This window comes from Lytechinus variegatus, chromosome 10 (genome assembly GCF_018143015.1).
Source record: "Lytechinus variegatus isolate NC3 chromosome 10, Lvar_3.0, whole genome shotgun sequence".
Classification (NCBI taxonomy): domain Eukaryota; kingdom Metazoa; phylum Echinodermata; class Echinoidea; order Temnopleuroida; family Toxopneustidae; genus Lytechinus; species Lytechinus variegatus.
This window is the reverse complement of record NC_054749.1, coordinates 34,160,252-34,266,416: the sequence shown is the minus strand read 5'-3', so window position 1 is coordinate 34,266,416 and position 106,165 is coordinate 34,160,252. Positions and strand designations below refer to the sequence as shown.

At 36.3% G+C, this 106,165-nt stretch overlaps 1 long non-coding RNA gene across 3 annotated transcripts; it reads right to left on the bottom strand.

The window, feature by feature from the left end:
- Nucleotides 1-11,032: 11,032 nt before the first annotated feature.
- Nucleotides 11,033-76,753, bottom strand: LOC121422327. Of its 3 annotated transcripts, none has more exons than XR_005971148.1 (4): nt 76,255-76,753; nt 46,764-46,833; nt 27,367-27,437; nt 11,033-14,265 (listed from the first exon to the last, which is right to left on the bottom strand). It is a non-coding gene; the product is annotated as an uncharacterized LOC121422327 (long non-coding RNA). The 3 variants fall into 3 exon arrangements; XR_005971150.1 differs by lacking the exon at nt 76,255-76,753 and adding an exon at nt 54,643-55,214; XR_005971149.1 differs by lacking the exon at nt 76,255-76,753 and adding an exon at nt 52,846-53,194.
- Between the last annotated feature and the right edge of the window lie 29,412 nt (nt 76,754-106,165).

Below are 106,165 nucleotides of genomic sequence, written 5' to 3'. Positions count from 1 at the left end.
TTTTGGGAGACCAAACACATTGCATGGGGTGTAAAATATGTAAACAGTAGCGAGCTAGCGAAGTGAGCAAGTATTTATTGACATATAAAAAAACTTTAAAAAAATAAAAAATAATATTATAGAAAACAATATAATATCAAATCCTTTATCCGTCTTCTTTTTTTTATTTTATCCCTGTTTTTTTTCGTTGCTGTGGAATTTTGTTTTCCTCTATTTTTTATTCATATCTTTAGCTTCATGTTAGTATAATCATTATTGTTGGTATTTATTTATTCATTCATTTATTTTCATATTATCATTAATTTTTTTGGGTGGGGGAAGGGGATGGAGTGGGTCATGTCCCATAAGTCCCCTATCTATATACTCTTGGTGACAACCGCCCTCTCTCTCAATTCCCCTTTTCACTCTCTTTATATCACTCTAATTTTGTAATATACATGTATGGTTGATTTAATGTTGGCTAAAGTTGCCTTAGGTTTGATTCACATTGTGATATTTGATAGTTGAAAACATCAAAGGCCATCGTCACAATCATCATAATCATTCATTATGATTTACAATGTAATCTATATACATAGTTTATCTAATACAGTAATATTTGAAAAATACGGAGTTGTTAAATGCTCTTTGTAATAATACAAAAAAACTTCATGTTTCAAACAGTGAGGGATTGTCATGGCATGCGTCTTCCTTGGAGATCCTGGAACCCCAGCAAAGAGCATGAAGAGAATGCAGACAATTCTTCTCCCACAAGTACGTGGCTTAGGTAGAATATGGATGCGGCTTATGATAGAGTATCTAAACTAATTTTAGAATCTGCATGTAATGTCAGCTCATTGTGCCGCAAGCTGATTCTTTTCAGGCCCACCTTCGAACTAGAGACAGGTGGCGTTGCCGATGTGTACGGAATACCCCTAAACGAATCATACAGGAATGGACTTGTAAGGACATTTATCATTTTCATCAACTGTGTATAATCCAATTTATGAAATTACAAAAATCAGTGATGTGGGTATTTATATTGTTACATATAAGTAGAATTGTAAGAGCGATTAAATTCATTTATTTAGTGATTTCCTCTTTAAGGATATTCATAGCATAATGATTAAGAATATTCCATAATGGCTCAGTAAAGCTTTGTTAGGCATGTCTATTCAGTGAGATAGAGCAATCTTTGTTATTTCTGGAATGTACTAAGATAGACAATTGACTCCTAGTGGCAGTGAAAAGGACAATATGATTAGCTGTTATTTACATTGTTAATTTCACTGAGGTCATTCAAGAGTCTTCTAAAAGTTGACTATTCTAGAAAGAAGGATGTTATGTTTAAAGACAATATTAGACGCTCACAGAATAGTGAACATTTGTTTATAAGCTGGCAGTTTCTTCAAGGACATCATCATATCAGATCAGAACTCAGAGTTTCACACCAGACTTTATGTCAGAGCATAGTTTATATCCAATTGGAATACAACACTAATCTTCTGTGAAATTATTTGCACACCATCAATGAACTATTTGCAGTTATTTTTTAGAGAGGAATTCTCAGTTCTCATCGAGACCATCAAGCTGTTTTAATGAACCGTTTATTTTCAACCCATGGATGCGTCTTCACAGACATATCAACCGCCTCGATCACAAAAATCCCCGTTAAATTACGAGAACTTTTTTAGGCTAAAAAATACCCAGTTGATTTCCTTTTCTTTTTACAGGAAATAGATCAATGAACAAAAACAAAACATCCTACATATCTTGAATAGTTCGATGTGTAATCCAAGTTGGTCGACGAAGGTTCCTTATAGTTCACATAAGATGGCGATGAAGAAATTGATGTTGAAGCACGAGGAATAATGCAGTATCGTAACAATATACTGGTGAGCGCAGCGACCGAGCAAGAAAATTATTTTTCAACGCTAAACCTTGGCATGTTAAACCCACAAAACGTTATGCATTCGGGCATTGTATATAGAGTGAAGCCTTGTAAGGCATATTAGCTGGCATTACATCCAGATTTCAAATATGCTTTATATTTTGCATTCAAGGAGGGGGGGGTATTAAAATCGTTTTTTTTATAGTAATGATTAAGCTATGGAAGATCAGTACATTTTTTTGAATTTCGAAGAACTGCAATGGAAGTAATGTAAAGATGGCTCGATGATTTTTCAAACTATTTTTTTCCGCCGCCGATGTGTCTCCTTATCCCCTGTCAAAACTCCATACTGTCGCCCCTGCATATTTTCATTTTATTCCAGATTTCTTCTCTTTCGTCAGTTACTCCCTGTTACCATGGAGATAAAGCAATTTATATGTAGCATAAAGCCCTCCATCCATTATTCATAGGTTATGAAAATATTTGGCGGTTTTCAACCGATAACAGATTTTTTTTTCGCAGTACGAGTTAATCCCTTAGAAGATTGCATATCTTAATCCATGAGAATTGTTTACAAGATGGAAAACAAGAAGGTGAAGGTAACACATCGTACTGTGTATGCAAGCTATAACATCTAGCACTAGACTAACCCTGTTGATGTTATACTTCTACTATTATACTGCTACTAACTCATACGACAATTAAAGCAACAACAACAACAACAACAACAACAACTACTACTACTACTACTACTACTACTACTACTACTACTACTACTACTACTACTACTACTACTACTACTACTACTACTACTACTACTTCTACTACTACTACTACTACTACTACTACTACTACTACTACTACTACTACTACTACTACTACTATATACTACTACCACTACTACTACTACTACTACTAATACTACTACTACTACTACTACTACTACTACTACTACTACTACTACTACTACTACTACTAATACTACTTCTACTACTACTACTTCTCTTTAGGAATACTTGGAATATGGCAATCAACTATCAACTTTCATAATCCATATACTGTAATCAAATTCTTATAGTCAAGTTAAGTTGAATTCAAATAAAATTGTAATCTCTGTTAATATGTAAAACTTTACCATACTAAAGATCCACAATATTTTGGGGAATGGAGTCGTATTTTTTCCCCTCAAGAACATCAAGATGAATTTTAAACCATAATGGGATCTCATATTGTTGGTCGATCGTGAACTTATGTGGGACATTGTGAACAACATTTTAAGGGAGAAACAAACATACACCGTAAAAAAATGCCGTAATTTTTACGGGGACATTTTCCGACCCAATTTTACATTAACAATAACTTAACATTAATTTTACGAAAGACCCAATTAAACCGTAAAAATATTGCAAGAGCCCCTGAATTCAAACAATGTTACGGTGGAAAGTTTTGCAGCAAATGGTCAGAAATTTACCCTTATTGTTTTAATGGTAAAATTCATGACAACTTGATTTCTACTGTATAACCAAGCAGCTTCAACACATGTTTGAAGTAAGTAGGAAGTGTAGGGCTTTAATATCATTTTCAATGTTAAATTAAATTGGTCGTTTGCAATTTTTACGTTTGATTTTACTGCAGAATTTTGAAAAAAAAGAGATAAAATGCATGAATATTGTGCAGTGTGCAAGAGAATGATTAATAATTATACTGGGCATATAGAAAATAAGACTACAAGATCCAGTAAGGATCTAGGTTTTATTTGATCGGTTATGTGTCTTTAAAGTGGAAGTGTTACCAGCGAATTCCATTTCGGACCGAACATTAACGTTGCCTCGTTCACATTCTAGTTCGGGGCCGTTGGTGGGGCTTCTGAGCACTAGTTTCTGTTTTAAAAGTTTTCCTGCATAAGCTCGTGTTGCAAACGGGAATCTTTGCCTCGTAGCTTTGCAGATGGATTTTTACGTTTCCCACATTTGGCCAACATGACAAACTGGTGTCTTTGTCATGAATGTGGATGGACTGTTTTAATTTTCAATTGAGGAGATTGGTTTAATAACTTATATTTTTTCGCATATGACACATCTCAGGAGGCTTTACGTTTATACATGTATTATTATGTTTTAATTCTTGCATTATATTATTTTGGCTTTATTTGATGCCACATCATTTTACATTTCGGTATACATCATTTGGAAGATGCTTTTCAGAAACAATTTATTAAACTCCACGGAAACTGCATCTACTCGCCTCTCGTGTATTTTGTCTGGGTTGAGATAAACATATTAAAAGACAGAATAAACACCACTAACACAATTTTTCTTCATAATCGCATCAAAACTTTATTGGGCAATTTGACTGCATGTACCTCTCAAAATTAGCGTTAATCTGAAACTGAATTCAAATAAGAATTATTGAAAAGCAATATTCGTATACCATAATTATTAAGAATGTGCAATAAGGTGTGATCTAGGAGGGGATTCAGTCACAATCCTGGGTTGAATTTTTTTAAATATTTTCTCTGACTAGTTTGAAATATACAATGTATAAACGCAGTTCGAAAACATACACAGACTGAGATGGATGCCTTATGAACACGATAAAGCTGTTCGTAAGATATGCAAGGCCAGTAACGTAATTGAGTCAATCATTTTGAGAAGTCCAAACATGGCGTGGGGCAAACGAGCCAACAGAGCGAGGAAATAAAAAAAAATCGACTTTCGTGATTTCGACATGATCTGCAGATAAAGTTACAAATTTAACTTTCTCCCCTTGTTCTCACTATGGAAGCTTGTCAGGTCGATAAACTTCCCCCATCCCGTTCTGTACGAAAATGAGGGCGACTACAAAATGTCCGCCGGTAATCTATATTATTGTCTATCAAATGGATTCCTCGGGAAAATGTGCCCCTCCTCCTTTGGAAATCCTGGATCCGCCACTGTTGCTAATATAAACATTTCAAAAACTGAGTTTGGAAATCTGAGTTTGGCCCTTAATTTTTTCCCAACTCCAAGTATACACAAAGCACATTTGAGATAATTCAACAGATCATTTAATTCTCTTTGAAATGATATGCCATTACGAAAAGAGCAGGATTCAAGTGTTGGATGAGGTATGAAATGAAATGAGCTGCAAAACGAGCAGAAATGGTCATGAAGGGTATAACACAGAACATGATTATTTTATCTGTGTCAATAAAAGATGAAAATCCATTCAAATCAAGCCCCTGCTTCTTCATTTTTTATGTTTTACTGTGGTTTATGTATATAGTGATGGTTCTGTGAGATAACATGGTTTAAATGGTGGTTTGAAATACCCATGTCTGTTAGTTTGCTTGTGCAGAGGTGTGTCTGATTCCATGTTAAAGATAATGTTAAGGTGCATGAAAACGAAAGAAACCGCTGAGGAACTCACTCATCACCACTGAAGTAGATCAGTGACTTTCAATATTGTGTCATTTTGCAACTTTTGAATCTTGACCTTGCCCCACATTTCAAGGCACTGCACCTCCATGTAAACCATAATTATACCATGTAGGGTGTCAGTTTAAAGAAAATTAAATGATCATTTATTTGTATCAATCACACATTAATACTCACTAAAACCAAAGATGGATCATCAGTCGGATTTCCAAACTTCTTTTGAGGAGTTTATTTTGGGGGGCTGAAAAATATCTCATTTAGCACAAAACAGGTCACAAATAACACTCACTTTTGATTTATATATCGCAGTTGTGCACATGAAACCGACTCCGAATCGAACGATGATACTCCATTCAAAGTGTCAATCAGTGTGGATTCGTTGGTGTGATCATGGTGTGACTATGCTATGTAATTTCCGTGAGCTTTACTTACCATTATAAAGCGAACACTCACACTCAACACGTATTGATTTGTTAAGATGCTGTCTAATTCTTTTCGTTTACAATTCTCAATAAACCGCAGAGAAAAACCCCGTTTCACTGCGTCTTTCTTGCGTTTTATATGAATGTTTTCAGGACTGCGTTTCAGTATAGGCAATTAAAGGGATACGCCGGGACGGAAAAAATCGTATCTAAATGGAAAGAGTAAAATTCAATGAGCAAAACACTGACAATCTTATCAAAATCTGATAAGAAATAAGGAAAAAAATTAATTTTAAAGTTTAGCAATATTTTGTGAAAAAGTTATTATGCACGCCGTCAAGAATGTTCACTAGATTGGCTGATGATTTCATGTCACAACTTTACTTCTTAAGGCGCTGTCACACCTTGGCGTTTTAGACAGCGTATGTCCGACGTATGAGGAATTTGGCGAATACGCTGGCGTACGTCGAATACGTTACGGGTAAGATTTGCATACGTTGAGAGTACGCTAAAACACGCTGGTATACGTCGTCATACGGCGAGGTCGTCGAAAAATTTTGTGCAAGCACAAAATTTTTCGACGTATGCCAGCGTATGGCTCATACGTCCCGCATACGCGGGCCATAAGTTGTAGGCAATTTACGCGATCGTTGATACACGTTGACACACGTTACTCGTAAGTTATTCATAAGTCGATGTACGTCGAGATAATGTCCAGCGTATCCTAAAACTTCTTCTAACCTATGAGTAACGTGCTTTGAACGTATGTGTAACTTAACTCCAACGTATATTGACGTATGAAGACGTGCTCCGGACGACCACAAAACTTACTGAACGTGTTTATAACTTACAGCTACCGTATAATGGCGTATTGACAACGTTTATCATGTTTATAGGAATTATAAAGGTAAGGTTCACAGGAGTTTTCTTCGGCATGGCGGCGGTGTTGATAGGTGATGTATCGTGCGGTTATGATTTGAATAGTCGAGCGGCAGCCTTTTTATAGGCTTCGACACGTGTTCGTCAGCAATACGCTGCCGCGCGCTATGCGTAAGTTAGGCTATCGTAGGGCATAAGTTGTGTACGCCAGCAATACGCTAAGCATTCGTTGGAATACGTTACTTATAAGTTAACGAAACGTTCGATATAAGTTACTAATACGTTATGTATACGTCCAACTCGTTATGAATACGCTAAGTATACGCCCAGAGTTGAAAAAAAATCAAAGTTCAGCGTATGCCGACGTTTAGAGAAATTTTGACACGTCGGGCATACGCTGTCTAAAACGCCAAGGTGTGACACTACCTTCCGCTATTACACTATAAAAAAATGAAGTGCTTGTATAGTGACTGCACTTTGAGTGCTGATTTAGTCATTAAAATTTGAACTATAAAATCAGCACTCAAAGTGTAGTCACTATACAAGCCCATTAAGTGCTAAATTAGCACTTCAGTTTTTAGGGTGTACAAGAATTCATAATTATTGAGGTTTTCATACAGTTCATAAGTGTATGATATGTCTCCCTTTGTAACACAATAATTTGCAGCAATGAATATCTTACGCATAAAGTCAGTCGTAAATCTAATATTTTTTCATTCCTGGTCGAAAAAATGTATAATCTCTATGATAAAATACACAAAATTAAGTTGGGATATGACATGATCAGCTTGCTCATTGTATATTTATGTGGACACGGATATAGAGCTGTTTTAATACCGAAATAATTCAATAATTAGAATGTAATACCCTTTTTTGTCCTATTTTAATGAAATTGTCAGTGCTTTTAGTCAGATTTTCCCTCTTCTGTTAATATCCTATTATTTTCAGCCTAGAGTACTTGCTTTAAACGAAAGTACGCCAAACCACAGATGCTTTAGAACCCCCATCGTGGCCTCAGAAGTCTTTTAAACGCGGTACCTTGGACTGACGAGTGACACACCGGTGGGCGTATGAGGGATCGTAGAAAGCTACCCAATAATTCCGTCTCTTATGAATTCTTAAGGATTGGGAAGGAAGTCAGTATTGTTTGCAATTTAATTTCCAGCAGGTTTGAGATCAGATACTTCCATTTTGCCAAAGGGGTATAACTTGGAACGCAATCTGGGAAATTAAACTTTCTAGACCTCCATCAATCCCAGCAAGCGATCACTGTGATATTTCACGTCTCATACCCAGAGGGCATATTTCTGTCCAGACGTACACAAAAGTAATTTCTTTAAGTCGACAAATGAACTTTGAAATCGATTTTTGTAATCTTATTTCACCATATGATTTATTTTATAAATTCTGTGTTTGTTCCTCTAGAAATCTAACCTATGCCCTTTAGTTTCACAATAAAGTTTACGTAGACGATGTGGGTCGAAGATGTTTAACAAATAGAAGGAAAATTAATTGAAAGACAAACTGAAAGTGCATTATCTGTTAACTGTAAAGAACGTTTAATATTTATATGCCTTAACCAAATTCGACCTGTCTTCAATTTTCTTTGTGCTATAGCGATATATACACTGAACTATAGATTAAAAAAGATCGCATCTCGTCTGCCCGCATCGGTGACACGACATTTGCTCCTCCCACATTTGCTCCGGTCTTAAAGGAGAAGTTCACCCTGAAGAAAACTTTGTTGTGAAAATAGCAGAAAAAATAGTAAACAATATTGGTGAAGGTTTGAGGAAAATCAGTCAAAGGGTAAGAAAGTTATTAGAGTTCAAAATTTTGGATTTGTGACGTCATAAACGAGCAGCTGCCCCATGTGTTATGTAATATAAAATGTATGAATTTCAAATTTTGTATGGTTCCTGATGACTTAATTTTGTTTTTTTTTCATGATCGGGTATGAAATGATTTGTCTATTGATATACAAAAGTTACAGTGAAAACCATTTTCAATTTTCTGAGAAAATGACATTTCATTGATATTTTACCATTCGCTATGTTGGAATGCTGCTCGCATATGACGTTACAAATCAAATAATTGAAATTCTAATAACTTTTTAATTATTTGATGTATTTTTCTCAAACCTTCGGCAATGTTTTTTATTATTTTTTCTGCTATTTTTACAATAAACTTTTTGTCAGGGTGAACTTCCCCTTTAATATCTCAGAGGGCATAGGTTTAGAATTCGGATTGTAATAGAGTTTTCTGGTTCAGAATGATATAAAGATAAGGGTTCGGGTATATTTAGTTTTGGAGGTTATAAACATTTTATGTTTGGCCTAACGTACAATCTTTCCATCGAAGCAATTGTCACCGGAGCAAATGTCATGGCATCAGACCCATATGTACAATAATTTTTGTTATTATGTACAAAAATACAGTTAAGGTAAATGATTGAATATATAATCATTATAAAACTATGACAGATATTCTTTTAAAACATTCTCTTACATTATAAAAAAAGAATAGTCAAAATGGCCATCCTCTTGGCTACTTATGTGTCAGACCGATACAATTGGTTAATCTCAACCAAATGATTGTTAGATTTTAACCAATAATGTGATCGATTTTAACCCTTTTTTGGTCGCACATTACATTATAAACCAAGAAAATGGTCATTTTGACATTCCTTTTTAGAATGTATTTTCAAATAAGCTTAAAGCTCTTTACTGAAAGTTACATCCAATTCATGACCCCACACAATTGAACAGGATTAGCAATGTCGAATACCATACAAGATTTCAAGTATGCAAATATAGCTTTTCAGATGTTTAAAAAGACATTCTAATGCATTTGGGAATGGTCTGATAGAGAATGTCAGTCGGTTACACTGTAAAAAATAAAGTGCTAAATTAGCACTTCCAGTGTTTGTATAGTGACTGCACTACACTGTAGAAACTGTGGTGTTAAAAATGACACCAATCGGTGTTAATAGAGGACCACACCCTGAGGTGTTAAAATTACACCCTAAAGATTGAACATAAAACCAAAGAGTGTAAATGTAACAACCAAAGGTTGTAATGACACCTATAGGTGTAAAACTAACACCACAAATTTAACACCGGTGTAAAAAACTGATGCGGTCCTCTATGTACACCGGTTAACACCACAGTTTTTGCTGTGTACCAGTGCTGATTTTCTAGTTCAAATTTGAATTAGAAAATCAGCACTCGAAGTGCAATCAGTAAACAAGCACTTTAAGTGCTACAAATTAGCACTTCATTTTTTAGAGTGTACCCAACAAAAAAGTGACCGTCAAACCCTGTAAAATGCTCGACCAAGTAGTCTATGTATGTACTTGAAAATTACACGTCTGACGTTGAAAAAACAACAAGGATAAGGCTGCATAATGAAAATCTACAAACTGGACGAATATTGAAGGTCATTTTTCCCGAAACAGGACGAAATATCAGTACTGAGAACATGTCAAATTATTAAACCACCGTCAAGTTAATTCATTAAAAACAATATAGAAATCAAAAAGCTTTCGGATGTTATGTGAAACTGTCGAGGCTGATTGGATAAACAATTCTGTCCTATTTCAACACTATGGTAACATAATGTATAACATGCATTCTTCTGATCATCTAACAGCTTAGGATGAAAACATGAATTATTCCAACCCTTGAATGATAAACATGTATGGTTCCAACCCTTGAATGATAAACATGAATTATTCCAACCCTTGAATGATAAACATGAATTATTCCAACCCTTGAATGATAAACATGAATTATTCCAACCCTTGAATGATAAACATGAATTATTCCAACCCTTGAATGATAAACATGAATTATTCCAACCCTTGAATGATAAACATGAATTATTCCAACCCTTGAATGATAAACATGAATTATTCCAACCCTTGAATGATAAACATGAATTATTCCAACCCTTGAATGATAAACATGAATTATTCCAACCCTTGAATGATAAACATGAATTATTCCAACCCTTGAATGATAAACATGAATTATTCCAACCCTTGAATGATAAACATGAATTATTCCAACCCTTGAATGATAAACATGAATTATTCCAACCCTTGAATGATAAACATGAATTATTCCAACCCTTGAATGATAAACATGAATTATTCCAACCCTTGAATGATAAACATGAATTATTCCAACCCTTGAATGATAAACATGAATTATTCCAACCCTTGAATGATAAACATGAATTATTCCAACCCTTGAATGATAAACATGAATTATTCCAACCCTTGAATGATAAACATGAATTATTCCAACCCTTGAATGATAAACATGAATTATTCCAACCCTTGAATGATAAACATGAATTATTCCAACCCTTGAATGATAAACATGAATTATTCCAACCCTTGAATGATAAACATGAATTATTCCAACCCTTGAATGATAAACATGAATTATTCCAACCCTTGAATGATAAACATGTTAGTAACCCTACATCACCGTTACGTTATTTTCGATTTCCTGTTTTTAGAGCATACAATAAATGTCAACGACCTAAGATTAATTCCTTTAAAAGACATGAAGCATGTCTAGTTTTTGTTCTTCTTATTCAAACAAGCAATATTAGTATAACCAGTGCATATGGGTGAAACATGTGTAGCTCGAGACAGGCAAGATATTGATTTTAACAGCTGCATATTGTGTGCATACTGAACCCAACTATCCATTACGCGATGACACAAGTAAAGGAATACCATTACAAATCATATTATATTCTTTAAAAAGAGAGTAATATTTGTGTTCCAACCTCGGTTCCACTTATGAAAGAATGAATATAAATTACAAGTAATTATAAGTACATCCTCGCTAAATGTGGACGAGTTTTGAGTTGTACATCATTTATTGGGCTGTAAGAATACACATGGTTAACCCATTTGTGCAAAAATGTTAATTTTCCCGACGATTATGCGTCACAGCTGTTATAAGCACCAAGAGAATATGGTCTACATCTATCCAAGCGTGATTACTGTGGACTGTGTTGTTCGCTTGACTGGACATAGAAATAATTCGGAGTGTATTCGAGGAGAGAAATCACGAACTTAAAAATTTCCCAATCCTTCATTCACAATATCACAATTATGACATATCATCTGGGATATCGTGATATTCTAAGACATGTCCAAGACGCGCTCCGGTGATATCTAGGTGATGCAACAACAGCATCGCTGTATCACGAAGCTGAATTGTTCAGCGGATGGTAAATGGCACACGAGCGATCTGGCGGTTGTTCTATCAAGACGATCACCGATCGACAATTGTTTGTGGCCATGGTGGTCGACGACGTGTCTATGAAGTCTATATCGCCATCGTTCGATCGGTGACCAGTTGTATGTCATACCTCGACCTCGGCAGAAACGCTGCTGGTCTGACCCCGTCGATCGCTCCCTCTCAGAGGCGACATTTTGTGGTAAATCCTCCTAATCGAATCCCGTTTCTTAAGTTTTGCTTCCTGCTCGGCACGATCGAGTTCTTGGAGCATTTTCATCTGAACCGATGCTGTGATGATCGGTTCCTTCAACCAGCATCGGCACCCAAGACCAACGATGACCGCTCCCACCACGAATCCTATCAAACAGACAGCTCCATAGGGCCACCATCGGAACACATTATACAGATCGGTGAATACCCCAATAGAAATAAGCGAGGCAAGGATAAAGGCGACACCTAGGAGAATGAGTGAAAGGCGTCCACACTCCGGCAAAAAGATGGGTACATTGCCGCTAGGTATCGCATGCTCCGGACTGCTCCCAGAATGTTTGGGTGATTTCCTCACCGATCCCATATTGTTGACTTATTACTTTCTCAAAGAAAAAAACACACACACACGTTTGCAAAAGATAAATCGATATCTTAAACGGAAACCACAGATAAAAATAGGTATATCACTCTAATGAATGCAGATCACCCTTACTTTCTCGCCTGCGTTCTCATATTTCCCCCGCATTGTAATTTGTTCACCTATCGATGTAGATACTCTGGTTGACGTGTTCATTGCGTATCTAGGAATATCAGCTTTCTACCGCAGGAACTCGGGTGATATTGTTTATCAGTTCGCACTCTTTTCGCTAAGGGAACCTCGTCGTTACAACAGCTAACTAGTTACGTGGCACCAAGTGTCACAGAGTACGAAATCCTTCTTGTCAATATGCTACAATCGAGGAACGAACCCACTTTGTTTCCAAACCATGGGATGTCATATAAGAAAGACCAGGGGATAGAGAGGACGGGGTGACAGGATAAGTACTCCGTTTACCGTTTGGGTATAAACATCTGCGATCACTCGGTCATTAGCCTAATTCGTGTCAGGAGAACTCGCACACTCTAGGGTACACTTCAGTAATTGAAATCAGATAATAGTCGTCGTTTACACCCGTTGTATGAAGATCGTGTGGTTGTAACTAAGATTGCTTACCACAGGCTTGCATAAGAATGATAAAATCCCCTCAATATGTTCTACAAATCCCGTGAAGGAGGTGTCCATTTACTAAACACAAGAGATCGCTGTCCATACCAGTTGTTGAAAACCAAAATTCATTCAATTTTTGTTAACATGATGCAGACTATACAATATTATTCGTCCCATGTGCAGGATACAGGTGATCACAGTTCACATAATTATTTTACTACTGGTAGTTGTCGTTTTCACATATATCTCGGCAGAAGATATTTTTTATCCGTATTGGATATTCTGAAAGTATATAATAAAAAAAAGCATCAAAACATCATAGGCAGATGAGAATCTTTGCTCAGAATACACACGTCGTTTTCCAGCATTTCTTTAATCACAACTTGAATTCGACACTTGTTAATACCACAGGGATCGTTGCTCCTTTGAATATATTCCGTTGAGTTGTTTTTTTATCAGACAGCCATGCATTCGGAATCTGGCGTTTACGATTTCAAATAAAGCACCAAAGTGCTCACCTAAGAAGAATGTCGGATGCAGATGATCTTCTCACGTCGCAGTTCGCAATTGAGAACGTCGCGATAGGAATCGGAGCGTAGTATCACAACATATTCACATCTAACGGAGACGACAGAGCAACAGGATAGCTTAATTCCCGCCAAAAACACAGGCGATGACTAACACTTGAAAAAAACGGAGTGAAATTCGATAATTCTGGCTATAAATCAGTGCCTGGATGTAAAGTCGATAATCTAAACCCTGCCCTTCTCCGGTTTCTAGCAAGTTAATTTCCCCACACGATGAAGACACAAGGCAGAACGCTCTTGAAAGACGAAAACAACAAATGTCTTTTCTCTAAAACGGAAGATCTTCAAGAAGTGCTTCCGAGTGACAGCGTTGACTGGATTTATGTTCTTGATTAGTTCGAAATGTCAACTAGGTATGGCGCGCGCACGCCTCGTCGTTTAGCGTAGCTACGTTTTATGACGGTCTTTCTAAATTAGATAATAGACTCCAACGCGAGCAAGTGGAAGGGGGTAAATCGATGCGGAGCGAGACCCTCCATGTGATCAGCTCGCTCCTCTGTCCAACATCGTGAGGGTTTGGAGCAGGAAATCGGGTGTTTCAGCTTAGTAGTAATCAGATCAAAGCCAGCAGAGTTGGATGGTGTGTGTTTTAACCAACGTCAGTCTATCGATAGAGACGGAGACATGGCCTACATCGAAAAAAAAGAGTGCAAAAGAAGAAATCAATTAAAATACGTTTCTATTGAGTTAGCATGAGGAAAGATGTGACCGTTATCTACAAAACCCGAGTTTCAAAATAAATCCATGATTTAAACAAAATCAGAAAAAGAATGGAAATATTAAGGAAAAGTTGAACAAGTTCTGATGACAAAAGAATACATTTATAATAAAATTCTGATGGATTTCATCATTCTGTTAGTATTTTCAAAATTTGCAAGTTAAAAATTCTCCCAAACCATAGTTTGATTTGAAGAAATGTAAAAAAAAAAATCTTCAAAGTCCTAACTCATTCAAATTACCAACCGGACGGATGTTTAAAGGTATGACACTTAATAGTTTCACTCATGTCACAGAATACGCAAATGATGGAGCTTCTCATTAATATAAAATTTCTTTATGAGACAATGTCTGTCAGCGGGGATAAGGAGCAGTGGCAAACTCATCTATGTTCTACTACTGGATACACCCACAGCGACAAAAACAATATTTGAACCATGTCACCGCGCTAGTAAAACCAACACTTGTCAACCCTCACGACAAGTCCATGTTCAAATAGTGGCGCATGCCTTCGCATCACTCATTTTGATCACTTGTAGTTTTACATCTCAACCCATGTTAGCGTTGTCATCATCCTGCTTTATTGTCTCTGCATGTTCTGAGCCGAGATCCCGCTGTTTAATATTTACTTAAATCAACTACATCACCGTGGTCGTGTGAGTGAAAAATGGATTCAATAAACCGACAGAAGAAGCGAAGAGAGTGACATGCAACGCTCTGAGCTAAATTTACAAAGTGATTCGTTTATCAGAAAAAAAATGAGAACGTAGGAGAATTTTATGTGCTTCACACGTAAGAAACTCAACTTCGAAAGAGGAAAGAACATCAATATGACGATAAAGGCAACCCAATATTTTCCAAGACAAGTTAATATAATAAGGTTGGGTCGTATAACAGCAACATCATCTTTCTTATTAACTTCTCTTGTCATTAATTGTCATTTCGCTATATCAACTACAACAGAAACAACATGGCAACCTCATACTACTATATATAAAGGTGATTTCGATGGGCCAATGTAAGAACTTCGTTACAACTTAATGGGCACCACAGCTGTTCTATTCACAAGCAATGTTTCTACTACTGTACGTAATCGTTGCTATGACATTCTTCTTTCGGAGTAAACTTACATAGTTAAGCGGTGATATACAAGACGCGTTACAAAAAGCCTTCCGAAAAAATAACCTTCAATAGTCAAACAGAATCAGTTAGTTAATGTCACGTTAATTGCTGATATATAACCATGTTCTCTTAAAATTGGCTTATATAGTATAGAATGAAACAATGAAATTGCATCACATTTCCTTTCAAAACAACAAAAACTTTTTTTAATGAAACCATTATACTGTCGAGTGTTAATCATTGCGTTCACACTAACTCACAGTCAATATCATGCCAGGGATATTGGGTCAGCGTTGTGATTTGATCTTTACAATAGATCAGTTCGATATTACCTCATGGGCGATTTTGGTCAAATTCCCTTTCATTTTTTTCATTATGACAGTCAGTTTTCAAAGCAAGATATTATGTAAGCATGCCTTACATAGCAGGATGCAGCAATTTTAAAGACCAGAGAATTGCACACCAAATGAACATGCAATGAAAGTATTGGTTGCATCTTTACTTTGAACGGTTGAATGTAATAACAAGTTGATATAACAATGTAAGTCTACTTGGCAAACTGTGAAATACAAGTCGCTAGTGGACGCATTGTTGTTTTTAGTGGATCTAATGAAAAACAAAATTCAAAAGAAGATTTGAATAATCAAGACATCAAAGTTGGTACTTATTCTATCAGATACCAAACCACCATGTCACTTTTAGTACGAATGATCGTCTTCTGATCATGCGCAGAATAGAACTCCGAACTGGCTTATTGAACCCCCTCCCACACCCAATCCGCTCATATCACATCAATAATCTCGTATGCTTCCATTGCTACTCCATATCTATCGTTGACCGCATGCAGAACTCAAGAACAATCTTCGATATCAAAATACTTGAGCGATCGCTCGATTTGTTTTTGCTGGGACCAGAAAAAAGAGCGCGGGTCGACTCGAAATCATTCAGTATCCCTTCTCAATTTTCCAATCAAATTCGTCCTCCACAAGAAATCCAAATAAACAAAGAAGATATAAAATGAAATAAGACGTGCACAATAGGGACGGGGGAGAAAAGGCAGAAAGAGGGAGAGAAAGACAGACACGAAAGATATTAATAGGAAAAATGGAGAAGATGGAGAGAGAGCGGGAGAGAGCGGAAGGGGGAAGAAGGGATGTGACAGAGATAGGTTTGATTGTAAAGTGGATGCGACGTCGGGGTTTACCTGTAAAATTTGAAGATAAAAATGGGCATGTGTGCAGGCCGGTAGGTAGGGTAAAGGAGGGGGGATATCTAACTAGAAAGGTAATTAACGTCTGGTAATTAAAACTAACGATATTGGGTATTTTAGATATTGTCTGGGATGGTAACGGCTGGTTTTAAGGTAAGGATTGCCGCAGTTCTGATCCGTCATAATAGAAGAACGCAAAACTCTATAAAACAATCATGGTACTAATGGATAATACGTTTTTCCTTTCTAATCATCGAAGAGCAAAAACAGAAATCAGCCCCATGGTTCGGAAGAGCAAATCAGAAATCAGAGAGCCGACGGCAATTTCGATGTTTGCTGTGCGATTGTCCGTATACAGTATACAGAATCACGGAGTGAAAAGCGTGTTCTGATTTTGTTTTTGATACATAAAAACACAAATATATGAGAAATCAGAAAGAGCAAAAAAGTATTTCTGTTTCCAATATTCTGTTTTTGATCTAAATAACAAAATCACGGCATGTTTTTTCTCGCTGTGATTTCGTTTTTGCGTTTTCAAAGACCGAACCACGGGTCTGATTTCCGTTTTTCCTCTTCGATGATTAGAAAGGAAAAAAACGAATTATCCATTAATACCCTGATTTAAAACACATGTTTATCCCCAATACCTCTCTAGGTGCCATGTGTTTAATAAATTGTCGTTTTCAACGTCATTTACGAAGCTTGTAATCAGACGTCACCCCACTGAAAATAACGCCGCCGTTTCCTGAACGCGTCGGTGTATCACTGATTCGATTCTATTGCTCATACAACTGTAAGACAAGTCAATCTTGGTTAAGAATGTTGGAACGCGGGATGTTGATAACGGAAAAGGTGACAGGTGTACTGTACCTATGAATGAATCAAGATAAAGAAATTAAGGGAGATCCAAAGCTTGTCATTAAACCAGGAGGAACTTGCAAATAAAATCGATGCAGGTCGAAGTGACTGCGTGTAACTGTAATAGATAAGGACATTTCGTATACGCGTTATGAATTAGTAGAAAAGTCGGAGAACAGTAAATATAGAGAACCGCAAATGATACAGTCAGTCGGCAGGTACTCAAAATGCAGCTTCATTTATCCCAGTGATGTTCATGACCAAAAAGGTGCTACATATTTACTCCCGTAATTGCTGCTTTAAATACATATCAAATTTCATAATTTTGGTATCATTATAAAGGAGAATCACTATTTCAAGTTTGTTTGATTTTACTAAAATAAATTTGTAATGTATGTGGAACTTTTGATCTAAAACATACTACAAAATATTCTGTCCACCTAACACAATTTTTTTTACACTTTATTTTTCCTTGAGCCCAAATGAGTTTTAAATCACGATAGACCACAAGATCTAAGCTTTAATGTGAAATAGGTTGTATAAGAAGAAGTGTTGTAAATGGGTCAGGATCCACCTATGAATAGGCCAAGTAAATTTTGCAGCTTGAAAGGAAGAATACTGCACTCTGATTGGTCAAAGAGACCAAACACTCACTAAAATTCCGAATGTTTCCATGCTGGGACCTCTCCGAGGCCACCCTCACCATGTGGTTATCTCTTTAAATTACCCGGGTATGTTGTTTTGAAACATTGTCCAGCCAATCAGAACTCGGGATTTCATGCTACTCAGAAGTTTGAGAAATCTCGTCTTGCATCTTGTTGGGAGTAGCTAGATCCTGATCCATTTCAAAGGTGTCACAAATAAAGAGTGACATTGTAAGAACGTACAGAGAACATGGAGAATGAGCTTTACGATGATACAGGTATTATTTTGGCTCAAAATAAAAACGTTTTGCAGGATTTGCAAGAGATAAACAGAGATAAAACTTCTTTTGGGGACATCTTTTCAGGTCTAGAATTCAGTTATTTATCAAAACATGTTATTCAAAATAAATGACCAAAAATACTAATATCTACTCTTTCCTATGACATATATGGTGCAATAATATTCGATTTTACTCGAAGATAAAGTGGTAAAGTTCTTTGAAAAAGGAAGTCTGTCTTACAATTCACGAAATTTTGCAGGGAGATAATTCAGCCACGAGAGGGTTAGAATAAATCTTGCCTATCTGCTCATTAACATACATCCCTGCAGTCTGGCTGGATATAAAGATAGAGGATAAGCTAGCAAGAGAGAAATTAAAGTAGACGCGCCAAACAGAGGGAAGAACAAAGAAAAACGCAAACAGACTGACATAACTTTAATCAATTTAACTAGAAGGTGACATCTTGTTATAATCTATCCTCTCTGAAACTTCTACCCTTGGGGCCATGTGTCTATATACCAGAGGGGAGCGTCACGGTGACTAGAACATCAATAAGTGCTCGAAGAGATGTGTATGTGACGGGGATTATGGATATGACAAGTATACAGAAGATCAAAATGCTACTGAATTATTAAAACCTTTAGGGCGGTTGAATTAACCTGAAAATGAATTCCTCCCCTGAAGTAACATACCCCTCCTCCCCCTCGTCCCCTCCTCTCTATCTTCAACTTTCTCCCTCATTATCTCGGGATACCATCATCAGATTATGACTACTTTTATTTGTTGGGAAATTCTTTACACGACGTTATATAAAAGTTCATCAATGGACCATGCAACGACGTCTGTCTACGGACTAGAACTAAACTCTCAGACGATCATAATCCAAATTGATACTAATAAGACTATATAAACGTTACTGCAATTAAAAAAAGGATTTTTAGCATGGTTCCTCGAAGTGTCACTTTAAATAGATGATTGTGAGAATATTCTAACACTAATCAACAGAATGATCTTTGTTTGAAAGATGAAAAATCGATCAATAAAGAAAGGCTATTATGCGACTGACCTTGGGAATTGTCACTCTTCCTTCGCGAGTTAGTTCTTATTGGATATTCACCTCATGAAGCTGGAAAAATAGTAATCATTGGTCTCTTTGCCAATTTCCTTATCTAAATTACACTTCATTCTTCCCCTAGTATGATCCTCACGAATTCTGATTGATCTTATATCCCAACTTTGGAGAACGGAAAACTGATCGTAAGATTCTTTAAAAGGACAATATTTCGTGCTTTGTTTTGAATCTGAAGTGCATTGCATTATCAAAAAATTAAATTGTTGTAATGTGCTATAGACAAACTACCGAGTGAGTAAAAAAAAGTTGACACCTCATAAATCCCCAATTCAAGGAAAACATAAGTGTGGAAGCATAATTATGGCTGGAAAGAGTATCTTCTGCCAAATAATTTGATACCATATTTATGCGGTATGTTTCCACGCTTGGAAAATCAGGAGGTATTCTTTGTAGTGATGTAAATTTTGATTTGCGCCAAAGGCATGACTGCAATGAATGAACCCAAGGTGCCAATGACGTCATAATCCTATACTTCGTAAACATATTTGCAGTCCCTTTTCAATGAAATTAACCTGAGAATTGATACTAAGAAATGTTTATTGAATATAATTTTAATGTAAACTAATGAATGATTGTTTTGAATAGGATTTGAAGATGTTTAATGCAACCTTTGTAGGATTATGACATCATTGACATCTGGATTCCTTTTATTGCAGTCATGCCATGCCTCAAAATGTACATCACTGCAAAAAATTCCTCCTGACCATCCAATCGTTAACACATGCCGCATAAATATGGTATCAAATTATTTAGAGAACATTCTCTTTCAGGCCGTGTATAATAATTATGTGTTATTTACTCATGACATTTGTTTTTAAATTAGGGATTTATGAGGTGTCAAGTTTTTTTTATTGACTCACACGATATAACTAATTTCAGCCATCGCATTTGCAATTCGCTAAATACGGTTAAAACGATTGGTCGTTTCTCCGAGTAAAAGACAAACGTTAAATGAAGAATTTAATGTTGTAAATTAATTTTGTAAATGAGAGCTAACAACTAAAGAATTATACGAATCTGTACATTCGTGGCAAGTCCTCATTCGGGGGGAAATGGGCATACTTTAGAGGCCCCAAATACCAAAGAAGGGAACCCTAATCGAAATATTGGAAAACAAGGTTTTCTCTCATTCAACAAAAAGTCAGTTCCACCCTCGTATTAAACTGATATAATTATAATATCTTCTAACCCTTTGTAATATTTCCCTGGAGAACTTTCATTGAAGTTAGACATTCTGTCTTCCCATGATGCTTTCACATCAAGGTACGATCGCTGGGTACGGTCGCAGATACCGTACTCGGCGATCGTAACTTGATGTGAAAGCAGCATAAGATTCACTTCGCCCCAAACAAAATGGCAGTTCAGAGATTGTTATTGATTGAGCGTCAGCTACTACATGCTTTTCATGTAAACAATAATGAATCATAATTAAATCATAAATGGCTATGTAAATACGATGACCTCTACGACAGGAAATCAACATCAGCTAGCTTCTAGTGAGAAGGATGACGAGTACCAAATATCGATTCATCTAAATTTAAAAGATGTTTTCGGAGCCACAAGAAAGACAGCAATAACATTCCCAACTATAGTAAAAACATATATTGCATTGTTCTCCTCGATGGGATTGTGTTTAGGAGATTTTTTTTTTTTTTTTTTTTTGGGGGGGGGGGGTTCTTTTCAAATTCACTTTAAACTATCAATGATATTGTCAATTAATGGACAATTGGATTATATCAATAAATTTTTAGATGGTCTAAAAAACAGCAAACATCAAAAGCAACAACAACAAATGGAAAATGGAAAAACATTCATCTTGATACTATTGATTTTTGTAGGTTCCGTCTAGTTGAAACCATTGGGGGAAATAACAAGTTCATAGTTTACACTTGCTTGGCATGCTTCGAGCAATAGTTAACCATCTCGTCTCTCGAGCACAAAATCAATTCAGTACTGACCCTTCTGAATGTCCTCGTAAATTCCACCATCTCCAATCCTGCCAAACCAATTTTTCCTCATCTTGAGTGCAACCCCTATCTATTGATTACCATAATGAAGCTCATTTCGCAACATTTTGACGTCCTCCTCCGCCCGGTGTCATTTTCCGGCCGACGATCATAATGGCGCCAGAGTGAGAGGACGTTCCCACAGCCGGACCACTGTGATGTCTCAATATTCGATGGCGTTGAGCAACGACTACACCCTGGCACATCCATATACTGGGAATAGGCTAATGTTCCTGCTAATGTTCCTGCATGGATTGTCCATGCGTGATGAAATGCGAATTTAGGGACACATACATGTAAATTTTATACTTCACCCATCAGTGGGAACATATTACAGCGTCCTGGACATAACAAATGCACATAATAATAAAGCATGCTTCTTATCCGTAATCTTCTTTCAGATAACTTCCAGACGATAACGTAAACCAATAACGTAACCCAGAACTCCTACATGTGATGGGTTGAATCAATGCAAACAAGCTATTACTTAACCTTCAAAAGAACAACATTAATCTTTTTAAAAACAAATTGTAATCAATCTACCGCGTAATATTTTTTTTATAAGACTTTTATCGAAAATGTTTCTATTAACAAATATTTGAGTTTTTTAATTGATAACAAATCGTCTAGGAAACCACACATCGATAATTTATGCAAAAAAAAAACAATTAAGATACGTTGATATTTAATCAACACACATATTTTCCCATCTCTCACACTTTTACTCTTTATATACATTAATTATGGATTTTGGCATGGGTTTGTGTAATCCAAACATATTCATATGTGACCATCTAGTTGCAGACAAAAAGAAAAACATTCGGATAGTTTTTCAAAAGCATTACAGGTTGAATATTATATCCTTAAAGTTAATGATATATCTATTTGTACTCGGAAAATTTATGTTCAAACTAGGTACAGACGATCTCCCTGCATTTTTTAATTCAAATATGTTCTAAAAAACTCTTCTGTGCACGTTTACCCAACACGGCAGCGAAACTGTTAATCACGGCAAGGAGTTGCTGGTAACTCCTTGATCACGGTAAATCACCTACCAACAATACGAACTTAACTCGCAAAAATATTGTCCTCTCTCGGACTTCCTATTGAAATTCCCTGCCTAATGGTTTCAAAGAATCTCCTAGCATTCGTATCTTCAAATTAAATCTTAAAAAGACGTTAATTTATCAGTACTCCACATCAGCAAGCCAAACAAAATAATTAGTGTTTCATTTTACACTAATGACATGACGTGCCTTAGGACTAGTTGCACCATACCTGTACCCCTACACTTTTACCTGCACCAATTTGCTTTCTTTCTCGACCCCCCCTCTCTCTTCATTCTTTGCCTCTCTACTATCCTCTAGTTGGTTAATGATTTTGTCTTATATTTTTGTCCCTCATTAGTTCTATTAAAAATATATTTTATACACCTCGTAAGTCTCAGGGGCTTAATTGCCACTGCTATAAGCATAGGTCTTCCTGGCAAGCCCGCCCCCCCCGTTCCCCTTTCCATTAATTTCTACAAAGCCAGTTCTATGCAGCTAGTACAAATTCACCCTTTCTTCTATTTTTATATAATTTGTATGATTTACACGTTTTGTGATATATATGACTTTGCATTACAGTTATGTTACTTATATTTTTTGAGAACGAAAAACCACTACAAATGCAAGCATACCTCCATCACGCGGAAATTACAACCGAACGAATATGCAAATAATTAAGGTTTTAGCGGGGAACGGCATCAAAATATTTGGATATAAGTGGAATGAAAGAAGACGTCTTACGATCCAGTTGAGCGTAATGAAGACTATGCCTGAGGATAGGAGATACGGTAGAGTCTAAATGGAAGAAGATGGTTGTTGGATGCTGGGGAGTTAATGGTCCGCCCCTCTAGCTAAAATACAGCTCTAATACTCCCCGGTATTGACTTTAAGGAAGAAGATGGAAGTACAGGATCGACCATGGTTCGGAAGAGTATGGCATCAAAGGAAAACTACAGGATCCCGGGTGGAATAATTAAGAAAATATTCAGGTAATTAGGAGGTAGGATTCGGGATATGGGTTATTTTTTGGCGAATACGGCATGACATAGAAAATTAAGGATATAAATTGAGATAGCGCGCGTATATTAATATTAGTGATTGTTTAACATTGGTTTGACTTTTAAAAAATCTGAGCTAGAAGGTCACACTTGTCACCTGTGCCTGTGATATGTTACAAAAATGAAGCCCAGAAAAAATTGCATTCGAAAATAATTATTTAGTGCTTCAAAAATTGAAATATAAAGTGACCGGAAACACCATCTTAATTTCATCCCATACACTTATGTGTAGTATTTAGGTGTCTATAAGACGCCTATTTACAAAATCAGGGTTTGCCTTGTAGTTTTAGCTTTCCATTCTCAATAATGGTTGTTTTCAGGGTTTATTAGTTCTAATACATGCACTTGTACACATGTTTCATCTTGCTTTGAGAATTTTTTAAATCGGCTGCTCACAAAGTCAAACAATACCTTTAATATTAATGAATATGAAAAAAATGAAAATCAGCTATTGCATTAAGACATGTATCATAATGATATTGATGTCGAAGCTGTGGATGGTGGTGACAGATATGACGGAATATGGCAAATGTAATTTGAATATAAATGAGTGATGATAAATGGGATATTACGATGACAACAATAGTTCGATGTGTTTTTTTGTAGGGGGGGGCACACATTTATGTGATAAATCGACGTCATTGCGCAAGGTTCAGATTGGAGGGAAATATTCATCTCTTTTTGAAATTCTATTTTCGTTATAAAACTTGAAAAGGACAAAAATGGCTTAATGAAAAAAACCGATGTTTGATTTTCTCTCTCTTTTTTTTGGGGGGGGGGTATGCCCCCGAGATCATACTATCTGATAATTTGAAGCAGACATGGAAGAAAAGAAAGACAATGAAGATGATGAGCATTTGCGGGTGACCCACATAATGTAAGCTACTCACTTATCGAATGCACATCTTGGTGCAGTAAAGGTAAATTTACCGCATATTTTGGTAAAACTATAGTATGAAGGAAGTACAGTGACGAAAATAGGCCTATGCGGTAATAGTACGGTGCAAATGTTGGTTTACCCTATAACATACCCTAAGAACAAACTTTTTCTTAAGAAATAATATCTTTCCGCCTTCATTAGGACCTTGAGTAATATTTCGCCTGGGCGCCGATGGCATTGTTTCGAAAGGGGTCTATGGGGGTAGAACGACCTTAAACGGTGATGTCATTTATTATTTCAATAAGAAATGTATACAACCATTTGAATCCACCAAAGCTATCTTGTTCATGCATGCTCTTCTTGCTACTTTCTTTCATTTTCGTTTCCTCATATTCGCCCACATTTTTCAAAAGTAAAAATCGTAGGAGGCATCATCACCCGCCCGCCTGAGGCAGCGGCACTGATTTTGGCTAAAATGAAACCAAATTTTGGTTAAGTTTGAGAGAATTGTATTTTCAAGGAGTAGATAGCGATTGTAAACTTACTGCGCGGAATAAGTAGAAACATCAATCCACAAAGCAATATTGATGCACCTCGAGGCGTTTTAGTTGACACGTTAATCAGATACTAATGAAGTTCTAATATCATGAAGCCTTTTCTGGCGGAAATGAGCTAATTAATATGGAGATTGGTCGAAAGCTCTTACAAGGCATGGTTGACGGGCGTTTACTGCAACAATGATAAATCACCATGGCAATATTGCTTTTATGGTGATTAGTCAACATTATGAAAAGGGTCTCTTCATTTCATGTCTAACTTTTTGTCAATTTTTCAACTCCAAACAATATTTTATATCCAGTCTACATGCTCTATAAGAATATCCCCCCTTGTTTATAAACACTCGGTCTCTCTCTGTCAATTTACATGTATATGACTCTGTCTGCCCCCCCCCCTCCCTTGCAACTTCATTATATACGCAGTAAAATAATTCTGAAATTTTTCTTTTTTAGAACATTATCCTTTGAGTGTCCATTCGATTTTGACTACTTTCTCTCCATATTTTAAAAATAGAAAGGAATGCAAATTACAAACTGGCAGAAATATGATATTCCTTATCACCCAGTTACATAGTATCGATAACATCTACCAACCTAATGGGGGAATATCTTACGCTTGTTCTGTCACCCCCCCCCCCCCCACACACTTCAATACCCTAACATATCACCACAGAGAATTCATTTTGATCAATCATTGAGGAATAACATTAGTTTAGGAATACTGTAAAAACAGTATTTGGTAGCACTGCGGAATACCAAATAAAAAAAAAATCGGAATTCCAGTCGTGTTCCAACTCGATTGCAGCTGAATAATAATTTCTCGGGAAACGTATCCTACTTTTCTTCAATCTTTGTCTTCATTCACTTCATGCAACCTTAACTAATTTGTTTTGCTTGCGAGTCAATGCGCAGTAATTAATCTATATTTGAAGAGAGACATAGCATAGACAATGACAATCCGAATAGGACTCCAAGTTCAAAGTAATTTCGTTCTCTTGTTATCGTGCTCATATACACGCACGCACGGATGTGGATGGTGTATGCATTTTGTATAAGGCGGTAAGCCCTACATCTACTACCCCCGGGCTAAATTGAAACATATTGGAATTGATTCGTTCAATGAAATGAATTATAGTTAAGATATACAGGATGACGTAGGGAACAGGGGAGTAGAATGAAAGAGTATTTGGTTTATTTGAAAGAGCGAATCTAATCAAATGACAAGTTGGTTTAAGACAGCATGGTTCGTGTCTCCTAATGCTGATTGACGGGATTGATAAAGGAATACAGCAATTTGGAAGAGCTTTATTCATTGAAAGTGAACGATGAAACTCAAGAAACTAAAGTTTAATGTAGGGGAACGAGGAGGAATAATCAATTAAAGGTACAGAATACACATAGTAATGTCTTCATACAGACAATATTGGTGCATGGAGTATGCCATGCGACTGTCCGACACGCCGAGGTTTGAAGATAATTAAGAATATTATATCACTCGTCACCATCGAAGACAGAAAGAAACACTAGTTCTTCAAAACTAATTTTGACATCCAAATTTTATACCCATTTTTTGTTTTCACATAAGTGCAAGAACGCCCTTAGTACCTGTATGATAAAAACGGCAAAATTGAAAACAAAATTTGAAAATATAGATTTACAATATGCTCCATATATATCAACTCGATTGAGAGAAAAGGGAATCCAATTATTAGAAAATATTTCTTTCGAATTGATATTCCCATAGTTATAAAGAGATACTTGCATATAATGAATATTCCGGTTTGGTATAATCAGTCTATATTCAATAATAATGTGCTGACGATGGATGAATTTTCGGTATTGTTTAATTTAAGAAGTGCAAAAGAATTCTAAAGAAATTAAATATGTACGTATATATATGGATATTCATGACCTTGTCGATTTTTTTGTTGTTGTCCAATTGCTATTAGAAAATAACAATTTCTCGCATCACGATGCGACTACGTGTTGAAATTATATCGTGATCATTATACCTACTTAATATAAATGAACAAAAGATCCAAGGTTTGTAATCAGATGCTATTTCTTCAATCAGAACTGAGATTCCCTTTAAACTTGAACCGAATCAATAACGGATGGCATGCAGAACACTTGTAGAGCGCAGAAAATATATTCCCTAGACAATTTCAATGAAAAAATAGTTTTCTATCAAACATTAACTACTAGGAATTAATTACCAATGAATGAGATGAGATTCAAAGTCCAATTGCACAGAGAGCCCAATCTAGTGGAAGCAATATCTCTCGCTCTGTGTGGAAATAAGAAGAAAAAAAATAGAAAAAAATGAACCAGTTAGTATTAATACTGGCAGCAGGAGGTATTATGGATAACTTTGTCGTTTAATTTTCATATCTAAGAAGCCCCCCTCTTCATAAATCTTCGGCTCCTTTGATGAAAATATTTAAACGGAATTGACCCATTTTATTTTAATGGACCTAACAACGTCAAACGGATTCCACGTCATTGCGGGGACATGTAGTAGGCATATACAAAGATATAAAAATAATTAATTGATTCTTGAGTACACGAAGTGCGGAATATCATTGTTTACAATGTTATAATTGAGTTGTCTTGATTTAAAAAAAATATGTACGGGTATGAATTCCAAAACTGATTCCCTTGATAATCACAATAGTGTATAGTCACTGCATATGAATATTAACATTTATCCGGTATAAACATAATGTGTATCATACAGCTTGAAACAAACAAAAAAAATCCAACCTGAAATGTGAATAAACGTGCTCGTCTAACCTAGACTGTACAGGATAATATTGAAATGGGGGGGGGGGGGGGGGGGTCCTAAAACAAGAATTACCAATATGAAATTTACTCGGCCACTTAAACTAATGCATTTGAACATCCTTGCGTTTATATTTATAAGGACGTTTTTTCGTCTGATATTATAAAAAAAAATATGTAAAAAAATGAACAAAACCACTTTTCAAAAAGAGATTGAAAGATGACCTTTAAGAGAGAAGAAACGCTTCGTCGAAAGAAGGATATTATCATCGTTATTCAGGAACGTTGAACAACTAAGCATACACAGTAAAAACGCTGTTAAAATTTTTATACAACGCTGTTTACTATATGAACCTTACAGTAATTGTTTAACAGTTTAAAAAAGTGTTTAAATCTTAAACAACAAAGTTTAATTTTCAATATCTAATCTTTTATAAATCAAACATGATAGTTTAAACTGTTAAAAACCACTGTAAGGTTCATATAGTAAACAGCGTTGGATAAAATCCTAAACAACGTTTTTACTGTGTAGACTGAAATAATCAGGAATGTATAATCATAATAAACCAATACCGAATACATACACTACTTGTAAGCTATTTCATCAATGCTTTTTTATTTTCTTGTGTACGATTATTTTTTATAAAAAGTTTGAAAATATTTTTTCCTCATTTTACGAATGAACAGAAGGTGAAAGGCGAAAAATGAGGCCCGGGTTGAGAGTAATACGGCCGATCTCAGCAAAGTAATGGTTTGGGGAGGGGGTAGCGAGAACCCTTTTTTTCGTGAATTTTCCCCTAACAATTTTTTGTTTAAATACGAAGAGATGGTATTTCAGTATAAGAAAGAAGACAATCATTCTTATTCAATGTCATCATTTTATGATAATTCAATTATTGTTGTTGATAAACAGAGCAAAATTATATACGTTTACCGCATTGAATGTCATTTTGCCAATATTATCCCCTTTTTTCCATTCAATCCTAGATTTCCCGCTTGCGCCATTATGTACCCATTTAAAGCTGAACTCATTTTGTTCGGGGTAATGTTACATCAGATATTTGTATTAGAATACACAAATATTATAATTACAAGTATTGTTTTCTCCGCCAGTTCTCGATTGCCCTCCGGGTATTTTACCTTATATGTAATTCAATACACGAAAAACATTTACCTAGTATCTACTCCGCCATGTTCATCCATACATTATGCTTTAAAAAGAAGCAATAATAATACGTCGAAGAATGCCCCTTATTTCTCTCTTAATCTAACAAACTCTGAAATAAAGTAATCGTCTAGGCGAATCGGAGGGGGGGGGGGTGAGATACATTGTAGTTATCATGAAGTCATTTTTTAACAATGTCTTTGTACGTTAATGAGATGTGTACAAAAATATGGTTCAAACATTGACACAGTCGTACTATGCTCTGTAGGACTATTTCACCAATTAGAATTGTACATCACCCATGTTCCCGCAACCTGATATCAGGTCGTGTCGGAATTAGAATGCCGAAGAAAAATAAGAAGCCAATCTCGGGGGATCAAAGTGCTTCTTTAGCCACTTATATGCAGCCAAATTCTCATCTTATCTCGTCCGATGGGAAACTCAAAGACGTCTATGATATTTTATCGCTTCTTAACAAAAATATACATATTTTTTTACACAAACAGCCGAGGTCTACGAAACGAAAGAGGGACGAAAAAAATGTTATATTTGTACAATTCCAATAAGTTTACGTCTATATACGGTCTATCAGATAAATGAGAGAGATAACGAAATCGATTAACAATGCATTTTCAAATGAAACAGATAACGAAATCGATTAAAAATGCATTTTCAAATGAAACAGATAACGAAATCGATTAAAAATGCATTTTTAAAATGAAACTTTTTAAAGGATGTTTTATTATATTCTCTCAAATCAAAATACACAATCACATTCTATAAACAATTTGTACAAACTATTTGAAACATAATTATAAATTATTCAATAAATCCATTCAATAAATCCATTATTAACTGGGCGTGTGGCGTGCGCCTGTAATCCAAGCTGTGGGGAAGTTACAAATTGATGCAGAGGTTCGAGCCCTGATCAGGTCTTTCGGATCGTGACGTTAAAGGTCGGTCCCAGACGTAAATAATCATATCTGATTGATAAACGTCTGACAAAACTCAAATACACACATTCACACGATTATACAAATTATACATCAAACTTCAAAAATACTAGAAATTAATACTAATGCTAATGCGTTTCAGCAATTACAAAATGAAATATTAACAAAATATATGACATGATAAGAGAGAAAAAAAAGATAAAAACTGTTGAAACAGATGACTAAATCGATAAAAAATGCATTTTTAAATGAAACATATTACGAAATCGATTAACAATGCATTTTCAGATCTGACAACAGGACAACGAATATAAATTGCTACAAGATATTGATTCCTATTTAGATACAAGCTATTCAGATACTTCCTCTGTTATTTTGCCAGATGTTACGATTTACGAAAAGCAGATCTGAAACTAAGACCCTTAGTTTCCTGGGAAATTAATTTCATAAAATGTCAAATGACTCGCTTATTTCAGACGGTTGAAGAAATATAACTGACAAACCATATGCCGTTTGGTATCAAATAGTTTCGAAGCATTTTCTCAAACAAAATGAGTATTAAATCCTTTTTTATTGATTAAATATAGATATAATAATTTCTTCTGAAAAAATATATTGAATTCTATCGACGTATTCGGAAGGGCATCGTCAATTATTTGCTCTTCTTGTATAGAAAAGTTATTTTGTTTTATTTTTTTAATTTTCACCTCACTATCCTCATTTTTTCCTCAACATTCTCCTCTCTTTCTTCTTACAAATATAAAAACCAATGCATGACCAGCCAGGTCATGTTAACTCCCTCAGTCATGAAACGAAAAAAATAAAAAGTTATTCTGTTTTTGTTTATTAAGTTTGCTGTAAACAAGATGATTAGGTGAAATGAAATATTTACCAATATAACAAAAATCATTACAATTTGAACTGCGAAATCCCAATGCAATTCCAATTGATTCTGCAAAAAAAACATTATTGCTTGCCACCTATCAACCCGAGAACAAAAAAGACACTCTCTATAAAATGTGACATCGTAAGTGAAATAGTCTATACGTTTTATAATTGGATTTTAATTGAGCAAGTCTGTCGGGTTGCAATAAGACCAGAGACTTCGCTCGTGACAGGACATGCTGGGCTAATCTCATAAACATAAGAAGAATATAGGGATGAAGGGTTGGCAAGCATGAAGAGGGGGGAGGGGGGGGGGTGGAACAGAGGGGCACCCGAAAGCATGTTAGGCTTGCACGCTGTCTAGCAATCAAGGCGTCATCTCAATTTTAAAGGGACTGTTGATATGAAATCGCCACAATGATGGTTTATAGTAGTATTTTTATAACGCTCATCTCGCCCCATTATTAATCAAAGTGGATCGTAAAGAGAAAACACTAAATATTACGATTTGATGAGCAACAACAACAACAACGTACTATCGTCAAACACCACTTTCAGATCATATGACACATGGTCATGCTCGATTTTTAGACGGATAATCATTTCATGCTCGGGACTCGATATACTCAAAACATTATTAAAAACTTCATCTCTTTTAAATGTGTCATGATTTTCTTCTGGGATATTTTTTTTTCTCGAAAAATGTTCTATTAACCATTAAAGTCGGATAGCTGTATCGTATTGTGACCATCCTAGAAAACATTCTATCACCATTCACACGAAATATAGTAGGGTCCATGCACGAAGAGAGCCCACCATGAATGAATGAAATGCTCTCAATACTCCTACATCACTTATTAAAATCCAGTTAAAACCATAAGAACGGGGGCATCATTAATAGGGTCAGATTCAATCTGCATAGTAACGCACATCAAGCGCCAGAAGAGCAGGATTCCTGACTCAATCCCTAACAGGTGCGGAGTCTTCTTCCTTTCTCATTTATTATAAAGTCATATTCTTGGAAGCCGCATGCGAAAATGCGAATCGATTGGCTGAAAATACCCAGAACGATTACTGAATCGATCGGATCTTCATAAGATGAGAAAGTAGTCGGATTATTATACATGTATTGCCTGTTTGGACTTTTTTTTGCATTTTCTATTCTTTTCGTTCCTTTCCTCACTATTACCCCCTACTTCTCGTCCTCTTTTGCTGTACCCCTTCCCTTCTTCAGCTCACCTTCATCTTATTTGCTATACTCTTTCCTTTATTCCTACTTTTATTAGAGTTTCACTTTGTTGCTTATCTTATTCCTAATTCAAATTTCTCCCGGTACTGGTAAAATATAAATCAAACCGTAGAACAGTCCCCCCTTGTTGATATAAAAACATTAGGAAATGATAATGCTTAAAAGCTCACCACCTCAATTTATGTAGCGCGTCATTTTCAGTTTTAGTGGTTAAAACTTTGATTAAAGAATGAGGTTTGAGCACGATAGGGTAAACATAAACGGAACGTCGACGTGCATTGGAAAAATTAATGCCCTAAAGACGTATTTTGTTTTTTCGTCAAGGTTATGGTAAATACATATTACAGAAAATGGTACAGAGAGTGATTACCTCCTAAAAAAAAGATGAATTGTGAATTCATTGGGGATGTTGGCCATGTGTCTCTGGATCTGCTTCGTGCATTTGTTTTAGAAAAAAAATCAAAAGGTAGAAGAGTTCATAATAGCCCCCATCCCAAATAAATAGAATAAAAAATAAAAGTAAAAATTAAATAAAGAAAAATGAAATAGAAAAAAGAAGATACAACATGAAACAAAAATATCATAAATAAACAAATGAATAAATAAATAGATTGATAAATTGGTAGATAAATGAAAAAAAATAAATGAATAAAAACAAAATAACAAAATAAATAAAACAAATAAATACATTAAAAATGGTCGTTCTTTTGGTCAATTTTGTCTGTGAGACATTGACAGTGGCTTTAAATGTCCAGCTACACGTAGCATTCACAATGATTGCTTGTAATGTACAGTGAACGTGGTGAAGAGTCTGATGACAGTTGTGGTTACCGTTCGTGGTGAGTATACAGCTGTGGAACAGTGATGTGAATTAGGGTTGCCCCCAGTAGATTGTACGCAATTACTGGTTTAACGTTCGTCAAAAAAAGAGTTGTTGTGATTTAACAAGAAGGATGCAGGGAGAAATGCCCCAAGGAATGAGCATTACAAACTTATATGAAGAACCAATGTTTCTTAGTAACACCCATTTCATTATTTTAAGAATTCATGGATTCCCACTTGATCATTACTGATACAATACAATTATTCAATCCAATGATTGGCAACACAGCGCAGGCGATTTTTTTTTAGGGGGGGGGGGGTAAGGTCTCAATGAAAAGTGGAAAGAAAATTATCTCTACTTCAACTAAGCATATTTTCATTCTCCCTCAACAGTTGGTCTACAAGGAACCGACAGTATTAACAGAAAAGATAAATCACCTCTTTATCACCATACCCCCTCCCTCCTCCAACCTTCGAAAATAACCCAAACTTGGTTTTCCCCAAGAGCAGAATGAAAGTGACAATGATACCCCAACTCCGGCTGAATCCTCATCATTGTAAGAGCACTGATTGAAATAGCTATCCCGAGACGATAGAACGGATGATCAGGAGGAATATTGAAATAAATTCTATAAAAACCGGGGAAGTTGCTGAAGGGAAATAAAAGAGGAAATAGGGAGAGGAAACCCTTATCATGTCACGTAAACTGTTATGTCTTCATTTTCACGTTTCTCTGTAATTTCCCATGAGAACCCGTATCGGTCGCTTCATCTGTTCTCTATTTGCTTTCTCACGCAAGCGATACCATTGCCCTGTATCCTGGTTTAATAAATCTGTACCTGATCTCCCTCTCTCCCTCTTTCTCTCACCTTTTAAGAAAACTTATTAAATCATGGCGGTCATTGATCTTTTTTAGTGAAAAACATTAAATGAGAAGGTTTTTTTAGTTTTTAAAATTACGCCCATGGCGAAAACAATGAGCACCCATTTCCCCATGACGATGATGAACCATGCAATGACGATACCATGCAAGGACCTATTACAAAAATAGGTCCTATGAAAATACTGAGGATGCGAGACTAAGTCATGGTTCGTGGCGAATAAAACAATACACTAACAAATTATCTCTATGATAAATTTTAGGAATTAACATAGTAATTGTAAAAATAATTTTATTCTCTACAAGTGGTGTTTTTACCAGATAGTGGCAGATCCGGAGGGAAGGGGGGGGGGGGGCTGATTTCCAGATTATTTCATTATTGTGAATAATAGAATAAATCTTAACATCGGCATCGTTACCTTTTTGGTATTCTTGTCATTATTCTTTGTCAATAATTCTAACTCATTGGGGTTTTCATATTGAAAACAAAAACATGGAAATGATTTCTACCCTCCCCCCATGGATGGTTCTGCCACTTGTGGAAACATACTTATGTTTGTAACGGGGGGGGGGGGGATAAGCATTTCCCTCATCCTCTCCTAAACGATGAATATTCAAAGAATTAAACAACGCGAAAATGTAATATCATTAAATTAGTTAGATACCACGCCCTCTGCATGTCTCTCAATTCAAACAAAAAATCGTTAATCGTTCATAATAATAATCATGATTATACTAATACATTGCATTAAATTCTATGAACCATTATGTTATAGACTGCATTCAGGATAAAACAAAGGCTCTATAAGTTTAAAGCTACACTGTGTATTTCAGTCACATCATTGTCTTTAAGATGGCGTCTAGCATATCTAGAAAGAGCCAGACTGCAATGCACCCTAATGAGTTAGAATTGATCGCTAACAGGGCTAATGAGTTCTTATAACAAGCCGCATTCATTTGTCTTACAGTTTCTCGACTTTCTCCATTAATGATCTACACATGTCTCCAGACAACTGTATTCCGTAATTGTAGTAATTAGACCAAGTGTACGTCATTTCATGTTTGACATAAATTCGTGCCTACCCTGCATCATCGTTATCTCTCTAAGTTTCCAAAGACAAGCACGTTATGTGAACCATGGAGCTACATGTGTGAACTTATCGTACACATGCATACTAATATAAAGCCTACGCATTACCTGGGCTGAGTGCAGCACATCTAAGTATTCTTGCTTGTCATTAATATTTAGAATCTGTTGTAGGAATCCAACGCAACAGTGAAGGCCCTTTTAAACTCACATAACCATGTTTAGCATATCCAGCTTATACAGCTCTTTTATACTCCAGATGCGTTTATCCTAAGGATCTGAGTATACAAGTTTTGAAAAAGAAATAGAATATTGAAGAAATTAGAAGAGCCATCCCTGTATATCCTCAGCCACAGTGGCATTACAAATGTGACTTAAATTGAAAAAAAAAACATTAAAAAAAATACAAGTCATAACTTTAGGGGAAGGCGGGGTAAGTTGTGACACTTTTTGCATTTTGCATGTTAGAATTGATATGACTAGTACTATTGTAGAAATAAGTACCTTGCCTTTAAATTTTATTCTTGGGAAATGTTTTTCACCTACATATAACTTTCTACCCCACACTGAAACTCATCGTGACCTTTGAAAAAACCGATGTCAAATGGCTCAACTTGCCCCATATATGGGGTAAGTTGTGCCACCGTCTGGGGTAAGTTGAGCCACAAAAACTACGTACAAAATGTATGGGGGAGATTAACCAGCATGTCAATTTTTTGTTTAAAGTCTTTTCACTTGCTAATTCTCTATAAACACTAACATCCTTTAAAAGGAAAAGAGCAGTCATGTAAATTTTCTCCTTTCAGCCTGCATTTCAATCGAATTTTATGTTTTGTTTTTAAGATACATTACCATAGGAATTACCATTGCTCAACTTGCCCCATGCTGTTTGGCTCAACTTACCCCAGTCCGAAATTAGTGCGATAATTTTGTATCCACACATTTATTATGCATCCATCATAATTATAAACGACTATGACAAGAATGAAGATCCATACCTGGACTAGCAATGTTGTTATCATGTCTTTACTATATTTAAAGACGTGTGTATATAAAGCACTTTGTATCTATTTCACACTCTTTTTTTACTTTTTTGGCTGAAATTCATACTTTTCCCTCTAAAAAAATACTTTTTGTTTCAAAGTGGAAAACAATGTGGTGGGGTTAGGGGTTATGTATGGGTCATCATAACATGACACCACCATAATAACTGACTCATTCATTATTGGCCTGGGGCTGGTGGCTCAACTTGCCCCTATGCTCAACTGACCCCGCCTTCCCCTACTCAGTTAAACTTTCCCATCTTCGCTTCACTGATGTCCCTAAATTTAGTTTGGTTTACATTAGATTTCATTTCCACTGAAGTTATTATTACACACAAAAAATATGTATTTTTTTAGTTTCAGGTATGTGAGAAGTTACAGCGTATACATTATGATCCAACAAGGTACAATGTACAAAATATATCAAAAAGGATACAGCCTAACTTATATAAAAAACAACAAATAAAAATGTCTATGGCTCACCAATACATGAAGGAGAAAGAATGAAAAGAGAGAGAGAGAGAGAGAAAAGGGTGCAACTCATTCGTTAATCCATTATGTAACCATGGAAACTGGAATCAAACGCCACATCGAGTCTGCAAAATAATTAGGCTGTGAAAATTTTATAAGAATTCTCATATTTATTATATTTGCACCCAAAACAAATCTTCCTCCATCCGGTTTAGGGGTGAATAATAAAAACATTTTTTCATTATTTTGTCCGGTTTCTCGGAAACCACTATAGTTCGGGTTGTTCCATCCTAATGGATTCCGCATTCTCCATTATACTTTCAAGGTGGCAGAGTCAACGCAATTAGTTTTCACGATATTTTGAATAAGGTGTTTAATTCTATGCCGCACACACCAAGATCCTGTTTCATAACACTTCCTGTGGTTACAATAAACTTATTTATTTATTTATTTATTTATTCCTTGAAATGCCACCGCGCTGTAAAAGGCTGCGGGGCTAAAGCCAGGGTAATAATATCCAAGTCCTTTGGAAGCGCATAGAGACGTTATTTATAATGTGTTATGCGCTATACAAGAACTGTCTATTATTATTATTATTATTAAACAGTTACAGCTATGGCAGTGAATGGAATCGAAAACTCGTATTTTTGTTGTTGTTGTTGAAATACGATTATAGGACAAGATGTAGATACACATTTGTCAAGTTTACTAGACCACATGACTTTAAACCTACGAGTTACTAGATTAATGGAACATTGGCCAACAACGACAAAACAACCTTGCTCAACCACTGATCAATTTCAAGGTTTTCAAGGTAGTATCATTTTTTTACTATTCAGAAATAGACATGGTCAATAGGGTCGTGGCCGATTAATCTGACGTTCAGATCGACATGTTAGTCAGACGAGGCTTCGAAACCTACCATGGTATCTAGTTCCAGAATTAAAAGTTCTTGAAAATAACTTAATGATAAACGTCCATGAAACTCCAAAACACACTCACGATTACGGATGGATGCGATCATGACTTAAAGGTGGAAGTTCCCGAGATTCATGAGGGCGCTGTTTGACAGTGCTTTCCTCGCCGCCATCTTCATTATGAAGATCATCGACGTATATTTGCATGCAGCTGTCAATCATCAGCCAATTGCGCAGCACATGCACACAATAACATTACACTGGGCTGCTATTGTCTAAATTGGTGCTGGCCCAAACTTCTGCTGACATCACGTCACACTGCACAATTTGGAGGCAGAGCCAACCTGCCAAAATTTTCGAACAGCAGCCGAAGCGTACGCGATCTGAGAATCGTCAGCTTTTGGGCATTCAGACCTTTGATTCAGACAATGGCATCTGCGTAAGCGTCCTATAACGTTGGTGACAACGGGCAGCAAAAAACCGTCCGCTGCGCGTACGTATGCCCCACAACGCCCTCTTGACGCCACGGAACGTGCACCTTTACATTAGTGGCACCCCTGTCGGCATTTCGCTAGTAACACCAACGAAACATACTTCAAAGCGGTCGATCATATGACATTGAAAATAACGTAATAGGTTTGTTCATTCTGAGGTTGGTTGCGTTGATGTGGCTTTTCGATTACCTGAGCATTGCTTTATTTCAGTGCATTGTTTTAAATTGCAATGATCCTATAAGATCATTATAAGAGTGAATTTATACGAGGCTTTCATACTCCCGCGAGAGAAAACACAATGCAATTCATAGAGTTCGTGTAATTGGTATTCATGACAGGAATATTTTGTAGGATAACAGAATCGAGCTCATTTTCACGGATAATCGTTGAGAGCTCATGTAACAATGTCGCTAGGATTTCTTGTTAATTAAAAACTGAGGAGACAGAATGAAATTCAAAACCAAGGCATTTGTATGATTTAAACAAGTATCTGAAGAAAAACAATAACTGAAGCGAAAGTCGCGATTACGATTTTCTCTGAGAAATAAGAATTTGTATTAAATAGATGGACTTTGAATAAACTATTACATCATATAATGATAAGGCACCCATCATGCCCAAAAACATTACATAGGATTTAAGCTATTTTTGGAGATGAAAGGAAAATGAAATAGCACTGAAAATTTAAACTCCTGTAGACATTGAAGTATTCTAAGTCTTCCGCTTTGTATGAGGTTTTCGTGATGTTTGTTCATATAAATTCGACAGTCAGTATCAGTGGTTCCCACTATCAATAAAATGACGGGGATTAACGATCAAATCTACCGTGATTACATAATTTCAAAACATCAAAAGATTAGATCCCATTACACAATATTCGTCCTTACATCATGCATGCTATTTTTTTTAAAGCACACATTAAGGCAATAATCGGTTGCAGATTTAATTCAACATTATCTGACGGATTTCTAAATTGAAAACGTCTATAGTATTTTCGCTTTCATAATTCGGAACACCTTTAATGGTTTATTCACATTTCCAGATATTATTTAAGCCACATTTACGATGGACAAATCATGGGGAAATCAAGGCTAATCTCAGACCAGAGAAGGGATTCAGGTCTTTCACACGGCTGCATGCAAGGGTGATTGGGGGTATTATGTAATAATATTGGCGCCGGCATGTCAGGGAGGTCTATTAAATATAAGAGAGCAATAGTTAGTAGATGAACCAACCAGAAGTAAACTGCGTGTTTTCCCCTTGAAACATGTAACTTCACAGAGGTTATTTATTTTTGTTTAGCAATCAAGAGACGTGCTAAGAGTCTATAGGAATTGGGATTGTTGGAAACTGGAACTGCGACGACCCGAAGTAACGATCACGAGTTCGGTCAAATTCGTGCTGTCCGAACTTTCATCGCATTAGTCCGACGGGCTCCCATGACGCACGGAATATTATGCAAGTCAATCATTTTCTTAAATTTCGTATTGATTCAATTTCCTCATTTATTTGTGAATGGCAGGGCGCTTAATAAGCACCATTTCTTTCCATTGAAATTCACGCTGTCTTACTTAAAATTACATTTGTAAGGATATCACAAATTGAATCTAATCATAATATCAATTATGAAATGAACGTAGAAACTGTTCATATCTACTGAAGATAGAAAACCCTACATAGAATAAATGAATAGTTGAATGGATGGATGAATAAATAGGGTTATATATTGATATATGAATACAGGAATGTCCGAGTTATGAATGGATAAATAAGACATTAATGATGCAGGAACAAATATGTTAGAGTAGATAGTACTATAGTAGAGCTATAAAGTATAAATGAATAAAATATTGGGGATAAGGAAAGTTTTTATCAAATAAATACTTATTGATTATCATCTCATGTTATTGTTTTATGTCATTACGTCAACAAACTATAAAGAAGGATTTAACAAATAAAATGAATAAACACATGCTCTAATAAATGCCTGTTCATAACCACGGAGCCCGCCGAAATCCCGTTGTGGATCCCAGCATAATCTTGATTTAATCCTCACTCCTGATAAATGATCTAGAATAATACACCACTTAATCATCTACGCAAGGTTACCTTGATACCATAATATGCTTGGCTGCGTCCACTTTGGTCCATTCTATTGACCATGACCAGAGTGGAATCTACATCAAAGATAGAACACGTGTCGGGAAGTTTGGCCAAGCGGTATAAGGGTCAATGACGGTTTGGTCAAGAAGCGTCTAGGTCAAGGGGGGACAAGTAGTCGAGAACGAGCTGGTATACTGGTTATTTATGGACAGCCAGTTATTAAAGTACATATTAATGATTAAACCAATCATGACGATATTAGCTATTCGCCTGAATATTCTAAGACATTCCATTCATTAAGCTGATGAATTACAAAATTTAAGAGAGGTTACATCAACCAATAAAACCAATGTTGCTTTGAAACGATAGGAAACGAAGATTGACATAATATTTAACTCAATAGCAATGCGATTAACAGTGTAGAATTACATGGGTAGAATAATACTATAAAATCAGATTTAAAATTTCAGTTATATAGCATTTTTAAGTGATTTTGATGTGTATACGTGCCGGTGCAATTATGGGTGAGGTAATGACTTCCAAACACTAGATATTTGGCATGTGTGAAGATCAAAACACTTTTGTTTAACGTGCAAGAAACAATGTCATTCTAAATGATTAAAAAGTAAAGTTAATGAGAGAATGAGGTCTCATCATCAATTTACATCTCTACTTAAACACTACATCCCTATGAGCAAAGCAAATCTTTAAGGCAGCCGCTGTAGGCCGTATACTCTGCCATTTAGCATGTTTATCAATCAAACCTGGAGGCGAAAAACGTGACTTATTATCCTTCCATTTGGACATGTTGGAAAAATAAAATTACAACTATTCGTTTTCGTTCTTACAAAAAGAATGGTGTTTAATTTCTTTGAATGACCCACGATATCGGACTTGTTTAATGTTTAAGCTACCCGAGTTCAAACATTCACCTGCCAGCAAGGCTGGGTGGTAACAGTAGAGCTCAATATTGATCATAAAGATTACAGGATGGCCGAAAACCACACGTTTGTGGATAATTAAGTAAAGATTGTATTTCCATGAGTTTGGAACATGTGAAAATATGGACAGATTGGAAAATATTTTATCGATTCCTGCTCAAATAAACTTGGATTTCATTTCGGTTAAGTAATCGATAGGGGTGCAGCTTGCGAAATCGGTATCGTTTGTTTTTATTAGGTGAACGGAAGTCGGTCGAGGAACGAAATTTAGGAATGACTTTGTAGTTCGTTGTTGAATCTCTCTATTCTGATTATGATAGTGTAATTGCCATGCGCTGCCTGACTACGTTTTATTTATAAAAGTTATATTTCGCAGTAGTTCTAAACAGCACTAAAAAAACATTAATCTTGAATTCTTATCATCGACACATCGGTTTACTTGCAATGCCAATTCGTCCAATTACCAACTTGTCAACTATCTTTGTCTACCATCATCAGCATGATCAGTTCGTCCACTATCCGCAGGCTCTACTTGCCATTTTGTCCACCCAGCATTTCGTCTAATAATCAGTTGGTCCAATAGCCATTTAGTCCATATACTATTTGGTCTAATTGGACTCTGTGTTAATGAATGAAAAAAGTGGCCATTAGATAAACTGGTTATGAGACGAAATGGCCATAGACGTAATGGTGATTAGACAAAGGGACGATTGCACCAAATGGTTATTGGACCAAATGGCTGTTAGAAGAAATGTTGATGGACGGAATGGCATTAGACTAAATGAAAGTAGACCATGCGATGAGTGGACGAGTTGGCAATAGACGAATTGGCAATTTACCCATGCATTGTCTTAACCGCTTAAATTAACACAGGTATGGAATTGATTAACATAGATGAAAACACGCATCTTTTTATTAAAACAAACGCAAATTGTCTTTTACGGTTTTTAAAAAGTTCAATAAAATAGCGGTAAAATCAAATGAAGAAATACATATACATAGAAAATAGCAACAAAATTAGAGGAAGAAGAAATAGGAATACAAAGTAAGCCTGAATGAGAAGAGATAGAACGAGTAAGAAGAAATGTATGCGAGAATGGAGAATGATGGAGGGAAGGCGACAAAACAGGAACACCTTTCAAAAATAACTCCAGGAAATAGCAATCATCAAAATATGACTCTCAAGTGCTATATATGAAGCACCTTTTTCGCAAATAACACAGATAGTAATCATCGATATCGTGTTCATCGCAGTATACAGTTACATTTTCACTCGCGCGACCTATCAACTGTTCATTTAAAATCGCCACAAGGCTCATGCACAAGTATAAAACCGCATGTATGTCATGTAGGTGTATAAGGGTTAATGTACTTCTGGTGATAAAGCACGTTTAGATCTTTGGCAAAGGGTAACAAATGTGAATGTTAGTTACACTTGATTTCATGTAATATATCAAAATATTTAAAATGTGTCGTTGCTGTCATTTTTTTTTCACACGTTGATTCTTTGTGAATATTAGAATTTTAAATTTCGAATATCTAGTACCCTATATAGCACTCAGTGATGTTTCTATTATTCTTCAAAAAGTGCCTCTGTGTTTCTGAAATACTTAAATCAAAATTACTAGATCCTGCTTGCCATTTACAGGATAAAGAAAATTCGTTTAGTCCTACATCATTTGTGTTTGCTTTATTTGTAATTTTCACATTCATTTGGCACAATTTTATCCCTCTGTCTCACTCTGCCGTTTTTTTATTTTTCCCTTCCTTTCTGGAATAAACTTCCTTATTTTATTTCATTCATTTCACGATTCTTTCTGTCACTTATCTTATTGATATCACTAAATTGGCTCATCGTACAACAAGCATACGCGACCTCCACAAGAGTAGAGCAACAAAGATGGAGATAATAAGTTCATTCTATTATACTTTTTTTCATGAAGCAATCCACTACAAAATTTTCAAACGGTATAAACGATTCAGTCTTTTTCAGAAGTCAATTATTAAAGATTGTGAATGTAAACCGAATCACTAGCAAATCGTATAGCTATAGCTGCAGTTTACATGGTAAGATTGTAACGCGGGATTGATATTCGGTAAAAGATATTAAGTGAAGATTGCCCAAAGAGACATTTCCCTGCCCGGTCTATCTGTTGTCTTTCCAGGGTCCCGTAACACAAAGGTTTGCGATTGATCGCTAATTTCAAAGAATAGTTCTGATCGGTTCATAGTCAGTCTACTTAACAAAATGCGCATGCAACGAGGATCTTGATTGGTCATTTCATTTAGCAATTAATCGCTAACCTTTGTGTTACGGCGCCCTGGGGATAAGTTACTGTGTTAATGGATGGTTAAATGAAAGGTGCGATGGTAAAGACTGAACCAGTTCATGCTGTAACGTTACTCTGATGAATAGAAAGACTTTACCTCAGGGATGGATTCTGATCGAGAGGTGTGTCTACAAAGAAGCGTGGGTTGCAGGAAAATGATCAACATTGGCCGACTTAACAGGTGAATCTTACCGCAACGACCTTGTAACTTTTTTTTTTTGGGGGGGGGAGACACGTTTCTCCCTGTTTTCCATCAAAAAAATGAAAAAGGCTAACAGTCGAAGGACCCTTCTTATTCATGAACATGATGGACTTTCTGCAACAATCAGCCGGGTGGCTCCGAACCCTGAGTACAGACCCCCTAAAGAGTTTGATTTATCTTGGGAATAACAAATTTCATATACACAACCGATAAATCTATTTTCACTGATATTTTCCCCCCTTTTTAACCTCTTCTATTTTTGTGCTTTCATAACCTGGAAATCACGGGAGTGCTGCCATTCCTGACCCCGTAGAACTATCACGAATTCGGGTTTTGACTGCTCAGAAATCAAGAGCATGTATGCATGGTATCTCGTTTATTCCAATGTCTTGTGTGGTCTAGTATTAAAAACCAAAACCATAAATTAAAGCAAACACGGCAAACTTCGGGACAGGGAGGGTGGCATGCACATTCACATAATACATTCTAAGATGAAATACCACTTGGATTCAGAATGGTAATGACAGCTTCGTCATGTTCGTACACAGCAAAAACTGTGGTGTTAACCGGTGTACATAGAGGACCACACGAGTTATTTTACACCGGTGTTAAATTGGTGGTGTTAGTTTTACACCTATATGTGTTATTACAACACCTATGGTTGTTACATTTACACTTTTTGGTGTTATGTTCAATCTTTAGGGTGTAATTTTAACACCTCAGGGTGTGGTCCTCTATTAACACCAATTCGTGTCAGTTTTAACACCACAGTTTTTAGAGTGTATAGATTGAAATCCTTGGACAAGGCTACTCGGGATGAGGCGGTTCCTCGGGAATACATCTTATACCCATTTAGTTTCATGTTGCGACACGAAACGCCCGAGTAAACTAATGGAATGATCCATCAAGATTTAAGCAGACGGTGTCCAGAGCGTCTGTGTGCATGATCAGACTGATAAAGCGATAAGGGAAAGTGATTTGTGAAGAGAACTTTGGAAACCATGGTAACGATGATGCAGTTGATCAGAGTTACTTGATTTAAAAAAAAGTTAGCGACGAAGTTGAGTATAAACCATACATGATGTATACCATACGGCGATGAAAAGGGCCATGACTTGGCTGAAGTAATGATGTGAGAAATGATAGTGTCGAGGATAATAATGTTAACGACGATGAATTTAGTGATAAATATATAAATACATAACAAAACAGGGGCAAAATTTCCATGGCAATCGTATTTAACGTATTTCACATTACGATATAGACGAGACAATGATAAAAAGGACAGGGGATTTGAGATAGTGATAATGGTAGTAATTGTTATAAAATTAGGGTGATTTATTACACAAATAGGGACATGAAAAAGGGGACTATTATGATATTTGATAACCTCATTTTCAAAATCAGAAATATGAAATGTCATATGAAAATATTCAAGACTAAAAGCCTTACAATTCAGACGTTGGATTTAAATCAATGCGAATGACTATCTAAGGTAGATGTGAAAGCAATACTAACAAGAAAAAATAGTTACTATGATTACTATGATGGCAAGTATGAAAATAAAATCCTGAAAATCTTGATTCTTCACATTGATGATAATCATAAGAATAATATTCTGGCTTAAAAGTAGCAGAAGCAGTATTCGTTGTCTACGGAAGATGTTGACGTATCGAAGTAACTGGCACGGTCGACCCTCGCCAACCTGATAGAGAGTTTAGTGAGATATTTTCTCTGATTACCTTTCCCTCCGTATGTTTCACACCAAATAATTTTGCTTCAATGTGTGATCAACGACAATGATCAGACACGGTGACGATACTTGATGTGGTGACGATATTTGACATGGTGAAAAACTGACAATATTTGATGTGGTGACGATATTTGATATGGTTACGATATTTGATATGGTGAAAAACTGACAATATTTGATGTGGTGACGATATTTGATATGGTTACGATATTTGATATTGTGAAAACTGACAATATTTGATGTGGTGACGATATTTGATATGGTTACGATATTTGATATGGTGAAAAACTGACAATATTTGATGTGGTGACGATATTTGATATGGTTACGATATTTGATATGGTGAAAAACTGACAATATTTGATGTGGTGACGATATTTGACATGGTGAAAAACTGACAATATTTGATGTGGTGACGATATTTGATATGGTGAAAAACTGACAATATTTGATGTGGTGACGATATTTGACATGGTGAAAAACTGACAATATTTGATGTGGTGACGATATTTGACATGGTGAAAAACTGACAATATTTGATGTGGTGACGATATTTGACATGGTGAAAAACTGACAATATTTGATGTGGTGACGATATTTGATATGGTGAAAAACTGACAATATTTGATGCGGTGACGTGACATGGTAAAAAACTGACAATATTTGATGTGGCGACGGTATTTGACACGGTGAAAAACTGACAATATTTGATATGGTGACGATATTTGATATGGTGAAAAACTGACAATATTTAATGTGACGATATTTGACATGGTGAAAAACTGACAATATTTGATGTGGTGACGATATTTGACATGGTGAAAAACTGACAATATTTAATGTGGTGACGATATTTGACATGGTGAAAAACTGACAATATTTGATGTGGTGACGATATTTGACATGGCGATAAACTGACAAAAATGTGGTGACAATATTTGACATGGTGAAAAACTGACAAAATTTGATGTGGTGACAATATTTGACCTGGTGAAAAACTGACAATATTTAATGTGGTGACGATATTTGACATGGTGAAAAACTGACAATATTTAATGTGGTGACGATATTTGACATGGTGAAAAACTGACAATATTTAATGTGGTGACGATATTTGACATGGTGAAAAACTGACAATATTTGATGTGGTGACGATATTTGATATGGTTACGAAATTTGACATGGTGAAAATTGACAATATTTGATATGGTGAGGATTATGTTTACGGATTACCACTGAGGCTATTCTTAAGGGATGGTACAGAGGTTACTGTCTCGTTGGATTTTCCAAGCAGTGAAAACAAGGGATGAAAATTGAAAAAAAGCAGACAGAAGAGTTTCATAATGACAGGTCCGGATCATGCTAATTATGACACTATATGTTTTTAATAGAAAAAATGACGTAACGTTACGCTTGTGTAGCCCCCCCCCCCTCTTTGCTACCGCCCCGATGATATCACATGTTTCGAACAAATGTAATTACAGAGGATTGCAAATACAGACTAAAGAAAAGCAATTCTTTCTTAAACAATACTCACAGATTTCAGGCATCAACTGTTGTCATCTCCAACGAAGAAATTGTCCCTAGGGAATCAATGCTCAGCAGTTCTGAAATTTGAATAAAAAAGAGAACACAACCTCAGTAAGTTACTCTCGAAGGTCACTCGGAATGGGCCGTGTCATTGTGATTACGTATAGGAGTAAGATGGACAAGGTCTCAAACTTCTGGGGAGTGTTTCATAAAAGGACAAGTCGGATGTTTTATCCAACGATTCTTCTTCTATCCGACAGCCAAACAAAATCAAGGAAAGTTGTCAGATCCGACAACTTCTCAGACAACAAATGTTTATGAAATGATCCCCAGAAATTTTCATTAACGTGACAGAAATATCTGCTTAAAATTAAAATATGGAGCTTAGGTCTTAAAAATATATTGATTGAATTCATTTATTTTCCATTAAAAATATACAAAGTCAAGAATATACAAACAAACATTACAAAGTATAAAAATGAGACATTATACATATGACGTATCATACACATACTTAAAAAATACACAACAGTTCATTATATGTTTATATGTATATATATAAATATCAGGAGAATTGGATGCCCATGAAAGTAGTATGCTTGTTATATTAAAAGGTAATAGAGAAAATCATGGCTGGAAGCTGTTGTTATATCCGTTGAAGTAGACCTTCCAATTAATATGAATACATTTGAAATCTTATATCTGACTGATTGTTTCTTGTTTCACGTCCATGAATATAAGCTGTCATTATCACGTCGCGACAACCAAGAAATATATTCACGTGATAAATACTAATGATGCATAGGAATCCCATAATTATTATTGAAGATGCTTGCGACGTTACGAAGTAAGATTAACAGGAATACCAATGAGAAAATCAGATGCGAAAAAGTCAACACTTTAAAAGTAAAAAAAAAAAACACAAAAAAAACACGATGCAACGATAATAAGAGGTTCAAATAACCTGTAGTAGGGTGATGTTCATTCAACGAGTACCACTTCATTTGTACTACATGTACTATACTAATATTTCTAATACTATAATCAATTCTCTTATTCATGTTATTATTGTCATCAAAATATTTATTATGATCATCTCCTTCTCATCCTAATCCTAATCTCCATTACCATTACTAATATCATCATGAAATTCCGATAGAAAATAAATGCAAATCATTAATAGGCGACTAATTTGAAGTACATATTCTGAATACACTTTTTGCGACTTTCTTTCAATATGGTGTACACACCATCTAGGATTCTACGCTCCAGTGACTCCGGTCTCTTAAAGTTCCAAAATGTAAAACAATGTGGAGGGGGGTTCATCTCTACGGGTCCCTCGCCATGGAATTCCATCCCCAGGAAGATAGCATTCGAAACATTCAAGATTCAGCTAAAAACTTGTACCTCTTTAACTCGTAATTATCAATCATTTTGTGATACTTGTAATTTTGTTTGCCCCCCCTTCACTTGTGCGCCTGGGGCATCTCCTACGAGATGGATATGGCGCCTAATAAATTGCATTTATTATCATTATTGTTAGTATCATGTTAAGGATCTCATTATTGTTTCTACAAGAGATGAAAGCTTCTTATAACGACTCTGATGAGACTATTCTCTGGTTGCGAGAAATCTGATCATCGATTGCTCATGATGCGTGGAGAGATCACATAAAGGGTAATCGTCATAATAAATCATGTTGACATTAACACAGAATCGGACAAAAAACTGAGAACATTTATTTGTAAGGAAAAGAGGTTACTCCTTTTTAAATTATGCTAAATGAATACCCTTACTTCAACTCCAGATAATGACGTGAGCGAGAAAAAAATATAGAGATCGATAAAAAAACCTAGATAATTATGATAGTCTCTCGAGAATGAAGTTTTATTACATAATGCATTTTTATAAATACAAATATATATCTGGACTTAAAATGATAATCATGATAGATATATAGGCAGAATTGCGACCTTGGTAACTTGGCCTTGTAAAAGTCACGAAACACGAAAAAGACGCACAACTTCATTACATTCAAATACAAACTCTAATTTCCTCATACTGCATTCCATTTTATCAAAATAGTAAAGACCAAACTCTTTTATCTAAAATTATAATCAAAAGTACTTGTAATCATTTTGCTCATAACTCTCACAGTACCGTGTACATGCAGGAAATGAAAGCATGCAAGACTTTCAGAAGATATTCAGTAGAGGCATAGGTAAGTTGGGTGAAAATAAATCTCCTAAGAACAAGCCATGGGAATTACCAACTTTCCAAAAAAGAAGGAAGCATTTCAAGATAGTATGCAAAGATATCTGGATACGGTATGCAGATAGTAGCCTGGGACATACCCATCAATTGCGCTTCTTCGCTACATCTTAAATCCTACTATATTTTATGATATACAGTAAAACGTCTATAACAAGCGTTAGTTAATCCATATGCTGTGTGCACCTGGAACTTCATGAATATTGACATTTACCAACACGGCTTCTACAATCTAAAACTAGACTTCCTTAAGTTAACAGGGAAATAGTTGGCCAAGAGTTAATTTAGAATGTATATCGGTCGTTTTGGAATCAGGAAAACTATAGAAGTTATGTATGATCACATTTCCATTGAATCCTCGCATATATGAGCCAGTATCAGCTAAACATGTCTATTAAACATTATTGTTTTCATTATAAAGTTTAGAATTAAAAAACGGAATACATGCTGGCAGGCATTATCAGTCATCAGAACTGCGGTGATCGTTTTGCCGAGTTGACAAAGTCGACAAAATTAACCAACTATATAGCCACTCTTTTATAATGTCTCTTTTCAAAATACGTGTTAGATATTCATCAATAAATCGTTAATAAATGATTTCATAGTTTTTGCGTTAAAAACTCAAAAAGAATGTTTATTTCGCCAACTCGTACCGAGCAAGTTGTATCGTGAATTGCATTGTTGGTAACAAAATGTACATAATTCCTTTCAGGGTGTCCCTTATATTCGCTGTAATATTTCTTATTCACTTCCGAACAAAAGGAATAACACACAATTACAGTTAAAATATACAATTTTATTATGAAATGGTACAACTCAAAATTCCATTATAATGTATAAATATCAATTGTGTATACCCTATATACCCCGAGCAAACATACAATGCTTTGCAAAATATTATATATGAGTGTCGTTTTATTCATCCTACCTTGTAGTAATGACCCTACATGTATATAGGTCATTTATTTTTGACACAGCGAGGTCTTAAATTATCGAGTGCGTGCAAGACATCATGTAGCAAAACTTGCACATTTTGTTCAATAACGAGCATTCATCTCTGAAATATTGAAAAATTATCTCGGAACCCCCCCCCCCATCGGATGTCTATTATAATACATATATTCCAATGGATGACAAGAATCATATTAACGGAATGGTGGATATAACCACCATAAAAGAATGTGGATTTAATAGATCATTTACTAAAGAATTTATGAATAAATCCGTCTCGGCAATGCCTCTTATTCAGCGAAAGATTGTTAAAGAGTTAAATAATTAAATCTACTGAGTTCTTACAGGCTTTATAACCAAGACCACGTTTTCCAAGAGTCAATGACATCGAAACTCTCAAAGCATGACTGAGAAGACTTTCCCTAAATGTCACTGATTTTGAAGTACTTTTGTAGTACAACCCAAACACCTTCCCATTTATCCCTCTTGCACTTACATGTAGTTCATTTACAATGCATTTTACTTGCTTCTCTTCAGTCGCAGTTAATCATGATTTCTCTTTGTATGTTTTGTGCTTTATGCCATTTTATATTAATAATATTCATTGTATTTCCACAGTTTTTTTAAAACTTATTCATCAATTCTATTCACCTTGATTTTAAGTGATTTTTTTTCCTTTATTTCATTAATACTCATTGTCTTTTAAATTTGTCTTTTGATCTTAATCTTGGTTTTGTTTGCTTTCTTTTAATGTAATAGCACTGATAAGTTATGTACTTTTGTTTTTATGTATTGTATTTTTCTTTGTAGGAATTCATTTATTCTGTAAATCATTCAATGTCTAAAGGACTCTTTTGTGAAGCAGGCCTCTGGGCACTGAAAGGACTACCCTGTTTTTAAATAACGCTGAATAAATAAGATAAATAATGACTTTAAATTACGTCCTTCAAATATTTCACACAGCCCCCCCCCACACACCTTCAGCAAGGTTTTAAAGTGCCTACCCAGAATTTAACGGCCTTTTAACAGTCATCTTGCCCTTTCCAAGTGAGAGTCAAAACCATTGATCTAACCTTTCCTGACGACTACCTGTGCTAACCTAATCGTTTGGGCGGAAGAAAAAAACAGTATCAGTATTTCTTTAACCTATCCAGATCCACAATGCATTCTAAACCAAGAGGTGTTTACATCTTCCATGTCGGTATAAAATCGGATGGAAGCTAACCGTTATTTATGACGAATGAAGACCAATGACTACCAGATGATTTTTTTTTATAAACGTCCTTAACATGCTAAAGAAAAGATACCAGCATGATTTTACCCAATATTGCAACAGAGGGATATTAGCATGATTTTACTACAAATTTGTACAGAAATTGTTTCACATAAATTATAACAATGAATGAACGCACAACATAAAAATGATTACGGTATTTTAACCAACTATATTGGGTACTCCTTAGTTTAGAATCAGATCACTAGCGGAACCAGGGGTGGGGGGAGGGGCAAAGCCGGCCCGTGCCAACTTTTGAGAGGCACTATTAAATTTTGTAATGTAAAAATGTCGTTAAAACAGAAGTGTCCCCCCCCCCTTGAAAGTGAAGATCTTCTTTTTTTTTTGCTTGTCAATTTTTTTCGAGAACCAAATTTTTCCTTGGAAAAATGAGCCCCCTCCCCTTTTGAAAATTCTGGAACCGCCCCTGAGTGTGATGTATTACTATTTAAGTGGTTCACTACATCAGCAATCACTTACCAGTATAAAAAGGGATATAAACTCATAACATACTCGTACATGTAGATCACGAGTATTTTTGCAGAAGATTGAAAAAGGAGTTGTCTATTGAAAAAAAAAACTCACTGTATATCAGCCGTGGTAAACTGAAACCATTCTATCCTCCCACCTAGCTCAGTGAAATGTGAAGGATATTTCCTTTCAAGTAACATTGGTTCATGATACACGACTTGATAAAATAAAGATATTCGATTGCTTTTTAACTTGCCATTGATACTCACCCTATTCAATTAGACCGACATTCGAGAGCGATGTCGAGTGCAGTTGAAAGAGAAATTTTCTTTCCATGCCTTCCGATATTTACAATCTCAGAGTGTATTACCATTTTCAAAATACAAATGCCCCAAAACTGACTTTGTCCCAAAAATTTTCTGAATAAGCATGAACTTCTTTGAAATGAAATTGATACCAATGATTATTATTAAACATGGTGTTTTCTCAAACATGAGTCAGACTTCGTACAATCATGATTCCTCCCTCACGTAGGCCTAATTCTAAACCCAACTAAGTAATTGAAGATGTAATAATTATGCGTGGATCCTCCGTCATGGGCATTTTGTTTGCTTCAATCTTCGGATAGTAATATGAGAGGGGAAGAGGTGTTCAGTCTATAGATGCCTGGCGAAAACTTTATTTGTTCATAGACTCCCCCCCCCCCCGTCATTTTCATTCACGAAGCATGTCATGCGCGGTATAGCCGGTCACGTGAAAACGAGAAGAGGCGCCGAGTAGATCACGTTTATCACACATTCGATCAGAACAGGTGGATTTAGAAAGCCTTCTCTTTAAAAAGAAGTGGAGTTTTAAGACAATAGTGAATATATACCAATGTGAGTTAGAAGTGGGAATTTATATACATTGGGAGTGACTCCAATTATTACTCATTAACAATGATAGTCACAGCAGAATATCTCCAAACCTCAATATTCGAAATTCTTGCTACGTTAACTTACATTGTAAGTGTTACTATAAATAAAAACAAACTACAGTATTAAAAGAGCTCATTACAGTCCCTTTGGTGAGATCATAATAGCTCTATGGTGAGATAAACGGTGAGCATATGACTTAAACATACTTGCACAAATTGTAGCCCAGGCCAGACAGGAGTATACATGTACTCGTTGGAAAGTTGATCTGGGAGGAAGAACAAGGCTCAAGGTACTGGCTTATATAAATAAGATTTGAGGAGCTAGGCCTACATTTCAGAGGGCCACTACAGATAGAATGAGTATAGTATCTCGTCACAGTCAATGGCCCGTATTCTGAAGTCAGGTTTAACTTAAACTCAGGTTTAAAGTTGTGGTTTAAGTATGGATAGCCAAATGTTACATAAATCACTAAAAGTAGAAATACCATATTTCAGCTAATTTGGCTCTCAAATCATTCATAATTGTCTGGAAAGTATAAATAGATGATTGTCTTCACCATCGAGGAATCAGGAAAGAGCAAAGTACACACAAGAAACATACAACTTAATAAAAAAAAATTGACACTTTTGGCTTCCCATAATTTTAGCACAGAGTTAGAACATGGTCTAAATTAAAGGTAAATGCTAGTTTTGGTAACGATATCAAAATGAGTTCGTACAGAATCCAATGAAATGACCACCAAAGTGTCTGTTTGTATAAATAAAACGCATGTGCCAAAGAATTCTGGAAGAAATTGTGTAATTGCTGAGAAATCACCAAATAAGCACAGGAATCGGGTAGGGCGTCGGGCCCGACGCTCTCAGCAATAATTATACATTGTCCCACGTGCGCTTATCTGTGTTGGGGATCTTCGATGTGAACATTTTTCAGCGTAGATTTCAAGATTTCACAAAGTTCAGTTAATGTAACTGTACCAGATCTAGATCCTTGATGATATACTGACAATTAAGCCTTGTTTTACAGACTTTCTCATGAAATCAGTGTTTACTGCAACTACTGGAATTTCTCTTTAAACCTGACTTCAGAATACGGGCCAATAAGTTCTGTTGTTTCCAATGAAAAGATCTTGTGTCAACTGACAAGAAACTGTTCATGAAAAACAAATATTATAATACGTTCCCTTCTTACAAAGTATGTAATTTGAGTAGACTGTTTTCAGAAAGCGTGTATGCCCGCAAATGTAGCACAATCTTGTTACTTCCATTTGAAAAGCAGATAAAAATAGCCACTAGTCTTTATGCCTCGGAATCAATAGAATCATCAATCAAGAGTAATATACATAAAGCTGTCTTCTAATGATAAGAAAGGGGAAGATCCTATATTTCTCAAACGGCGGTTTGATTACAAAATTTATTGTTGTATATAAGAAGTACAATAAGACAAACGAAGCAAATGATATTACAAGAATATTCCTCCACCCTTTCTCGTCATGATTGTCATCAAATAAAACTTGTGGAATGCGCAGGTATTAACCGGCGAAATTTTATGACCGTTTTCTTTGAAGTCTTGAAATCAAATTGTACACAAGTATAACACTTGTGACGCTTCGTGACCTTCCCTAAGAAAATATCGTGCTAAAATTGTATTTTGGTTTGACTGAATCCGTAATTTATTGTTATTTTTTTTTCATTTTATCTTTTGTCTGTTATGACCGCCTCGAAAAAAAAAGAAATAAAGAGAAACGTTCAACTAGAAAATTTATAATAGGAAAAAAAATCTATGATGACCTATTAAAACAAATAATGATGGCATTAGCAAATAATAATAATCCCAAATGAAATTTTTAAATAATATAAAAGATCGTGCATTATGGTAAATAACACTTATGACATTCAATATTTACTTGAAAGAATGTAGCTGGATAGGCAATGCATTTCTATGGATATAATGAGTGATTTCAGTCACTTCTGTTACATTTTCCAATCAAGATCGCAAAAACTCACCTCGTCATATTATCATTGCACGCGCTTGGTAAACCAATTTGACACGTTGTATCCAACAGTCTTCAATAAGTAAAATTTCACGTTGAACCAACCATACAATGTTTCCCGCAAATCACAAAATAGCCATCAAATAAAGTAGAATATATCATCTTTTGAAAAAGACATAAGAACCACCAACAAACAGGATTAATCCACATGCATTCGCCGTCCTATCAACAGCAGAAGGTTTATAATGCCACAGACACAAAAATACATGTAATGTACCGAATACTCCTCGGCAAGAAGCAATAAAAACTAGACGATCGGAGAAAAACGAGCTTCTCTTCCGTGTCAAGATTCAAGGTAATTATGACCAAAGAACTTCTCTTAAATTGAGCATACCAAGTCTCTTGCAGGGTCGCCTTAAATGGTCGTAATTGCTAAGAATCTGCTATTACCAGGGCACTTAAGACACGCAAACAAGAAAAGAGACGGTGTGTTAACATTGTAATGATGGCGTAATTCGAAATGTCTCTATTGACTTTCGTGTTTCTATTCCGGCATGTTCACACTAACCAGGCAACAGACCACGATTATAACATAAAATTTATTTTTTGAGGGAAAGGAAGGGTGGGGCACACGATTTCGCAACGCTGATCTGGGATAGGAAAATAATAGTAAATACTCTTCATTCATAAGACTATGACCCAGAATAATGTGATTTGTCAATGCCATATTGCCTCGATTTTGTTTATCTTTCATTATTATGCATTTTTAATTATAAATTCAAACAGGATATCATGCTATCTTAGGGGGTTGAATGCAAGTTTGCTAGCAGTATTCAATAACGATGATATAACTTTAAAGACCTTAGGTAAACAAATATTGTTTATAAATGATCAAACGTTGGTCGCCTGTAAAAGATGATTGGCACCGGGTTCAACATTACCAATAAAGGGTGATAATAAAAAATGTACCCGGAAGTTTATAGCTTGAATTTTCGGACAATAAAACATGTGGAAATAAATTCAGGCTGGATATTAGTGGTAAGCTAATTAACCTGATCATATTGACTTTCTACAATTTGTACAACGTGTGAATATATAATTAGAACTAAATGCATTGCTCTTAAACTTACAAAATCCCTCAAGAATGGCCGCTCAAAACGGTCGACCCACCATGTCTGTATATACAAAATGTCGTCGGTTTGCGTGAGTTCGCACATCAAAGTGTCTATGGGGATGAATAAAGAGAAGGGAAAGGAGTCTTTCTAAAGCCCCTTTCACAATTGACGTACGACCATTTGCGACCTTTTGATCGTGCGACAGGCTGCAACAGGCATCAATCGCTAGTCATCTCATAAGATCGCACAGAAGCTTTCACAGTTGCAAGAGCTAACGTACAACAAAAACAACTAGTAAACCCCGTTGCACGAGTAAGTCGCATGTGCCATATGTGCTGTTATTGTGCTCGTGCGATCACATGCGAGTGTTGCACGAGGGATTGCGAGTGGAACGGTCGCATAAATGCGAATGAAACGGTAGTGCAATGTTGTAAGCCGTTGCGATCGGTCTTGCAACAGTCTTATGGCCCATATATTATTGCACCCTGTCGAAAGACAGGTCTCTGTAGGTCGCTAGCACATGTGCAAGTGTTGTGCGACCTCCAGTCGAGTACATGCGACTACATAGTCGTGCCACCTCTCGCACCAAGTCGTACAACGTTGAACAACACTCGCAAGATGATCGCCCGACCGATGGTACAACCCTGGGTACGGCCTGATGCGAGTGAATCTATCGTATTTGATCGCATTCGGATTTTGAACATGTTCAAAGTTCAGTTGTGACTAGTCACGACCACCTCGAGTTCGTGCGACCGTCTACAACGACTGCGAGTGCTCCCCAGACACAAAGATATTGATCGTGCAACAACAAAAACTGTTGCAGGCGGTCGTAAACTGGTCGGACGTCAATTGTGAAAGGGCTGAAAGGTCGCATAAATGCGAATTCAACGGTATATAGTGGAATGTTGTAAGCCGTAATTTCGATCCGGGTCTTGCAACAGTCTTATATAATCGCACCCAGTCGCAAGACTGGTCTCTGTAGGTCTCTAGCACATGTTCAAGTGTTGTACGACCTCCAGTCGACTAAATGCGACTATACTTAGTTGTGCCACCTCTCGCACCAAGTCGTACAACGTTGAACAACACTCACACGATGATCGCCCGACCGATGGTACGACCTGATGCGAGTGAATCAGTCGTATTTGATCGCGTTTGGATTTTAAACATGTCCAAAGTTCAGATGCGACCAGTCACGACCACCTCCGACCACCGAGTTCGTGCAATCGTCTACAACGACTGCGAGTGCTCGCAGGACACCAAGAGATCGATCGTGCAACAACAAGAAAAAACTGTTGCAGGCGGTCGTAAACAGGTCGTACGTCAATTGTGAAAGGGGCTTTAAGGCCACCACTCACCTTACGACTGTTCGCGATCCGACTTTGAAACAAATCGCATTTTGCTAATTTTCTGAAAACGTGAATAGAACATATCATTTTATTTGAGGTTAAAATTAATTGAAAGAATACTAATATAACCATTTTGAAAGATTTTAAACCTTTATTTTGGAGTAAAGGCCAAATTACATGTAGTTCTAAATCGTAGCCAATCTTACGACTGATATGACGTCATTACGACTATATATTAAATTTGCTTTTATTTTAAGAAGGATGATAGCATAATCATGGATTTGAACATAGGTATTCGTACGATGATTTCGAACTTTACACAGTAAGATATTCCAAGTCTCAATATTAGCGTCAAATTCTTCTACGTTTATTTTTCCATAATTGAGTCGCAGACGAATCGCAAGGTGTGCGGCCGCCTTTAGGGAGGGAATTTGGGACCTTTCGCAATCATCACGGACGCTAGTATTAGGGTCCCCTAACACAAAAGTTAACGCTTAATCATACACTTGATTTTAAGATTTATTGTGCATTACAGTCAATAGAATCAAACGTAGAAAACTGCTCTACGATCAATGCTAAGCTTTGTGTAACAGGGGGGTTACAGGCCCTACAAATCTGCTTTTCGTGTGCAAAATCCCTTTCCACGACACCCGTACCGCATACATGCATGTATATTACGACTGATGGCTGGATATATTCAAAATGCAGGACCTAAAATAGATTTATGACATGGAGAAGAAAGTGGTTTTTCAAACAAATCGAGAACATATTGAGTGAGGAAAAACTTACTGAATGAAGGCTTAGATATAGATCATTACAGTCCATCGAATCGATATTACATTTAATGTGGATTATTGGTGGATCACTGGCAATTGATTTGATGGATAAGATCAACCTCTCCAGCCGAACATTTCGCATGCGTTGATAATTATGTACACATAAAGCGATACCTTTGAACTCGTTTCCTTTTGTTTCTTTGTTTCTTTTGTTTACTCCTTATACACAAACGATATGCCTCTCGCACACGATGTGAGGGGCATTATGTTTTACATTCCCCAGAAATGGGGATTAGATTCAAATTCCGGGGGGTCCACTTCCATTGATGAGTGGATACCAGGCACGACCATGGGGTTTCGAAAAGTACCCTAAACATGCTAAACAAGGGAAGCAATTCTTTTCCAGATTATGAAAATGCATCTCTTAACAAGTATTTGGCTTGTGAAACCCTACAAGTATTGAATATCCCTTATTTCAGCATTTTAAACATCGTTTTGACACCCTTATAACGTTACACAGGCCTATATACGTAACGTACCTGCCCACGTCCCCTTTTACGGGTGGTCGCTACTGGTATCCACTAATCAATGGAAGTGGGCCCCCCGGGCGGCCTCTCGAGCTCTAGGAGGAGTCAAATGTGGCTTTGGAAAGTCGTCCTCAATCGGATAAATCGCTGTTACCATAGTAGCAACCAGAATTTTGCACACGAAACGCATATTGAATGTTTCCGTCGCAGATGCGAAACGAAAAAAAAATCTCATGTCACACAATTTGCATTGCAGGACTGAGTTTTACGACCATGATGACGGGCCCAAAAAGTCCCTTCCAAAGTCAACTACCGTTGTAAATAAGCGTCCGCGTCCTCAAACGAAAGTCGGGAATGACCGATCGCAGTAACACGACATTTGATCCTGCAACAATTTATCCTTCCTTGATATCTTAGAAGGCATATGATTAGAGCTGGGATAGTAATAGAGTTTTGGTTCAGAATATTGTAAAGATTAGAATTAGGGTTTATTTAGTTTTGGAGGTTAGCATGGGTGTCGATCACGGGGGATGGGGGGGATATATCCCCCCAATATTTCAAGTGGGGGGGATGGCCTGTATTATCATCCCCCCCAATAATTTAGGATAGAAAAATTATAATAATGATGATGAAAAAATGAAGTTTGATCATGATTATAGTGATGATTATAGTATGCCATCAATCAGTTTGTTTCCCTCGCAATTTGTGTATATTGTTATTACATAAAAACATTCTTTTTCAGGACTATTAAACAGATGGGTGGAGGTTCAAGATGAAAAAGAATGAAATGTTTATGTATATGATATTTTTAAAACATGCCATAAAAGGACCCCAATGAAAAACAACTTTTGTTGATAGGGTGTTCCATCCCTCCAGTGATGAATAAATTAAATTTAATAAATCAATTAATTCAAAAGGGTGGAAAAATAAACGGGAGTGAAAGGGTGGCAAGATAAATAGTCTAAGGAATGACCATATAGCTATTACTGTGATAGCTCTATGGAATGACGGTAAGCCCGATGGCGCACGAGAAGCCACACAGTTTGTAATTTGTGCTAGTCTTAATTGGTCCGAATCTGCATGTTATCATCATGCATTAAGAAAAAAATATAACCAGTCGGGTTAGATTTAAGAGAGAAGTTGTATACACAGAGGCGTTGATCCGGGGGGGGGGGGGGGGGGGGGGGGGGGGGGGGGGGGGGGGGCGATCGCCCCACCAATGAAAATATTTGGGGGGAACATATCGTTTGGCCCCCCTCCCAATAATTAAGCATGTGCAACTAAAAAATAAAGTAAGATTGTAATGCTACACTGAAACCAGCAAGCGAGATTGAGATACCAACTCGATTTTGATTTAAAATCGTGCTCTAAATGTCTGCTTTTCAGATTGGAATATAAAAATTTTCAGCTCGCGCTTCGCTCTCGCATCATTTCTCGACCAAAACCCCATACTTTTTATGATTAAATAGGTGAATAGAATGTCCCATTTTCAGTTCTATACCTCAAAAGAACTCCCGCTTAGATTTTCAATAATCTTTTGTTGGATACATATCTTGTTCTTTATTAAAAGCGTCCATTAAACTGTCTTTTTTTCCAGATCGAAATATCAAAATTTTCAGCTCGCGCTTTGCGCTCGCATCTATTGTCTTCTAGATACCCATCTTGGTACCAAAAATGCTTAGAATATCAAGCTTTTACGTCAGAATATAAACAAATTTCAGCTCGCTCTCTAGTGAGATACATGTACATGTATCTATCCTCCTCATGAGTTACTACAAACAAAACTAAACACGTACATTTTTCCTGTTTTCATGTCATACAAAAAATTTCAGCTCGCGCTTCGCGCTCGCATTGTTGGTGAGAGTGAGATATGTGTCTCTTTTTCATGAGTCATATATATATATAATATAGTCCTATGTGTGTGGGGGTGTAGGGGTGTGTGGGTGAGTTTGTTCGTTTTGTGTGATCGAGCGCCTTTGGAACGTTGATTCATGATTTTGCCCCCAATCTGAAAAATGGATCGACGCCCCTGTGTATACATCATATGCTCAATAAACAGATCACGTGTACATGGTCCAGACAATTTTTGTCATTTTTTTCTTTCGTATGAGTTTAGAATAGGCTTACTTGTAACACAAATTGAATTAAAAACAAGTGGAATGCCTCTGGCCGTCTCACCTGCATCACGCGGTTCAATATAGCAGCAGTGCTGACTTTGAATACTACTCTAACTCGCACAAGATGTTCAGTGATACATGGTTACTCTTATGTCCACTTTTTATGAACGAGACCAATAAACTTACAGAGATATGATGGTTATTCAACAAAAAAACCCCAACATGGCCAAAGTTCATTGACCATACATGACCTTTGACCTTGATCATGTGACCTGAAACTCGCACAGGATGTTCAGTGATACTTGATTACTCTTATGTACAAGTTTCATGAATCAAATCCATAAACTTTCATAGTTTTGATGGTAATTCAACAGATAAACCCAATTCGGCCAAAGTTCATTGACCTTTGACCTTGGTCATGTGACCTGAAACGCGCACAGGATGTTCAGTGATATTTGATTACTCATATGTCCAAGTTTAATGAACTAGACTAATAAACTTTCAAAGTTATGATGGTAATTCAACAGATACCCCGATTCGGCCAAAGTTCATTGACCCTAAATGACCTTTGACCTTAATCATGAGACCTGAAACTTGCACAAAATATTCAGTGATGCTTGATTACTATTATGTCCAAATTTCATGAATCATATCCATAAACTTTCAAAGTTATGATGGGAATTCAACAGATATCCCCAATTCGGCCAAAGTTCATTGACCCTAAATGACCTTTGACCTTGGTCATGTGACGTGAAACTCATGCAGGATATTCAGTGATACTTGATTAACCTTATGTCCAAGTTTCATGAACTAGGTCCATATACTTTCTAAGTTATGATGTCATTTCAAAAACTTAACCTCAGGTTAAGATTTGATGTTGACGCCGCCGCCGCTGCCGCCGTCGCCGCCGCCGTCGGAAAAGCGGCGCCTATAGTCTCACTCTGCTTCGCAGGTGAGACAAAAAAACTATATAAGTACAGTACAACACGATGCATATCAATCACTCGCAAATGTCCTAACCTGTGATTTTAATGGGGGTAATGTTGAAAGATCCCCATCCACAAGAACTTTTGTGTCGATCATCCCCCCCAACCAAGAATACCGATCGACACCCATGGAGGTTAGGTTTGATGTTTCGTTTAATGTGCAGACTTTCCATCGCAGCAATTGTCGCCGGAGAAAATGTCATGGAACCCATACCGCATCTCTTCATGACATTACATAATCATTTATCAAACTGAAAAAAAAACAACTGCCTGATATCAGCAGGGAGCAACTGCATGTGTGGCCAAAGTAAATGGTGTGGTGATACTGGCATCGTAATGTTGTCGATATATTGAATCATGTATCGATTGACTTGTAATAAGGCTTTGACCAACCCTGTCCGACCAAAAGGATTGCAATTACTTTTGACTTACTAGCAGCTGATTCAGTGATTTTGATTTCGAATTCGGCTAGAGTACTGATAACACATATACCACATGGGTGCCCCCGCATACATTCGTAATTCCGAAGGTTCGTATATCCGAAGGTTCGTAATTTCGAAGGTTCGTTAGTCCGAAAACGGAATGATTAACGAACCTAATTTCGTTTTCGGACTAACGAACCTTCGGAACAACGAACCTTATTTCGTTTTCGGATTAACGAACCTTCGGAACATCGTACCTTATTTCGTTTTCGGATTATCGAACCTTCGGAATAACGCCACAAATGTTCGGATTAACGAACCCTTTTATGTTCTCGGATTAACGAACATCGAGGTATAGCCAATTTACGTGTTTCGGAATTACGAACCTTCGGAATAAAGAACCTTCGGAATTACGAAGTGTAACCGGGTGCCCCACCCCATATCTCCACATCTCTTTCTGTAACATGTACTTGCCCCTCGAAATAGTATTTATCGATTTATTTAATGACGTACCGTACCTGATGTAGGCGGCATATCCTAACTTTTGCTGTTAGATTATGCTAGAAAGAAATGTGAAAAGTCTTAAGACAAAGTCGAGATGTTATCTCAGTGGATTAATCATCGGGAGACATCTCAGGGTTGGGTTGTCTTCATCAAGGACTAGCTATTTGATGATTTAATGAGTTTACAAAAAAACGGAATTTCGGGTTGGTTGGAAGAAGGCAATTCTTTACGAATTCTCTTTTTCTTCAAATGTGGAGGAGCCGTGGTGTAGTGGTTCTGAATCTCGCCTTGTAAACAGAGAGTCGTGTGTTCGAATCCCACCACGGTCTGGCGTCCTTTGGCAAGGCGTTAATCCACACTTTGCCACTCTCGACCCAGGTGCTAAATGGGTACCCGGTAGGATGTCCTGGGGCCCGTTGCAGAAAGAGTTGCGTTTAAACGCAAGTCAAAAAATCAATCGCAAGTCCCAAATGCGCGCTGTTGATTGGTTGAATATCAAGTTGCGCATGATTTTTAGAGTTGCGATTGATTGCAACTCTTTGTGCAACGGGCCCCAGTACTGTGTGCGCCTCACCGGCGACTGACTGGAATACTCACCAGGGAGTGGAGGATGTGCGGGAAGGACTGATTGAATCCGATGACTGGGGTAATAATATCTGTAAAGCGCTTAGACACGTCGTTCCGATGTATTAAGCGCAATATAAAGGCGGATTAACTAATCACTACTCAATTCAGCGGATTATTATTATTATTAAATCAATTTTGGAGATTGTGCAAGTATGTTTGCGACTTCATATTTTCACCATGCGAAAAATAACAACGCATAATTTATAATGAAACAATGTGTATTTGAGATCAAAGTCTGAAAATAATTATGCCTCATGTCGTATCACCAAAATATTAATGTAAACATTAACAAAAAATGTGTTTTTCCTGGTTTACATTGTAAACTTCACAAAAGGCAAACAATCTGAATCCCAGATTTTCTAAATCTGAATATGCATCAATAATTCTTAAGGTAGATTTTCACCGAACCGGGACAAGCTTTTTAATACCTTTGGGAATTGGAGTCGGGGGATAATCCCCAACTCATAACATGCATCGGCTGCTGACTATATCGTATGGAAGAAAACAAATATTTGAGAATACGATAGCACATCTTTTCAATTTGACATGCTGACGGCTCTGATCGTGTGGTATGTTTAACGTTTACTTGGAGCTTGCAGCCTAGCTAATCTCTCGTTCCACAAGCGAATGTCAAATAAAAAAAAGAAGAAGAAAGGAAAGGATGAGAGGAAGTTAGACAGATAGAGAAGGAGAAAGACAGGCAGATAAATTGAGTAAAATGAAAATATATGACATGAGAGAACGAGAGGGAAATAGAGTAGGAGAGAGATGTCAAGAAAAGGGAATATGCGTTATCCCAAGTGTTTCATAAGCAAATGTCATAGACGTGGAAATCGTGACGAAATGGGGCAAGAAAATATTGCACCAAAGATATTGCAAAAATGTGAAAAAATGAAAGGGCACGGTGTGTATGTCACGTGACGATATCATAATACTGGACAGATGCAAGTAAACAAACATGAGGCGAAGATGACAGAGACAAGGGAAAACATGTTGATGCGAAAATCGGAACTATTAGAGCATTAACAGACGCGGCCACGCTCTTTTTTTATTAATCTGTTGAAATGTATAATTATTCAAATTTTAATTTTGTAATCATTCATAATTTCTTGCTCCAAAGTCAGGTCATCGTTAAGGTTAGAAAGGAAACATCTCATAAACACATGAATAGAACAAAGAAATAATCCATTAATGGATAACGTCAGATGTGACAGGTCAACGAATCGAGAGGCTTTAACAAACGCCATATTTTTTTTCGTTTCGGACAAAAATCCTGAAAAGGGACAAACACGTCCTAATCTCTCAGCAACTTGGTTTATATTTCAAGAAGGATCAACGATCTACCCTGATTGTAGAGCCTATTGTGTCGATAGAATAATTTGCAAATGCTATAAAAAGCATAAAAATTCCAAAACCGTGTTATTTTTATCTGGCTTTTTGAATTTCCACGTTACCTTGCTGACCTCGAATCTGCATTCAGTCTGTCGTATGCACTCTTTCATCGGGAACATACATGTACGAAGGTAACAACATGGAAGATGCTTTTAAAACATGTTACGTAGCAGTTGTCTGGTTTGTCTGTTTTAACATATGGTGGGAAGAATATGTTGAAATTATGGAGCATATAAGCATGATGAATGCTGCATGAAACACACCCGGAAAAGTAGTCAATGTTGTATTTATATCAGAGTGTCTGGTTTTATCAATACATATGCATGATGTATCTTCTGTTTATCTGTAAACCACATCGGTCGATGTTTCAACGATCTTCTCCTACCCCCCCCCCCCCTCTTACGATTTCCCATAGTCCACCCGTGTAATTTTTCATCTACTTCTTTTCCCTTGAAATAAGTAAAAATATATCTTTCCTTCGGTTTCGCTATTTTGTGTTGTTGTTCTCTACTGAGAAGCTCGTTCTTCTCTTCAAAGTTTCAAATGTCATTGATGCAGAAACCTTAGGATACGGTTGTCATGGGGATTAATACAAACTGACGACACGAACCCTGTAAAGTTGGGAGTAACATGATTCCGATGCTGTATCTGGATTCCTTAACCATCATGACCATGATGGGTATCGGCTTGGTGTGTTATCTAACGCTAATGGTCTTTATATGCAGGACCATTTTTTTATAAAAAACATTTCCTAATGGCGCTGTCACACCTTGGCGTTTTAGACAGCGTATGCCCGACGTATAAAAAATTCTCTAAAACGTCGGCATACGCTGAACTTTGATTTTTTTTTTCAACTCTTGGCGTATACTTAGCGTATTCGTAACGAATTAGACGTATACATAACGTATTAGTAACTTATATCGAACGCTTCGTTAACTTATAAGTAACGTATTCCAACGAATGCTTAGCGTATTGCTGGCGTACACAACTTATGCCCTACGATAGCCTAACTTACGCATAGCGCGCGGCAGCGTATCGCTGACGAACACGTGTCGTAGCCTATAAAATGGCTGCCGCTCGACTATTCAAATCATAACCGCACGATACATCACCGTATCAACACCACCACCATGCCGAAGAAAACTTCGAAGAACGCTGCCTCCTGTGAACCCCACCTTTATATACCAATTCCTATAAACGTTGTCAATACGCCATTATACGGTAGCTGTAAGTTATAAACACGCGTTCAGTAAGTTTTGTGGTCGTCCGGAGCACGTCTTCATACGTCAATATACGTTGGAGTTAAGTTACACATACGTTCAAAGCACGTTACTCATAGGTTAGAAGTAAGTTTTAGGGTACGCTGGACATCATCTCGACGTACATCGACTTATGAGTAACTTACGAGTAACGTGTGTCAACATGTATCAACGATCGCGTAACTTGCCTACAACTTATGGCCCGCGTATGAGGGACGTATGAGCCATATACGCCATACGCTGGCATACGTCGAAAAATTTTGTGCTTGCACAAAACTTTTCGACGACCTCGCCGTATGACGACGTATACCAGCGTACTCTTAACGTATGCAAAACTTACCCGTAACGTATTCGACGTACGCCAGCGTATTCGCCAAATTCCTCATACGTCGGGCATACGCTGTCTAAAACGCCAAGGTGTGACAGCCCAATAATAAGTGGAAGCAAAATGTTATAGGGAAGAAACAACCGGTTGCAATTCCTGATTCATATTATCCAATTTGCCATGCTCATCTACCCGCCCCCCTCCACACATGCGTAAACTCCGATTGTATACGAAGGGGGGGGGGGGAGATCGGAAGAAATATGATCATAGATGAAAACTGAGATTAAAGGACACACTTGACCACTCCCCCCGCCCCACAGCCTCCATTAGAATTATGAAAAATAAAAATGAAACATATATATAGTCTAAATAAAATTTAGGTCATTGTGTTAGTTCACATATCCATGCACAAGGAAATAATTATACAGCTACAGATGATGTATCCTTGATACAACACAGGAGAACGAGGTAAGGGTACGAAGAGAAGAGCCTCATCAGATACAGGGGGAAAAAGGTGACACAATCCACCACCCTCCAAGGATTCCACCGCGGTAGAGCGAAGACGATGATAAAGCATTGAACAGGGAGAGAGTAACAAAAACTGAAAGATATATAAATACATTTGTAATAATGCACGCGTTCTCTGTTATTTTATCATGTTTGTCCCTATTTTGTCACACGTAGTACATTTGCATATAAATGTGGATAACCTTTGAGATATTTTCATAATGGTCATGATGTTAAGAGGTCTAAGAGGGGAGACCACACCCCCTTTTCATTCAGGAGGCGCGATAGCTCGGTCGGTAGAGCGGGGGTTTCGGATTTCGGTGACCCGGGTTTGATCCCCACTTGGTGCGCTATACCCTTTGGTCAGGCATTTATCCTCATTTCCAGGTCCATTGGAGAGGACCTAAAGCCGTCGGTCCTTTGGTTGTTTCCTTACAAGCATTCATGCTTTCTTACCAATCAGGTAAAATAATCACCACCATTTACAAACACTCTAAAACTGAAATGTTAGATAAACTATTGAAAGATTGGAGGAGTGACTGACAACATTTTCTAAATGTTACATTTACCCCTTAAAATGTTTCGACACAACACTTGCATGTAAAGTCATGCAAGGTTGGATATTTAAAAAAAATGCTGTCACTCCTCCAACTGGGCGTTGTGGCGTGCGCCTGTTATCTAAGCTATGTGGGGGAAGTTACAAATTGATGCATAGGTTCGAGCCCTGGCCACGTCTTTTGGATGGTGACGTTAAAGGTCGGTCCCAGACGTAAATAATTATATCTGGGCTCCGTAACACAAAGGTTAGCGATTAATCGCTAAATGAAATGGCCTATCAAGTTCACCGTTACATGCACATTTTGCTAAGTAGACTGACTAGGAACCAATCAGAATTTGTCTTTCAAATTACCGATCAAACGCTAATCTTTGTGTTATGGGGCTCTGGTTGATACACGTCTGACAAAACTCAAATACACACACACACACCTTTCAATCGTTGATTTATCATGTCATTTTTAGAGTGTAGCATCTTCATGACGTAAGATGCCCTTATCGCTTTTCCTTTAAACAATTCTTGTTACGTGGAGGTCCGTGATAACATCTGACGAGTTTTCATAAAATCGGGAAATAACTTATAATTATATAGGCCTAAAGGATTCTCTATGTTGTAGAATATGTCCCCTTTGCGATTGCGAAAACTCGCCATCAGCATCTTACCGATCACCACTGGTGATAGATAGCGAACAATCACAACCGATATCAAGGAGTTTTCGCAGAACGCTTCCAAGAATATAAAAAGAATGCTTTTATCAATTAAAAGCCCTTCATAACAAAGAGAATCCAAGAAGTCGAATATTGGTGAATCAAAAAGCAATTTCGTCCTGGACTCTGGACAACGTCATAATTCTTTTCATTTTTTTCCGTCAGCTCCGAAACTAAGGACGAAACTCCTGTCCTGGTTCACCAATTCTCGACAAAGGACCTCCAAGCTGTTCATTGTGATTTGACTTGTGTTTTATCAATATATGTATTTAATGTGCTCTTGAATTCGTTTTTCGTCGCGGTGCGGAAATTCCCTATATTTAGCCTGCTGAGAATGTATTGTTCGTTTCATCCATGCTATGTGCTAAGAATAATGGATACCAAGCAAGAAAGTTTAGTTCTCTGACATATATGATACCAGGGTATCCCCCCAACTAAAAAAAAAGATTTTACACACCGACTCATTAATCATTAGTCATTAATTATCGTTAGACTAAACATTCATGCTAAACGATGAGGAAGCGAAATGTAAATTCAGTAGACAGCTCTCGAGATTTAACGAATATGTCGAGTGTGTGTGCTAATTGAATAATTCATCTACTTGTATATCCTAGATGACTGCATTATCATATGAATTCAATCTAGTGTATACTAACAGACATGATCAGAACTGATGGTAGAGCATTTATCAATGATTGATGACTGTGACTATCCCTAATGGCTCGAAAAATGGCCAACATCACAGAGATGACACGAGCAATGATTTATGAATATAATCCTGATGCTATATTCGTCGTAACTGCAGGTGAAGCAACCGAGATCTTCAAATAGGGATCCTAAAACGGAAACAGACAGGGAGGTGGGGTGGGGTTAACACGAATCGAGGTCTACGGGATCTCGGCGTTTGTTTGAATATTTTATTTTATTCCCTCGATTGTTATATTAATGAAAAACCTTCAGAGATACCATAACCCATCTCTCTTTCTGGTATTCGAGAAAGACCTATTATGATAGTGAGGTTGTGGCGTTGTGCGTGGTCGAGTGGTCTGGGTCTGAGGCGCCTGTCTAAAGGTCCGGGATTCGATTACCATCCATGTTATCTTTGACAAGACTTTTCCAAGCACTTCTCTTGTATCATAATGCAAATGATCATATATCATTTTAAAGAGGCGGTGTGCAGCCTCATCCATGCTCTAAACCTTGCTTCTTCCTAACCCCCTCCCCCCCCCATAACCCTACCTACTGCGTGATGAAGAGCATTTTGTTTCGAGCCATTTATGATAGGAAACATTCAAAGGAGCTGGCTTCAACAAATTTGAAGGAAAATTAGTCTTTAGTTCACATTTAAAGGCCTCAAGGTTGATTTCATTACGAAGCTGGATTGGGAAAAATTTCAAAAGACTTGGGGCATACGAATAGAAGACCCTCTCAGTTCTGTTTTTGGCGCTTTAGGTTCGCAGACGAATGTACGCAATGACTCCTTCATTTAACTTTCTGTTGCATGAATAAAATTGTTAAGAGGGTATACCTCTGAGGCATGAAAGCACGCGAGTCACGATAGCAGTGATTGAATGCCTTGGTTGTCGATGATTTGCATCGCTTTCATCCTCTTCATGGTGGCTTATTCACATCAACCGACGCTTTGGAATTATACTGGTATACCAATTATCGACTGATCAGTTTATTCACTATCTGTAAAAAAGAAATCTGATTACGAAGTAGATGGAAAAGGGTAAAAAGAACGATTGCGCACTTACGCGAAGTGAAGCACAGATACTGACCAGAATCATTGACTCGTTACACATAACTTTCGCTAAATATAACAGCATGCATTTTCTAATACGTGTCGAAAATTCAGTGAATTTTACGTAAATTATCAAAGAGCAATACTGGTCAAACACTGTCACCTCGTGAATACATAATAATGTCTTCTTTTTGGGGGAGGGGGGGGGATATAGTTGATATATCGGCACTATTTTTTTACTGAGCTCCCCCACACCCCTTCCCCCACGAAAACATACACACAAAATATAAATCTTGTAACTTTTGTTGTACGAATATTTTGGATAGACGAGGGAAAGGAACATGTGTAGTTGCACATAGTTTTATGCGAAATGGTCCCTTCTCGATGAAAAATCGCAGCTTGCAAAATCTCCTTTCATTTCCGCCCTAACATGCCTATAGAGGGGAACTGGGGGTGTGGTGCTTATCCCCCAAAACATGCCCCCATATCCTCACCAGTATCAGAGTATCGTAACAAGCCTTTTATCTAAACGCCCCCCCCCCCAAAAAAAAAAAAAAATAATAATAATAATAATAATCAAAAAAAATAAATAAACAATAATAAAAAAAATTATAATAATCAAATCCATTTTTCATTATTATCGATATTTTTTCAATAATTATTCATGTCATTGTTAAAACATAATCATATATTTATCTTGTTATATTGTTGTAGGTATATTTTTTTTCCCTTTGGGGCAGTTCTGAAGTGAATAAGTCTTGAAAACTTGATCATGTTAGCTTGAAATATCTTGATTCAAAATATTTTTCTACATTTTTAAAGGGACTGAAAATATTTCCAGCTCTCTTTCTAGCATCCCTGCCACTCTGACATCTAAGGTACCAGAACGTATCGTGTAATACTGAAAGCCTGTCCATAAATCCTGTCCATTAACCATTAAAGTATTAAAATACGTGCAGGCAAAACCCAGGGCCCTAATATCCAGCAAGGTGTCTTTTTATTAAATGACGTGAAATTAAATCCTAATCACCACTTAATCTCTTACTCGTACACCCCGGATCATTTCTAGTAATTACACGCCATTTTAGGCGGCGTGGCGGATTGTTAGATATCCAGTATCACCTTCACTTTACATTAACCCCATCGAGCAGGGTTCGCAAACATAATACTCTATTCGATACTTTCCCGCCAAAACTCGTTATTGGGTACAAAAATGTCATAAAATATATCGACAGAAAAGGGATGGAGGGGGGAGGGGTATTACATGGCTTCGTATTCGGAGAGATGGGTAGAAAACTGGAGCCGATTGCACAAAAGGGTCTTTGCACGGAACGTCTTTCGTGTCGCCCATTTATTATGATGCGCTGTATGAGGTTCATTTTACAAATTGATTATGAACTATTTTTTTAAGCTCACTTTTAACTCGATTTTTTTATATAATGACACAAAATATTACTCCATTTATTAACAATGACACTTGTTCGTTCAAAAAGAATAAAATACGTCTGCATGTACTTTATCAAAAAGGCGTTTCATACAGCGCGTCATAATAAATCGGCGACTTGAAAGACGTTCCTTGCAAAGACCCTTTCTTGCAATCGTCCCCCGAACTGTGAGTAGTAGATCATTTTGCAGATATTGTTATGTAGGCACTCTGGTGTATGCATTACTGTTATAATAAATATCATATCATTACTATTTAACTATAGTATCCTGTCTCTAAACTAGTCTCTTCTTTATGTCAGTACATTGACGTACTGGGATGTGGAAGGGGACTGGATACCACCCCTCTACACGTCTAACTTTTTCTAACGCAATTATTTTTTTTTTTATTTAATTCACCGATTTTCATTTTTTTTCAAAAAATGCCAATCGATTATTAAATCATATATTCATTTTCTTGCACGCGTTGCTCTATCAAAAAGGGTGTTTTTTCGCCCCGTCAGGTCGTTGCTTCACTATTTATCATTGTTTAGGCCAAGTAAAAAAAGATAGTAGTTGATCGTCCGGGTTTTTTGAGAGCGGTGATGAGGGAGGTCCTTGCTATTTGCTATCTTACTATTTTTTTTAAGAACACGGAGGCATTTTCTCGGTCCGATTTTTGACATCAGTGATGAGGGAGGTCCTTACTATTTACTATTTTTTTTGCTATTTTTTATTCAAATGATTGTCAGGCCATGTCAAGCTCGAATTATGTGATCGATGTATGCTCAATAGTAATAATAAATGATTAGAAATATAAATATCTACGATTGGTTGGAAATCTATGGAAAATAAAATATATTGATGAATTATTACTGATGTATACTGGTACTGTATTGTTGTCAAACAGAATGTTCATGTCAAGTGAATAATTTAAACATTTTAATTTATGTAAGGGTAAAAAAATGCATGGGGGGTCTTTTTATTGTCATGGAGTCTTGTTCAATTTTCCAGAGCCAATCTCATTTGTAGCTCTGGGTATGGTTTCGCATCGCAGTTTTCGGGTGCTTGTTCGTTTACATAATGTTTAATACTACTGCTCAATTTTTATTCATTTTTAAAATTGATATTGAATATTAAATCCCTCATTGAATATTCGATGCATTGCCTCCTGACATTAGAAAACTCGCCAGAAAATTCAATGCATTTCACACATTCACATGTCACGCCAGCACAGTCAATCACATCATCCAAGCACACATGCAGTTCTCCCAACAGAGTCACAAGCACACAATCACCGTAACACACATCTAAGTACAGGCGCTATCACTCACCAAAAAACCCAGCTGAAATACAAATTACGTCATTAGAATTGATTTATCTGCGCCATATTTCAAGAGCATGCGACGGATTAGTTCAGATTCAGTAAGCGGGGTCCCCGAAAATGCACTAAAAATGAAGAAATCCGCGATCTTTTCCGAGTTAGCAAACTTTATTTCCTCGCTAATTTATGATGGTATCTTCAAAATCCAATAAAAAAACAAATCAGAATTTTTTTCTTTCTTGCAATTACGGCGATATCGGACTTTGCAATTGTTTTTGAAGTTGCAAGAGAGATCCCAGAGTAATCTTGTGATTTTTTTCGTTATTCAGCAGCCATAAAAATAGTTAATAACAAGAAAATTGATGCTGCAATTAAAAAGGGAAGATGGCGAGGACGAGAAACAACACAATTTTTTTTTTTTTTTTTTTTTTTTTTTTTTTTTTTTTTTTTTTTTTTTTTTTTTAGAAAATAGTAAATAGCAAAAATTTTCATGCGGCGGCCAAAAGTGATGCGCGCGAGGACGATCAACTACTTTCTTATTTTACTTGGCCTTATAGGCCTACACCATTAACTTTTCAAGACTACGGGATAGATAATACTGCTGATGATCGTAGAATCACATTACTCCTTGTTAGAGTACATCGCAATATCATGAATCATGGTCCACACAGACACTATTATTATACTCCAGTACGAAACGGAAAATGTGAAGCATACAAATAACATTTCTCTGTCAATAATGATAATTTGGAAAGCAATCTATTTAGAGTGTGACACTCGACATGCCATTCGGAAGACAGCAAACGACCGAATCTAATCCAAGGACATATTTATTATGTTTAGAACCGTAATAACCGTATGACGATGCCCAGTGGGACATTTAAGGGGAAGCTAGGCTACCGGTGATAATCATGATAATGGCGACAGATTTCATTTTAATCGTGAAATGAATTACTATCATATGATAAATTAATAACTTTCATCATTTTCATATCAAAATCAAACTCCCCCGGCATAAAACGCCATCAGCAACGTCCCCGATGGGCATGATAATTATAATAATGATAATAATAATAATAATGATAATAATAATAATAATAGTAATAATAATAATAATAATAACAATAACGTTTTATTTACCCAGGGTAGCCACTTCAGTTAGGAAATTGCTCTACCAGCGGGCCTTGCATAACATTACATTGTATATACATGTATTATTATTACCCTTCACCAATCTAAATGCTGAGCGCCTAGCAAGAAGGCAGAAGGTCCAATTCTTATAAGTCTTTGGTATGACTCGGCCGAGGATCGAACCAACGGCCTCCCGTTCATGAGGCGGACGCTCTACCACTGAGCCACCATGCCCGGTTGATGTGTAAAATCAAGGTAATTGATTTACGCTCAACTGCAAATCCATTCATGATTCATGTCAGAGTTGCGCAAAATAGATATACGAACAGAAAAATTCCTCTCCGCTGTAAATACCTCGGGCTATATACCCCCCCCCCCACAAACACACAAATAAATCCATTCCCTTGGACAATTAAACACAAAATTTTGTTAAACATTCTCCCCGACAATGTCTGGACGCATTTTGGTTCATTGACCGAACCATCTTGTCTGTCATAACACTGCAGTTACATGTAAGTTACATGACTCTGTTACTAAACTATTATTGATTTCGACACTCATTTACAGATAGATGAAGTAAAAGTGTGTTTTTGTATCCTGTAATGCGTAAAACAAGCAAATCGCAAATTAATGACGTCATTCAAACGATAGGGAGATGGTGTAAATCAAGTAAAGAAATGTTCGTATAATTTGTTTCAATCGCATTCTAAGAGCCTTAAGTTGATGAAATCATATTATTATAACAGCTAATGTGTCTACGGATACATCTGCTCTCCACACTGAAAATGAAATGTTATATCAGCAATAAAAAGGGTGGAGAAGTGACAACCTTTTTCCAAAATTTACACACAACCTTGCATAAAACTGAATCGATCATTTTAAATGTTGGGTCCAACCAATTGAAAGTTTGAAACTGGTAATTGAAACATTTAGAAAAAGGTTGGAATTCCTCCAACCTTTCAATATATACACAGCCGCACGCAGATTTTTTTTCCTGGGGGAGAACGCGTTAATTTGTTTGAAGAACCGCAAAAGCGAGACAGCGAAGCGACCTGGCTCGCAATTGGGATGCTTTTGCATTTTCTAAAGTGAAATTTATTAAAATTGATTAATTAATTAATTTTCTGAAAATTTCATTTTAAAATGCAAGTTTTCCAAATATATTGGGCAACTACACCCTGCCCCCCCCCCCCCCACTGCGTACGGCCATGAATATATAATCCAAAAGATTTAGTGACTTAGTCCTGAAACTGTCCATCATTTCGAAGGCAATATAATTATTTAACGAAATCACCTTGTTATACGACTCAAATTGGACTCAATAAGTAAACACATTGATGGGTACTTCTTTCTGAGCACCCTCCTCCATTTTCATTTTACGATAAAACAAGATTATTTGTTTTTCTTTTAAAAGTCATGTTTTCCCGTTACCCCATTTAAGATACGCATACATAATATATATTTTAATTTGTCTAAGAGCATCGCCCATGCAGGCTATACTATTCTGAGTAATGTATTCATATTGCAACATCAGGTGTATGCAGTAAATGTCAGTATGTAAATTAAATAGGTCGACTTGTCACACTGGCAGAGAGAGAGAAATAAGCAAAGAATAAAATAAAATGTAGAAATCCAGTGAAGAGCAAGTTATGTTTGTACAGGAATTCTCAGGTGGACGGTCTACGGTCGGTAATAGGCAGAATCGTGTTTTTTTTTATCATCTTGGCCTACAATTTAACAGTCTACAGCTGACAACAGTAATAATACTCATTTTACATTGCTTTATTCCAACGTACAGTAGTTTTATCAAATCAGACTGACTTTAAATCACAGCCATCATTTACTTCGGTTATGAACAAGTTATTCAGGGTCTCTAGGAAAACAACGTTCTGATTATTTGCGGGTTATTCCGTTCAAATAAAAAGATATGAATAAATCATTAAGTTCACGCAAAATGCAATCTGGTAGATATACCCAAGGGTTTAGTTTTCTGGGGTCAAACCCTGAAGATAGTGCACTTTGTTGACAGTATTGTGAGATCATCAGCGAGGGAGCAAAGCGACCGAGGGTATGGGTGGGGGATACATCGATCCCTCCAATGGTAGAGCGTTTGTGCAACATTGAAACAAATTTCTTGGGAAATATGCTCATGATAGAATATGTCTATTACTTAAAAGTTTTTTTTTCTGACTGAATGAAAGACTGTGTATAAGACCGTGATGATGAATGCTTTGGTTGGGAAAAGCAATTAATGTCGTTCAAATCGCATTCTTGTCTATTTTCACCGCATGTTGTCCAAGCAAGGAAATGAGAGTTGGGTCACATCATAAACATTTCGCAGTAATATACCATTATGTAAAACTATTATGTACATATATTAAGTTATTCCCAGGAAGATTATGATACAACTGTATATGCCTATAATTAGGCCTACACAAGCATGGATTGGTTGTTATTCTGAATTATGATAGTCAACCAGTTGGACTTTGCTTTTTAAATTCATCTGCTAGCCTACAAAATATTAAAACCCAATATCAACAATATCTTGTACTGAATATTGTATGTTTCATGATCACACAAAAACTATTTGAAACATACCCATACATGTACAAGAGTATGTTTTAATTACAACTAGACTGAAGCTATCCGTTGTTTGGCGTTGAGCACACCACAGGTCCAGGTATATATAATAAAGACGGAGTTAATACAATAGACACTGCGTAAGATCATTGTCACTACATAAATAACCTTGCGATTCCAAAGGGCAAAAGTTGTATACAAAGACGTGAAAACGTGGGTGGAACAAGCATTGTACAAAAACATGTCTCACATACATACCTCGTAGCTGTGTAATTGTAGTTTCACTCTAGTTTTTAGAGGAAGTGTCACCAAAATAAAGGAAAATCCTTGTATTCTTCGTTGCGAAACATATCCCTCGGGCCAGGCTAGGGGTAGAACACCCACTCGAGTCGTTCGAGTGTCTCTATATGCCTGCAACGCTCCAGCCACCTTCGCTATCTGCTTTTTTTCACGAGAGAGGGTCAGAAATAAAGAAATCCGCGGTGCGTAACTAAGGAGAATAGGAATTCAAACTATACACTTTCCAATAGGGACTGCTTTCTAAGAAGTAAATAGACGAAAACAAGCCTTACAATTCGTTCATAATTGGTGTAGAATTCGCTCTCTTTACCTACTGTCAAAGAAGTCAGTGAAATGATGTATGCAAACTCACGATTTGAAGGTTTGTGAGTTGTATCGGCTGTTTGCTATCGAATAGAATTCTACGAGATGTCCGGAGCACCGATCAGACGGACGAATAAGGAAAAAAGTACGGACGCTCAACGATCTACACGCGAACTTTCTATTCTCTTTAGTGAGTTCCATGATAGCCCCGTAAAGCGGGGGGGGGGGGGGGTGCTGAAGGGGTGATGCGAGTATCATTCTCCGTAGGGAGCACCCCCTGGAATTCTGGTAGGTGTGACAAAATGGAAAAATGTAACGTAAATGACCATTTTTAAAATAAAAAAATTATTGTTTTTTTTCTTTATTGTCAAAGTTCTGAAGACTGAAATAACCTTCATTATGCAGTGAAATCCTTTATTAGTATTTCTATTTTTACACCAGCACCCCCTTAAAAAACCTTCCAATGGCCCTGGTCAGTTGTATTTATTTCCAACTTCATGTATTTATTTCATTGGAGATAAGGGAAAAACAAAACGTTTTTTTTTTGTGGAAACCCACAGGTTCTTTCATTTTTTTTTGGATCAATTAATTTGTCAACACTCTAGAAACATAACAAGTCAGATTGAGCTGATCATTCTGTTCTTGGTTCAAATTAAAATGGCCCCGAATAAAATACACTGTGGTCAGTCCTGAACCAGGTCATGGGTTAAGGTAGGGATTGGCGTAAGCTGATGCTCGATTTATTTTTATTTAGTTTGACATGGAATGGGGCGATTCACAATTATTGGCACTTTACTTTGAGAATATTGCAAAATTAAAATTATTTCAACTTTTGTGTTGACTCCCACCTGACTCGATCTCCAATCAAATTTGACTCCGCATAAAGTAGATTTCTGCCATAAAAATAAATAAGAATAGAAAATAAAATACGATCGTTGGTCCAAATCAGTTGCCTACAATGGGCCATAATTATTTTAATGTGGCACAACATGCTTAATATGGGGGCATCTAAGAAGTAGCGAGCGAGCAATATGACCTCTTTTTAAGAATAATTTTTTAATTAAAAATTTTACAGATTATTCAGATAATATCACATTGAAACCTACCTTTCCTTTTCATCCTATATTTCCTTTTCTTTCGCACTGGCACTATTGTGGGTCGAATGCCACCCCCATACCAAGAATCTATATACGCAAGTGGTCCAACGATATAAAGAGATAGCCAAAACAAGATTATTGTCGACTTCATGGACTTGATCTGTTAACGGATACAATTTTGCAGACCATGAACATGATGAACATTACTTAACAAGAAACATCAATGCAAACGAATATGATCCTTATTTCGCCGTAGGAAAACCAAAATTATAAATGGGCGCGCTTTCATTCCTCATGGCGACGTTAAATGTCAATTGGGTGTTTGATTATTAACTTGTTTTACATAAAACATTTAAAATGAATATCATATGACTTCGGGTGGAAAGTATTCTTCTCATTAAAATGTAGCCTAGAGTTATCTTGTCGAGATAATCATGATAATGGTATTTTGTTTAATGGGTTACTAAAAAGATGGATGACAAACAAACATTCAAGTGCTTCCGGCAGCAAAACTATTCACAAAATGAATATACGATTTATAGTTCTGTGCCTCATTTTGCTCTGCATTGTTTAAACATATTCCAGAGTGTCCACCCTTATTCTAGCTACATCACCCCCCCCTCTCGCGTCTTTCTTTCTTTCTCGTTTGCTGTTTGCTGTCTCCCTTCTCGAAAAATCTCTCTCCCTCGCATACACACACCTACACCCCCACACACAAGCTGTTTTTCTTGTTCTTATTTCCTTCACATCGATCCTTGTAATGATACTCGATGTGGCCATGCATGGTGACATGTTGGTTGATTCAGCCTGAACCCTCTGGGGCTATAGAAACGTTTGGTCAGCTTCGTAGCACCCGAACGCAGGTAATATGAAGCACTTAAAAAACATCCCAAAACCAGGCATGAGGCATCGCCAAAACAGTTTTATTAGATAAATATCGTGGAAGAGGAAAGGAAAAACAGTACGTTTTCAGCATGGTTCGACAAATCTGTCCATCTTTCCTGAAAATTGCTATTCCCATAAGACAAAAAAGAAAGAAAGAAAAAGAAGATAGGAGGACACAGCCCCTCGGCCTCCCTCTCGCTAGTATGAGTATAGTCTCTCTGTCTCTCACTACACCAAGTTATCTCATTGTCTGTCTGGAACACTATAGACTGAAAGAAAGAGCGGTAGGAAAAAAGAAAAAAATGAAAGGGGGCGGTAGAAAATAAGAAGAAGAAAAGGAGAAAAAGAAGAAGAAGAAGAATAAGAGGAAGAAGAAAAAGAAGAAGAAGAAGAAGAGGAAGAAGAAGAAAAAGAAGTAGTAGTAGAAGAAGAAGAAGGAGAAGAAGAGGAAGAAGAAGGTGAAGGACGATAAGAAGGAGGAGTAAGAAGATTAATGATTGTATTGGGAGGAGAAGAAGTGGGACTTACATCCTAAAATTTAGATATCAATCTCCAGCCATTTCCTGGAAATCGCATCAGTCTCTTGTAAACATAGTCATGCAGCATAACTTCCATGACTTCTGTATGTTCAAATGATCTGCCAGGGATAAGGGCCCAACCTGGTTCAAGTGCATCGTCCTAGTTTATTGGATGGTGTGAGTACTATAAAATTCTTTTCTTTCAGTGAAATCCAATTCGTGTACTCGTCTCTTTTTACTCCTCAACTTTTTTTCAAAAAAAGAGAGGGAAGGCTTTATTACGAACCTGGAGTGAAATTTCACTTGATTGATTTGTCCAGGGATTGATTTCTTCAGCATGTTCGGTGAACTCACTTTAATATTCAGAAAATACATCCCTGGTATATATGGTGCAAAAGACACAATACTCATCATACATGCTGTGCTTGCAATGGTCATTTAAGTTAATAAACTTTTTAATAGTGGTTTTTGCTTATGGGTGCATTCACAAGCATTTAAGGAGTAAGATAACCTACTGCAACGTATACATCCCATCAGCAGAAGCTCGTCAGAATTCATTTCATTTGGGTCAAACTCCATATCCAGCTTTGTGTTGCCATAGTAATGCGTTGTTTTGGAGCCCCCTCCTCATGTGTTATAGTTTAGATAATTATACTTTAGACCCTATTCATGCTCGCCAGTCAAATATAACACAATTTGGGAGTGAAGGTTGGTATTTAAAGGACAAGTCCACCCCAACAAAAAGTTGATTTGAATAAAAAGTGAAAAATCCAACAAGCATAACATTGAAAATTTCATCAAAATCGGATATAACATAAGAAAGTTATGACATTTTAAAGTTTCGCTTAATTTCACAAAACAGTTATATGCACATCCTGGTTGGTATGCAAATGAGAAAACTGATGACTTCATCCACTCACTACTTCTTTTTGTATTTTATTATATGAAATATTCTAGCTTTCTCCTCATTGTCAAGTGATACAACGATTAATTCCTCCCTGAACATATGGAATTAGCATTTTTTAATACTATATGCATTATATGGTTCAGTCAAGTTGGTCCTTATTGTATAAAAAATGAAATATTGTATAATACAAACATTAAAAAACAAAAGAAATAGTGAGTGATGGACATCATCGACTGAGTCACCAAGTTGTGCATATCATTGTTTTGTGAAAAAATAAGCGAAACTTTAGAATGTCATAACTTTCAGATTTTACATCCGATTTTGATGAAATTTTCAGCACTATGCTAGCTTGATTTTTCTCTATTTATTCAAGTCAGTATTTTCCTGGGGTGGACTTGACCTTTAAGACAAAACTCATTGGATCGCTTGAAAGCACCTATCATGGTAAGACCATCGATGACGTCACCATAACTATGATTGAGGAGGTGTCTGATACCAGAAAGGATGCTGTCATGTTTTAATGAAAACATGCACGTATGTTCTGCCTTGTATCACATAACATTCCGTCCATCAAGCTCTTATTGGTAATAAAACATCAAAGATTTATATGACAAACAAGGAGCGTTCAGAGGACACTAGAGAACGATTGAAGTGACATGCAATATTTAATACATTATTTGATACAGTTCACCAAAACATGGTCAAAATGTAATTATATACATGCAGTTTGCCTTTGATCAACATTTTGAGAGTGCTCAGTGTCATTCTTGCTCTAATTAATGAGACAACATTTCATATTTTTGGACGACATTTAGTTTCTTAGCTTCTTATTTCCCAACTCAATTGTAAACTTGCAAATTTATTAAAACTTGCAAATTCATTAAATCAATATGCCTGCTTCTTTGCATTGCCTTGTTTGTTTTCTTGAAAATCTACTTACTTACTTTTTTCTCTCTTTCTTACTTACTCATAATCTTGTTTTTAACTTAAATTTTAATAAACACTTGTCACATTGTATCAATTAAATATGGTTTATTCATACCTCCTATTCACTTACTTACTGTCTTGTTTACTTAACTACATATTCCTTGTTTTCTAACTATACTTATTTTACTCCGTCAATACTTATGAGAAATGTTCTGAAATTTGTACAAAAAGACTAGCAAGTTAAACATTCTTATCTTTAGGACATGTACCTCATTATAAAGATTTGTTGATTGCATTTATTCGCTCTCTTTAAGCGTATAATCACTTACTTATGTTCATGCTTTACTTGGGTACGACATACAAGGGAGTTACATATTAAGTTGAATCTTTGTTAAAATTATTGCCAACTATGATGAATAGACGTGAAAGCTGATTTCACAGGAAATAAACTAAATAACGATTAATCACTATAATTGCATGTCCTTTTTCTATATTCTATCGACAACAATGATGCGTTGTTTTGCCCCAGTCTGAGGAAATTGATACATTATTCAGATCGGCAAACCCAAATCATCAATCATATAATCATAATTCGAAAATAATGCAAATGCTTGATCTATATAGATGGTTAATGTATACTTATAAGGAAACGAAATGGCATTAAGAGAAGGATAGAAAGAGGAAGAACAAGGGATAAAGGGGGTAGGTAAGATGGTACGACCATATCGCACATGTTAAGCGTAATTTTTCCTGACGATAGCCTTAGGGCATGCAAGCTAAAGAGGAATTATAACGATTATTGGAATTTTTATGAAGGAGGCAGCGACATCATCATGAATTCTGTTCTACCTGTCTGGCTGGTCTCACTTCAATCACCTCCTCAGACTAGCTCCTTCCCTCCTTCCTCTTCATGAAACATTTACCAAGTAACCATGTTTGATGCCCCTTCTGGTGGTGTGCGTGTGTACTGGCTTACGTTTCCTGTTTGCGTGCCGAGATTGCGGCCCACCAGACGCGGCAGGTGCTAAGCCCGAAGGAAGGTAATTTGTGTCGAATTTACCAATCCTACGTCATATTTGAAATCCATTAAACCAGCTGATCAATCCTCAAAGAGAGCGAATGCAGGAAACGGGACCCCTAGCCGACCACCCTTCCCTCCCTTTGACATCTTTTATACATTTCTTGGTCTAAGAACCGTCCGAACAATTATACATGCATATGAAGTCAAATTTCGGTTATTGAGATGGAGTTTGAAAAACGATGTTAACTAAATTGCTTTCTTGATTAAGCCTCCCCCAACGATACTTGTTCAAGGTTGTGCATGCACCATCCATATAACCACAGCCCACAGAAGAATCCTTTTCCATAATTAACATTGCTTACAGTGAAAGAAGTTTTATTAAGATTCGTTTTTTTTACCACATGCTTATCGTATCACCATCTCATCTTGCCTCACAACATTTACAGAACATTTATATATAAAAAACGAGCAGTCGCTAATCAATATACATCATGTTAAGAGCATCAGATGTCTAAGGGAACACCTTTCAAGGAAGTTGGCCCATATCACATGCCAAATTCAAAAAGAAACACTGAGGTGCGCTTCGTTGTTTTTTTCTTCGCCTCATTACTGGTTCTGTGTGTAGGTTCGTGTGTTTATATATGTTAAAATGCTGAATCCTGAATACCTACTCGTCTACCCAAACCTAGCTGCTGATAGAATTGAAACCCTTTTTATTGTGTAATGTCTGTGCAGCCCCGATGCATCAAGGAACATTGCCTGGGGATGTAGGTTCAAGAAGGTACTTGGTGGCGTGGGTAACGGAAACTCCTACGGATCACCTGACAATCTTTCAACTAGGAATGGCGTACCTTCTCTTCCTTTGGAAGCAGGTTGTGAAGTATCGAGGTATAAAGGCAAGCCATGGATTCTTTGACCACCACCCCCTCCCCCTCATTCCCACAAATCATTATGTTTCCCATCTGTATGTATTGGATTGTTTTCTTTATTTTCAAAGAAATCGATAATAAAGTTTTGTAACTACTATAAAAAAAATATATCGTCCTTACGAAAATAATTTAATGTAAAGTGGTGTTCGTCAGGAGGATCGAGATAATTGTGTTATAAAAGTTTCATACGTAAAACAACAGCCGACTTAATTATTTGGTTTAGGTAGCGCTGATATTCCATTGATTATAATGTGTGTTTTTGTAAGTTCAAAGCTCCATATTTTAGCACAGAAATATGAAAAGATATGCACAGGAGCTCAGGTCAGCATTGCGTTCATTAAAGACAGAAGCCTACGGCAATGCACGCCATACATGATGGATGAATACAGGTTTATACAGCGTAAAGTTTTGATGTAACGTTGAAATCTGCAGATGAGGATCTAAATCTCTTTTGGCGCCATCTTTCCGAGATTCGGTAAATCGTAATCTGTACAATTCTATAGTTACCATGACTTCTCCACAAAGGAAAGAAAACAACTGACACGAGACCTTGTCATCAAAACCTGTTTTATGAATCTAAACATGATATACTTGCCAATTCTTTTACTCTTCGTCTATATGAAACACAATTCTGTATGAATAAAAACTCAAAGGGCAATCCATTCTCTTTATTATCGATAGTTATGTATTAAGGTATTATTAAGGTATTATGGTTATCTATTAATGTGTATTATAAGACTAGTTAAAGGTCAAGTCCACCTCAGAAAAATGTTTATTTGAATCAATAGAGAAAAAACAGACAAACACAATGCTGAAAATTTCATCAAAATCGGATGAAAAATAGCAAAGTTATGACATTTCAAAGTTTCGCTTATTTTCAACAAAATAGTTATATGAACGAGCCAGTTACATCCAAATGAGAGAGTCGATGATGTCACTCACTCACTATTTCTTTTGTTTTTTTATTGTTTGAATTATACAATATTTCAATTTTTACGAATTTGATGATTAAGACCTCCTTGCCTGAAGCACAAAATGTTAAAATAATGGAATTCCACGTGTTCAGGGAGGAATGAAACTTCATTTCACATGACAATGACGAGAAAATCAAAATATTTCATATTTCATATAATAAAATACAAAAGAAATAGTGAGTGAGTGATGTCATCAGTTCCCTCATTTGCATACCGACCGAGATGTGCATATAACTGTTTTGTGAAATGAAGCGAAACTTTAAAATGTCATAACTTTCTTATTTTACATCCGATTTTGATGAAATTTTCAGTGTACAGTTATGCTTGTTGAATTTTTCTCTTTTTATTCAAATCAAGTTTTTGTTGGGGTGGACTTGTCCATTAATATTAATCCTGCAAGGTAGAACTCATTATTTCGTACAATGACATTCTCTAAAAGTTTCCATTAGGCCTAATAACAAATTGCATGGATATTTTCTTTATCAAAAATTATTTCCCAGGGATTTATCAAACTGAGTTCCTCATATTGGTTGTTATCAATGTCCACCTGCACGCCAGGGTGGTAAGTCGAAAATCGCATTTTTTTCCAAACCCGTGGAATAATCGACTGATTGATTGTCAACATGCATTTGTTGTATAATGAATCAACAAACATGGTGTAGAAATATAAGAATTAATAAAGTAAGAATAAATGGATGTGTTTTTTATTATCGAAATAAAGGATTTGCATCGTTATCCCGCCAGTTGTAATAAAACCGACTAGTCAGTGGCAACATTCTAGGGATACGTTTTTGCGGCAAAGCAGCGAGCAAGTAAGGTCCTTTAAAGACTAGGTTTTAAACCATCGGTAACCTGATAACTTGTGTGGAGTCGGGAAAACTGCTAGAGTTTCATCGCGAGGAATAAATATACATTCGGGTAAACCAAGGCGGTAAGTGTAGAGTGAGAGCACTGCCTTTTTCTATTGCCTACCTAGTAGTGTGTCTTATTAGTATTCACATATTGAGAATCTCAGCGAGTCACCAGTGATATTGAGAAGCAGAATTTGTCATTGGTAATCTTGCCATGATCTTGAACTTTGCTGCATTTAAAACAGAATTGATTATTCTGAGTCCTTGGTGTTTTTATTTGGAAGTTTTAGGAAGAGCTTTGTACACAACTGCTAGTTTAACATCTAAAGAAGATAACCAAAATCATTATGAATACCTTAGTGATCTTTTCAATTAATGGAGAAAAGTTTCAACTCCCTGACCCTAGCATCATCATGGACATTATCATCATTATCATCATCACCATCATCATCATCATCATCAGCAGCAGCAGCAGCAGCAGCAGCATCATCATCATCATCATCATCATCATCACATTCATTATCATCACAATCATTATCATTATCATCAATACCATCATCAATATCAGCATCATCATCATCACCATCATCACCATCATCTTCACTATCATCATTATCATCATCAACTTCATCATCATCATCATCATCATCATCACCATCATCAACTTCATCATCATCATCATCGTCATCATCATCTTCATCATCATCACCATCTTCATCATCACCATCATCATTATTATTACCATCATCATCACTATCATCATTATCATCATCAACTTCATCAACTTCATCATCATCATCATTATCATCATTATCATCATCATCATCATCATCGTCATCATCATCATCAGCATCATCATCATCTTCATCGTCATCATTATCATCATTACTACGGTGATAACGTTGGTTGTCAGCGCCATGGCCATCTTTATTATGACCAACATCATCGTCAACATCTCATTCCAACATATTTGAAACGAAAAAGAGGAAAGAAATTACTGATAAAGAAACGGAAGCATGAAGAAAGTTAGAAAGGGACAATGTAAAAATAAAAGACATGTTGAGAGAAGTCTTACCCTTACGTCAAGTTGTTCCACAAAATTAGTTTAAGAGGCTTCTGATCTGTTGCTTGACATGGTAGTTGACAGAACTCCCTAGATGGATCAGTGATCTATCGAAGATGGTAAGTTACTAGGTCAAGCGTGAGTCCAAGAAGCATTGTTTGAAAATAAATCTCCCAAGAATATTCATCGAGAATAAACTGAGAAACAGGAAGAATTATAGAGCAATATAAAGACACAGAATACGAACGATGGAGAGGAAGAGCAAAGAGTGATTTTAAGGGATTTTGAATTATTGGAGAGGAGATGATAAGTTATGAGAAGAGAGATATGGGGAAAAGAGAGATAGATAGAGGGAAGGAAAGAAAGATATGAGTGGAGTAGGGAAAGAAAGAAGGAAAGCGGGAAATGTAGCGGTAAGAAGAAGAAGAAATAAAACTTTCCTTCTATGGTTTGAGTTAATAAAAGAGACTTGTGCATGATAAATACAAAGGCACATAATTATAAGAGACGAAAAAAGAGAAAAAATAAATAAAGTAATAAGTATTGCTTTCAGTATAGATTTACATTCAAATGTCTTCGAGCTAGATTGAAGACAAAAAGGTGAGGGGATAATATTTTATTTCTGTTTTTAGGATCCAAAATTAATATACAGCTGTATTAGAGAACTTTGAACATGTTGACCATGGAACGAAGTTAATTGCAGGGAAGGGGGTATATACCCCTCCCCATCCTAAAGCTCGGTCATCATTTTCAATGTACTAGGATGTTGGATGATATAAGTATTTTTAGAATAATAAACATGATAAAGGAGGAGAAGGAGACAGTATACCAGGAGAGGAGGATGCTGGGGCTTACGAAGATTATGATGATGATGGTGTACTGGGGTGATCTTTTGGAGGTTTGTTTCTCGCTCTAGGGATGAAAACATCAAAAAGACGCAAGCCGCGTTCTTCCTCCTGATTCTTTGATTACTAGCCGTTGGGCTCTTCTGAAGGCCCCGCTGCCTGGCAGAGAGAGGCCACCGGAATCATGTCGATAATTTGATGGAGAGTTGGTCGTGATGGATGTTGAGGGGATTATAGGAAGATGATCATGGGATGGGATTTAATAACATGAATGCCGTAAGCATGATCCATGTTCAAAACAACCTCAAACTATCATCTTTGAACTAGGCCGATCTGAACCATCCCCCCTCCCCTTCATAGTCCCCACCACTTGTCTCTTTCTCTTCTTCTGTTCTTTCTTGCTTACACACTCTCTTCAACTGACTTTCATCATCAATGTCTATATCCTTGTCTCTTACTCAGCTCACTATTTGTGTCTTCATGCCCCTTCCACCCCCGCCCCACCCCTCTTCTCTATAGACAAAGCATTAGCGAATGAAGTCGGTAATCACATTTAGGCAGGTAAACAAGTGTGTATATATATCGCTGTTTTTCTTTATTCAATTCATTCATTTTTTTACGTGCACCTTCTCATCCTGCATTCTATCAAGCTTCCTATTTCTCTTTCCTTTTCTTCTTTTTCTTCGTTTATTTTGCCACGCGCTGATTATTTCCACCTTCCTAAAACAATCATCACAATTTCATATGGCCCTAAACAGCTTATTGGAGTTCTCCTTTTTTGTCTTTTTAATTCATCCCATTTGTTTTAAAGGTGGACCAATGCAATAAATATAGAGAACAAAAAAGGAAACAAAAACGTTTTCTATATCATTTCAAATTAAAGATACTTATATATTTCTTTTCTTTAATGGGCGACTTTAATATCAGGGGACCCAATAATCTAAGTTTTCTGTTTTGTATATTATGACAATCAGTATAAACATCGGTTAGTTAAAATTTCACACTTGTCACCTCTGTTTTATTAATTGCTTACATTAGAACATTGATAGCTTTAAACATGTTAAAGGTCTACGACAACTGTATATTCCTAAAATCAGAAATAATTAAGTTGTTTCTGGTTATAAGACATCATCAGTCAGTAGCTGGACCGAATCTCATCAACCCAATGTGTTTACATGGTTTAAGACTTTAATATTATATCTATTATGACGCAAAAATTAATCTGTAAGGTCCCGCCATCACCGATAGCGTCGTCGTCAGTTTCATTATCGACCTCATTATCTTCATCGCCATCATCATCGTCATCAACCCCATTGCCATCGATCTTTTTTCGGGCCTTTTTTTTATTCATCATTTTATGGACTTTGTTTTATTTTTTTAAACCTTCATCATTTTCTCAAACCTGTGATAGCATGAATATAAACAGGGCTAAGTTCATCCTAACCATTCTAAATGTTGAGAGGCTGTTCTAATAGCATTCTCTTAATAAATGTCAAGGAGGGTTAATGGGATGTAGAATCGACATAATAGCGAGGACACGGTGGTTTATAAACACAGTATCACCATTTCCGATCAGAATAATGACTCCATTTTATTCTTAAGGTTTGAGATAAAGGAACTAGAGCAGTCTACATGGCGACAGTATCGCCTTGCTTTAGTCTTTACATAATAATCACCAACAGTCTACAATCTATTCTCCATCTTTCTCATTTTGTCTTTTCATTTTCTCATTATTCCCTTGTCTCCTTCTTCTCCATCTGCACATCCCAGTACTCCCCCTCCCCCCTCTCTCTCTGTCTTCAATTTTCTTTCGAACATCCTTACACCTCTATGTTTATTTGCCCTGATTTCCCAAATAACACGCATCTGTCTGTGGCAAATAAAGGAGTTTGAATTGAAGGGGATCGATTTAATGGGTTTTTTTCGTACGACGACTTGTCATGATTTGAAGATTGAATGATTTGAATAATTTACATGATTTCAACAAAAATTATGAATGGTGGTCCCAGCATAATGTAATGCAGACGTACACATAATAAAAAGCGAGAACAGAAAATGAAATGGGATAAAATGGAAAATGTCTGCTAATGTAAAGGTAACCGTAAAACTATTATGAATTCATGTTCAAAGTGAATGAGAGAGTGATGCATGGTTGATCTTATAGATAAGGCAATCATTCCTTATTGCTGGCCTTATACACCTACTTGATATCCTCTTGTGGTGAGCTAATACAAAATCAATGTAAGAACAGGAACTGGCTGACCCTACTACAGGGGTCTTTGATATCCCTGAAATCACTTAGGCCCTGTATCCGTTCCTACTAGAGAAACACTTGAAAGCAATCTACAGATCTCTGATGGCCTGACATTTAACACTGGATAATCATCTCATTCAAACACTTCATTTCATTTGCAGAGGGAGGCATGACCAAGGGCAACAAAAACCACACTCACCATCATTTCCATTTCGTAATACCGAAAAGCCCAAGTCACATCGACTCTACGGACACATTTGCGACACAGTACCGACCCAACAGCGGCACAAAACAGTTACTATACTACCACCATGATCACGCAGAAATCATCTTGTAAAGTGAGTCAGGCATCATTCTGGCAGCAACGTACTTTCAAAGATTCGTATCAACACTAAACACACAATTATCATAGACCGACTTGAAACAGATAGATGCCCACGTCACAACAACATGCAGTCAGACAGCAAGTCCGCTGGACCATCCGTAAAGTAAACTAATCTGTTGCTAAATTAATTCATAACAAAATTAATGTCAATAACCATTAAATATGGCGATTCAAAGAAACAAAATCGTTATGTGTCTTATTTGGCAATGTTTGGGGTTTAAAACTATCACGCATACGAAATTTAAAAAAAAATCTGGTTAAATTGCGAAATTTAAGATTAATCTGTATAAAATCCAAATCGAAATTTGCTTCGTAGTCGATTGAAAGTCTGATATATGAGGTCACTAAGGCGATAGTGATTTGATAAAAAAAACATCAAATACAACAACAACAAACATCCAAACAAAATGATACTTCCTTGTAAATTACCATCAGCAAAAAATGTGCATATTTATATTTATTTATTTTGATACACTGTCATCGAACACTAACGAAAATGTGAAGATTTGTAAAAACACCCGATCATAATTATATAAAAACTGCTTGCATCCTTATTTATCTTACGCACTGTATATGATCCCAAATGCTATATTCTGACATGATTATTTTAAGCTTATCACAACACTCTGACAATAATTTTAAATTATATACATTAGGCATGTTAAGTAGTTAAGTAAATATATAAAGTCCTAACCAGCACAACGTTTGACAACTTCGACAGACCTATTGAAACTCCTTCATGACAGAATTATGCTACAAGCTATCATTGAATCTTATACTATCATGATTATATACCGGTAGATATAAAATAAAACGCGAAAAAGCCACGCTTTCATTTATTCATAGCATGCTTCTCACTAATCCTCCAACTCTTGAATTTATCTTAGAGCGATATATCAACGTTATAAGAGTACCTAGATGACAGAATAAAGGAGAAATAGGAATCACGACGGATGACAATGATTGACTATCCAAATCTAAATTCTCGGTATAATCTCTTGAAAGGGGATGTATACAGACTATATTTATTGATGAGGATCAGTATAAGAGACCCGATAGTGATATCAAAATATACACTGTATTACTTCGTGATATTGTTTAGTTGCATTGTTGGTTGAGAAGCTGGGATGCACGATAATATCAAATTACAAGAAAAATAAAAAATTTCTACCCTAGTACTAAAATACAAGGCGTGCGAATATCGTGTTGGCAAAAACGTGACTTCTAACAAATTAATAATGTAGATAAATCCAGACAAGATTAAAAATGTCTGCAATGGCAGCAGAAGTTTTTGGGGAAACTATTTTAGAAAGTTTTCCAAAATGAAAATTGCAAATGTTTTTTTGATTACCATTATTTTGATTTAAGGCATTTTCACAAATCGTAGAGAAATTACGCCAATTTGATACATTTTTTTTACAGAAATAGATCTAACGCCTTTTATCTGATTCCTATGTTCTCAAAATGTAGACCGATTTTTTTTCTTTTTATTCATGTTTAAGAGTGTCATAGTGAGAAGATGACATTACAAGAAACTGAAAACCTAATGCATCATTAATCTACAACCGTATTCACAATTTATATTACCTTTTTATGATTGCGATTTCATGACTTTTCCTTTAAAGTAACAGATCCCATCAGTGTTAACATGGTTAGGTTTTTGAAGTAACGATCGAAGAGTCACTTACTCCGAGAAATGTCATTTCGAATTGACATTTTTCTTCAGCTGGGCATCTCACCGTATAAGATTTGTCCGCAGGTCAACCATTACAGGGTTATTATGCTTATGCATTTTTTCGTTCTCTCTTTGCCACCCCCTCCCTTTCTCCCCGGTACTGAAGCATTACACTCTAAAAATAATATTGGGTACACAGCAAAAACTGTGGAATTAATCGGTGTACATAGAGGACCACACCAGTTATTTTACACCGGTGTTAAATTGGTGGTGTTAGTTTTACACCTATAGGTGTTATTACAACACCTTTTGTTGTTACATTTACACTCTTTAGTGTTATGTTTAATCTCTGGGGGTGTAATTTTAATACCTCAGGGTGTGATCCTCTATTAACACCAATTGGTGTCACTTTTAACACCGCAGTTTTTACAGTGTAAAAATGTTCCATGAGGGTATTGTGTACAACCAACGTTGGGCATTTCTTTTGGGCATTTTTATTCATCCAGTGTGATGACAATTTTTCCCATTCTAAAATAATTGCTGCTTATTAATATGCTTCCCGCATTGGGTAAAATACTGCCAAAAAAAATTGGTTGGAGACATAATTACCCTCGTGCTGGTTAAAATTTTACCCAATATATTTTTTTTTACAGTGTATCATGGCTTCATTATGTGGCTGACCGGTTCAATGGCCGTTTGCCTGTTCTGTAATTAGTAAAAAAAAAAACCTGTTTAAATTTTTTTACATGAACCTTACATGCAGTACTTGTTTAAACTGTTTAAACGAGACTGTTAAAAATATAGTAACCATAACCAGACCGGGCTTTTTGGGGGTGTTATATGGGCGGGGGCGGGGGGGGGGGTTAATCACACTCCCCCCACCTTGAGGTCTCGGTCGCTGATCGCGCGGACGCCGTGAAGATAGGCATGTTATGATCTACAAAGCTGTATGGCTAATTATTTCGAAGACGTTTTTTTTAATATGAATGAATTATGCTAATTTGAATGCTGATTTTGTCTTGTTATTCTTTATACCATTGCTTACAATTACAAATGAAAAAAATCTTGTTTGAAAATGAATTTCTTATGTTTTTTATTGTTTTATTATTTTCTTATTATATTTCTTTGTTTTCCGACCTTTTGTTTTTCTTTGTTTTTTTCCGTCAACCTTATGGCAAAACCATTTTGAAGAATAATTATGCTAAAATTCGTTATCAATATTTCAGCCGATGAAGGTAAAAATAATCATATCCATATGAATAAGATAAGAATACTCAATTTACATAGACTTTGTACACAAAATCACATTTTTAGCAATTTCGGGTCTGATATTCGATCCCCTGGTGGTTATAGGGTTAAGCTACAAAGTTGAATTTTGTTATATTTAGTTCTGATAACTATTAAGCATGGTTGTTTGAAATGTTAAACAACTACTGTAAGCTACTTACAGTGAACAGCGTTGTATTTTTCCTTGGACAGCATCCTCATCGAATCCCCAAAGAAAATCAAATAAACATAAGATGTTGCAACCCCAGACTTACCCTGTTCTAATACACCTAATGTTGCTGCTTTACATACTTTTATGCCAAAGTATGAGGGCCACATCGGGGATCTCTGACGTCCTTTCATGATACGAGCAAAGGTGATTGAAAAACAGAACAAGCACTAGCGTATCTAAGGGGGGGACCTGACGAGTCACAACCCATGCAAGGGATGTACCCCTGCATGCCCCCCCCCAACGAGCCACAAGTGGCCCCCTCTTTTGAACTTGAAGACCTTTTTTTTGCTTGTCAAATTTTTGGGCGGAGGAATTTGCCCCCCCCCCTGGAAAATTCTGTGTACACCACTGAGAGCAAGTCACAATACACAAAAAACAGTTAGCGATCATTAGAAAGAAGCAATTATATCAACAACAGACAAACAATACTTCATCTCATGAGAACAGAGGATGTTGTTAAAAAATAGACCGATCAAGAGCAGTTAAGATCTTAATAATATAGGCCTATATGTGGATGGGAAAGGTCTGGGAGTCATTAAAAAAAACCTTGTGAAAATACCATTCACATCACTAAAGAAAACAGCAGTTTCATAACAGCGCCTGGGGGCAAGTGCTGGAATCGAACCCCTTCCCAATGCTCTCAGTAGCTGAAAATGGGGGTTAATATTGAATTTGCACCCTTCCCAAATGTTTAAAGAAGTAAGTTCTTTTGCTTTTCGAGAGATAAAAATCTCAAGGGGGTTTGCTTTCCCTCTCTCCTCTTCCATGGTCCATCATGACACTGGAATAGGAGCACATGCCAATATTACTAATGAGGTAAATCAGAGAAATCTCTTTACTCCATTCAAAAACATGATAAGATTATTTTAAAAAATCAACATCTACTCAAGATAACAAATGGAATTTCATGACAACCTTCATCAAAGTCAAAATAAAAATAATAATATGAAAATCACTAATAACCATCTTCTCATTGTTTTTATCAGCATTATAATAATAATAAGCATATATAAGCATTATCACTCTTATCAACATCATCTTCGTCGTCGTGATAGCTTTATTCTTAACTTAACAAAATTGCAGAAAAAATAAGCTATTGCATAATATGCATGAGTAACACTAAGTGACCATTACGAGATTTTTTTTTTGGGGGGGGTAGTTCATAAATGAATACGTATATTTTGCTTTCAAAGTCTTTTTTTTCGATTAGACATCCCCTTCCTTGTATCTGATTGTGTTGTTGCATCTCCCCCAATAACGATGAATAAGATGAGTTCATACTTTCAACAGACTGAACATGATAATAAATAACGGTATATATTTGGACGTGTTTGGCGGGGTAATTGGTCCCAAGGGAGCTGTTTGATTGATGATGTGGGTAAATTCTAGCTTACCAAACCCACGTCCCTAGGGGATATAAGGATGTCCTCTCAAAATAAAATGATTTAAAGAGAATCTTCGGTTCCGTGTCCAATGCCGGCAAAAGAGAAATGGACAGAATTGTAGGTTGTTTATTTTTTAAAGAAAATCACAATATCCATACATTTTATGAAGTTCGAAACGAGGAAGACATTAAGTTAGGAGTATGACAGTATATTTTAGTCGAATTCTGATGCTGCATGAATAATCAACTGTTCGACATGTCTATTTTCATGTGGTGTTCTCGAATATAATTGACTTTTAGGTCGACAAAATAAATAGCTGCTATATAGTAATGCAACAACAACTACCACTATACTACTGCTACTACTGCTGCTGCTGCTACTACTACTACTTCTACTACTACTACTACTGCTGCTGCTGCTGCTACTGCTACTACTACTACTACTACTACTACTATTACTACTACTACTATACTACTACTGCTACTACTTCTGCTAATACTACTACTATAACAACTGCTGCTGCTACTACTACTACTGCTACTACTACTACTACTACTACTACTACCAGCACTATTGCCGTAACAAAAAACGTTTACATGTAAGGATGTTAAAGCAAGGAATAGGATTATCGCCGAAAAAAAGGGAACGGGAATCGAATAGTGTCTCTTGAAAACGAACGACAAGTCAGTGATGGAAAGCCTGCTTTTGGAAAACGGACGGGATCCACTATCTACCCGAGACACTTAATCAATATCCATATCTAATACCCAATTATTTCTTGTTTCAGAATTCATGTCAGATTGTTGTCTCCTAAGCTAATTATATGTAATTGATTCTACTGATGTTGATCCTTTTTTTACAACGGAAATAGATGTGATTGATCGATGTATATAATTATTGACACCCATATAATGATCGTCAGAAATTCTGCTCAACCTGCGTCTTCAAAAAATTGCATTTGTTTTGACGAGTTAAGATCAAAACACCGTTTACAAAAAAAAGTTTAATACATCGATATTTACTTTCCTTTAACTTCCCTTAGGTTAATCTTATTATTGTTTGCCAAGGTACAACAGAGCAAGTGCATGTAAGATTGAAAAATCACACTTCGTGCGACCATTTCATCGGCCTACATAATCATTTCGTAATATTGCCGAAATAAATAGATAGCAGCTAATCTAATAGTGGTGTCATGCATATGGAAAAGTTAACCAACGTAAAATGTCCGGGGAAATCCCTTAGCAGTTAATGAGTCGAGCATATTTCACGTAATATGCCTAATGTCTTCTGATATCGGGGAAAGATGCTACTTTGTAAAATATGATTTTTTTTGGACAACACTTCTGTGTGAGACGAGGATTGAGACTTCGATTAATTTCGCGCATTATATTCATTCCTTCGCTGTTAGAGAATATGGATAAACAGACAAAGATAATTATAGAAAGATTGTGGATGCATAAATTGTCATGGTGATATGTATTCTAAATTTCTCTTCATTTAATAGGATCATGAGACGAAACCAAAGTAAAAATATGAACGCAAGTGTCCGTTAGCATGGTAAGCTGAAAATGTAATTAAAACTCAAACATTATCATAAATATTCTAAGTTTAAAGTCATGTATAAAAATGTTCGATCTGACGTGGTGCTTAGAGACTGTATGTTTTTTTCTTATATACATGTACATGTTGTAGTAAAACATTTCTTGATCTGCTAGACCTACCTGTCCACGATCTGTTTCAATATTTGGAAACACTTGTCTGGTGTTACACGTTTCTATAAATTCATATTCATATCAAGTATGCTCGTCTATCTCATATTTCTCCTTTGGTTGGAAATGATTCGTTTGTCATCGTTTTGTCGTCACTATCTGTGCCTCTCATATTAGTACTTTCCTTCTCACATTTGTTTTAGTTTTGTCTTTTAACCTTGTTCATTCCATTTCTCTTTCTCATTCTCTTTATCTCTCTCTCTCTCTTTACCTTCATTCACTCTCTATTCCCCTACTCTTCCTCTTTCTTTTTCTTCTTCTTCTTCCTCTTCTTCTTCTTCTTCCCCTTCTTCTTCTTCTACTTCTTCTACTTCTTCTTCTTCTTCTTCGTCTTCTTCTTCTTCCCCTCTTCTTCTTCTTCTACTACTTCTGATTTTCTTCTTCCCTTTCTTTTTCTTCCCCTTCTTCTTCTTCTTCTTCTTCTTCTTCTTCTTCTTTTTCCCCTTCTTCTTCTTCTTCTTCTTCTTCTACTTCTGCTTCTTCTTCTTCCCCATCTTCTTCTTCTACTTCTTCTTCTTCTTCTTCTTCCCCTTCTTCTTCTTCTACTTCTTCTACTTCTTCTTCTTCTTCTTCCCCTTCTTCTTCTTCTTCTTCCTTTCCTCTTCCTTCTCTTCTTTTCCCTACATTTCGGATAATCATTCTGATTTCCCCTCACGCACGATGCAAATCCACCCCTCGATCCATTTTGTTATCATTTCTGTTCGGGGATTATTTCAATGTAGAGCAGGGATCCCTAATCCTATGAAAGGACCATCGAACATGAATAAAACATACGGGTAAGCACTCCAGTCTTTTCAATCCTATGTTGGTGATACGTCTCTCTAGCGTATGGCAGCGTGCATTTCTGACAGTGGAACATCTAATGAAGATGTGAACATCGTGATTGGATTGTTTGACCTTCCTATGTTACAGATTTGGGGCCTTTTAAGTGACTTTAAATTCAGTTTAATGTCAAAGATAGTAATAATGTAAGGTATTTGTATTAATAATAGTGTCTTAAGTGAGGGTAACAAGGTAGCAATGAAAATGATGATTAGTGCTTTCAGTGGTGATAGTGTGTGGTCGTAATTGTGGGTAGTGGTGTAGGTGCCTGTGGTGGTGGTGGTGCACGCAGGTGGTGGTAGTACTGACGACACGGTCGATGTAATGCGATGGTGATGTTTTAAAGATAATAATGGGAATGATTCATGTTGGTCACGGGGAGAGAAAACTTTTGTTGGTGCTGGTGCTTAGGCGGCTCCACAAGGAGGGGAGGGGACAGGGCTAAGGTTTTTCAAGTAGTACAAACAATTGGAAGGAAAGGAGAGCGAAGTGAAGGAGACAAGTTTGGGTGTTGGATCTGGGCGCGTCGTTGTCTAGTGGCTCTGACTCTCGCCTTACAACCTGAGGGCCGTGGGTTCGAATCCTAGCCATGGCGTGGTTTCCTTCAGCAAGGAATTTATCCACACTGTGCTGCACTCGACCCAGGTGAGGTGAATGGGTACCCGGCAGGATTGATTCCTTAAATGCACCAAGCGCCTTTAGCAGCTGGAGCTACAGCCGGGGTAATAGTGCGCCACTCAATAGGCAACTAGATAGATCGGCGCCTCATAAATGCTATATATTATTATCTCTCTATCACGACTGTTATTCAACTTTAAAAGGATATGTGACATCACAATTTGGTCTTCCTCCCCGCCATCAACATATTCTGCCCAAGCTGGTGCTCGAGCTCACTGATGATGTGATGATCTTCATTCTGGTGGTTATTGAGATGGAACTGCTGTTGATTGGGTGATGTCGTTGGTGGTACTGCATAGGCCTACATGTTAATTTGGTGATGGAGTTGATGGGGATGAGGACAACGGTGTATTGTATTCGGCCATATATGGAAGTGATGTTGTTCACGAGGATGACTGTTGCTGGTGGTTGGGTATATCGGGGTGGTGGTGAAATATGGATGGTGGTGGCGATGGTTGTTGCAACTGGTATCAAACGCCAGGTGATGGTCTCGATGAGAGAAATTAACATGTTGGTGATCGTGAAAGTGATGGGGTGATTATTTTTGTAAAGATAATTTTACTTAAGGACTTTTATAACGTGGAAATACATAATTGGTCACTGCATGTATCGACGGCATTAAGATAGCGACAAGTTTTTCTACATGCAATAACACAATGTACTCAGTATCACTAGAACTTTTAATTTCTTTTATTAAGAATAAAGCAAAGCGCATCAAACATTTCCAGATAGCAGTGTTTAATATAGCACTGACCGAATTGCATAGGCTTATTTCCAAGTTTTGAATCAAATTGAAATATATTCAAGCTCAGAATTTCACCGTCAACGTGTCTTGCATGGGTACATCATCGGGCTACTGCTCTGACACCATCAATAGTTCAACAAGCTTGTTCGAAATCGAAACTTAAAAGAGAAATATTGAATCCGATCTCTCGAAGATATAATTCATTCATGTGATGACTATTTGACTATCCAGGCGGTATCTCTGTCTCAGACATCATGAATTAATAATATATTGTTACATGACGTCGAGGGTTCAGATATATTTTATAATGAATTTAATAATGAATGGTGCGAAGTCGATCTACTTCTAGATGATTGACTTATTGATATCAGCCCTCTTTCCAATGAAAGATATTATTTTTTGTCAAACAATTCAACCTACTTTTTTCTCAATATTGCAAATCCACCTTCATGAAAATTAGAAAGGTCTCCCCCCCTCTCTCTCTCTAGGGGCAAAAGAAATCCATATTTGACAGCATAGCGTATAACAGACACTTCCCCCTCCCCATCGTCACGACCCCCCCCCCTCCCTGCACACAACCGATGACATCCTGCTATCCTCATAGGACCTTGACTCGTCTTCATGTATTCTCTGTATAAGGATGGGTTCTTCGACTTTAATACATTGATCACAAGGATCAATAGTGGAAATAATGTGCAGGTGATGATTAATGTCCGAGGATCGGATGGATGACTATAGGTAACAGCCACACCGAAAAACTCGAATCCAGAGCTTTTACACCATCGCCAATATTATAGACTACTATCGATCCGTTTTTAGGATTCGCTTTTGTTGGTGTGACTCTCGCGCATCATCAAACCCTTTCCATTAACCAATGGACTGCAAACGTAACGCGAGATGCACGGGACTTTCTTTTCGGTATCATCGGGATAGGCAAGCAACTTCGGAAGGCAATTACTGATTATTTTCACTTGGAAAGAGTTAACTGTCAAAATGTTGATTCAAAAATGTGATATTGATACATTCATGTGGCAGACAGTGTCAGGAAATGACTCCCGATGATCAATACTAATAACGAAAAATTGCTGTAAGGTGTTGGTATTGTAATACAAACATGCCAACATCATCTTATATAGATTTCAGTAGATGGCGATGCCATTTCAGTGGTATTTATATTTAAATGGAAATTTAAATAAGCACATGATACTTTATCATGGTCATGTTTCACGATTTCAGGCGCTGCATTGCGATTCATACCTTCAACATCTTCAGATCAAATGTCAATATGATCACGTGCAGAAATTGGTCTCAGGATGTCCAGGACCCAATCTTACAAAGAGCTACAATTGATCCGATCAATCGCAACTATGGACGGCCAGCAATGTCAACATATATTATGCATGTTTGTTCAAAATATTTTCTAGCTATGATGTATATTCATGCATTCATCGTTGTCTTGAAAATTTACTGTGCTTCTCTTTGTTTACAAAGGACATTGTGCGAAAAAAATGACACTGATGGATTTCCATAGAGTTACGATTGATCGGATCAATTGTAACTCTTTGTAAGACGGGGCCCAGGTGTCATTCTTTCGATTAGGGGCTTATGAAGCTATATGGGTAATGATGTGTTATACATGAGAGACTTGAATATGCTTATTTTGACCTTATTTTACACCATGGTATTCTTTGATTGAAAACATAATATCTACCATGAGCAAACGCACCATTGTGAACTGCTTCTTTATTCACTGAATATCATTCCACATGCATGACATGAAAATGGTAATACAAAAAGCCGTTTTGCCTATCCCATTTAAAGTAAATTGTGGCATTGGTTTATTCCAAACGGATATTTTTTTGAAATTTCATTTTGAATAACTGATTAATCAAATTAGAAATGTGTTGATAAATATTATTCCTTTAAATCAATCATGAAGTTGATAAATTGCAAAAAAATACAAACTAATGCAATTAAAATATTAAATAATTCGAAGGGAGGTTTGTGTAATTGCAACATATATAGTAATAATCATAATGGTCGAGTATCAAGACGGTCTGACAATAACTGATTATTTTTTTAACTCAGTTTCTTCCTCACTGTCCCCATCATTGTTTAAAAACCCATCTTGAGGTTATGACAATGAGCGAAAATAAATCAAGCCACCTGACTGTTTGATTGATGCCCATACAGATGAAATGCATCAGTAATATCCATCCTTTTCTAAATATATTGGTCCGATTCTGCTTCAATAATTGCACACACGATCTACTGCTTTTAACCTCGATCGAGTGACATCATCTATCCATCAAGGAAGAGAAGAAAGTAAAAACTTATTTCTTCATCTCTTCATTGGGGGGTAAATCTATAATGACCTCTGGCACTTGAAAGTATCTCTGTTACGAATTATAATATGGGAGAGCATCTTTAGTTATAGAGTGATGAATTAATGAGACGCAGAATGGATATCGACCAATTAACCAACACGGATGGTAGTATGTGGGAAGCGTGTGTCGCCTTCTCATTTTCGACGCCATTCGTCTTTTTTTTTTACTCGCAGCAATCATCACCGAAGGGTGGCTTCTGGACTTTGTCAAAGACAGAAGGCAGGGGAGGGGTGGTGTAATAAATGAGATATGCTTTATAAGCATGAAAATAAAGTACAGACGTTCTTAGCTCTATTATTGTATAAAGGCGGCAATTTTTTTCTTTTGTTTTCTTGGTCTTGACGAACTTCTTACTTTGTTGTTATTATTTATCTGCCTGCCTCTTCAGAAACTGGGTTAAAAAGAGGGTGGGCGCTGGTACAACGGTGAGGTAACGAAGGAGCCCCTCTTTAATCCTCCAACACTCCCATCCCAACCCACCCAAGAAAAGTTATTATTATTCTTATTTTCAGAACTATATAGTGCGAAGCTCGACAGCTCAAGTTTTTACAGAATTTCGATCCAAGCCCATTATAACCCTACCTAATTCGATTGCAAACTGAATAAAGGCTACAAAATAATATTCGTATAATAAATATAATTTTGAGTGAAGACGAGTACCCTTTAAGCTCATTTAAATCAAGCTCTGTTAAAATATAGACGATCGCAACAAGTTGCTCTATGAAAGGCATAATGGGTGTCGTCTGAGGCAATTCTCAGACCCATTATCAATCATCATACTAATGACTGTCATGAACGCTGGAAGCAAGAAATACAGTAAGACTCGTTAGTTTGAAAGCAATCGTTATTGAAGTTTATTTCATTTCATTTATTTATTTATTCACGTCCATTAAAATACATTGATCATACAAAAAAACATAAAAAACAAGAAAACAAAGACACATAGCAAGATGCAAGATAGATTTTAAAAAGGGCTAAGATTGTATAAGGATAATTACAGTACATGTATAAAAAATGAACATGAAATGGGAAACTGCAAAAGAACAAAGCAAATGTTCTGTCGAGGCAGTCCCTATGGACCGTAAAATATAAAATTCAAGACTTGTACTGATAAAATAAACATATAATAATTAGGAAATGGAAATATGATGGGATAAATTAAATTAAGATGTTTGATGGTTGAAAAGAAAGTTTTTCAACTTGGATTTAAAAGAATTTAAGTATGAGATTTGTTTGATATTACGGGGAAGAGAATTCCAAATGCAAGGTCCTTTGAATTTAAAAGAAAAGGAAGATGCTGTATTTTTACATTCTTCAACATAATAATTTTCAGGATTTCTAGTGTTATAACTGTGCATCAATATTTTACTTTTGATCATTGAGGCAAGATTACACGGCACTTTATTTTGTTTATGTTTAAAAACCATTAATGCTACACAATATTGATTCAATTGATATACATTCAGGAAATTAAGTTTTTTAAAAAGTGGTTTTGAGGGAGCATTAAAATCAGACATGCAACATATTCTAACAATCTTCTTTTGCAATTTGAACAACCCAATGAGCCTGGTGGGATATGTGTTCGCCCAGACAGTGTTACAATACATTAAATAAGGCAAAATCATCGAGTTGTACAGTAAAATCAAAATATACTGTGGCAAGAGATGGCGCAGTTTGCTGATGACACCAATATTCCTTGATATTCTATTTGATATGACTCGTATATGTTCGTTCCATGTTAAATGTTGGTCAATAACAACCCCTAGGAAATTTGTAGATTGCACACGTTTTATGACAACATTATTCATTTTGATGATTAAATTATTTGATAAGTCATCTGTAATAAAACTTTGCTTGTAACTAAAATAAATGAAACTGGACTTCGATGTGTTAAGTGACAACTTATTACAATTAAACCATTGTGAGACGTATTGTAATTCATCGTTCATAGTTTTCTTTAAGTTGTTAAAATTTTCATCACTACATAGAATATTGGTGTCATCAGCAAAAAGAATAAATTTCAGTTTATTAGAACAATTAATCAAATCATTTATGTACAATAAAAACAATAACGGCCCCAAAATTGAGCCCTGAGGCACACCACATTTGACTCTCTTTGGGTCTGACAAAACACCACTGTAAAAAGTTATCTGAGTTCTATCTTTCAAATAATCTTTAAACCATTTCAATACCATACCTCGTATTCCATATATTTTTAGTTTTTTTAACATAATTGCATGATCAATAGAATCAAACGCTTTGCTTAGATCTAAAAATAAACCAACAGTATGCAATTTCTTATTTAATGAACATATTAAATAATTATGAAAGTCAACGAGAGCCATTTCAGTGGATACGTTTTTTCTAAAACCATACTGGCAAGAATTCAATATTGCATGTTTCGTTAAAAAGATTTCTAGACGATTATAAACAATTTTCTCAAGAATTTTAGAAAAAAATGGTAGTACAGATATTGGTCTATAATTTCCTATAATATTCATATCATCCTTTTTATGTATTGGTGTAATTTTAGCAATTTTCAACTCCGATGGAATTTTTCCAGTACATAAAGAAAGATTAAAAATATGTACAAGTGGTTTCAAAATTAAGGCCGATATCTTTTTTAAAACACATGGATTGAAATTATCGATACCACAGCTATTAGTGCTTTTAAGTGATTGTACAATTTTGAAAATTTCAGATTCATTAACAGGAGTAAAAAATAGTGACGATTCATTCAATCGAGGCAAGAATTTATAAAAATCATTTTCATCACCTCGTGGAATATTATTGCACATATTTGGACCAATATTAATAAAAAATTCATTAAAGTGATTGGCAATTATGTTAGAATCATAAATATCTTGATCATTTATCTTGAAATATGTTGGAAGAGATTTTTTTGACTTACCAAATAGTTCTTTGACCACAGACCAAGTTTGCCTAATATCACCTTTTGTCTTTTTGAATTTATGAGCAAAATAATTTCTTCGTGCTTGATTCCTTAGTTTATTCACCTTATTACGGGCTTCATGATATTTTGTTTTATTTGAAAATGACCTAACTTTACAATATCTTTTATATAGCTTATTCTTATTTTGAATTAATTTTAATAATTCAAAATTCAACCAAGGTTTTCTGCATTTTTGTTTACTTTTCTTTTTGACTAATGTAAAGCTTTTATTGTAATAGAAGGCAAACTTAGTTTTAAACTTCTTGTAAGCAATCTCTACATCATCACAATGAATAATGCTTGTCCACTCTTCCCTGATCAAATCTGATTTCAAATTATCAATAGTATTATCATTAATCAATTGCTTTTTTACATTCTGTACATGTTTATACGTATTGAATAAGGTATGATTTGTAATTTGAAAAATTGGCAAGTGGTCAGTGACATCATGATAAAAAATTCCAGAGGTGATGAATGAATTGATATTGTTGGTAAATATATTATCTATTAGTGTTGCACTAAGAGCTGAAATGCGAGTGGGCTTATCAATTAACGGTAAAAGCTGTGATGAATATAATACCTGTAAAAAATCAACACTGTATTTATAAGTACATTTAGAAATATCAATATTAAAATCCCCCATAATGTATACGAGTTTATTTTCTTTAATAAGTTCCTGAATACATTTATCAAATTCAGTAATAAAACCGTCAATTTTGCTCTTTGGTTGCCTGTACATGATTCCAACAATAATGTTTTTCCCTGATTGAACAATAATTTCGATAAATAACATATCAGTGCCATCATGATCAATATGTATATCATTTCTGATTTTGAAATTTAATGTATTTAAAACTAATAATGCTACTCCTCCTCCCCTACCATCATTGCGATCGGAATGTACAAATGAATATCCTTCTAGGTTAAAAAGCATTGGAGTTTTACAATGAATCCATGTTTCAGAGAAACCATATACAGAAAATGAAAAAGATAATGAAGATATAAAATCAACTATTTCACAAAAGTTCTTATTCAAACTGCGCGCATTAAAATGTAAGATACTAAAATCGTTATCAAATGTATCAGATAAAAGCTTGAAATCAGCTTCAAGATAATATTTACACTCATTCATCTCTTCCTGTAGATCACAATCTTCAATGTTGCATATGTTATTTTCATGTTTTCTGTCAAAAATACTTTCTAGGTCATTAATATCAATGTTCGCAGCAGATTTGTGAAATAGAAGAGTATCCATAAATTCATCATTGTTTAGATTATAGAAAGGAAATGCAGAATTAAGGCAAGAAGGACATTCCATGCAAATATCTATTTTACTACACATAAATAAATTGTGAAATACTTAATGTAAATCCATTCCCATCGAGAGATGAAGAACATAGAAAAAATAGAAGACATGTAAAAAAGCATCATTGATTTAATTTGTAACAGATCATAAAAAAAAAAAAAAAAAAAAAAAAAAGCAAACAAACAAACAAGATAAATAGAACAGTTAGTGATCAGTTCGCAAGGAAAAATAAATACAATTATTTGGTTATATGGTGAATTAGTATCCTTCCAGGGAAAACAAAATTTTGAAGATTATTCAGTCGGACTTACAGCTCACTTTGCTTCTAGTTCTTATTTGTTGAGTGATTCTACTTGTTCGATGCTATGAATTACTCGTTTCAGATGCTTACCATCGCCATCAGTCTCTGTCAGTAACGCGATGATGCGACCATCTGCACTCCAGGCGTCCATGACAACAGGACCAGCTCTTTTGGCGTGATTAAGAAGTTCTTGATTTCTTTGCGTCAAGTCCTCTACCAGAGATTTCTTCATTCCTTTCAGTTTTCTCCGATGAGCTAGTACCTCTTGTCTTTTCCGATATGACTTAAATTTGATGATGATCCCTCTTGGTGTAACTTTTCCTCCTGTCTCCTCCTTCCGCTTCCCTACTCTGTGGCTTCTCTCTATATCATCAAGAGTGAGATCAACCTTTAATACGCCTGTAACTAAGTCCATTACTATTTTGTCAGTGTTTTCACCTTTCCTTTCAGTGCATCCGAATAGCCTCAAACAGTTTCTTCTGGAGTATTGCTCCTGTTTGTTTGTCAAGTTATCAAGTCTTTGTATTTGTGTTTGTTGGATTTCTATCTTTTCTTTCAGCTTTGAGATTTCCTTAGACTTACTCTCATTGGAATTCTGTAAATCAAAGATTTCAGCCTTTTGCTTTTCTATTGCGACTTCTATTTCATTCATCCTTTTGTTAACCGATTCTTCAACAAGGCTTGTAAAGCGATCATTTTGTAGAATGTCTTTCACAATTTCTTGTATCAATGCTGAGTTAACAATTTGTTCTTTTGCTCGTGCTCTAGTGATCGGTGCCTCATTGTCAGCCATAGTTGCTAAGAAGTGTAACAATGGACTGCTGAATAATTGGTCTCCTGAAGATAGCACTAATGAATAGAATTCGTCTCCTGAAGATAGCACTGGTGAATCCAGTACATTATCTAAAGATAACACCGATGAATAGACTATGTAGACAATGTAGTTGTGACACAAACAAAGAAGCACAGAGTTCACTAGAGTACATGCATGTAGGCTACTAAAGCTGGACAAAATCAGGTAGAAACCACATCAAACTGAGCAAATGGGACTGAAGTACAAAACATGGACTCCAAAATGGTTGAAAGCCAATTTGTATTTCACTGATAATAGTCAGCAGAAGTGGCTTCGAAATAGAAGAACATTCCTGGAAGGTAAAGTCATTCACACACTTCTACATACTTAAGTATGATCCACAAAATATATGATAGAAAATTGAAATTTAGTCCTTCCTTCTGAGAATGTCAGAACAAATCAGCACAAGTCACCTCTCTCTTTCCTCTTTTTTTCAAAATATATTTCATTGATGTTTATTACGGGAATGCTTTGAAATATTCCTCCAAGAATTGAAATCATTCCTTTCTTTATTTGTCCCAATGATGAGATGTTGGGA